Consider the following 126,620-nt stretch of genomic DNA (forward strand, 5'->3'; position numbering starts at 1 on the left):
GCTTTAGGCAGAGTTTCTTTGTATGTTGTGTTGTGCGCCTAGAAAAACAGATGTTTCAATAATAAAAATTTCAAAGAGCCACCATTTTGTCAAGAGTGGTTATTGAATTTGTTTGTTTTTTCATGTTGTTGATTTTTTGATCACTAATTTTAGAAGGTCTATGACCATTCCGGTAACTTAACAAAGGGAGAGGGAGAGTAACGCCGGAAGATTTTTCATAATTTTTTGAGAAATAAAGATGAAATTTATGTCTCAAATTTGGTTTAAATTTTAATTTAGAATTTAATTTTATTTAGAGTTGATTTTTTTTTTGAATCTCAATTTGAATTTAAATTTGAATTTGAATTTGAATTTCAATTTCAATTTGGGATTTGAATTTTGATTTTTGAAAATAAAATACATAGAGTGGGATGCCCCTCTATGTGGGCTCCTCTTGGATTTTAGAGTCCTGTGAGATAGACTCAACCAAGTCTAAGGTCCAAAGAGGGTGGGAAGGACCCCTACTTTCCTATTTTCACCTACTTGACTTAGCCAATTTAATTATTTGGTTTCCTTATTTTAATAAAAGACTAATTAGTTAAATTATTTAATAGTTTCTTTATAACATTAGGAATCCTAATTAGCTAGAATTTATAAATTAACATGTAATAAAATTAAAATTTAAATGAGATTAGACTTGGAGGGAGCTTTCTTTTCAATATAAAAACCATAAAGAAAACTATTTAACGTAGCCATCAACCTTTTTCCTCCCACACGCGTTCTCTTAGTTCCCTATTTCCTTCTTCTTTTCTTATTATCTATTCTTTCTCTCTATCTTCCTTCTTCCTTCTTCCTCATATATGCTCCTCCTTGGAGGAGAAAAAGCTATTGGTGTGGCCGCTTCATTGGTAGTGAATACGTAAGAAGAATTCGGTTAATGAATACGATTTTAAGAAAGTTTTTAGTATATTTTTTTTATTTTGAGGTAGGTACACCATAACTTTTGTACATATGTATGTGGTTAGAATATATGAGCATGTTGTGGAATGATCTTCGGATACGTATCAACACATATATCAACGTAGATGCATGTAAAACCTGATATTGTGTGGTGTATGAAGGTTTTAAAAACCTGAAATCCCTTTTCGAAAAATTGGTTTTGAGAAAAATGTATTCTCTTTGGTAAAATGGTTGATTTTGGATGTAGAATCATGATATGTGTTTTATGTCTGTATTTACAACATGATTAAATATTTGTATGCATGAATATGATGCGTTCTCAATAAATTAAAATCGTTTGATGTATTTTCTTGGTGTTTTTGTTGGAAATCATGAAATTCTTGTTTGATTTCTGAAAAAATGCATGTTATTCTGTGTAATTTATTCCAACCAGTCATAATAATAAATCTGGTTCTCCAAAATCATAAATTCATAAATCCTATAAAATTATGAGGATGTTTCATATACAGAAGCAATCACAGTCAAAATCTCAAACTTAGATAAGTCATGGTTGGGAAGATATGACATTTGCAAGTCGATACAGAAATCTTATCCTGACAAAGATTATATGGAGACAGAAAAACTTTATAAAAATCATATCTCTCATAATATTCAGGATCTATAGATAAGATTTTAGGGTTTGTCATTTTGGATATGGAGCAACACACAATTAAAATCTTGGATGTTGATTCTTCATGACTTGAAAATAAAAAATAAGAGAAATTGCTATAGAATCTTTAATTTTCTAGAATATGTTCTATTAAATAATAGAAACAATAAATATTACGTGATTTTTAGCTCTCTACTGGAATCATATTTAACCATGAGTTTTTGTGAGCTTGAATCAGACATATCAAGCCACCTACAATAAAAAATCTCAACAATTAATTCATTCTATATGATTTATTGCTGATTTTTATTGAAAAAACAAATTTAAACAAGATTGTTATGTGAATAGAAAACATTTTGTGCTTTCAAAATTTTTAATTATTAATTTGTAATGAGTTAAGGTTTGAGTTTTTTCATGTATGCATGTAACATATTTAAGAATCTATGGTAAAAATCTGAGAGCCTAAATAGTTTTAGATAATTTATGGGAAAAATTACAATAACGGGTAAATTCTGTGATAACAATCTTGAATTGAAGAATTGTGTTTGAATGCTGGTTATGGTTTCAAAAGTAAGCCAGATAAACATGACATAATTTCAGAAGTAAACCAGATGGATACATAATATACTAATGAACAATATGTGGGACTATTGAGGCAGTGTGATTGTACCATCACTTGTGAACATCTTTTGAATGTTATGTTGTAAACTTTTCTCATAAAGTTATAATATGCAGTATGATGTATTCATGTACAACATGATGTTATTATATGCAACATGATATTATGATATGTAGCATGATGTTATGATATACATCATGATGATAATGTGATTATAATATGCTATAAGATATAAAAAGCATGCATGCACATGTGAATGCTCATGAAAGATCAAGTGGTTAGAAAGAACCAATGTGGTATCATAAGAGCACGAATATGACTTTGTGACATGTTGTTGAGCAACATATGGGCCTATTAAGGTTGTGTGTGTGCAAAATTTTGTAAAAAATTATATTGAATGCAACTTTAAATTTTTTCATGATGTATATGATGAATGATACATACTTGCACATATTGGTACATGATGGGTACCCTGTTGTGGTCGAGCGATGAGATTGCCCAATCAAATGATGCATGATGATGTGCATGTTTGAGCTAGATATGGAGCTCATATGGTATGATTGCATGCTATGGATATTGTAAATCAAAAACCGTTCTATGTAAAAAATATATATAAAAATTTAAGATATAAAAAGATACCCAAATTGTGTGTCAATAACTTTGTTCTTGGTTGCCCTCTGATGATGTTGGGATCCTTTGATGGCTGTCATGAGGGACATTGTGGTATTGAACTCTGTGGTGTTGTTTTTTTCAAGAACTTGATATTGTGGTTTGTGTCCTCAGTCATGGTAGTAGAGGACTTTCCATCTTTGAGACCCGAGAATGGTATGGTTTTCTTCAGTTGTTAACATATTGGTATACTAAGAATTTTGCTAGGGTGATGATGTGTGATGATGCCAAGTAGTCGCTACCTAGGGTGATGATCTCTTGGTCGAATGGGGGGTGATGATGCCCTTGGCCGACTAGGGTGATGATACCCAATGTCGCCCCGATAAACATGTGCATACAAGGTTAATGAAATATAAATTCCGCGTGGGTGAAAATACCCCTGGTATTGCCTTGTACTTCAGTTTTTACCTGTGACAGTACCGACTTGGGAATTCAGGAAGAAACTTAAATTGATTGCAAGTAACATGTTTATGCCTCTGTAACAAATATTGCAAGATTTATAAAAACCTCATGATAATATCATGATAAATTACCTGAAAGTTTAAAACGGCAATTTCTCATGAGATTTTCAAACCATGACAAATATCATGATATTTATGATTTTAGCAGATATTTATTGTGACAACCCCCAAGATTTTTATTTTTAAATGTGTTTTATTTATATTTTCTTATAAAAATATTTTTTATTTATTTTTTATTGCCAAGATTTTGCCAAAAATGCAAGATTTATGAAAATGTTCAAAATCTCCCAAGTTTTTGACTTTCGAGATTTTGCCATTTTTAACTTTTATCACTATGGTTTATGCATTCAAAAGTAAGTGGTAATATACACGATAAAAGCAATTTCATGCATTATCCATTGGTTCATGTATATGTGTGATTGCAAACATATCTGAATTGGTTTATGTACCTTAACATTCTCTAAGGTTAGAGTTTGTTTGATTTATGCCTTAATTATAATTCAAATGCTTAATCATGGATATGTTTAGGTTTTATAACATGTTGCACGAATTGCGTTGTCGAATGCATGAATTTAATAATTATAATTGTCTATTGAAATGTACTATGATATGATGTTGCGTTGCACATGTTTTGAAAAATATATGTTTTATGCATGATTCATTTGTATATGCATGTCTTATTATCGTGTTCCAACTGAGACTTAATGAGTTTGACTCCTATACTACAAATATTTAGGTAATAAATGAATTAGTTGGCGTGATGGCGGAATGTTGTAGGTGGTGCCAAAAATCAACTATTTAGATCTGGGAGTAGTCTTAAATAGGAAGACTTGTTATTTTTTTTGACAATTATTTACAAACAATTCAATAATTGATGAATGTTTTAAATTAGTTCATAAATTGTTTTCTTTTATGTTTTAGATTCAGATTCCTGATTGAAAACAGATTCACGATTTGGACTTGGACCTCAATCTAATTTGAAAATAAGTCTAGTCTTATGCTGAATTATCATACATGTAACCCACCTAAAATTTAAACCAAAACAAAAAATGAATGATTTAGTTGTATTTTTTTTTTTTGATAAAAAATTCTTGTTCTTGGTTGTCTCTTTCACGAATTTTTTTTTAGTGATCTAATATACGCTAGCGCTTGCATGCAGACATACTGCTTAGCGCTTAGTTTGGTTGGAGCATTGTCATCAATAAGACCTTGCATAAAAAAATCAATTATTTTTGGGTTAAAATTTTAGGGCATTAGAAAAATTCACAAAAAAACAATAGCATGGTCGCAAAGGAGTTGCATGAATTAGTTTTAATCCCAAGGTGGCAGATTTTTCTTCTTCTTTTTTGTTTGAGGAAAGATTTGGTACCTATCGAATGGCTACAGTATGACCACAAACATGTTGGCGCATGTATTTAATATCAAGCAAACTTCCCATAATACAGATTTGTGTGCATCTTTTTTTGAATTTATAACCCGAAGAAACCACACCCAGCACTAACACCTGATTGTGTTGGCTCATCCTGCCATATCTACGATCGTCATGTTGGCAGCATAAAACTTTGAGGCTAGGACCCCTGCCCCAGGGCCTATGCTACGCATTGGCTTGTGCAGAAGGGTGATACCCATGAGAATCGAACCATGACTGCCCGTCTATCCATCAAGGCCCCCACCCTACTACGCCAACCCCCCTTGGGGCAGGTTTGTGTGCATCTATTATTGACAAATTGGATATCTAATGCAAGGCCTCTCCTTATCTCTTTACAAATAAACCACTTTATTTGAGTATCTTATTGGATCTTATGGAGAACTGTGTGTGATTTGTTTCTCAAGCATTTTTGAGTTTCAAACATCGCCTTGAGGAGGAGTCTCCAAGAAACATGCCCTAAAGAAATAAATGCATCTTTAGGGAATCAGTCTCCCTTCTCTCGCTTGTTGCTGGGGCGATTCTCCCTGGTGTTTTCCTCGTGGCTGGTCGTAAATTCTTCTCTCAAGATTGTCTTTGGTTGAGACCCATATTTGCTGATTTTCTGCCTTTATTCGAGCATTTTCTGGTCCAATTCTCATTGACCGATGCACCATCTGGTCAGCTGCTGTTCTTATTTCATACTCTGTTGCGAGATCTTAATGAAATGCTTTATCTGATAAAAAAAAATGCTTTCTCCTTTTAAAAAAAAAAAACTAATGTTGGTGTTTATTTTTGCTAGCAAATATAGGAGCTGAGATCCTTGCTCAAATCTTCATATCTCAGAACCTACGATTGGAGATCTTACAATCTCAAATCATTTCGAATCTTTAATTTTACTGAGGTCTTCAGTAATAATAGAACTTCAAGTTAATCAACCCTCTCACATTCTATTTACGCAAATATTATAGGGAAATTTTCAAAAAGGCACTTAAAGTTTGAACACTAATCAATTAATGGCAGCTGAGTTTTGTAAATTTTAAAAATCGCATTAAGAACGCCAAAGAGTTTGCTACTGTCAAGTTTGCTGTTAAATGTGATGTTCACAACTTAAATGTTCATTAAAATTTTGTATAAAATAACTTTATTCTAGACTTGGTTTTACCATTCTTTATACATAAATGCATGTAGCATAATAAATCAAAATTATTTTATTTGAAATGAACTGAAAGGGTTTCAATGTTTTGCAACTGAATAGAAAAAATAAAAATGTCACGGATTTATCAATTTTAAAGTCTCAAATCATATAAGAAAAAAAAACAGTATCATATAATTTGTTCCTTTCATTCTAAGCTTCAGTACAAAGAATTTTTTTTTCTTGAAAGAAAAATATTCAGATTTGTACTAAAAATTAAGGGAGATACAATAAGAATGACGAGGTGTCACTCCATAAATTTTTACACATCAATATCTAAAATGAGGGTAAACTGTTCAGCTAAATTGGGCCACTTGAACCCAATTCGCTCACGGAGTTCTCGCAATGCTGTCTTTGATAAAACTGAGCATGGGAGTTCATGTTCCATATGTCCTCCTCCTGTGTTCCTTTGCAGCCAAATAAGTGTCCATGGACACAAAACACTGCCAAGCTAAGAAAATTTTGCTTCCTCCTTTCTTGATGAATGGGGGCGATCAGCACTTCCCTAGGATCATTGACTCTTTCACATAGTCGTTGCGGTAAGCACCACACCCTTGTGAAACATTCTTGAGCTTAAGGGAAGCTCCAAAACAAATGAGCTGCACTTTCCTCTATACTATTGCAAAAGATGCATTGACTTGGCAGGGGGCAGAACCCCCTTCTCTTGAGCACATGACCCGTAAGTAGTCTATCATGTAAAATCAACCATCCCGTGAGCGAGCTGCGAACCGGATAGGAATGATCCCATGGAGCTTTTTCAGGTAGCCATCGGACCATTGGCGCCCCAAGATAGCCGTAACAAGAATCAATGGAAAAGATGACATTCTAAGAAAAAAATCCATAGTGGAAACTGGCTTAGATGTAGCCAACACCCGCATGAGTGCCGCCGTCCACTCTTCAAACACGGTTGGGGACGGGTTTCTCCTAAGAGTGGTTTTGTACCCAAATTGCCGGTCCTAAATGGAGCTTACCACTAGCCACCCAATACAATGCCGGGAAGATATCTTTCAAGCACCTAATGTCACACCATACATCCTTACAAAACCGTGTCTTATCCCCATTTCCCAACTCCATACGAATAGCCTTAAAGAAGGTGGAGAGTAGTTTGGATCATCCCTTCTGAATCCCGGACCCTCCCACCCATTTGTGTTTGAGCACCATCATTAAAAGTGCCCTATTCCACCTTCCTATTTTGCCAGTTCCCAAATCCCCCTCACTTTTGGTGCAAGTGATGGTTTTCCAAGACACCAAGTGCATCCGTTCTTTTTGTGTTTTCTCGGACCAAATAAAAAGTTGAAATGCTCTATTGATTCCTCTTCTAGTAGCTTGTGGAATTTGAAAAATTTGCAGATAATGCAATAAGTATGATGTGAGGGCATACTTGACAAGCGTAACCCTAACTCTGCCAGCCATTGCCAAGTTGAACCCCACCCACTCATTGATTTTTGCCATTACTTTATCTTAGACTTCCTTCCAATATGCATTCCTTGAAACATCCAAGTGAAGGGGTAGATCAAGATATTTGATTGGCAGCCCACCAATTTGGTACCCAAAAATGATTGAAGCAAAATTGGCAATCGACCGCCACCGGAATGCCATAACGGGACAAAGCAGGATTTGAGGCCATTAATGGAGAGACCTGACATCTTGGAGAAAACATGAATCAATGGGCATATATATATATGGTTGCTTGCATGTCTAAAGATAAGTATGTCATCGATCGGCAAATAAAATATATGAGAAATTCAGATATCCGAGCATGTCCACCACCTCATATAACCCACTCGAGGTAGCTAAATCAAGCATAAAAGAAAGAGCCTCCATAACCACAATAAATAAAAGATGAGAGAGAGGGTCGCCTTGCCGCAGCCTCCTTTGCAAGTTAAAATACGTACCTTGTGCCCCATTGATGCGAATTGCCGTATTTGAGATATGTAGAAGTTCCTTAATCCACCTAAAAGCCCTAAAGAAATGTGACTCTCTTGGCACCATCTTGAGCCCCTTGCCATCATTAGACAGCTTACTTATTACCTAAAAATATTAAAAGTATGGGCATTAACAACAGCCTCACTAAAAAATACCCTTCAACATAGACATGGAAATAATATAAATACATAAAGCACACATATTTTCCCAAATAGACAATTCATAGCATGTCATAACATATAAGCACAACAAGGATCATGATTACAATAATGATAAATGTAAGCATATAGGATTTCATAATTAATCATTCTTACCCTCGAATAACAAACCTGCATCCACATCATTAATAATCAAGATCACAATAAGACAAAGCCATATATGCCAACCTATACATGAACTCGAAACCATACATGACATGCATGTACATTTATGCTAACATTTAATGAAACACTTAAACACTTGTGAACCTTATCTAATGCATTATTACATTGTTACTCTTTCTCTGTCCTATAAGAGTACACCCTTAGAAACTTAACTCCAACTTAGTAATCCAATAAAGTGTTTATTACGCTATGTATTTTAATTTTTTCATTGATTTGAAGAGTCTCAAAACATCTATTAAAGCGGTCTGTGACTGAGAGAAACTCACAGTGGTCCAAGAAATCACATCATAGAGTCAATAGCTATCAATTCAGGCACAAACACGTATATATTCAACATGCATCACATCATAGGTTACAATCATATGCCAGTTCAACATGTAATCACATGTTAGCATATCAACAGGGTTCTATGACTCAATAACTCTATTATTGAGCTTAAACTTTTATTGCATGCATTCATAACCTTAGCTCATGTGGTATTTCAACATCACATAGAATCACACTATCATACACATTGATGTATTTGATTTATTGAATCAATTATATCTCACCATTCAAAACATGCATATTTCATAATATGAAACATCTAAACCTCAAACATACATATTTTCTACGTACGTCATTCAAGTTATACATATATAATTTATACATGTATTATCAAAAGCTTATAAACACAAAGAACAAAATGAGACCCACCAAAATTTTTGGTCATACCTTCAGATGTTTGTTTTCAAACCCAAGTGACAGATCATAAAAATCTATTTTTGTTTGATCGCAGCAAATCATGAAATAAAACCTCTTTTTTTGCTTTGACAGAACAGTGTAGATATTGATTCCTCAAAGAAACTAACATCAACCTCAATCCGTATGAAGTTTGAATTTCTTATTTTTTTTGGTGATAGATATATGTGTCAGCTTTTCAAATCATCTAATTTCACTAAAAATTTCTATCATGTGAATTTTTTGAATTGTCTGGATCAGACCATGTCTAAGACTGATCTAGATCTAGATTATTTGCAGAATCCTGAATTTCACCTGACTTGTGTGAGACCCTGAGATTCTCACATAATAAATCTAATTTCTTTTTTTAGATTTATCTATCTAATAACCATAACATATCCAAAAATCAGCTATAAACAATAAACCTTTGATTTATTAGATTTCCTATAAAATTGGCTATCGAAAATTGCTCTGCACACAAGACAAATTTTTGATCTTGTGTTGCAGCAACCATAACCCTCAATTTCATACCACCACTGGGGCTTAATTTTTTTAAGACACCTCCCAGATGTCTGGAAAGTTTCCATAAAAGAATTTGGCCAGAGGTGATTCAGTTTGATAGCTATAATTATTTTTTGACAACGAGTCGGTTAAAAAATTTATGACAGCATGTGCATAATAATATAGAGCATGATAGATATAAGAAAAACACAAGCATCAACATGCAATATTAATTTTAAATCATGCATCAACCATATATAAAGTATCTAAACATCATACATATTTATAAAAATGTTATATAGTCATAAAACATGCTTCATATCCTAAACTATCAATATAACTTATAATTTATGCACATAATAACTAGTTTAAGATGCTAGCATGCAAACTCATCATAAAACATATGAAATAATTTTGCAGGAACATGATTCATACTATAAACACATAAAAGAAAATAAATATCCATTCAATCATACTGGAAACAAGGATTTAGCAATCTTAAATCATATAGGAATACAAAAGTATATGTTTCACACTATCTGATTTCTTGGTTTGGCCGTTCAAGCATAATTTTACCGAAAACTTATTTCTAAATCCATTTTAAAGTATGGTATTGATTTAAAAACAATTTAAAAACCCTTTTCTAACATGTTACAGATCTGATCCACCATGGATCAGTCCATAGAATCGGCAAAATGAATGATCTATGCACTTGCATTCAATCTATGCAATGAGTAAGATCAATCCTACATGAATCGTGTTCTTAGATGAACTAACACTTTTGTCTTCCATCTTAGCACCCTGAAACAACTTTAATGGCTGCCGAAAAAATTTCAAGGTAGAAGAAGAAAGAAGAAGAAGATGGTAGAGAGAAAGATTAGAGAATTCTAATGAGAATGAGAGAGGGAGGAAGAATTAACCATGTTAATCCTCTTCACGAGGACCTTTATTTATAGATGAGTTTAGACAAGAGTCTCATCTCTAATATAAGAGGTCAATATCTATTAATCTTTTTTAAAAATAAGAAAATAAATTATGGGTCCTAGCTTATTGGATTTCAAAATTAATTAAGCTAGAGAAGAAAGGTGAAAACTTCTCACCCTAGTTTGGGCTTCAGTGACATGATAACCTTCCAAAAGGCCTACAAACTCAAAGACTCAACAAAATTGGACGTTTAAATAATTGATTTGATAGCCCTCAAAACATAAATTATTATATTGGTCTTAGATTGTATGCACACAGATCGGCAAAAAAATTTAGTTGATGCTGAAAAACATTGATTTTTGACCTACAATTAGGCATGAATTTTAGTCGATGATAAAAACTTAAATCAACACCAATTTGGGGGTGTCGATAGTTAATTTCGATGCCCTCAAAATTTGGAATGTCAATGTCGACTCTGATTTAATAGGTGAGCCACCGATCGGCCAAATTTTTTGCCAAAATAATAATGACGTTGTTCAGAGCATTCTACCCTATGAGTCCAATCCAATGAGATTAGATCCAAATATCCTGAGTTATATCCAACCCAATCCATCCCTATTTAGTTCTAAATGTCATATATTATATCTAACCTAATTGAGTTGGATCCAAATACCATTAGTTAAATTCAATACCTAATTTAAGGTCCAAATCTATATTTAATCCAAATCTGAATTGGATCTAAATACTAAGGTTTGGATATGAATATGACACATCCAAAATTTATAAAAAACCTTGTTCCCTTCTTGAACCTCTATAGGCCACCACATTGACACATGGCACCCCATTGGGTTGGGCGTGACCCTCTAGGTCTCATAAGGAACCTAGATTGAGTCCAAATCATAGCCTGGTCAATTTTGAAAAATCAAAATCTGGATCTATTCCAGGAAAAAAAACCAAAATAGAGGTCAGTCTAATTTGAAAAATAAAATTTTTAAACCAACTCATATCCAAAATCGTCAAATCGGATCTCCTACGAGATCTATAGCTCATAACAGATCTAACTAGCGTTCTAGTTTAACTTAAACTCTTGAATTTTGCCTAAATTTAACCTGATTCTAACATGAATTTAACTTAAATTTTGCTCAAATTTAAAAGTTAAAATAAACAAAATTCACTGCTGTTACATTATGTGATATACAATTAACCATAAATTATTTGAGTTTTTGTAGGTAAAGTGGTGCTCCTATGAAGATGCAACAACAGAAGAGGAGAATGAGAATGTCGATGTGGTTGAGGGGGTGAAAGACATCGTGAGGATAGATATTTGGTTGCACAACATGAATGAAGTTAAGTGTCAAATGGCTAGCTGAGTTGTTTGGCAGTTTGAGCTTATTCAGCAACCTCGTCTCCCTTGCACTGTATACAAATTTGTCTTGTTATAAATAAAGGATCAGATGAAAGATTACCCTACTTTATTCGTATCTGAAGTTTAAGAGTGGCACAACAACTATAAAGACATCAATTTGTCATCTATGGTACATGCCACCAATAATGCGGACAATAGATACCCAACTAGCTCTTGCACTAGATAAAGTTTGCATGCTAAAGAAGATGTTACAAACTCAAACTGGCCTTCTTGAAAACGCAAATAAGGTCAACGAGGAGCTACAAGCGTCTTGTTTATATAATTGTTCTTTTGTTACGTTTGTATGCAGACTAATTTGAATATGACAATAATATACCATATTTTTTTGCTATATAACATCTAGCAAGATTTGTAGAATGACTCCAAGTGGCCCCATACCGAGGACATGAAAAAAGGAATGAAACTGCTAAAGACCCTTTTCCTTATCTCGTATTTCTTTGAGTTTGAAAAGTGAGGTTTATATTGTTTTTATGTCAACTAATACAAACTAACTGATAAACGACATTCCTTTCACAACAAATGATCTCAACTAAAAGTTAGAAAGATGGGGCAACTTCATGTTTGAAGAAAAACAACTTGCCATATCAATTCCTTAATCTTGACAAGATATCCATTGGATAATTTTGCATACTTAAAACTTACATTTATATGTGCCCATGACCTTAAACGCAATTTATGTTGCAAGTTGTAATTTTTGTCAACTAGGGCAACTATCACTGGATTTTTTGAGAAATGAACATGCAAAGAAAGGTGTTCAAGATATTCAATTCGATGGAGTCCACAGACTTTACAGATAAGAATGTCAAATAACTTGTATGATAACATTACTTATTTAATATTTTTTTTGCTCTTTGTTGCATAAGTTTGTTAAGTCACTTGTATGTTATGCACTTTTTACAAGTTAAATTTTTTGTGGCATGGCTTGACTGTAACTGTTATAATGACTAGGCAACTGAGGTCATGGAGGGTATTTCTCAATAGGAAAATAGGTAATTTTTTTCATATGTTTGTTAACTTTTGCCATGTGTTTCGTATATGTGCATGTTCTTTATGACTTGGTATATGACTGTTATAGGTTTGATTGTGGTATATTTGTTGTCACGTACATGAAGTATGTGGTCATAAACTGAGAATTAAACTTCAAGCCGGTGTATGTTTATATGTCATATTTTATTCACTTCTTTAGGATGTAATCTACACTTGTTTGCTAATAACCCTTTTTTGTGAAAATTATGACAGAGTCCCACTAGTGTATATAAAATTCTATGAACACCAAAGGAGGAAGGCTTTGGAGAGTGACAAAGAGAAAGTTGAACCACAACAGAACGAAGATGGTATGAAGGACACATCAGACAATAAGGTGCCAGTTGGCGAGGTCATGATAGCCAAACTGCGAACACTTGCAACAAATTTATTTTGAATTATCAATGTAAAATTTTAATTTGTATGAATTCAATATTGGAACACAGTCTATAAATTATGAGTTTTTGTATAAAAATTCTTTAAAAGTTTGATATTTTTATAAATTTATAGTTGATTTTGCATGAATTTGAATTATGAATGTAAATTCACATATGAACTGCAAGTTTGAATTTATATATATTCACAGTTTGATATGATCTATAAATTCACAATTGATTTTGAATGAACTTGAATAATGAATGTAAATTCACAGTTGATTTTGTAAATAATTCTATAATTTTTTATTGAGCCAATTTTGATGCTATAAATGATATGTTTTGTATGAACCGAGCAGGTTTGATTATGAAAAAATGAAGTTCGCAACAAATACATGCAAAAAAGGAAGCATAAAAAATATATATAAAAAAAAGAAGTCTACAACAAATATACACAAAAAAAAAGTCCTCGCAACAAATATATGCAAAAAAATAAAGTCTGTAACAAATATATATGAAAAAGAAAGTCTACATATATGAAAAAAATAGGAAGTCTGCAACAAATATATGAAAAAAAGAGAAGTTCACGCAACATATGCGAAAACAGGACCACAACAAATATACGCGAAAAAAAGAAGTCTACAACAAATATATGCGACAAAAGGAAGTCCACATCAAGTAATGGTGAAGTATTCATGTGTCTGCATATATTTGTTGCAAACTTTCTTTTTTTGCATATATTTGTTACAAACTTTTCATTTTCACATATATTAGTTGTAGACTTCTTGTTTTTGCATATATTTGTTACGGACTTCATTTTTTTATATATATTTGTTTGCAAACTTTTTATTTTCACATATATTTATTGTGGGCTTTCTTTTTTCGTATATATTTATTGCAGCCTTTATTTTTTCAGAATAAAAACTTGTTAGGTTCATATAGAACAAATCATTTGCAAAATAAAAATTTGCTTAATTGAAAATTACAAAATCATTTACAAAATACAATAAATCTCAATTAATGAATCTCAGTTACACCTAAATTTTAACAAATTAAAAAATACAAAACATTGAATAAATCTATAACTCTAAAAACATATAATGAATCTCAATGTTGTTTGTATAAAAATATACAATTTATACTAAAAATATAAAATAATCAAAAGTTCTACAAACACTATTGTTGTAGATTTCTTAACACTTACGTCATTTGCCAATAAAGGTTTTTTGCCAAATCATACTCTTTCACAGACACAACTACACTTTCTTCATTACATTGTTTTCATTACCAATTAAAATTGCATATAAACGTATATCCTCATAATAGAACAAATATAGATACATAACTTAGGATATTAATTATACTTAAGGCACTATAATTGGTTCCTTACTTCAAGATTAGCTTGATGAAGATTTGGTTTCTATTTTGTCACGTTTCACTTTACGTTTATATATTCTTGCTCTACCTTACATATAAATAAGTCACAAGATATTTGAGTAATTCATTAAAAAATACTAGATAAATACAAAGAAGCAATTCATTAAAAACTCTTAACAAATCCTACATTGTTATTCGTGCTTTCGCATGTTATGACCAACCTCACCACATACACTGCAGTTGTATGGATAGATAGGTATAAGAGTCGATGGATTGAAGTGTGGGACATTGTTTGCCATCGGAAAGAATTGAAATGTATTATACACATCTCGATATGATTCAATTGTGAATAACTTGTCACAATAATTCTCTAATAGGTTACTCTCATATAAAATACATGTGATCTCATGTTCACATAAAATCCCTCTAACCTGCCAATCTTGACAAGAACACAAGTGCTTTTGAAGATCAATGTAAGATTGATCACGTGTTTTGTACTATTGTCGGTGACAATGCACTACTTGCACATGTACTTTTTGTGTCTTCCTTGTGAGTTCCTATAGCTTTCTTTTTTACCTTCAGCACCATAATGCTTGTCATATGTTATCTGATATTCTTTCTTTTCTAAAAAAGTTTTATTAGTATGAGACAAAGCTTTTCAATAAGAGGAATTAGGGGCTTGTCACTTAAATTTATGCATTGAAGCTCTCTACTATATGATACGTTGAACGCCTATATCTTTTTGCTGAAAAATGACTGTCAACCTAATATTTTGGTTGCATGTCAATGGAAACATAATTGTATTTGGCTTCATTTGCTCTCAAATCTTATGAAGAAAATAAGTGCATTTTTGTCTCGTGGTTGCTCGAGCTGCACTCTACTAAAGTACACTAAGTGGTGAATCAAATTTCTTATAAAAGTTCTCTGTCAAATGCTTTATGCAATATCTAACATGACAGCAACAACAAAGCTACAAATTCCTTATAGCTACTATTTTTGGAGACCAATATAGATCTCCAAGCAAGGAGATCAATGCTACAGTAGCATATTTTAACTCTTTCAGAGGCCATTGTTAGGTGCCTACACCAACCACATAACATATATAATTTATTTTTAGAAACTAGCATGTGAGAAAAGGACATCCATATACAAAAAATATAAATATATATCTATGAAAAAAATGATGAACATAATAAACCCTAAACGGTAAACATAGAAAAACACACAAAAAAGATCTACAACAACAATCAAACACAAATAAATATATACATATGAACATCCACAACATGGAATAAAAGTATAGAAATCGTGTTTTAGCCATTAAATCGTGTTTTAAAAAATTTGTGTTATAAAAAAAAAATATTTAGTTCAACCGTTAAATATGTTTTTATAAAAAAACCATCATCGATGATTCCAAAATACTTGAGGATGAAGTCCCGCTGGAATAGTTGCCAGAAAAGTTGCCACCAAGAAGCAAATTGGGGACCACTAATTGTGGATCATAAAGAGCCCTAAAAATGTATGCAAAAATATTTTGAGGTGTGGTGTTTCAGTTTTTATAATCATGAAGTTCACACAAAATTTTATGTGAACTTCGTGATATATATGTGAACTTTCTCAAGTATGTGCAATGTTTTGAAGTTTGGGAGTAAAACGAGGTTCACATAAAATTACGTGCAAACTTTAGGACATATGTGTAAACTTTGTGACATATGTGCGATATTTCAAAGTTCGAGATTAACACGAAGTTCACACATAAATTTTATGCTACCTTTGTAATGTCCGCAAGAAAAATTGTGTGAAACTCCTTTTAAGTGGGAGTTTGCATTACACGAAGAGCAGAGCAATTATATCATGCAAACTTTGCGAGTTTCACACATGCGAGGGTTAAAAAGGTCATAACAAAGTTGGATATTTGTGATTTTAGACATGGGGAGAATAGAAGAAATTTTGGAGCATTTCGTGAAACACATCATATTTGTCGTATAGTACGATCATTTTTTAAAATAAAACTTAAAGACCTCTTTGGCGCAAATTTTTTTAACCGTTAATCATGCATGCAATCAATGCTGCAACTGCATCCTACTTGTGTATGACGAGATGGGCATCCAATGTTACGCCCATCTCAGTGAAACAATATCTATATTAACATGACTAATTATAAATTTAGTCAGTAAGGATTTTCCATACTAGTACAGTCTTAGCCTTCTAAAATAAGGTTTAAAATAGTCACAAATGCAAATTTAATGATCATATATACATAAGTCAGATCAAATCTGATATACGTAGATCTGACCCATTTCTAGTTTTATATATCAATATGATGGGAGAACATATAATATCATCAATATTTTAAATTATCATTATTTATTATGAAATTTTCAAAACTCAATATTCAAATCATAGCACATTTAAAAAATATTGCAAGATCATTGATGTTGTGTTTGGGACCTTGCATTTGTACAGATTTGCAAGGAATTAGGAAAAATCAAATACTGGAATTTAGGGGAAGTGGTTTTGAGGAAAATAAAGAATTCTTATTGTTTGGAAGACCTATAAGGGATTTCAACTTTCAATTCCTCTTTCTTCTTGATCTTGTTTAAATGAGGCAACAAGTGTTTTGGTGATGGTGGTATGAATGTCGTGAAAAGTGTCATGTGGTGGTGGCTAGTGTTATTGAGGCTATAGGGAGACTTGGTGGCCATGAGAAATGGTAGTGGTATAGAAGATGAACATTGCATCTGCCAGAATAAGAAGAGTGAGGTCATCAAAATCCTCTAGAATATAGGATCTTCAAATACCTCATCCTTGCTAAGGAGTTGAAACTAGAGCAAATAAGGCTATGTTTGGGAACTAGTGTTGGAGGGATTTGTAAGGACTCCAAGAAAATCCAAAAACTGGACTTCAAGGGAAATGAATTTTAAAGGAGTTGTGGATTTCTTCTAATGTTTGGAAGCATAAGTAACTCTTTCAAGGATTCAGGCCTTCAACTCCAGATTCCTCACCATGTTTGGTTGTAGGTGAGTGTAGTTGTAATCAACCATATGGCCTGTGAAGTTCACCATGGAATCAACCACCTTTAACTATGATATGAAGTTCTTCAACCATATGGTCTGCAAAGTAGTCTCGTACAATGCTATAAACTCTGCCTCCATGGTGTGAGTAGCAGTGGTCGTCTGCTTCCCACTCCTCCAAGAGATCGCTCCCCCAACAATTAAGAAGACATACTCAATAGTAGACTTTCTACTATCAAGGCATCATCCTAAATCCGCATTTGAGTAGCCAATGACCTCGAGGTGGTTAACCTTATGATACATCAACATATAGTCTTTTGTCCCTTGTAAATACTGCAAGACTTTCTTAACAACCTTCCAATGAGATATGCCTGGATTAGACTAGAATCTACTAAGCATCCCTACTATGGAAGAAATATCTCGACGTGAACAAGTCTGCGTGTATTGTAAGCTGCCAACAACTGATGCATATGGATAAGCATTCATCTGTGCTATATCAATTTCGTTCTATGGACAATCCTTTAGGCTCAATTTGTCACCTTTTGATATGGGTGTTGTACTAGGAGAACAATTATCAATCCCATATCGCTTTAATACCTTATTTATGTAGGATCTTTAGAAGAGGCCTAGAAAGCCTTTTGCTCTGTCTCGGCGGATCTCTATGCCAAGTACAAAAGCAGCCTCACCCATATCTTTCATATCAAAATGTGATGCAAGAAACTATTTTGTCTCTGTAAGTAACTTTATATCGTTGGTTGCCAGCAAAATGTCATCCACATACAACATCAATATAATGAACTTACTCCCACTTTCCTTAAGGTATATATATCGTTCAATAATATTTTCTGTAAACCCAAAAGTCACAATGACTTAGAAAAGTTTAATATTCCACTGTCGGGAGGCTTGTTTAAGTCCATATATTGATTTGTTAAGCTTGCAAACCAAACAATCATCTTCAGAGAAACCAAGATGTTGTTCCATGTATACCTCTTCATTCAAATCCCCATTGAGAAATGCTATTTTCATATCCATCTGATGTAGCTCTAAGTCATAATGAGCTACGAGGGCCAAAATTATCCTCATTGACTCCTTAGTTGAGACAGGAGAGAATGTCTCATTATAGTCAATGCCCTCCATCGGGGTGAATCCTTTAGCAACCAAAGTTGCCTTAAGTCTCTCTATGTTACCTTTGGAGTCCTTTTTGGTCTTAAAGACCCATTTACACCCTACAGGTTTTACTCTTTTAGGTAACTCGATAAGATCCCATACTTGATTCTTAACCATAGAGTCCAACTCTTCTTTCATGGTTTTTATCCAGTGTGAAGATTGTTTGCTTTCAACAACTTTCATAAAAGTCAATGGGTCATCATCTATATCTATGAAATCATCAGGCTCTTGAAGGTACACCATATAATCAGGATGTATGGCAGATTTTCTAATTCTTGTGGATCTTCAAACAGGTCATTCTTCAGTCTCAGATTGAACCTATTCATCCTGTTCGTGCTTTTCTATATTGTCCACAATAAGTTCACTTTGGATTTGTACATCAACAACCTGGTGATCAATCACATCATTATTAGGAATAACAATATGGTATCTCTCGATGTTATCCTTAAAATGTGGTGAGATCATATCATGTATTTCCTCAAAACCAAGGTTTTAAAGTGCACTTAATCCTACTGAACCGTCTTCAAGAAATTTTGCCTCATCCATTTAAACAATCTATGGTGAATGAGATGGTTAGTAAAACCTGTATCTTTTTTATCTTTCTGGATAACCAATGAAATATCTACTAGTTGTTCTTGGATCAAAGGCTTTAATGTGGGGGTTATACAGCTTAGCCTCTGCAGGATATCCCCATATGTGCATATAAGACAATGATGGTCTTCTACCTGTCCACAACTCGTAGGGAGTTTTAGGCACAAATTTTGTAGGAACCTTATTCAAAATATGCACAGCAGCCCTTAAGGCTTCATCCCACAACTTCATGGGAAGTGTTGAATAATTCAATATGGCCCTGACCATTTCTTTAAGCGTATGATTTCTCCTTTCAGCTACATCATTCTGGTAGGTACTACCAGACATGGTATATTGAGGCACAATGTCTTTCTCTTTGAGAAATCGTGATAATGATCCATTCCTTTGCCACATCTCAGTAAACCTATCATAACATTCGCCACCTCTATCAGACCTGACTATCTTAATAATTTTATCAATTTATTTTTTTACTTTTTTCTTAAATTCCTTAAACATCTGAAAAACATCAGATTTTTCAAAGATCAAGTAGAGATACATATACCGTGAATAGTCATCAATAAAGATGATAAAATATTTTTTGCCTTTATAACAGGGGGTAAAAGGTGCACATACATCCGTATGGACTATCTCTAATATCTCACTACTACGTTTGACACCCTCTTTATATGTGTTTGTATGCTTAACCTTTACACAATCACACGCATCATTGTTGGTAAAACCTAGATATTTAAAGATCTCTTTATTTACAAGCCTCTTCATTCTCTTTTCAAAGATATAGCCCAACCTTCGATGCCAAAGCATGTAGGATTTATCATTAATCATGCTATGCTTATTCCCAACCAATGAGTATTTAGAAGTTAAATACTTTTGAGTTTGAATCTTCATGTTTAATTTGTACAAATCATCGTAAACTAATACAGAACCAATTTTAATAGAATTTCTGTAAATGAATAACTTAAAATTTTCAAATTTAAAGCAATATCCAAATTTATCCAATCTCGAAATTGAAATTAAGTTTCTACTATATGATGAAACATAAAAGATATCATAAATATCCAAATCTATGCATGTATCTAAAGTGATTATGCTGATCCCAACACCTTTCATATGCAAACACATCTTGTTCCCCGAATAGATGCTCTTCTCAGGCATTATTGGTTCCCTTCTGTTCAGGAACGACTGTAGGAAGTTGAAAATATGAACAGTAGCACCAGAGTCAATCCGAAACAAATAACAAATTACCTTTCTTTTCTAACCATTTCTTGTACTTTATACAATTTGCCTTCCTATGTCTCTTCTTCTTGCAAAAGAAGCACTTTTTGGGAGCAGAATCGGTTGTTTGCCTTGAGATGTCTTATTTTCTGCTGACTTCTTCCTAGCATTTTTCTTAAATGCATTCTTCTTCAGTCCTACCTTGGATCCATAAGAAGCCATATGTGCACTTTGTACCTTCTCTCTTTTCAATCTTTCTTCTTCTTCAACACCCTTGGACATAAGTTCATTGAATGTCCATTCATTATTATGTGTGTTGTAAGGGATTTTGAAAGGTCCATACTCCAAAAGTAAGGACGCTAGAATTAAATGCACTAGGAAAGCCAAGCTTAAATGGGTATTCAGTCACTTTGGTGACATGAATTCACTAAGTCATCTAATTATCCTTGATGCCAATATTATACATTCATTTATGCATGCATAATTATAAATAAAATGCATGAACAATAACAAAAGCCAAGCTTAAATGGGTAAAACTCAGGGTCCATAAGTAAAAACCGGTCTAAAAATACTCTGAACCGGTCTGAAATAGCCCCGAACCTGTCATCCAAGGATCCAAACTGGTTCTGAACCTTATGAACTGGTGTCAAGTATAAACAAAAGTTTATAAAACCATATAACAGTATGCCAAAATCCCTATATCTTCTTATATTTACGAAAATAGGGTCTTAGCATTTCAGAACTGGTAAGAAACTGGAAGAAACCGGTCAAAAATGGCTTAGAGCCAGTCTCGAAAAAGGGTCGAATCGGTTCCTGATCCGGTTCAGGCCAAATAGTGCCTAGACCCTTACTAGATCCAAGTCTGACCCGATACTAACTGGATTCGGGTATGACTTGGTACTAACTAGATCTGGGTCTGACCCGGTATAAACCAAATCTGGGTCTGACCCAATATGAGTTGGATCCGGGTCTGGCCCAAAATGAACTAGATCTGGGTCTGACCTGGTATGAACCGGATCCGGGTCTGACTCGGTACTAACCAGATCCGGATCTGACCTGGTATGTATCAGATATGGGTTTGACCCGCTATGAATCAGATCTGGGTCATACCCGACATAAACATAACTCGGTCAGACTCGGTCTTTCCGGACCAGACCCACACCTGGAACCATTATGGGTCCGGGTCTGATCCAAGGAAAAAAAGCAGACCCGATCCACCTTAAATGGGTTTGGATCGGGCCTGTCACCGGGTCAAAAAAATACTAGATCTGATCCGGTTCTAGCATAAAACAGAAAACCCAATTTTTGTTTTCAGAAGAGGGTTTTCCCATCCGGCCTGCCGACGACTGATGTTGCCTGCCAACGACCCTCACAGAGACGACCGACGACTCTACTCTGGCAAGATCCCAGTGACGACATCTCCCACCTCGCCCGACGGTAGAGGGGAAGCCAGAAAAAGAAAAAGAAAAAGGGGGTTCGCCGCCCTGGATGCCGCATGACGTCGGATGGACCACAACGTCGGTGAAGCGGCCAACGAAGGCCGCCTCTTCCTAACGATGCACCCACGGTGTCCTATAGACATCGGCGAGAAAGCCCCATCTACACGACAACAGATGGAACAGAGAATGGGAAAAGGAGGGGTTTTAAAACCCATGTTGTTGCACGTCGCTGGATGGATGCCAACGATCCGGCAAAAGCAACTCCCCCCCCCTGGAGGCAGTCCGAGGCAACCCCGACGTCGGTCGTTCTCCCTGCAACCCAACGATGCAGGTAAAACCCCAACTATGTTTTTTTTGTGTCCATCTATCGCCGCCTGCGGCCAACGTCGCCCCATAGCGACTTTGATCCACCGATGGTCGATAACAGATGAATCGTATCGCCTTGCAGCGATGGGCTACCGAAAAACACTGCCACTTAATGGCGACAGTCACCAAAAAAAAGAGCCAACAGGGTCACGCAACAGAAAAGGGTGGCGTGGGCCCACAACCCAATGTTGGGATCCTCTGCAACGCATAACAAAACCAGAGCGAAGGCGTACCTGAGGCGGCCATCGAAGAATCAGATGATGGCTGGTAGTTGGAACGGGATAAGCTTCACTCCTCAGTCGAACTGCAGCCCTCCAATGAGTGCAGGCTTCTTCAACAGTCAGTGAACAAGATTCTTCTTTCTCTCTTTAGTCGAAAAACTCAGAGAAAGGTAAATTTCTTTTTTCTTAACTCTTTTCTATGTTTTTCTCTTCATGCTCGCTTATCCAGGGTGGCTCATGGATACCCTCTTTATAGCTGCAGCAGGGGATCGGTTAGCATAACCGTTCCCTCCCTGTATGTTTATTCGGAAGAAACACCAAAAGGGAAAGTTACCAAAAGCGTGGGTAACTGCCGCACATCGTGGCTTATCCCAACAGAGAGAGTTCTGAAATCTCAAAAGAACAGAAAATGATAAAAAATTAGAGATTTTGTGAACAAATCAAAGATTCTCGTGGAGTTAATTTCCTCAATTTGCATAAAATTTGAGTTCTCCAGGGCCGTCGAGTAGAAATAGGTCACCCAGCAGGAGGCTGAAAGCTCCAGGTTCGTAATCTCCAAGGCCAAGTAGGAGTGCTGCACCACCGTCATTTGTGCTGAGGGCAAGAGCGAGGCCACCAGGCTCATTTCCGACACCAATTGTTGGGATGAGGCTCATCGAGCCACAGAGGATTAAGGCATCTGGGGAGGTTGCAGCCACGCTGGCCAAGTCACCCAACATTGCGTACCTCCCCAACGAGAATGCCCTTGATTTTGCACAAAATAAGCGTCAGATGTTTGCTCGACGGGATGGGGAAGGGGGTTTGATCATACTCTCTCTCTCTCTCTCTCTCTCTCTCTATATATATATATATATATATATATATATATATATATATATATATATATATCCATGAGAAACAGAGAACCATCCTTGGGATAAGAGGATTAGAGACCTAGTTTCACTTGCTATACCTGCCGTACGTACGCTCGTCGCGTGTCTCTGTGATTGAAGCTCTATTCTTTTTGGTCATGTTTCTCATAGCTTCAAGTTCAGCCTTTGTCTTCATCAAATCTCTCATCCCTCATAACTAATTCAACCATTGATAGATCCTTCCTTGCTCCAAGTCAGTATATTAAAGAGGGAGAGGAGATGAAACTAAATTTAAAATACATGGTGTGAAAACCATAAACACCCTTAACACATGGCCGTGACACCCCTCTGCCCCCACAAGGAGTCTCCTTGCTTTGGCACGAGCAAGTTAAATACTGCCCTTGCCCTTAACATTTTGTTTATTAATATTTTCTTGACACTCTCTGATAAAAACAATTTTTTTTTTTAAATATCGTGAGATTAGACTTGGCCGAGAAAATCCCGATATGGAGATTTTTTGCCGTCCCTGAGAGGTGTGTTGGCGGTCTCGTTTTTTGTTAGTGATGGTTTTGTGGGGGTTGGGTTTGGCTGCTGCTGCGTGGTGATGATGGCATCGTCGTCGCCCAGAGTGTTACTGTGCGGGGACGTGCTCGGTCGCCTCCCCACCCTCTTCAAGCGTGTCTCTGCGGTACCACCACCACCACCACCAACCAACCAAGCAATCTCTCTCTCTAAATCACTCTCTTTGTTTTCCAGGTGAACAAATCAAATGGGCCCTTTGATTTCCTGCTCTGCGTGGGGCAGTTCTTCCCCGGCGACTCTGAGCTCCTCAGCGAGTTTATGGACTTCGTCGAAGGCCGTCGCGAGGTCCCGATACCCACCTACTTCATCGGCGACTACGGCGTCGGTGCTGCAAAGGTCCTCTCCGCAGCGTCAGGCGACCCCGCGAATTCAGGTTTCAAGACCGACGGGGTGAGGGTCTGCCACAATCTTTACTGGTTGAAGGGAAGCGGGCGATTCGTTCTTCATGGTGCTTCAACCGTTCATTTGTTTCTCGTCTTTCTTTTTCATTGTGGAGCTCTTTTGTTTGGGTTGCGTGCAAATTTCTTTCTTTTTTTCTTTCCCCATTCTCGGTTTAGTTCAAATGGCAAATTTGTTCCTTTTCTCTATGCAGTTTTGGGCAATGAAAATGGTGGTTATTATTGTGGCTTAACCTATGCAATAATTGAGCACCTAAACACTTGGTGAATAATTTTTTGTGTTGTAATTTTTATATGGAAGATTCATATTATAAGTAGGCTTATTTATTTTCTTTCAGGATGAAGAATTCGTTATCATTATTTTTTCACTTGATATTGTGCATTTGTATGACTTAATGAAGGATCTCCTTTTTCTGATTTTCCCTCCCCACACTGTGTGTAGAACTGAACGGATTGGTAAGGGAGCTTTGATTATTTATTTATAATGTATTGACAAATCTATCAGTTTTGAGTATAAAAAAATATCATGATAGCCGCTACTTCTAACGGCGGAGAGGAACCAAACCAAACACCGAGTGCCATCAGCTTCAGATACTCTCTCCTCCATAGTTGCGTGCATTGTTTCTCACTGCATACTCCAACCCCATCTCATGAGGACCAAGTTTCTTCATGTTGTCTTGAACATCGGAGTTAAGATCATTGATCTCTTCATGAGATTTAGGCTCTTTGATATCCACATAATTAGCTCCTGCCACATTTCTTTGAAGGTAGGGCGAGGAGAGATAGTGTGCTTCCTTGAGTTCATCAAGAAGGTTTTGCATGTTAGAGTTTGACTTCAACATGGTCTTCAACACGGAGTAATTGAGATTAACCTTGTTCTCATCCAGGTGCTTGAGGATGTCGTTCAAATACAGTTTGTTATCCATGCATATGGTTTCATGATTCATCCAACTCCTCCTTCAGCTCTTCTATATGATCGCCAGCCTTTTGGTACAATCTGGTGAGTTTTTTTATCTTCTTCACAATTTCAACTGTGTTGTGAAATAGGGGACCAACTTGGGGCCTATCTTCATTCAAAGAAAGTCTCTTGTAAAAACAAACTTGCAAGTCCTCAAGAACAAGCTCATTGAAATTGTGCTGGATTTGTACATCAAAGGGACAAAGAAAATACAAAACAAACAAAGAGAGAGAGAGAGAGAGAGAGAGAGAGAGAGAGAGAGAGAGAGAGAGAGAGAGAGAGAGAGAGAGAGAGAGAGAGATTGTATAAAACATTGGCCGACATTAAAAAACCAAACAATATTAGGCAAAATTGATTAGCCTGCAAAAGAATCAGGGGTATCAATATTAGTGTCTCATGTGAGTTGACACATTTGTGCCCTGCACAAGAGTTGGTTGGCTTTCAGCACAGTACGCACCATTGACAGGTTACAACTCCTGTCCATCCCTGCCTACGTTGGGAGTGTGCCGATGAACTCGATGAGGGAAGCAGTTTTACACTGGTTACCAAAAAAGTAAAAACAAATGTTAGGATTTTAGGTTCATGTATGGTTGGAAGTGAGAAATAAGGAGTTTAAGAAGTGTGCAAGAATTTGTTTTATAATTCAATGATAAAAATTTGAAGTTGTCCGACTATAATATTTGTTAATGTTTGCTATCCCCATGGGTAAGGAACCCCTATTTAAAAACTATAATATTTTTCAGTTTTTAACGTTTTTTGCACATCTGACCCTCCAGATGTGATCTACATGATTGGGTTAGTAGAAATTGATGCCTGGATTATGATATTCTAATGTGCATGTGAGATTTTGCAGTGGTTGAAATCAATGGTCTACAATGCACCAAATTTTTAACCCTCATAAAATCCTATTTGTACATTGAAAAATGTGAATCAAGAGTCGATTTCTACTATTTTAACTATGCTGAATACAACCACGGGTTAGATTTGGTCAAAAGAACTTCTCACTATGAGTTCCAACTTGGGAGTTCCTTACCCACGAGGGTACCAAATCCTTTCCCGTGTAATGCTATTACAACATCTCAGATGTAATAATTTTTTTCACCTTTGAAAACATAGAGTGCAAGTTACTATAATCATCATGGGGTCTTAAAACATTTTTTATGTTTTTTTATTGTACAAATATATTATATGATTAGGCGTACATACAAAAACGAAAACTCTAAAATCTAGTTAAAAACCATTATCTACGAATGCTATATGAGCTCGATCTTGAGGGCTTGAGAGTTTTTTTTACAAGAGGCTTTCTTTGAATGAAGATAAACCCCAAGTTGGGCCCTTCGCAAACCATTTGAAAAGGTGAAAAAGTAAAAAAAAACTTGCAGGATTGTGCCGAAAGGCTAGTGATAGTATAGAAGAGTTAAAGGAGGAGTTAGATGAAACAATACACATGGATGACAAACTGTATTTGAATGGCATCCTCAAGCACCTGGATGCCAACAACGTTCATCTCAATAACTCCGCATTGAAGACCACACTGAAGCTAAATTCTAATGTGCAAAACCTTCTTGATGTACACTATCTCTCATCCTCCTACCTTCAGAAAAATGTGGTAAGAGCTAATTATGCGGATATCAAACTGACCAACTCCCATGCAGAGATATTGATCTCATCTCTGATGTTGAAGACAACATGAAGAAACTTAGTCCTCATGAGATGGCATTGGAGTTTGCGGTGAGAAACAGTGTACAACTATGGAGGAGAGAGTAGTTCAAGTTGATGACACTCTGTGTTCCTTGTTTTCTAGTATTTCCTGCTCATATCATGATAGCTGCTAAATTGATCTGGGATTGTATTTTTTTTCTAGTTTGCTTGAATTTCATTTCATGACCATAGATATTTCTGGTCATTTCATGCACATATGGCGGCAGATATGTTAAATTTCTGGTTTGTTTGAAGTCCTTCCTTTTTAACGAATATTTGTATTTTGTATGTTTGATCATTCTTTCAATGTGCCTTTCTGTAGGCATAGATATAGCTTACTTGTCTGGAAGACGCTCATCTAATGGTCAGCCAACTGGGGTATATAATGAAGATGATACTGATGCCTTGCGAGCTTTAGCTGAAGAACCCAACCTCATTGACCTGTTCCTAACATATCCTTTTTATCTCATTAATAGAAATATGTTTGCCTATAGACCGCAAAAAGCTGTTGCTTCTTCTAGTTTAAAAATGATGGAACTTCCTCTTCTCTTATCTATCTGAAACTGCAGAAAATTTAAATTGAATCTAATTGCTGTTAGCTTGATCTGTCAAGCAACTTATGCAACTTTTGTTTACCTTGACTAACAACCACGAATGAATGGCCAGAAGGCATTTTTAACAGAGCTGATACTTCCAATGCTTCTCCAGATGTCTTGTCCTCCTCAGGTACTGATGCCCTTGTATCAGAGTTGGCTGCAGAACTCAAGCCTCGGTATGCGACTTTCTGACATATTTGTCAATTGTCATGATTTCAGCATCATTTATTCAACTTATTAATATTGAGAGTGAAAACCTTGTTTGTTGGGGGAAAGGGAAAAGGAAAATATGCAAACTGGCAGCATTTTCCTTTGAAATTATATAACTGAATCTGCAACTATAAATTGGTGTCTGTTTTAGGTAAAATGCAAAACTGTTTATCAGAAAGGAAACAGCTGTATGTTAATTTGTATCATTTCTCAATTTGAAAACCTCTCTTTGCTGTTATCCTATTTTGAACAAGTTTATTTTCTTTAGTTATATACTATGTCACATGGGTGCGGGTGCGGCACTTTAAAAAAACTTGGGTGCGGGGGTGCGGGAGGGCAAAAATAAAAATAAATAAATAAATAAATAAATAAATAAATATATAACCCACATTTTCAAAATATTGCGATAAATTAGTGATATTTTCAAATGACAAAATTATAACAAAAAATACTATTTATTATTTTTTAAATATTATCTATTTCTTGTTAAATTAATTCAGTCCAAAGCATGTTGCTTAGTGAGTAAGCAATTATAAACATATCTACAGGTTTGGATTAAGCATTAAACACATGCTAAGTCACACGGACTCGGCTAGGGAGGCGCCGCACCCGAGTCGACACGCCCCGACACGGGTGCAGCTTAGGACACGGTCCGGACTCGGTCAACGAATCGAGGCCGAGTCCGTCCTTGTTTTGGACTCGGTCAACATTGACCGAGTCTATATTCGTTCATTTTTAAGGTGAAAAAACTAAAAAAATTGATTTTTTAATATATTTTTAATATATATATATATATAAAAAGAGACTGTGCTGTGCACAGTCACAGTGCACAGTGACTGTGCTGTGCACTGTGCACAGTGACTGTGTTGTGCACAGTCACAGTGCAGACTGTGCACTTTTTTTTAAAATATATATATAGCCGAGTCCTCGTGTCCAAAATTTTTAAAATTGCGCTGCACCCGTGTCGCACCCGCACCTGCACCCATGTGACATAGAACACATGTAAATAAGAGTTTTAAAGGAATCCAATATATATATATATATATATATATATATATATATATATATATATATATATATATATATATATATATATATATATATATATATATATATATATATATGATAACTGAACATATGAGGCCTCATTTCTCGTTTTGCCCCATTCTGCCCCATAGTTTTGAAGTGTCTTATGATAGATCTGAACCATTAGATGTGTTTAGCATGCTCGATTTAGTGAGAATCAACTCTTGGATGATGATTTTTTGATGAAAAAATGTTTTTATGAGCAAAAAAAACTGATACCTTCATACTTCATAGCCATTGATTTTGATTCTTGAATCACCGGAAAACCTGTATACAGGTTAGATTCGGGTGATCCAAAAGCCGGTTCTCACTAAACAAAAACTATATATCACATCTATGGTGTTGAATGTGAGAAAAAACACCCAAAAACTGTGATTTTGAGCTGAGAACAAGAAAGTGGGTAGAACCAGCGTATTACGAGGAGAGAGAGATTGAGAGACGAGGGGAGAGAGAGAGAGATTGAAGGAGAGAATGAGAGAGACAAAATACGTACCAGACTTCGGTGGTAGCTCGAAGTTGTCGTCAACGTCGGGGTTGGGAGGAGAGGTTGGGAGGAATTTTGCCCTAATCCTCCTCTCCTCAGCCCATTTCATCGGGCGATTTTTTTTTAAAGCCCAAAAGTTGGACATATATGACCCTAGGTGCATTGACCGCACCCAGGGTCGGGTTGACCGCACCGGGTGCCGCACCCGCATGCGCACCTGTGTCGTGTCGCGTTGACGTGGGTGCGGCATCTGGTTGGCCGAATCCCTGTGACATAGGTTATATATGTGATACTTTCTCTCTGTGATCTACGCATTATAATTATGTTCATTGGGAGTATGCAAAATGATTGGCATTCTTATAATATGTTGGTTGCATTTACATGTACTTGATCGATGATTCTTTTATTTCAGCTAAATCTCCCACCTCTATCTTTCTCTTTTTCCACTAAGTGATTTTGAGGCTTATTATGGTATCCAAAGTAGCTAATCCAGCATTCATCGTTTTGCCTTTTCGAACATACTTTGCTTGTTCGATTCCTCATCCTCTTCTTTGCTATTCTCCTAGGTCAAGTTCTGTTTCTGTTTTACTTTTGTTTATACCTGGAATTCTCTTTCCACGTCACAATAACTCACCATACCTTGAGCGGGATGGTTACTTTTTGTTTAGTCAGTAAACAGTTGTGTCCATATATTTGTCTGCCAAGAAGAATTCTTATTTCACTAGAATAACATTGAATTACCCTGCTGACTTTCAATGATTGGGCTGAACCTTGTTAGCATATCCTCTACTTTAGGTCAACACCTGCAACCTTTGACCCATGCACTGGGTTGTGGGTCACTAATGTTGAACAGCCTCTGCAACCGAAGAATTAGACATTAAAGCATGCATGTTTAAAGTTAATATGTATGTTTGTTTGAGCTAATTTAAAGAAAACAACATTAGACTAACTTATTATATGCTATATGGGTCACATTCATGCATATGCATGTGACATGCCCATCCATCTATCTACATGCATAGATATATCCATTAACTAATTAGACACGTAACAGGACCAAGTTATAACCTTGAAAGTTCATATTTTCAACTTCACAAAAAACCTGTACATTTTGACCTGGTTGAGGGTCCCCCAACTCTCTCTCTCTCTTTGTCTGACATACAAAAGCAAACTCACATGTTCATCTTTCCGTCTGTGTTACTGTTGTTGTAATGTGTTATTTCACTCATTTGCCTAACTCTAACAGAGTCATCTGCAATAGCTATCACATAGCAGGTACAAAAGGTGTGTTCTATGCAAGAGAACCCTACACTAATGTTGCAGCTGTACACGTGACACGGTTTCTTGGCCTTGCAGCTGTTGGAAACAACTCTAAACAGGTTCTTTTCCATTCATTTATTTTTCTGATCTTTTTGTTGCTTTGATATTACCGTACACCAATTCATTATTCTTTGCCACCTTAATTGTAATACCAAGAAATTACTTTCTTCTGATGCAAGTTTCTATTAAATCAATTATGGATTAGTTGTATTCCTGAGATTTTTTTCAAATAGCTGTTAAGGATAGAGGTGACGTCCTGTGAGGGCAGTTTAGTTATTTATCTTATATCAGTCCTATTGTAATTATGTTTCTCTGTAAGGGTATTTTTGTACCATAATGTTATGACATATATAAAAGGCACATAGGGCGTCCTCTCACATTCATAGAGGAACGACCAATTGATTCCTTTCTACTTTCTCTCTCTTTTCTTTCTTCTTTCACAAGATATCTCAGGCACACTTCCCAAAGACTGCAACTCCACGAAATCTGACATGGTATCAGAGCGGGGCTGAGAATAAGCACCTCGTCAAATCAAAGCTTGCTGGTAGGATTGATCTTTCTTCTCCCTATCTTGTTTTTATTCATTGTTTCCTAAAAAAAAAGAAAATCTTCTATCGTTTCTCAAAAAAAAATCCTATCCATTGTTTTTCATAAAAAAACCTAATCCTAAAGGGGTTCTTTTGAGTTTTTCTTCTTTCTTGAATCGTCCCTTTTTCTCTCTCTTATTAATATTCTTCTTTGTTGGGTTGTCGTTGTTTGATCCTTTACATATTCTTTCTTGTTTTGTCTTTTATTTTTCTCATATTTGTTTGCAAATTTTGTGTGCATGATCTGTTATACTCTCTACATATTCGTCTTTCTCCTCCTATTCTCTGCGAGTTCCAAAAAAAAAAATCTGTTCTTGGCTGACATCAGCTTAAGGTCTGCAGAATCAAGTCTGATCTACAACTGCTGTTATCGACCAGCAGAAACAAAAAAAAGGGATCAGCCAAAAAAATAATGCATATATCGGCCAAAAAAAGAGAGAAAAATCATAACTTTTGACTTTTCCGGTCAAAAATTGGCCTACAAATTCTGGTCTACTTTGACTTTTCTTCCTTAAAATCATGATTTGACAAGCTTCCTTGTCACGGTTTCTCTAAGTTCTTAGTTCTCCCATTAATTCTTCCTTAGTCAACTTGTCTCTAATAAGTTAGATTCTTCCAACTTTGTCACTTGAACGAAACAAATCATTCCCTTTATCAGCAGCCATGATTTGATGGGGCATCTTGACAAGACTCTATTTGTTCTTTCGGAGTTCATATTGCAGTCAGAATCAAAGGATGACAAACAGACTCCTAAACTTGTGCTTAATCTAGATTTTCCTATATGGTCCAAGAATGATCAAGTTGTTGCAGCCTACAACACGACTACTCTCTCTAGTGATGTCTTGCTCCATATCCCCATAGGTGTTTGCGCTCGAGATCTTTGGTAGATTCTACACCATTGGTTTGAGCAGATTTCAACACTAAAAATCTATCATTTGAAAGGAGAATTTGGGAGGATCGCAAGAGGAGATTCTAACGTGATAGATTACTTAAGGTAAAGTCTATCACTGATCAGCTTGCAGCGATGGGTGCGCCTGTTGCTGATGAGGATATATGTATGCAAACCCTTCGGGGTTTGGGGCCAAAATTCAACATGTTTGTCACCATATATTCAAGACAAAGACCACGACATCCTTTTGATTAGTTGTGTTCCATGTTATTGGATCACGAAGCCATGTTTGATCTTGACAACACCTCTAAAAAGAATATGGATCAACCATCCAATGACGTTCTCTTTACCAAATATTATTCTAGACCCGGTCGTGGAGGTAGAGGCAGAGGCAGAGGCAGAGGACATCGTAGGTCTAATTCTTTTGATAGAGGAGTAGGTATTCTGCCTACTCTTGGTGGTGGACCACATCCGAATAGTAATGTCACATGTCAGATGTGTGGCAAACGTGGCACACTAGCTTAAATTGTTATTGGTAGTTTGTGCCCACGTATCATCCATTGATGGTTCCTGTTTCAACACGTTTTTGAGCTCTTTTTGGAGTCCCTTTTGAGGTTTCGAGACCACAATCAGCTTCTTTAGGAATTTTGACATCACATGTTCGTGCACCTCCTTCATATCCTGCGTCAGTAGCATCATACTAGGATCACGATGCTCTTAGCACTGCGTTCAGCCAATTGAATTTAAAGCAGTCCCAATCTATGAATCCATAGCGTATGGGTTTATATGTGAAGCAAAATAATAAAGGGCAGCAGACCCCTTCCTCCTCTCAAAATACTTGGTACCTTGATTCCGGAGCTACACCATGTGAGAGGAGACTCAGGTAAATTCATACTTGCTATGCCTTATCATGGATTGGGTCAGATTGTTACAGAAGATGGTAAACATCGCCCCATCGCTTATATAGGCACTGTCTTGGTCCATACTAGTTTTGGTTCCCTTTATTTGTCCAATACTCTTCTTGCTCCTAATAATAAACGTAACCTTATTTCTGTTTCTCAATTGTCCGATCAACTATGTCACATGGGTGCAGGTGCGGGTGCGGGGGTGCGGCAGGGGCAAAAATGTATATATATATATATATATATATATATATATATAGAGAGAGAGAGAGAGAGAGAGAGAGAGAGAGAGAGAGAGAGAGAGAGAGAGAGAGAGAGGGGGGGGGGTTGGGGGGTTCCCCCGACGCCGGTCGGGGTTCAGTTTTTTTTGCTGGTGTGTTTGTTTGAAGCCTTGTTACCCACATTCTGCTTGTTGTGTACTTTAGCTCAACGGGACAAAATTGATGAACCGAAAGGATTGGCAATCTGATCGACCCAACCTGCTGCGTTCTGCTGACTGTCATGATTCAATCATGTCTGAAACTCCCTGGTCTTCACGAAAAAAAATATAAGCGAAAGGTTTGACATGGTTTGTTGGAGAGAGAGTCTTCACGAGGCCTACGACGCCACTGCCACGCCACTGCCTAGGGTTCTTCAAATTTCATTTTATATACAGTTGCACACAGATGATAGCTAAAAGAAATTTATTAGATTTGACATGTGGAAAAGAGAGGTCTACACAAGGCTAATAGCCACCAAGGCTCTACTCTACCACCATCATTATCATTTATTATCATTTATTGTGGAGAGAGAAAATCCTTGACGAAAAAGGATTTGGTTGGTTGAAGCATAAAGACTTCAAAAGGCTCTTGAATTTTGGTTTTAATTTTTGAAGAAGATGGATCATCATTTCCAAGTTAACAGTATGTTTTCCAACGCTGTGAATTAATTGTTTGGAGGCAGGAATAGCATGGGATGCCAACAAAGCTCGTCAGATGTTGTGGACACAAGTGCCCCTTTATAAAACAAGAGCAGCAAAAGCAAGCAGCTGTCCAGATTTTTTTTTTTTAAATTCTGCAGCCCATTTCGTAGGGCAATTTTTTTTTTTAAAAAAAAATTCCAAACAAAAATGGATCGAAATGATCCTGGGTGCGGTCAACGCACCCAGGATCGGGTTGACCACACCCGTACCCGCGTCGAGTCGCGTCGACGCGGGTGCGGCACCCTGCTAGCCGAATCCCTGTGACATAGCCGATCAAATGAATTTTCATGTTACCTTTTTTTGTCTTTTATTTTTGTGTGTCCTTTCACACGAAGCAAATGCTCGTTAAAGAGAAGAGATGTGGTCTTTATGTGGTGAGTGAAGTTTCGTCATCATCAGATTTTGCAGTGTCATCTTCTTCGTGTTCGTTGCTTTTGTCTGGAGGTGATCATCCTGTTAGTGATATTGAGTTATGGCATCGTAGGTTAGGTCATTGTAATCCTGGGTTCTTGAGTCTTTTATGTAATAAGAATCTCATTGAGTTGAGAGACAAAATCAAAGTCTTTTATTTCTTGTGACAATTGTTATATTTGTAAGAGTCATGAATTACCTTTTGGACATTCTAATAAAAGAACATTCTCATTCGAACTCGTTCATTCTGATGTTTGGGGACTTGCACCCGTTATGTCTTGTTTTAAATCCAGGTACTATGTTATTTTTGTCGATGATTTCAGTAGATACACTTGGATTTTATGTCGGAAGTCCAAGGATCATGTTTTTGTTGTCTTTTAAACAGTTCAAAGCCTATGTCTAGGAAAATTCTTGCTTTTCATAGTGATGGGGTGGTAAATGCACCTCAAATTATTTTGTTGACTATCATTGTGATAATGACATTGTGGACAAATGCCAAAGAACTGCAACTCAAAACGAAACTGCTGAAAGGAAACACCGTCATGTAGCTGAGACGACTCTTACTATGATGGCTGATTCTAAATTAAGGAGAGACTTGTGGACTGAAGCTTTCCACACCGCCGTGTTTCTTGTTAATCAGATGCTTTTGGATGGGTTGGATGGTGACACTTTTCTTCAAATTGTTTGGAAAACATCCTAACTATTCCATTTGTCGTGCCTTTGGTTCGGAACAAATTTGCTCCAAAGGCCCAAGTCTATCAATTTGTTGGCTAGGAGGATGAGTTTAAAGGTTACAAGTGTTTAAATTTGGAAACTAATCATCATGTAATTTCCAGACATGTTATATTCAATTTAAATGAGTGTGCAGTTTCTGCTGAGGAACATAGTACAAATCAGTTCAGGTCTGATAAAATTTCGGCCAATATCAACTTCAACAACATCCAATCAACCACAACATGTAGGTCTCTTTCAGATCAGATTTCGTCAATCTGTAGTGAATTGCAGACTTGGCCAACAATTAATAATGTGCAGTTCGGCTGTAATGATGATCAGAAATGTGAATTCAGCACACAACATAGTTTGAATATTGATCAGGATGAAGAAATCAGGCCACTCACTGCTGGTCCTAACAAAGATCCTCATTCAGTACAGTTTCGACAATTTCCCTTAGTTTACAAGAGGCATTCTAAGGTGCAGCTCGAACCACAATCTACTCAATAATTTAATGACGACGGAACAACAACAAAAGAGAATGTAGACAAGCCTCAAGAGGTAGCTGAAACACATTCTAACACTGTTGGACAACAAGTGCAATTGAGGAGATCCACTAGGGCACGTTATCCACCGAATAAGTGGGTAAGTTATGATGCCTTCTCTATTGATTTTCAATTGTTTGTGGCATCTATCAGTCAAGAAAAAGAACTGTGCAATTTTATTGAAGCATGTAAGAAAAAGAATTAGCTATTAAGGTTAAAAGAGAGTGTTATAGAAATCTAAGTAAGAGTCGTGATAATGAGAATTTGAAGAAGTATATGATAGCAAAGAAGGAAGCTAAAAAAGTTGTTCGAAACGCGAGGGCTAAGGTATATAAGGAGGTTTATGACAAGTTGGATACCAAAGAAGGCGAGAAGGATATTTATAGGCTTGCAAAGATGAGAGATAGGAAATCGAAGGATTTGGGTATGGTTAGATGTATCAAAGATGAAACGCAAAGGGTTTTAGTCAAAGATGAGGAGATTAAGGAGAGATGGAAAGATTATTTTGATAAGCTATTTAATGATAGTCATGCTCAAGATCTTGGAGACTTCTCCATTCCTTTTCATGAGATAAATCGTGACTTCATGCGCAAGATTCAAAAGAAAGAGATTGCAGAGGCTTTGAAGAAAATGAAATCAAGAAGGGCAGTTGGCCCAGATGGTATACCTATCGAGGCTTGGAAATGCTTGGGAGAGAAAGGTTTAGAATGGTTGACAAATCTTTTTAACTTGATTTGGTGAACAAATAAGATGCCTAATGAGTGGAGGAAGAGTACTTTGGTGCCTTTATATAAGAATAAGGGTGATATACAAGATTGCACAAACTATCGTGGTATAAAACTCATGAGTCATACTATGAAACTTTGGGAGAGGGTGATTGAGTCTAGGTTGAGGAAGGTTGTCATGATATCGGAGAATCAATTTGGTTTTATGCCTGGAAGATCAACTATGGAAGCTATACATCTTCTTAGACAACTTATTGAAAGATATAGAGAGAGGAACAAAGATTTGCATATGGTTTTTATTGATTTAGAGAAGGCATACGATAGAGTACCTAGGGACGTTCTCTGGTGGACAATGATGAAGAAAGGTGTTTCTCTCAAGTACATTAGTATAATTAAAGATATGTATGAAGGAGTAGTAACCAATGTCCGCACTTGTGGAGGGGTGACAACCAATTTTCCGATAACGGTTGGGTTACATCAAGGATCTGCTTTAAGCCCTTTCCTATTTGCGATAGTGATGGATGAGCTTACGAGATCAATTCAAGAAAATATACCGTGGTGTATGTTGTTTGCTGATGATATTGTTTTGATTGATGAGTCTAGAGCTGGGGTTAATGCTAAGTTAGAATTATGGAGACAGACATTGGAAGCTAGAGGTTTTAAGTTGAGTAAGAGTAAGACTGAATATATGGAATGTCAGTTTAGTAAGCAACGAAGTAGTGATGGGAGTGTAGTGAAGCTTGGTGAGCAAGATATACCAGTGAATGATTATTTCAAATATTTGGGATCCATCATTCAAAAGTATGGAGAAATTGATGGAGATGTAAATCATAGGATAAAGGTTGGGTGGATGAAATGGAAAAGTGCTACTGGAGTGCTGTGCGATCGTAGAATGCCATTGCGGTTGAAGGGAAAGTTTTATAGGACGACTATTAGACCCGCTTTACTATATGGTACGGAATGTTGGGCTGCCAAGAGACATCATATTCAAAAAATGAGTGTAGCTGAGATGCGGATGCTTAGATGGATGTGTGGAAATACAATAAAAGATAAGATTCGGAACGAAGAGATACGTAAGAAGGTAGGTGTTGCACCCATTGAAAATAAGATGCGAGAGAATCGTTTACGGTGGTTTGGACATATTCGGCGAAGGCCTAATGATGCTCCAGTTAGAAGGTTGGAGAAATGGGAAAATATATTAGTTAAAAGAGGTCGGGGTAGGCCTAGGAAGACTTGGATGGAGATGATAGGAAAGGATATGAATGCTTTGAACCTCACCGAGGACATGGCGTTGGATAGAAATGATTGGAGGAAAAGGATTCATGTGGAAGACCCAAAATGAATTTCTTTTTTGGTTCATATTGCTGACCCCAATTGTTTTGGGATGAAGGCGTAGTTGTTGTTGTTGATGTAAGAACGCTGCTATGATTAAGGAAATTAATTCTCTCTATGAGTGTGCCACTTAGGAGGTAGTTGATAGACCCATAGGTAAAAACATTGTCGGATATAGATGAGTCTATAAGATTAAGTATAAGGCTGATGGTCGCATCAAAAGGTATAAGACAAGATTAGTTGTCAAAAGATATACTCAGGAGCATGAACTTGATTTTGATGAAACCTTTAGTCCTGTCATTAGAATGGAGACTATGCCAGTTATTCTTTCACTTGCTGTTACTTTTGGTTGGTAGTTGTATCAACTTGATGTCAATAACATGTTTTTTTATGGTGATTTGTATGAAAATGTGTATATGAAACATTCTCCTGGCTATCTGGAAGGCGACGTTGCAAAGATAACCTTGAGATTAAGAAAAACTATCTATGGGCTCAAGCAGGCTTCTAGTGCTTGGTTTGAAACTTTCAAGCATAAGAGTGAGATCCATTGGCTTCACACGTAGTCAATGTGATTATTCTTTATTCACTCACTTTGATGATTGTGATATAACACTGATTCTTGTTTACGTTGATATAATTATCACAGGAAGTAGTCTGTCTCGTATTCAAGATCTTAAGATCTTCTTGCATGATAAGTTCCACATAAAAGATCTTGGTGTTTTCATGTATTTTCTTGGTGTTAAGGTGGACAAGACAACTAATTCCTTGATTCCTACGCAAAGTAAATATGCCTAGGGTCTTTTGCAATTAGGATGTAAGCCTGCCAGGACGCCAATGACATTGAATACAAAACTGCATGAAGAAAGTGAGGGTGATAATTTGCCTCTCCAAAAAGATTCGGAAGCATAGTAAGAGCACTTTAATATCTTACCTTCACACAACCCGATCTGTCCTATGTTAACCCGGTATCACAGTTTATGCATGCTCCTAGACGAAGTCATATGCATGCTGTTAAGATAATCCTTAGATACATCAAGGGCATGGTAACCGATGGTCTTGTATACTCCAAATCAATGAAGCATACTAATTAAATGAGCTTTGTAGTGATCACATATTCAGATGCAGATTGAGATCCTTCCACGAGAAGTTCAATTACAGGTTAAGGAGTATTTCTAGGAAGACATTTGGTCTCTTGGTCTAGTAAGCGAAAAAGAACGGTAGCAAGTATGGGTGGGCAATGGGCCTGGTTTGGGTCAAGGTTTTAGGCCCTAACCCATTAGCTATCTCAAACCTGATTTGATAGATTCCTAAAGTCACGAACTACAAAAACCCCAACTCAAAATAACAATCTAAGCTCTCTCCTGGTCAGGTGATGATGTCACTATTGGCATCACCATAGAGACTCCCAGAACTGCAGGTCGATGAATTTGATCCCAGACTCCTTCCCTAGTTGCTTCAATCCTTGCTGCTGTGATGTGGCTCAGATACCATATCAGAGTTGACAATCACTAGAGGAAGAAGATGAAAGAGCAATACAAAGAGAGCTAAAGGGGAAACTTCATTATAAAGTAAACTGAAGAGAGTATACATGATAAAGAGAGTCGAGCTCGAGCCTCTTGAGGACAGAAAAAGGCAAAATATGTTGACTCTGTAACCACCTGACAAATTTACAAGAGTACCCCAAATAAATAATGTTATGTACATAAAAGAGGGTCTGCACAAGAGACAAGTAATACATATAATACACCAACATATTAATTAAACTATTCAACAATGTGTTGTGTGTGTTAAATTATAGTTTTATGTATTATTAGTATGTACATATATGTTTGTAGAGCAGTTAGTTAAGGAAGTTGATTGGTGTCTAAGGAGGATTCAGAATCAATGTGGAATAAGATAGCGGGTGACATGAGAAATGTGGCTAAGGAGGTATTGGGTGAGTCTAAAGGCGGTACATCGCTAGGTAAGGATACATCATGGTGGAACGAGGATATCAAATTAGCTATTAAGGTTAAAAGAGAGTGTTATAGAAATCTAAGAGTCGTGATAATGAGAATTTGGAGAAGTATATGATAACAAAGAAGGAAGCTAAAAAAATAGTTCAAAACGCGAGGGATAAGGTATATAAGGAGGTTTATGACAAGTTGGATACCAAAGAGGGCGAGAAGGATATTTATAGGCTTGCAAAGATGAGAGATAGGAAATTGAGGGATCTGGGTATGGTTAGATGTATCAAAAATGAAACACAAAGGGTTTTTGTCAAAAATGAGGAGATAAAGGAGAGATGGAAAGATTATTTTGATAAGCTATTTAATGGAAGTCATGCTCAGGATCTTGGAGACTTCTCCATTCCTTTTCATGAGATGAATCGTGACTTCATGCGCAAGATTCAAAAGAAAAAAATTGCAGAGGCTTTGAAGAAAATGAAATAAAAAATGACAGTTGCCCCAGATGGTATACCTATCGAGGCTTGGAAATGCTTGGGTGAGAAAGGTTTAGAATGGTTGACAAATCTTTTTAACAAGTTTTGGCGGACAAATAAGATGCCTAATGAGTGGATGAAGAGAACTTTGGTGCCTCTATATAAGAATAAGGGTGATATACAAGATTGCACAAACTATCGTGATATAAAACTCATGAGTCATACTATGAAACTTTGGGAGAGGGTAATTGAGTATATGTTGAGGAAGGTTGTCATGATATCGGAGAATCAATTTGGTTTTATGCCTGGAAGATCAACTATGGAAGCTATACATCTTCTTAGACAACTTATTGAGAGATATACAGAGAGGAACAAAGATTTGCATATGGTTTTTATTGATTTGGAGAAGGCATACGATAGAATATCTAGGGATGTTCTCTGGTGGACAATGATGAAGAAAGGTGTTTCTCTCAAGTATATTAGTATAATTAAAGATATGTACGATAGTAACCAATGTCTGCACTTGTGGAGGGGTGACAACCAATTTTTCTATAACGGTTGGGTTACATCAAGGATCTGCATTAAGCCCTTTCCTATTTGCTATAGTGATGGATGAGCTTACGAGATCAATTCAAGAAAATGTGCCGTGGTGTATGCTGTTTTCTAATGATATTGTTTTGATTGATGAGTCTAGAGCTGGGGTTAATGCTAAGTTAGAATTATGGAGACAAACATTGGAAGCAAGAGGTTTTAAGTTGAGTAAGAGTAAGACAGAATATATGAAATGTCGGTTTAGTAAGCAACAAAGTAGTGATGGGAGTGTAGTGAAGCTTGGTGAACAAGAAATACCGGTGGATGACTGTTTCAAATATTTGGGATCTATCATTCAAAAGTATGGAGAAATTGATGGAGATGTAAATCTTAGGATAAAGGTTGGGTAGATGAAATGGAAAAGTGCAACTGGAGTGTTATGCGGTCGTAGAATATCATTGCGGTTGAAGGGAAAGTTTTATAGGACGACAATTAGGCCCGCTTTACTATATGGTACAGAATGTTGGGCTGCCAAGAGACATCATATTAAAAAAATGAGTGTAGCTGAGATGCGTATGCTTAGATGGATGTGTGGAAATACAATAAAAGATAAGATTCGAAACGAGGAGATACGTAAGAAGGTAGGCGTTGCATCCATTGAAAATAAGATGATAGAGAATCATTTACGATGGTTTGGATATATTCGGCGAAGGCCTAATGATGCTCCAGTTAGAAGGATGGAGAAATGGGAAAATATATTAGTTAAAAGAGGTCGGGGTAGGCCTAAGAAGACTTGGATGAAGATGATAGGAAAGGATATGAATGCTTTGAACCTCACCGAGGACATGACATTGGATAGAAATGATTGGAGGAGAAGGATTCATGTGAAAGACCCAGAATGATTTTCTATTTTGGTTCATATCGCCGACCCCAATTGTTTTGAGATGAAGGCGTAGTTGTTGTTGTTGTAATCTTAAAACCCGACGGAGGATCCATAAATACTTCTTCACAAAGATTCTCATTTAAAAACTCATTTTTAACATCTAGTTGATAGACAGACCATTGTTTAATAGATGTTAAAGCTATCAAGGTTCTTATACTGGTCATCATAGCAACTGGGGAAAAGGTTTCCTTATAATCTATTTCATATTCTTGTGCATATCCTTTAGCAACTAACCTAACTTTTTATATTTCTAATGTCTCATTGCTCTTGGTTTTGACCTTATACACCCATCTACATCCAATAGCTCTTTTTCCTAATGGTTAACTTACGATGGTCCAAGTGTTAGCCTTGTTGAGTGCTTCTAGTTCAAGTCTCATAGCATCAACCTAATGTGGATGTTGCTCAGCCTCTTTAAAATTGAAAGGCTCATGATATGAATGTATCATCATTAGACAAGTTCTATAATTTGGAGAAAAGGAATCATACGACACAAATTTTTTAGGAGGTCTACCATTCCTAGAAGATCACCTAGGTTGGGTTTCTTCAACTTGATCTTCTAAAGAGATGTTTTGAGAGTATATATCAAAAACACTTTGATGTTCATTGCCCTCACGCCGAGTACACATGCATATTATTAGGATTCTCATTGCGAGAATCAACATTTTTGATGTGACAAATCATCATTTTGATAAGAATTGTCATCACAAATTAAATCACTTTTAAACTTATTTCTAGGTAACAAGTCAAATAGGAAAGAATAGTCAATTTCTTCTTTAGATTTTTGAATTTCAAAACCATTCTGCTCTTCAAGAAAGGTCACATTTCTTGAAACATAGAGTTTGTTAGTTTGAATATCATAACATTTATAACTTTTTTTTATTTTCACCATATCCAATAAAAGCACATTCAAAAGCTTTTGGTGAACGTTTATCTTGTACTTAAAAAAGAACAAAGCACTTACAACAAAAAATCCTCAATTTTTTAAAATCCAGAGATATTTTGAATAATTTTTCAAAGGGAAAAACATTTTTTAAGGAAGATGAAGGCATTTGATTTAAGAGATAAGTTGCGATAAGAGTGGCTTCGGCCCAAAAGTTATTTGGAACACTTTTAGAAACAAGAAGAATCATTTCAATAAGATGCTTACTTTTTGAACAAGAAGAGTCGTTGTTTCAATAAGATGCCTATGTTTTCTCTCGACAAGACCATTTTGTTGGGGAGTTTTTGGACAAGATCTTTGATGTATAATGTCATTTAGTTTAAGATAGTTTTAAAATTCTTATGACATTTATTCTGCTCCAGAATCGGATCTAAAAATGACTATGTTGTGTTGAATTTGATTTTGAATAAGAAGAAATTCTTTAAAGATGAAAAATACATCGGATTTGTTTTTGATAAAGTAAACCCATGTGTATCTAGTAAAATCATCAATAAAGACGACATAATATGAATATTCTCCTTTATACATAACGGGTGTCGGTCCCCATACATTCGAATGCACTAGTTCAAATGATCTTTTGGAAATAAAATTGCTATGTGGATACAGAAGAGGATGCATTTTTTTAATGATACAATCATTGCAAGTAAATGTCTTTTCATTACAATTTTTTTTCAAAAAGGGAAAAGATACAACTTGAAAATACTAGGGTGACCAAGCCTTTTGTGCCAAGTCTCAAGATCTTTAGATTGAACGTGATTATAAAAAGATTTGGATGACAAAGATAAAAAATTCATGTAATATAGGTCCCCTCTTCTATGGCCTTGCCCAATCCGCTTCTCAGACTGGAGATCTTGCACATAACAATTGGTTGGTGAAAAAAAGACACTATATCCAAAATCAGTAATTTGAGAAACAAAAAAAAGATTTAAATTAAGTTTTAGAATGATTCTAATTTTTGGAATATAAAATTCTTTGTTTTGACCAAAAACTTTTTCAAGATTTCCCATACTTTCAACATCTAATGATGTTCCTGTTTGAACTCAGAGTTTCAGCCACGTTTTAACTATCAGCAGAAGACAGATGAGAGGAGACAAGAGGCTGCGCAGAATGGTCATCCATCGTGACCTAGAAACTGTAATTATATACAATACTTTACAAAACATTATGGATAATAATATCCTTGATTATAAACATAAAATACAAGTATGTGCAAAATAAGCATGTGCAAAATACAAAACATAATATATGGATCTGGACCAAACGTGGATCCAGAACCATATCTTGTCATCTTAACAGCCTCTCTCAAGTTGTGCTTGATCTCGAATCCTGGACAACTTGCCTTTTAAGAACCAAAAATTGTGTTTGGTCAGCCCTTTTGTAAACATATCAGCCACTTGATCTTCAGTGCGAACATAATATGGCTCAATTTCTTTCTCTTCAACCTTTTTCCTGACAAAATGTTGATCTATCTCGATGTTTTTAGTGCGACTATGATGAATTGGATTAAAAAAATTATTTATCGCACTTTGATTGTCACACAATAATAATGATCTTAAGATAGATTCACCCAATTCTATTAGCAAGTGTCTAACCCACGTAGCGTCTGCTGTGGCTGCTGCCATGGAACGATATTCAGCCTCAGTACTAGATCTGGCAACAACCTTCTGTTTTCTACTACTCCAAGACACAATGTTGCTGCCAAGAAATATACAATAGCCTGAAATTGACCTTCTCTCATCTGGATCTCCTGCCCAGTCCGCATCAGTATAGATAAAAATTTTATGAGCCCCATTATCTATAAGATTCCTCTTATAAACAAGTCCATCTCCCACCGTACCCTTTAAGTATCTCATTATCCGTTTAACTGCATCCATGTGCCCAATTCGAGGTTCATGTATAAATTGAGATACTTGATTTACAAAATAGACAATGTCAGGTCTAGTGAAGGTAAGATACTTGAGCATTCCGACTATACTTCAGTATCTGCTGGGATCATCATATAAGTCTCCTTCGTTGGAGCTCAACTTCTGCTGTAAAACGCTGGGAGTAGCTAAAGGCTTGCAATCTTTCATTCCCGCTCTACTTAACAAGTCAAGAGTATATTTATGTTGTGTCAGGGTCAACACATTGTCTTTCCTGTCAACTTCTATTCCAAGGAAGTATCTCAGTTCTCCAAGGTCCTTCATTTTAAAATGCTGACTTAAGAATTCCTTGACTGTCTGGATATGACTGTAAGAGTTGCCCGTGATAATTATGTCATCTACGTAAATCAATAAGAATGTGATTGTATGCTCATCCCTGAATATAAAGAGTGAGTGATCAAGAGTGCATCTGCAAAAACCAAGATTCTGAACTTTGAGAGAAAAACTATCAAACCAGGACCATGATACTTGTTTTAAACCATAAAGAGTTCTCTTCAATTTGCAGACATATGCCTCAGGATCTCCTTCCGCATATCCAGGTGGTTGTTCCATATAAACTTCTTCTTTAAGGGCCCCATGAAGGAAACCATTCTTCACATCCATCTGGCTCAATGTCCATTTGTGGTGAACAACTAGGGATAATATAATGCGAATTGTCCCTATCTTGACGACATGACTAAAAGTCTCATCATAATCCTGACCATATTCTTGAGTGAAACCACGTGCAACAAGTCTTGCTTTGTGTCGTTCAATGCTCCCATCAGGTTTATACTTGATCTTATAAGCCCACTTAGACCCTTGTTAAAATATGTGTATTATCGACATTTGTAATCTCGTATATATTTATATTCATATATATATATATACATATATATATATCTATATATATATATATGAATATAAATATATATACTTTATTTCACCCAAAAGGGTATTTCTGTAAATTCCTGTTTTACGCATATTCCATTTTGGAATAATGCTTGTAATTTTTATTTTTATTTTTATTTTTCTTCTTTATTTTTCTTCTTTTTTCCTCTTTATTTTTTGGCTTTTGCGCCACATAGGGAGGCTCCCCAAAGAGTCGTTGGGGAGCCTCCAACGGTCACATATGTGACCGTTGGGGGCTCCCAACGACTCTCTTGGGAGCCCCCTTTGTGGCTCCTTCTTATGCTTATAAATAGGGGCTCTCCTCTTTGTATTTTGGTATTCTTGTGGGAGCTTATGCTCCATTGTAACGAGGTTTTTACGCCTTTTTCCATTATTCTTCAATGATATACAACTTATGACTTTATGTCATATTTTTCCCTTTTTATGGGTTTTATGTGTTAGCACATTATGTGCTTATGTTGTTTCCCTTTAATGGGTATATTTGCACTCCACGTGCATAAGTATGGATTCATTATTGAACCCAATGTATTCCAAGTCACTTTCTAACATGGTATCAGAGCAAGGTCACGATGGGGTTGTCCTTTGGTGCAACGGAAAGCGTGTCGCTCAAGAAATGGTGAAGTATTCATTGCTCTTCCTTTTTGCTTTGAAGTTATTCGGTATGTATCCCTTTTCTTAAAATATTATGCATTTGAAAATATGTTTCTTGCATATTAGTTTGTTCGTTTAATGGTTATGATAGTTGAATTATGTCTTTTCACATTTTCGTGTGCTCGTATATTTTAAAATTATCTCCCTCACATTTGGTGAACTCGTTTGTTGTTCAAATATATAATTTGTGTTTATCGAACTACTCATCGCATATAATAGCAATTTATGTTTTTTAAAATTACCTTCAATTATGTGAGATTTATAATTCTTACATAACTATCTCATGATTGACCTATAAGTTAATTTTTAAAATTATATATATGATTTCTTGCTAAAGTAATGATCTTTGCTTAAAATTTCTTAACTCTCATATGAACCCTAATTTGATTTGAGTTCCTCTTTTGATTATGAATTTTAGTGCATTTTTCTTGAAAAATTTGATATAATCCTTATATGAAAATCTCCCACAAGAATAGTTCTCTCACATCTAAAAATCTTTGTTGAATCCTAAAGTAGTCCTTGTTAATGATAACTTATAAGAACTCCTAAAAGTTTTTCAATGTTTCTTTTTTTGAAAAATTGTTTATGATAAACCATTAGGAAAGATTTTTTAAAAGGAATTTCTCACACTACATAGAGTGCATAGTTCATCTTTTGCATCCTTTTGGTATAAATGATTTCATTTTTTCATCTTTATAAACTTGTTGATTTGTATTTTTCATAGGGTTTCGAAACCACTTAATAACATCTTTTAAAAAAATGCCTACATTGACCATAATATGGTTTTCTTTGTCCTCAATTGCAATTGTTAAAGTTTGAGAATTTCAAGCATTGCTCTTTTTATAAAGTGCATACTTGCTCACTTTTGTGTATTTTTGTTTTGTGCACATTTGTTTCTCAAATATTTGCGCTTGTATGCATTCCCTTTTTTTTTATGAAATACATGCCTTAGTGCATGTTTGTTTACACCTTGGTGTGTATTTGTTCAAATATTGTATGAGTGCCTTCGTGCACATCTTTTATAAAGCCTTTTGTGCTCACATGTGTATTGTCTCTTCGTAGACATTTTTGCATTATGGAGCCTTTATGCACATTTATTTTTGTGAAAAATATAATGAATTTCGATATTGAGTCCTTTTTAAATCATTGTAAGTGCTTTTAGCACTTTGAATGTTTCCGCATATCTCATCACAATCAAAGGCTTTTTAAAATTGTTGTATGGGATTTAATCCCAAATTTATAAATTTTCAAGTGTTTTAAATATTCATTCCTTGAGTATTGTGTTAAAGCCTTCTTTGTGAACCATTACGGTTCTTATGATTTCCTTGATTAAAAGCTTGATTGTCTTGATGAATTCTTTATGTTGTGTTTATTGGTTAATAAGTCCTTTTTGGTACAAATGACTTATTTGAAGATTAAGCATAATTTGTGTCTATGCAAAATTGTTGTTATAAAGCACATTATTGATTGTTGGACCTTTTGATTCAATTTTTTAATCGGTCCTCTTTTCTTTGAAAAATGATTCCTTAAGTGTTTATTGCCTTTTTGTGGCATTTATATTTGTCCATCACATGTTATTTAATGCATCTTTTATTTGGCCTTATTATTGTTATATTAGAGATGTTTGTTGAGGTGAGTTATGGGCACCTCGTGTTATATCATTTTAGTTTGTCCATATTCCATATTATAGATGGTTGTTGAGGTGAGTTATGGGCACCTTGGGACTCCAAAATGATTTGTTGTATGATCTCTAATTGTGAGTGTGTCACTCATTTTTTCTCTTGTGGCCATTGATATTATTGATGCTTCTATGTAAATGTGATGGACATATGGTGTTTTAAAACCTTAAATGTTTTAAGGTATATTAAAAATCAAGGGTTTTGGGATTATTGCCCAACCTTTTCTTGTTTATGAATCTTATGAGTGCATTTGCACATTTATGATTTTGTGTTCTTGTGATTTTGCACAAGTATTCTAAGTGTTCTTGGTGTGTGTATACATTTGTTCTCAAGAATTTTATTTTATCAATTATAGTATCTTGTTGAAGATATTTTTTACATGCATGTTATTGTTATGAGAATTCATTTTAAAAGGAGTATTGTTTTATTCGAGGTTTATTTTCATTACAAGTTTATTGCCTCAAAAGTCTTTTCCTTTTATGCCCATTATCTAAGTGTCATCATATGTAGACAAGAAATTTATTACACCTTCGTGTGTTTTTAGCCCTTTGTTGGCTTTTGCTCTCTTGGTCTAGTAGCTGAACACACTTGTCTTGAGTGTTTTTATATGTAGACAAGGCACATTGATTCACACCATGGTGTGTGATTTTTAGCCTATGTTGGCGTTTGTGTCCTTGTTCTAGTCGCTTAGATGTATGTCCATGGTTGGCTTATTTCACTCATTTCAAGTGTCATCTTTTGTAGACAAGATATGCATTGTGTTTTAGCCCATGGTTGGCTTATTACTCTTGTTCTAGTAGCTGAACATACTTGGTTTTAAGTGTTTTTTTTTACGTAGACAAGAGATACTTTTTAGTCCATGTTGACATGTATTCTCTTGTTCTTGTCGTAGATGCACTTATTTCAAGTATTATTATATGTAGACAAGAGGTTCTTTTACACACTTTTGTGTGTGTCTTTGGCCTTTAATGGCTTTATATTCTTGATCTAGTAGCTTATACACTTGATTTATGGTTTTTGGAGGACTAATGAGGAAGATGTTTGTAATGGATAAACTATTGTTGAAATTTGCAAAATTTCATTCATGACTTGTATTTTTCAAGCAAATCATATTTTTGATAAGCATATCAAGTTGATTTCTTAGCATTTAATCTATATATTAAGTGCTTATGGTTTTTGCCACCCTTATATGCAAAATGTGTATTAAGTAAGTCTTTCATAAATGATTTTAAAACCTTGTGAACTCTTGGGTTTATTTTGCCTAAAGTATGCTTTGAGACTTTGTTTCTCTTGTTTGGCACTTTATTACATATTTGAAGCATGTTCATTAATGAGTTCTTTGAGTATTAATTCATTTCATGATAAGTATATGCATATGCTCTTTATGGCCTTTTTGGGCCCTCATTCAATAATGTTTATGTATATAATGCCTCTTCGTAGGCTTATTGTGGTGTCCCTTAGTGGACCATTTTGTTATTCCCCATTATGGGTTATATTTGTCCAATATTGGACCTTATGAATGCATTATGCATTCTTGCAATTTATTTCTGCATAATTTGCTTCCGCTCATTTTATTTTAACATGATGTATGATTTTGAAACTTTGGTGTCATTTCTGCATAATTTGCATAACTTCTAACATGTGTCATCTATAATTATGCTAGTTAGAAATGTTCCATTTGAGTAAAAGCGCAAAGATATGTTTTACTTGTTTCTTTGTTGTTTTTCTACAGGATCGCTAAGATGTGGAACATTAGGTACATCATGGATTCGATCGATGGTGAATTGGATTTGAAGACCTAGCTCAACTGTCATGAAGATGGAGCTTTTTCCTTAAAGATTTTTTGAAGAATTGGACTTTGTTTCAAGACTTCCCTCTGTTTTGAAGAAATGTTTTTCCAAACTTTCGAGTTTTTCCCTGCAAAGTTTGAGGGGGGATGTTAAAATATGTGTATTATCGACATTTGTAATCTCGTATATATTTATATTTATATATATATATATATATATAGATATATATACATATATATATATACATATATATATATATATGTATATATATATATATCTATATATATATATATATGAATATAAATATATATACTTTATTTCACCCAAAAGGGTATTTCTGTAAATTCCTGTTTTACGCATATTCCATTTTGGAATAATGCTTGTAATTTTTATTTTTATTTGTTTTTTTCTTCTTTATTTTTCTTCTTTTTTCCTCTTTATTTTTTGGCTTTTGCGCCACATAGGGAGGCTCCCCAAAGAGTCGTTGGGGAGCCTCCAACGGTCACATATGTGACCGTTGGGGGCTCCCAACGACTCTCTTGGGAGCCCCCTTTGTGGCTCCTTCTTATGCTTATAAATAGGGGCTCTCCCCTTTGTATTTTGGTATTCTTGTGGGAGCTTATGCTCCATTGTAATGGGGTTTTTACCCCTTTTTCCATTATTCTTCAATGATATACAACTTATGACTTTATGTCATATTTTTCCATTTTTATGGGTTTTATGTGTTAGCACATTATGTGCTTATGTTGTTTCCCTTTAATGGGTATATTTGCACTCCACGTGCATAAGTATGGATTCATTATTGAACCCAATGTATTCCAAGTCACTTTCTAACAACCCCACGATATTCCTATCATTGGGTCTGGGAACAACTTCCCATGTTTGACATTCATGTAACGCTTCTATTTCTTCATTCATTGCCTCAGTCAACAATCACATCAGTAACGATGGGAGTAGTTTTTGCTGCTCTTCTCGTATAAACTGGTCCTGAAAACTTCTCAATCTCCTTGGGTGGCAAATTGTCAATCTCAATTTAAGTTGTGCAAGAGGTTTCATCCGGAACAAGAATAGGCATGGGAGCGCTCACCAGTGCAATCAGATGAACACTCTCCATCGATATTAGCAAACAACTCTATATTCAACCATGGAGAATAAACTTCAACACCATGATGCGTATTGTGGAAAGAATGCCCATCTTCAAAATTTTGCTCATCAAAAATCACATTTCGAGAGATCTTAACATGCTTGGTCAGAGGCTCATAGCAACAATATCCCTTATAATCATCCGCATATCCTATAAATCTGCACTTAGAAGCTTTATCCTGAAACTTATTTCTTAATGATTTGTCAATGTGCACATAACAAACACAGCAAAAAACACGTAAATTATCATAATCAGGGTGCTGCCCAAAAAGACTAATAAGGAGATTTATTTGCTAAAATGACCATCGACAAAAGATTTATAATATAAACCGCCGAGTGAAAAGCTTCTGTCCATAACTCAATAGGAATATGACTCTCATGCAACATACTCATCGCGCTCTCAACAATGTGGCAATGTTTCCGTTCGGCCACACCATTCTGTTGCGGTGTGTGCGAGCAGGAAACTCTGCGACTTTGTGATCATCGCAAAAATTTTCCTCTCTCTTGTGGTTTCTCTCTCTTCCTTCTCTTTTCCTTTTCTAACCCCTATTTTCCTCCTTTTTGAAGGGAGAAGAATAAAAGAAAGAAAAGAAAGAGAGAAGAGAAAAGAAAGAGAGAGAGAGAGAGAAGATGAACTATTTTGCGAGTTTTCACTTGACCTTGATTTGAAAAATATTTAGAAAATCACTCGCCTTCGTTTTGAAAATATTGCGGGAAAAATGGAGAGACGGGATTCGCTCGTCGGTACGAGGTTCGACCGTTCCTGGCGCCTAAAGATCTAAATGCACAGAGAATCATGCTTGTGCAATGCAAGGATGTATGCTCTTTTTGAAAATTGATTTAGAAATTTCCAAGTATTTCTGAGATAAACTTGATAAGGGAGTGAAGAAATGATTGAATCTAACTTAGAACTTTGAGATATATTAGAGAAGTTCTAAGTCTTTGAATTAATTTAGAGTTTGGAAGAATAAATGAGAAAGAATGACTTGAAGCTTTGAAAATGAAGTTTCAAAGTCAAAAATAAATTTTGAATATGAACTTTGAATTTAGAAAAGGAAATGAATACTTGAAAATGGAATTGAATTTGGATTTAGAAGTTTGAAATTTGGAATGGATCTGAGAAATCCGGATGATATATTAAGAATAGAAATGGATTTAGGGAGTTTTGGATGAGATCTGAAAGTGAAATTGGATTTAAAATCCAGAATTAAGAATGGAATCAGATCTAAAGATGGATTTAAGATCTGAGATCCGAGATAAAATTGGGTTCTGGATCCTAGGATGGATTTGGATCTGAAGCTTGAGATTCAATGTAGAGTTGGAATCTGGATCTAAAAAATGGATTTGGATCTGTTGCCTAAGATTCAAAGTGAAGTTGGATTCTGGGTCCTATAAGGAAATTGGATTTGAAGTCTAAGATCCAAGGTGAAATTGGAGTCTGGATTCTAAAGGGGAATTGGATCTGAAGTCTGAGATCCAAAAGTGAAATTGGACTCTAGATCCTAAAGAGGAATTGGATCCGAAGTCTAAGATCCAATATGAGTGTTGAATCCTGGATCCTAAAGAGGAATTGGATCTGAAGTCTGAGATCCAATATGAGTGTTGAATCCTGGATCCTAAAATGGATTTGGAGTTAAATTCAGGAGATGAATCAAGAACTTCCAAGTCTGAATTGAATTTGGGAAATGAATTTTAGAATTTGAATCTTGAATATAAAAATGAATTTCAAAGTCAAATTAGACCTTGAATTTTGAAGGGAATCTCAAAGTTAAATTGAACTTTGGATTTGATTTAGAGTATTTGAATTTGGAATTTAGAAGATGAATCAAGAGTCTCAAGGTTAAAATTGAATTTGGAGTTTGATTAGAGTTTTGAATATAAATTTGATTTGGAATTTCAAAGTCAAATTGAACTTTGAAATCTGATTTGAATTTGAATATAAAAATGACTTTGAAATCTCAAAGTTAAATTGAACTTTGAGATTGAAAATGAAATTGAATTTGAAAATGAAATGATGAATTAGATTTTATAAGAATAGATTGAGGAAGATATTTACATCACTTGGAGTTTTTGAAAAAGGAATTTTGAAAATCTGATACAGTTCTATCCTAAGTGATGAATGAATTTAAAGAATTTGAAATTGGATTTTGGAAAGCTATTTCATTCTTTGGATGAATTAAAATAAGATTGAAGATATAATACATCCTTGACTATGGTCATTGAATGTATTATATAATAATCTATATTTAAATTCAGGTGAAGAATGAAACACATTTGGTGCTTTTATAGAATTTAAAATGAAATTAACTCTCAATATACCCTGACTATGGCCATTGGTATATATTTTGAATTAATTTTAAGTTAAATTCTGATAAAAGAAGGAAATATTTGAAAATATGATGATTTTTGGAAAACGGATCCAGTTTGGATCCAGTGTTTATTTCGTAAAAGTTAAAAATCCTAAGTTTTGTCCATACCCTGACTATGGCCATTGATATGGATCATCAACTTAGGATTAATTTACCTCTTACGAAATGGTGCACGTGTCATTCGTGTTTCACCATTGTGAGATTTTGAGAAATAAAGGAAAAATGTATGAAGAACAAGTAATTCATGATATCTACAATGCTCATTCATTCTAGCTAAAACTGGAAATATAAATTTTCATCAAGCTCTAACTATTACAACACACCAAAATTGAATTTATAACTCCTAATGATGATATATTCCACGTATTTCCTGCAAAACAGCTGAATTAGCACGAAAAATAGAAGAAAATTATGCATATCACATAAATGGTATGATTGCTCACATGCCCAGATATACATGAAAAGATGGGTAATGACATATACACTTATATACATATATCTATACATGCATACATATATATATATGTATAGGTATATATATATATATACATATATATATATACATATATATATATAGTATGTAATGAAGCAAGGGACTATAGCAATAAATGATGGAATGGATATTATGCTGAAATATGAATGGTTTGGAGAATATACAATAGAGAGAAAAAAAAATGTGTAGTGAAGCAAATGTTGGTGAAGTGGATGCAGGGTATTGTCATGTGACAATGAAGTAGACGTTGTTGAAGAAGCACTTGGTGAGTGAAACATCACAGCAACTGCTTAGACACTACCATGAATAAGTGAGGAATTACAGTAGTGAGTATTACTGTAAGTATATGGAGATCTGAGAGGTTTTATCTGTGAATAAAATAGGCTGGAGGTGAGGTAGGAGGCGGATCCTTTTAGGGTTTCTTAAGCTACTTTTTAAAGAGGCAAAAAGGAGGTTCGGTTGACGATGGGAGGCTGGAGAAGAAGTTTGTTGGAGATGGAGGGTAGGAGTAAAAGAAAACTCGATGGTGATCGGGCGGCTGAGCAGGAGGGTTCAGAAGGTGAGCAAAAAGGATCCCTCTAGAAGGACGGTTTGCGAAAGAGGCGCCCTCCCCTTTTTTTTCTCACGAAGGGCTTTTCAAAGAAACCCTAAAAACTGATCTTCAAAAGAGCCCCTTTTATTTTTGGGATTTTACAAAAGAGGGGTTTTTTAACAAACATGTTTTCATAAAACCTGAAAAAGGTGTTTTCCAAAAGGTTTTTGTAAAAGAATGGTTTTTAAAAGTGTTTTTTTTCAAAACCAATTTTTTTTGTTTCTTTTCTATTTGTATTTTCATTTTTTTTTTATTTTTTGAAATAAAATCTAAGATTTTACGAGAAAGGTAATTTTTTTTTTGTATTTTTCTGAGAAATATTTACAAAAAGTGTTCTTCTGAGAATTTCAGACCATTTTGGGAAAATTTCTTCAAAAGGGGGGGTTTGGACCCAGGTTTTGAGAAAATGTTCGAGTTTTGACACTCGAATCGAGAAATACAACGTGATGGGTCTAAACGGATGTCGGATGGATTATCCGAGCTATTTAAAGGCTATTTTTGGTATTTTCTATAATTTTAATTTAAAATTTAGACAATGAGACTCAGATTTGGATCTGGACAATGGATCCAGATCCGGAAACATATAGAATGAATTTAAATTTAGTAAAATTTGAGAAATGAACTGGAATTTAGATTTAAAAATGACTCATTTTGCTCAAAGATGGATTTAGGGGCAAGAAGGGAATATTTAAAAGAATTTGAAAAATTTGGGGTGTTCACAGATGCCCCTCTTTGCTACTAAGCCGGTTGAAAGCCGAGCTTAGTGGCAAAGAAAACACTTCAAATTTTGAAAAATACCCCAGTCAGCAGATCTGAACTGGGTGTGGAAGAATTTGATTTAAAAGACATGTTTTTCAAATTTAAAACTTTATCATTGAATGGTTTGGGGAAGACGAAATCCTCGAAAATGATATGATTGAGGAGAAAATGAGGAAATCGTGATGGGGCTTTGGGCGATGATGATGAAAGATAAGGAATTTAGATCAAGTCTCGTGGGTGAGACTAGATCAGCTTTGTGGAATGACTCAGGTTTAGCCCTTAACCTGGATGGGTCGAAGGTATCTCAAGATAACCTGAATGGGGAAGGGAACATATGCGGACCATGATGGGACATTTTGGAAAATGCCTTGTGAGATGAAGCTCAAGTAGGATCCTATCCGAGGTGAATATACAAAGCACGGATTCCTCAATGGGAAGAACCATGATGAGACTTGAAAGAAAACACCTCGTCAAAACGAGAAACCTTGTTAGAGCGAGACTCAGGTTTAACCCAAACCTTAAAAAAGAAAATACCTCGATGCACGAGGTTCAGGCTTAACCCTTAGCCCGAAGGGGATGACCATATGGAATCTCGAGTAAAGAGACCATGATGGGACCTTCGGAGTTTGGATGAACAAATCCGACAGGGGTTTGCGAAAGGAGGAAGGAAATGGGGTTCCCTAAAGCTTGAAAAAGGGATGAACTTGGGCGTCTCATTGCTGAGACTAAATCAGCTTTTGAATTTAAAAGACCTCTCGCAGGAAGTACAGGTTTTGACCCTTAACCTGAGTGGGAACAACCATACGGAATTCTCGAAAACCGTGATGGGACAGGAGAGATGAGACAACTTTTATGGAAAATATAAGAGATGAAAATAAGGATATGTGAGACAAATCGATGAATAAGGTGACAGGAGATGAATCCTTCGATGGAATGAAAGATGAATGAGGCGAACCCTTTATCAAGGAGACGAATCTCTTGACAAGGCAAAAGATGGAAGAGGGCAAATCCTTTGAGCAAGAGAAGGTAAAAGCGAAATATGAAGATGGCGACGAAGACGGCAATAGTAAGAAGAAGGCGAAATGTGAAATATGAAGAAGGCAATCCTTTTAACAAGGAGAAGGAAGTAATGTGAAATATGAAGAAGGCAATCCTTTTAATAAGGAGACGACAAGATGTAAAATATGAAGAAGGCTATCCTTTTAACAAGGAGAAGGCAAGATGTAAAATATGAAGAAGGCTATCCTTTTAACAAGGAGAAGGCAAGATGTAAAATATGAAGAAGGCTATCCTTTTAACAAGGAGAAGGCAAGATGTAAAATATGAAGAAGGCTATCCTTTTAACAAGGAGAAGGCAAGATGTAAAATATGAAGAAGGCAATCCTTTTAACAAGGAGAAGGCAAGTCTTTCGACAAAGCGAAAGACGAGGAAGGTGATCATTTAATCAAGGAGAAGGCGAGTCTCTCGACAGAGCGAAAGACGGAGAAGGCAATCCTTTTATCAAGGAGAAGGCGAGTCTCTCGACAAAGCGAAAGACGGAGAAGGTGATCATTTAATCAAGGAGAAGGCGAGTCTCTCGACAGAGCGAAAGACGGAGAAGGCAATCCTTTTATCAAGGAGAAGGCAAGTCTCTCGACAAAGCGAAAGACGGAGAAGGCAATCCTTTTATCAAGGAGAAGGCAAGTTTCTCGACAAAGCGAAAGACGGAGAAGGCAATCCTTTTTAGAAAAGGAGAAGGTGAGTCTCTCGACAAAGCGAAAGACGGGGAAGGCAACACCAAGATGTATCAAAACAGATGTCAAGTTCTTATTTCTTTATCAGGAAAGCTGGAAAATTTTGCTAAATGATAAAATTTTCAGTTGCTTCAAGGTAATTTTAAGGTAAGCACTTTTTGAAAGATGTTCCCTTTTCCACCTAGAGTATTACCCCCAACTAGGTTAACTCTATAGAATCCAGGATCAAAGTCAAATTTAGTTGTTGGTCTTCTTCAAGGATGCTATCAATTTCCTTGATATGAAAGGAGAGGAAATATTCTTAGCTTCATAAAAGTAATTAAATGAGAAGATATTGATAGAAGAATTTCACATAGATGAAGAAGATTCTTTGCAGTTTGGGCAGTTTGATATCCTGGGCATTTTCCCATGATGATCTTTTTGCACTCTTTTGAGTCATGGGGCTTTCTTGGGCTTTTTACATCATCCTTCATTTTGGAGATGTCCTGACTTTTCTCTCTTTCTTCCTTTTTTTTTGGGGGGGGGAAGGGTACGTCACAAACTCCTTCATCTTAGAGATGTTCCGATCCTTCATTTATCTCAGGGATTATATATGATGGTATTGGCTCAAAGGTACTTAGATGATAGCTGGAATCAAATATCTTTTAGGGTTTGTCGGTAGGTCCATCACATCCGCCTTCATCTCGACGGTGATCCGAACTTTCCCTGGAAGGATCCGTCACAAACTCCGTCATCTTGGAGATGTTTCAAATCTTCTTTAGCCCCGGGGGTCTACTCGCTTAATTCGCCTTCATCTTGACGACAATTGAGAGATCCCCTTTGCGGATATTTGATTTGCAGCTTAGCTGACTTGAGGAGACATGAATTGGGTAGGTTCTTTTCTGCCTGCCCAGGATATTTCCACTGTCTTAATGCCAAAGAATAATCTTTAAGAATGTGCCATAGCTATGATCAATATCAGCTCATTTATGGCTCTTCAGCATCATTGAATATTTCCTTTACCGGTCATATCGAAGATTTTTTCTTCATCCTCTTGGTTGACCAACAGAAAATTTGGAGTTTGAGCCTTTCTTCACAGAAGCTTCACCCTTTTTGGAAGGAATACTTAAGGAGATTTGAGGAAATTCTTTATGTAATAAAAGTTTGAGATCAACAACTATTTTATGGCAATTCGGCAAGATATTCCTGAAATCCTTTGATGACGAAACCTTTGCTTAACATCAAATTTTGACACATTAGTGGGATTCTGGGGAAGAATCCCACATGAGATTGAATTCTGAAGGTAAATGTGAATTTAAAGTTCTGAAGGTAAGCTTGATATAAAACTGGATTTTGAAGGTAATCCTTTGAAAGAGTATCAGGACTCGGATTCTACAAGGAAAACAGGGAAATTCGAGTAAAACTCGAATTTTCAAAGGAAAACTGGGACGTTCGAGTCGGGGCTCGAATCTCAAAGGAAAACTTGAAAGTTCATTTATTGAAGGCAAGAAAACTTGAGACAAACTCAAATTTTCGAAGGGAAGCAGGAAGGTTCGAGTCAGGGCTCGAATCAAAATTTTGAAGGTTTATTTACTGAAGGCAAGAAAATTTAAAACTCAAATTTTTTTTGAAGGAAAGTTGGAAAGTTCGGGCCAGGGCCCGAATTTCAAGGGAAAACTGGAAAGGTTCAGATTTGTGAAGGAACAGAAGACTTGAGTAAAAACCCAAACCTTCGAAGGAGAACTGAAAAATTCGAGTCAAGGCTCGAATCTCAAAGGAAAGAGTTGGAAGTTCGAGTTGAAAACTCGAATCTTCAAAGGAGAGTTGATGAGAATGGATAGAAGAAGACTGACAGAATTTAAGGAAAATCGAGGAAAGATTGTAACATGAAGGCTTGAATTTGAGACTTGAATGACCCGAAGATCGACATTGGATTTAGAGCTCTGATTTTTTGATGAAGGGTCAGTGCAAAAGACTGATCCTGAGAGGCTAACTGATCGGTCAGCCAGGCACTAGCATGAGTGCTAGGCTTACCTGTATGAGTACTGAATTCTTCAAAAATGCCCCAGTGTAAGTACTGGGTTTTCTGATGGAGATTTGAAGAAAAAGGGGACACCGACATTCTTTAAGATACTTGAGATTTGAGCGAGAATGATTGTCGGTGTTTTCAGGATTTTCCCTTATCCTGAAAGGGGAGATGGAATAGACATTTGATGAGACTTTAGAAACGAATGATTCAGGTTTACCCCTTAACCTGAAAGGGGAGAAGCATAAATTTTATAAAAATGGAGAAGAAGAAAGGAAAGAAATTTTGAAAATTTATTTTGGAAAAGAATTCTCACAGATAGCATTGTTGCTCCTATGAGGGGTCTCAGGATTATCCCTTATCCTGAATGGGAAAAAGAATGAAATTTAAAGAGTTTTAATGAAGGAAAATTGATATAAATCTAGAAAATCAACAAAGATCGATAAAACTTGTATTTACAAAAGAATCCTCATAGGTAGCATTGTGGCTCCTACGAGGGGTTTCAGGATTTTCCCTTATCCTGAATGGGAACACCTCGGACAACGAGGGTCAGGTTTTTCCCTTAACCTGAGCGGGAAAAATAAGAATAAAGGAAATACCTCATGGGAAAGAGGCATCAGGTTTATCCCTTAACCTGAAAGTGTAAAAAGATTGATAAAATTTACTGGAAATTTAAAGAAATATTTGATAAACTTGATAAAATTGATGTAAACTTGATAAAATTGATGTAAACTTGATAAGATATGAATAAAATGAATGAAACAGATAAAAATATCAAATTTAACTGAAAATTTATAAGATTCGAGAAAAAAGAGTTTTTCTGATCCTGCCTGCATATGGGATCTTGAAAGGAAAATGTTCATTTAAGGGATAAATGAGAAATCATTTTAGGGGAAGAAAATCCACCACAAGAAGAATGATCAGCGCAAGATCTGATCCTTTAAATCAAATATGAGAGATCATCATGAGGGTTAATTTTCGAAGGCAACGGTTTTGAAATCTAATTTTGAAGCAGAAGATCAATAATAGATCTGATTTCTAAAAATAACAGTTCGAAATTGATAATAAGATCAATACAAGGGTTGATCTTTTGGAGATAATGTTTAAAAATCAACCTTGGAAGATAAGATCAATCACATGGGTTGATCTTTAAATATAATGATTTAAAACCCAATCCTGGAAGATAAGACCAACACAGGGGTTGATCTTTGAAAAGTTTTGAGATCAATTTTGGAGGATAAGACCAACGCAAAGGGTTGATCTTTTGAATAAAAAGATTTGAAATCCATCTTGGAAGATAAGATCAATACAAGGATTGATCTTTGAATATAAAGGTTTTGAAATCCACTTTGAAAGATAAAGGTTGATCTATAAAGATTTGAAATCCATTTTGAAAGATAAGACCAACACAAGGGTTGATCTTTGAATATAAAGGTTTAAAATTCATTTTGGAAGATAAGACCAACACCAGGGTTGATCTTTCAATATAATGGTTTGAAAAACTTATTTTTGAAGACATGATCAACACGAGGGTTGATTTTTTTGTCAAAGGTTAGACCAAGGAATATTTGAATTCCTTGGTCATAACGAAGATTTTTTTTTAAAATTTCATGATTTTTGAAAAAGCCCTCATAGGTAATATCATTTCTCTCATGAGTGATGTCAGGATTGGTCCCGCATTCTGAAAAGAACAGGAATTTAAATGTGATTTTAATAGAAGCCGATAAAGAGATTTTTGAAATATAGATTTTCAGCAGCAAATGCCCCTATGTGGCAGAGGAAGAAAGTATTGTGATATTAGAGATATAAAGAAAAATTTGACATTTCATTGATGAGCAAAACTGATAACAAAGAGCTGAAATATTTACAAGTATTTTGACCAAAAGGTCACAAAAGGACTGGACTGACTGGCCCCCTATAAGGTGACTTGGCAAAAAGGGAAAAGGTAGGAGAATTCTGACATCTTCAGTCTTCTGAGTAGCCGGGGAGAGACTTGGTCATGACGGCTAGGTCATCTTCCTCTTCATCTTCAGCAAAGAGATTCTTGTCGACGCAATCCTGAACAATATTTTTGAAGACGAAGCAGTGATCGGTGTCATGTCCCACTGCTCGATGGAACTTGCAGAACTGATTTGTGAACCTTCCCATGACCGTGGGAGGATCCGCGACTTTTGGAAGTTTAACCAATCCTTTGGCCAGCATGAATTCAAGGGCTTCTTCGAGCGTTTGCTTTAGAGGAGTGAACTCACGGTCATTACTCCAACCTTCGCGCTTTATCTTCTCCTTTTGCGGAAAGTTAGACTGAGACGGCTTGTTATTCTGCTTGGAAGACTTCTCCCTTTGAGCTGCGCCGTGGTTCTGGCCAACCTTGCTGTCATTTTTGTTTCTTCTGCTACTGTCATGATCATTGCCAGAGGTATCAGCTACATGAGTGAACTGCGCTTTCTTTTTTTGATCTTGGATATTTTTGGCAAGAGGCATGCCCTCATAAAGCCCACTCTCTATTCCTGCCTCGAGCCATTCGGCTCGTTCAATCAACTTGATAAAGGATTTTGCTGGAGAAGTGGCAATGAGGCTTCTCAGGGGCTGAGAGAAATTGCTGAGGATTATTTGCAATGCATGCTCCTCTGGAATGGGAACTTTCATCTTGTTGCAGGTACTTCTCCACCTGTGGATGAACTCTCTTGCTCTTTCTGTCTCATTCTGCTTTAGGTTGTAAAGGTGATTGAGCGTAGGGGAAACCTCAGTGTTGAATAGAAAGCGCTCAATGAACATATTTACTACCTTATCGAACTCTCGTAGTTCGATAGGATTCACATGATCAACATACCATCTGGCTGCTACACCCTCCAGACTGCGAGGAAAACAGATGAACAGAGCCCTGTTGTCTTTTCTGAAACGGCTGCACTCTGCATAAAATGTGGCTAAGTGGGCTTTAGGGTTGCCAGTCCCGTCAAATTTGAGAAACTTGCGGGGAAGATTCTCCAGATTATCATCCCCATCTAGACCATCATAAAAATCTTCGCCGGTGTAGGTCTGCTTGCCCTTACCCTTGGCTTGAATGTCCTTGATTGCTCGACTCATTTCCTTCATCTGCTTGCTCATCAAGTCTTCTGCTGGAGCCCCAGACTTGGGCTTGTTGACAGATTCAGGTTCTTCCGCAACTATCTTTACAGACTGTCTCGGAGGATTCTGATAGACAAACTGCTCTTCTTCTTCTGATTCCTCAACTGATTGATGATTCTGATTGTCTTTTTCACAGGCTTCTTATTCAGCTTGCTTTTAGGAGCTTCCTCTTTCAGCTTGGCCTCAGCTTGCTCCGACATCATCCTTGCCATCATCTTTTGGAACATGTCATACATAGCGGGGTCGATATCATCTTTCTTGCTCTGACTCTGTCCCCTGACTGATTTAGGAGAGCTTATCTCTTCCGCCTCACTGTCGCTGAGTTGAGGAACTGTTTCTTTTCCCCCTCTTGTAGTGACCATTTTTGAAATATCAGAACTCTCTGTGGAGGAAAAATGGAGGTTTTTAGACCAAAGAAACTTTTTGGAGATATTTTGACAAAGAGGAAGGATTTAGGTTAAAAATTTAATTGTATCCCATTACTAGGGATTGAGTCGCCACCAAATTTGTGACAATTGCGTTGTTTACTCTACGAGGGAGAGTAACCAACTGAAAATATGAAAAGAAAATATTATTTTTGAAAAGGATATCTCTTGATGGAAAGAGATTTTTATGAAAATATAAACAAGAATATAAAAACAGAAAAAATAAAAGGAAAAAATGGAATTTTGAGAATAAATGGTAAGGATTTAAAATTTTGAAGAACTTGCAGGCATGATCAGAAGAATTTGGAAGAATGTTTAGAAGAAGAAGAAGAAAAGGATAAAGAAAAATACACCTGGTTTTTAAAAATAAAGAGGACATTTTGAAACATATACCCAGGGTTTTGGAAAATATAAGGAAGATATAAAATATCACACAATCACAGATATACAAGCAAGGATACACAAACAGCATTCCCTAAGGCTGACTCTATATGCAATATTTAAAATGGTTGATAGGACCTTAATCCTAACTCTAAGATTTATATCATCTGATTCCGATCAAGGTACGCCGATATACTCAAGCCGAAGCTCGAAGTACGTGGCATATAAAGTATTTACTCCGGTTCTAAGGTAAAGGCTTCCCAACATCCTTGAGCACCTACCGATATACCTCGGACTATGGCCCTTAGGTACGTGGTAGGGGGGCGCGAACCCAAATAAGTGGTCCAGTTGTGAGGCTCTGTCCCGAACTATGGTTCAGTGAGACAGCCCAGCAACGTGAAGACCGGGACAATATAGGTAAGGTTGTTTTCAAAATATGATCAACATGCAAATAAAATCAGAAGGCTCTAATGCAAGTCCTAAAGAGATAGTTTTTAAATGAAAAGAATCATACACTTGCATACATTGTCTGCATTCAATCCCTAAAATTGAGGAGAGTTGTATTTAAGACCTAAGTCTAATGTGAACATGGATAATCTCCTCAATAAGGTCCTACCAAACCATACTTAGATCCTATATGCAATGATGTCAGCTTAGGACAAAATCTAGGCTTCCTAAGGTTTGCATTAAAAAATGTAGCTGACATATGTTAGAATAAAGACTTAGATTATATAAAAGCAAAGCAAAGGCATAGATTCAACCGGACGAAGACAAGTCCCATCTCGGTCGCCAAAACTGTGATCATCGCAAAAATTTTCCTCTCTCTTGTGGTTTCTCTCTCTTCCTTCTCTTTTCCTTTTCTAACCCCTATTTTCCTCCTTTTTGAAGGGAGAAGAATAAAAGAAAGAAAAGAAAGAGAGAAGAGAAAAGAAAGAGAGAGAGAGAGAGAAGATGAACTATTTTGCGAGTTTTCACTTGACCTTGATTTGAAAAATATTTAGAAAATCACTCGCCTCCGTTTTGAAAATATTGCGGGAAAAATGGAGAGACGGGATTCGCTCGTCGGTACGAGGTTCGACCGTTCCTGGCGCCTTTACCAGGGGTAATCGAACCAAGGATCGAATCTATGCCTTTTGCTTTGCCTAAATATAATCTAAGAATTTATCCTAAAGATCTAAATGCACAGAGAATCATGCTTGTGCAATGCAAGGATGTATGCTCTTTTTGAAAATTGATTTAGAAATTTCCAAGTATTTCTGAGATAAACTTGATAAGGGAGTGAAGAAATGATTGAATCTAACTTAGAACTTTGAGATATATTAGAGAAGTTCTAAGTCTTTGAAGTAATTTAGAGTTTGGAAGAATAAATGAGAAAGAATGACTTGAAGCTTTGAAAATGAAGTTTCAAAGTCAAAAATAAACTTTGAATTTGAACTTTGAATTTAGAAAAGGAAATGAATACTTGAAAATGGAATTGAATTTGGATTTAGAAGTTTGAAATTTGGAATGGATCTGAGAAATCCGGATGATATATTAAGAATAGAAATGGATTTAGGGAGTTTTGGATGAGATCTGAAAGTGAAATTGGATTTAAAATCCAGAATTGAGAATGGAATCGGATCTAAAGATGAATTTAAGATCTGAGATCTGAGATCCGAGATAAAATTGGGTTCTGGATCCTAGGATGGATTTGGATCTGAAGCTTGAGATTCAATGTAGAGTTGGAATCTGGATCTAAAAAATGGATTTGGATCTGATGCCTAAGATTCAAAGTGAAGTTGGATTCTGGGTCCTATAAGGAAATTGGATTTGAAGTCTAAGATCCAAGGTGAAATTGGAGTCTGGATCCTAAAGGGGAATTGGATCTGAAGTCTGAGATCCAAAAGTGAAATTGGACTCTAGATCCTAAAGAGGAATTGGATCCGAAGTCTAAGATCCAATATGAGTGTTGAATCCTGGATCCTAAAGAGGAATTGGATCTGAAGTCTGAGATCCAATATGAGTGTTGAATCCTGGATCCTAAAATGGATTTGGAGTTAAATTCAGGAGATGAATCAAGAACTTCCAAGTCTGAATTGAATTTGGGAAATGAATTTTAGAATTTGAATCTTGAATATAAAAATGAATTTCAAAGTCAAATTAGACCTTGAATTTTGAAGGGAATCTCAAAGTTAAATTGAACTTTGGATTTGATTTAGAGTATTTGAATTTGGAATTTAGAAGATGAATCAAGAGTCTCAAGGTTAAAATTGAATTTGGAGTTTGATTAGAGTTTTGAATATAAATTTGATTTGGAATTTCAAAGTCAAATTGAACTTTGAAATCTGATTTGAATTTGAATATAAAAATGACTTTGAAATCTCAAAGTTAAATTGAACTTTGAGATTGAAAATGAAATTGAATTTGAAAATGAAATGATGAATTAGATTTTATAAGAATAGATTGAGGAAGATATTTACATCACTTGGAGTTTTTGAAAAAGGAATTTTGAAAATCTGATACAGTTCTATCCTAAGTGATGAATGAATTTAAAGAATTTGAAATTGGATTTTGGAAAGCTATTTCATTCTTTGGATGAATTAAAATAAGATTGAAGATATAATACATCCTTGACTATGGTCATTGAATGTATTATATAATAATCTATATTTAAATTCAGGTGAAGAATGAAACACATTTGGTGCTTTTATAGAATTTAAAATGAAATTAACTCTCAATATACCCTGACTATGGCCATTGGTATATATTTTGAATTAATTTTAAGTTAAATTCTGATAAAAGAAGGAAATATTTGAAAATATGATGATTTTTGGAAAACGGATCCAGTTTGGATCCAGTGTTTATTTCGTAAAAGTTAAAAATCCTAAGTTTTGTCCATACCCTGACTATGGCCATTGATATGGATCATCAACTTAGGATTAATTTACCTCTTACGAAATGGTGCACGTGTCATTCGTGTTTCACCATTGTGAGATTTTGAGAAATAAAGGAAAAATGTATGAAGAACAAGTAATTCATGATATCTACAATGCTCATTCATTCTAGCTAAAACTGGAAATATAAATTTTCATCAAGCTCTAACTATTACAACACACCAAAATTGAATTTATAACTCCTAATGATGATATATTCCACGTATTTCCTGCAAAACAGCTGAATTAGCACGAAAAATAGAAGAAAATTATGCATATCACATAAATGGTATGATTGCTCACATGCCCAGATATACATGAAAAGATGGGTAATGACATATACACTTATATACATATATCTATACATGCATACATATATATATATGTATAGGTATATATATATATATACATATATATATATACATATATATATATAGTATGTAATGAAGCAAGGGACTATAGCAATAAATGATGGAATGGATATTATGCTGAAATATGAATGGTTTGGAGAATATACAATAGAGAGAAAAAAAAATGTGTAGTGAAGCAAATGTTGGTGAAGTGGATGCAGGGTATTGTCATGTGACAATGAAGTAGACGTTGTTGAAGAAGCACTTGGTGAGTGAAACATCACAGCAACTGCTTAGACACTACCATGAATAAGTGAGGAATTACAGTAGTGAGTATTACTGTAAGTATATGGAGATTACAGCAATGTTTGGACATTGTTGTAGATGGGTGGAACATCACAGCAATGCTAGGCATTGCTGTGAGTGAGTGAGAGGTTTTATCTGTGAATAAAATAGGCTGGAGGTGAGGTAGGAGGCGGATCCTTTTAGGGTTTTTTAAGCTACTTTTTAAAGAGGCAAAAAGGAGGTTCGGTTGACGATGGGAGGCTGGAGAAGAAGTTTGTTGGAGATGGAGGGTAGGAGTAAAAGAAAGCTCGATGGTGATCGGGCGGCTGAGCAGGAGGGTTCAGAAGGTGAGCAAAAAGGATCCCTCTAGAAGGACGGTTTGCGAAAGAGGCGCCCTCCCCTTTTTTTTCTCACGAAGGGCTTTTCAAAGAAACCCTAAAAACTGATCTTCAAAAGAGCCCCTTTTATTTTTGGGATTTTACAAAAGAGGGGTTTTTTAACAAACATGTTTTCATAAAACCTGAAAAAGGTGTTTTCCAAAAGGTTTTTGTAAAAGAATGGTTTTTAAAAGTGTTTTTTTTTTCAAAACCAATTTTTTTTGTTTCTTTTCTTTTTGTATTTTCATTTTTTTTTTATTTTTTGAAATAAAATCTAAGATTTTACGAGAAAGCTAATTTTTTTTTTGTATTTTTCTGAGAAATATTTACAAAAAGTGTTCTTCTGAGAATTTCAGACCATTTTGGGAAAATTTCTTCAAAAGGGGGGGTTTGGACCCAGGTTTTGAGAAAATGTTCGAGTTTTGACACTCGAATCGAGAAATACAACGTGATGGGTCTAAACGGATGTCGGATGGATTATACGAGCTATTTAAAGGCTATTTTTGGTATTTTCTATAATTTTAATTTAAAATTTAGACAATGAGACTCAGATTTGGATCTGGACAATTGATCCAGATCCGGAAACATATAGAATGAATTTAAATTTAGTAAAATTTGATAAATGAACTGGAATTTAGATTTAAAAATGACTCATTTTGCTCAAAGATGGATTTAGGGGCAAGAAGGGAATATTTAAAAGAATTTGAAAAATTTGGGGTGTTCACAGACTTATACCATTGTTTCGAAGAAAAGCAACAAAATCATTTAAAGTGTATTCACCTACCCCATCACACTGAAAGTTCATAATATTTGACGAAAATTGAGTTTTGACAAAGGCATGAAACATTCTGAACAATCGAGGAACTTCAGATTTATGTTTCATGAAGTATATCCAGGTATAACAAGAATAACTATCAATGAAAACAACATAGTATCGACTACCCGAAGGGGAACAAGTAGGTGCAGGACCCCATACATCAGAGTAGATAATCTCAAAAGGTCTTGAAGCTCTTTTATTAATTGAATTGAAAGGAAGAACATGACTCTTGCACAATTGACAACTCAAACATTTCTCATTGCCAAAAATAGGACTCAAACTAGATGAGGAGATAAGATTATCTCTTACAAGTTTTTCAATAAAAGGGGAACTACAGTGACCAAGTCGACTATGCCAAATATTTGACTTATTACATTTAGACAAACTAAGAAGACATTTTAGAAGAAAATTCATCAGACTCCAACAAAGGCTTTAAGATGACAGGAGCAGAAACACGAACAAAAGGATCTTCCTTGAAGATATACATATTTCTTCGTCGCTCCCCTTTAACGAACGTCTCCCTCGTTTGAAGGTCCTTGACATATACAGAAGAGGGAGTAAATTCGACAGAAGAATGTGTATCATCAACAAGTTTGGAGACAGAAATAATATTCTTTTTTATATTAGGAGCATGTAGAACATTGGACAGTTTTATGGATGAATTTAAGAAGGGTATTATGGCATTCCCAGTGTGAGAAATGGAATGATGAGTTCCATCTCCAGTGACAATACTGCCATTATCGAAATAAGGAGATAAGTCTGAGAGTTTACATGCATCCCCTGAGACATGGGTAGCTGCCCCCGAGTCTATATACCATACTCCCTGGTCATCTTGTGCTATCGTCATCTTTGAAAGGGCTGCCAATAAAAGTTGTTGCACATCTCCACTAGATTTACTCCCATCAGTTTGCCTGTTTGACTGAATAATAGAACTCTTTCCTTTGCTCTGAGGGTTGTTCTGAGGGTTGAACCAATAATCAGCTTTAATGTGTCCCTTTTTATTACAGAAGAAGCATGTGGGAATATTTCTTGGATTTCCTACATGAGCATTAGGAGCCATGTTTGGGGTAGGAAGCAACCCACATCCCCTTTGTCCACCATATCGTCCTCGAGCTCTACCTCTGCGATGATTATTTCCTTCACCACGACCTTGTCCATAAACCAGCCCAGTAGCGAAAACATTTTGTGAGTCAAATTGCCCGCTATCACCATCAGAAAGGGTCTTCAAACTGATCTCATAATGTAAAAGTTTAGCCCGTAAGTCTTCAAAACTGGGTAAAACAGGCAAACATGTGAGGGACGTGACAAGAACATGATAATCTGCTCCCAATCCGCTTAAAATGTGTTGCACCTTATCTCTCTCTGAGATCGCACATCCAACAAGAGCCAACTGAACTGTGATGCCTTTTACCTTGTTTAGATATTCCATAACAGACATAGTGCCCTTCTTTAACGACTGAAATTCTTGCTTGAGATATAAAACTTTTGCTTCCGACATTTGAGAATAGGTTTGAGCCAACATATTCCATAATTCAGCGGCTGAACAGTCATCTGGAATTGCAACCAGAATTTCCTGGGATAAAGTAGAGGTGATGTACGCGACTAGTGCTTGGTCTCTTTTCATCCAAACAGTGAAGTCAGTATTTTGAAGAATCTGAGATGAGACAACCCCTTTATCATCCTATATTTCTTGCGTGATAAATTGAAGTGGGGCGGGAGTTGATCCATCTAGATGCCCAAAAAGATCTTCGCTTCGTATGAAGGGAATTATTTTCCGTTTCCAGGTCAAGAAATTTGAATGTTTGAGTTTTTCAGAGACAAGTTGACTGAGAAAGCTAGAGGAAAGACCAGAATGGGTAGAGGATGAATCCATATCTTTCAATTATGGATTGAAAAGGAGGAACTTTCAGATGTCTTTAAGTTCTGACCCTTGCTGCGCACTTTTTTTTTTGCGAATGAGTTCTGATTATTGGTTATGTATCAGAACCGCAGCACGGGTCTTTATGAAGTCCCAATATACCAGAACGATTGATGATGTGATTTCAAAACAAAACAAAAAAAAAAATAATTGACGTCAAACAGTTTATAATATGCACGCTAGAGAAAATTCCAATAAACAGTAATAATATGCAAAATCAAAACAGTTTATATGAGAAATTGTTAAACTAGATAAGAAACATAAGAGGAGAAATAGGGAATGCAAGATAGGGTTGTGCGCTGAGTGAGGGATGAGATTAGAGAGATTGAATGAGTATAGAAAAGAACCTGCTTCAAGGGTAATCAAATTTTTGAAAGAAAAAAAAATCTGATTTAATGTGATCTGATTTTAGGACGATCCTTTTAGTGAGAAGGAATAAGAAGAAAACAACAACAAACAACAACAACAACAACAACTACGCCTTCATCCCAAAACCATTGGGGTCAGCGATATGAACCAAAAAAGAAATTCATTTGGGGTCTTCCACATGAATCCTTTTCCTCCAATCATTTCTATCCAATGCCATGTCCTCGGTGAGGTTCAAAGCATTCATATCTTTTCCTATCATCTCCATCCAAGTCTTCCTAGGCCTACCCCGACCTCTTTTAACTAATATATTTTCCCATTTCTCCAACCTTCTAACTGGAGCATCATTAGGCCTTCGCCGAATATGTCCAAACCACCGTAAACGATTCTCTCGCATCTTATTTTCAATGGGTGCAACACCTACCTTCTTACGTATCTCCTCGTTCCGAATCTTATCTTTTATTGTATTTCCACACATCCATCTAAGCATCCGCATCTCAGCTACACTCATTTTTTGAATATGATGTCTCTTGGCAGCCCAACATTCCGAACCATATAGTAAAGCGGGTCTAATAGTCGTCCTATAAAACTTTCCCTTCAACCGCAATGGCATTCTACGATCGCACAGCACTCCAGTTGCACTTTTCCATTTCATCCACCCAACCTTTATCCTATGATTTACATCCCCATCAATTTCTCCATACTTTTGAATGATGGATCCCAAATATTTGAAATAATCATTCACCGGTATTTCTTGCTCACCGAGCTTCACTACACTCCCATCACTACTTCGTTGCTTACTAAACCGACATTCCATATATTCCATCTTACTCTTACTCAACTTAAAACCTCTAGCTTCCAATGTCTGTCTCCATAATTCTAACTTAGCATTAACCCCAGCTCTAGACTCATCAATCAAAACAATATCATCAGCAAACAACATACACCACGGTACATTTTCTTGAATTGATCTCGTAAGCTCATCCATCACTATCGCAAATAGGAAAGGGCTTAAAGCAGATCCTTGATGTAACCCAACCGTTATCGGAAAATTGGTTGTCACCCCTCCACAAGTGCGGACATTGGTTACTACTCCTTCATACATATCTTTAATTATACTAATGTACTTGAGAGAAACACCTTTCTTCATCATTGTCCACCAAAGAACGTCCCTAGGTACTCTATCATATGCCTTTTCTAAATCAATAAAAACCATATGCAAATCTTTGTTCCTCTCTCTATATCTTTCAATAAGTTGTCTAAGAAGATGTATAGCTTCCATAGTTGATCTTCCAGGCATAAAACCAAACTGATTCTCCGATATCATGACAACCTTCCTCAACCTAGACTCAATCACCCTCTCCCAAAGTTTCATAGTATGACTCATGAGTTTTATACCACGATAGTTTGTGCAATCTTGTATATCACCCTTATTCTTATATAAAGGCACCAAAGTACTCTTCCTCCACTCATTAGGCATCTTATTTGTTCGCCAAATCAAGTTAAAAAGATTTGTCAACCATTCTAAATCTTTCTCTCCCAAGCATTTCCAAGCCTCGATAGGTATACCATCTGGGCCAACTGCCCTTCTTGATTTCATTTTCTTCAAAGCCTCTGCAATTTCTTTCTTTTGAATCTTGCGCATGAAGTCACGATTTATCTCATGAAAAGGAATGGAGATCTCTCCAAGATCTTGAGCATGACTATCATTAAATAGCTTATCAAAATAATCTTTCCATCTCTCCTTAATCTCCTCATCTTTGACTAAAACCCTTTGCGTTTCATCTTTGATACATCTAACCATACCCAAATCCTTCGATTTCCTATCTCTCATCTTTGCAAGCCTATAAATATCCTTCTCGCCTTCTTTGGTATCCAACTTGTCATAAACCTCCTTATATACCTTAGCCCTCGCGTTTCGAACAACTTTTTTAGCTTCCTTCTTTGCTATCATATACTTCTCCAAATTCTCATTATCACGACTCTTACTTAGATTTCTATAACACTCTCTTTTAACCTTAATAGCTACTTTGACATCCTCGTTCCACCATGATGTATCCTTACCTAGTGGTGCACCGCCTTTAGACTCACCCAATACCTCCTTAGCCACTTTTCTCATGCCACCCGCTATCTTATTCCACATTGATTCTGAATCCTCCTCGAGACACCAATCAACTTCCTTAACTACCTGTTCTACAAACATTCATTGTTTAGCTCCTTTCAGTGCCCACCACTTAGTTCTAGGATCTATCTTATGTCTCTCCCTTTTGAGGCATTGTCTAATTCTAAGATCTAAAATTAAGACTCTATGTTGTGTAGCTACACTTTCTCCCGGTATAACCTTACAATCGATGCAACAACCCCTATCTCTCTTTCTAAGTAGGAAAAAATCTATCTGACTCGTATTAACCCCACTTTTAAATGTTACTAGGTGAGACTCCCTCTTCCTAAACCAAGTGTTTGCTAAGATCATATCATAGGACAAACAAAAATCTAAAATCCTTTCTCCACTTTCATTTCTTTCTCCTATACCATAGCCTCCATGTATACTCTCAAATCCATCCCTACTAATGCCTACATGTCCATTAAGGTCACCGCCGATGAAAAGCTTTTCTCCATAAGATATCCCTTGTACTACTCCATCTAAATCTTCCCAAAATTGATGCTTAATGGAATCATCTAAACCTACTTGAGGTGCATAAACCAGAGTTACCGGAAGCGCCTAGGCAAAAGGGGAAGCGCGAAACGTCGCGCTTCCGAAGCGTGAGGGGAAGCGTCCCCCTTTTTTGGGAAGCGCGCTTCCCTTTTATGGGAAGCGCGTCCCCCTTTTATGGGAAACGCGCTTCCCATAAATGGGAAGCGCGCTTCCCCCACGCTTCCCCCACGTTTCCCCCACGCTTCCCCCACGCTTCCCCTTCGCTTCCCCCTCGCTTCCCCATTTTTTTCATTTTTTTCGCTTCCCCTCGCTTCCGGTTCGCTTCCTAGGTCGCTTCCGGTTCGCTTCCTAGGTCGTTTCCGAGACGGTTCGGAATTTTCTTCTAAGTGGTCCCACGCTTCCCCGCTTCCTAAATTTTTTAAAGTGCCTCGCTTCCCGCTCCCGCTTCCCGTATCGCTTCCCGTTCCCGCTTCCTCGACTGGTAACTCTGGCATAAACACTAATAATATTAATAATATCCGTACCTAATACTAATTTAATAAGTAAAATTCTATCACCCTTCCTACGAACCTCAACTACATTATCTATAAACTGACGACTCATAACAATCCCTACTTCATTCCTATTCCTATTTATTCCTGTATACCAAATCTTATATCCCCAAGGTTCTATCACTTTAGCTTTCTCACCTACCCATTTGGTCTCTTGAAGTCATAAAATATTAATCTTTCTCCTACACATAACATCTACTAACTCTACCAACTTACCAGTTAAAGACCCTATGTTCCAAGTGGCTAACCTAATTTTATGGTCTTGGACTAACTTCTTTACCCCCACCCGTCCAACAAAGTGAGGGAACCCTTGCCTATTTGACACCACACCCGGGCGCCGGTGTGACGCGTCGCTTCTGGGCGACGACCTAGCAACCCTTGCCCATTTATCACTGCCTCCGGGCCTAGAGAGTACAGCGCGTCGCTCAGTAGGGAATGCCCCAACAAATTCTCATATTGATTCATTTTCATAGGATATGACAAAGTTTTTATGCTGGCTGTCACAGGCCTACCGCAACCCTCCTCCTTTATCCGGGCTTGGGACCGGCAGTGTATAAGAAGAAAAAGAATGAATAAAACGACGTGATCAGATCTGATGTGAATGAAAGACAATAGAACAACACCAGATCTTATGTGATCAGATCTGTCCTTAAAAAACAACAAGAAGAATGAGAGGTAGATTAGAAGGGACCCAGATCTGAAGAGAAAATAGATCTGTCGTGAAACAGAAAAGAAGAGAAGAGAGGAAGAATAAGAAATAGAAGAAGGGAAGAAAAAATGACCAACCTTCAATGGGCGTAGATCGATTCAACCCGCTCTGATACCATGTTTGAACTCAAAGTTTCAACCACGTTTTCACTATCAGCAGAAGACAGATGAGAGGAGACAAGAGGCTGCACAGAATGGTCATCCATCGTGACTTAGAAACTGTGATTATATACAACACTTTACAAAACATTATGGACAATAATATCCCTGATTATAAACATAAAATACAAGTATGTGCAAAATACAAAACATAATATATGGATCTGGACCAAACGTGGATCCAGAACCATATCTTGTCATCTTAACACATCGGTCGAAGAAACGAATGATTTAAAAGAGTTAAGACTTGGTTTTGATAAAAGAGATGCATTCAGAGTCATATGAAAAGAGACACCGAAATCAAGAATCCAAGAGGACATACCGGGAGTTGATGCGATCGCGACATCGGAGGTAGAAGGTGTCAAAAAATTGATCCTCATTAATTGTTGGAGAGGTTCGGTAAGTTACGTAATGGAGTCTTTTATGTTTCCATCTCTCTTTGAATCTTCACTTGAATTGGTTGGACACTCTCGCCACTTTTCTTTTGAGCTTAGGACAATCCGGTCGAAGATGACCCGGTTCATTACAACGATGACAAATAAATTTTCTTCCACCACCATTGTTATTTTTTCCAAAAATGAGGAGGTTTATATGTCCTCATGTTATTTCCCGGTCTAAATACTGCATGGACCTCCTCAATATCTTTCTTAAGGGCCAAGCGAGTTTCTTCTTGGTATAAATCGGCTAGGATTTCACTAAGAGGGATAGAAACCCTATAGAGAAGGGACCCTCTTAGTTGTTTAAATTCGGGATGAAGCCTATAGATAAATTGAAAAAACCTCTCTCTCTCCATTTGCTCTTGCCTCATGGCAATAACACTTCCTTCCCATTGTGCTTCGAGAAGAGTAAGTTCATCCAACAATGAAGATAGAGTACTATAGTAGTATCTAATGCTCATATCCGCTTGCTTGGTTCTTATTTTTTCTTGCAAAAAAAAATGCCTAGCAAGGTCTTTTTGAATGTACATACCTCTTATGAAGGACCAAGCTTCATTTGCTTTCTTGAATTATACAAGATTGGCACAAATTTTGAGCTCTACATTATTCATGAACCATGCCAATATTTTGGCATGCTCACTTTCACAATCTTCAACTTTAGATCGGTATTCTTGAATAGCTTTGGCCTTCTATTCCTCATTCAAGGTTTTTTCTTCATTTCCCTCCTTTTTGGTAAGCTTCAATTGTGGTTCCAGAATGGTTTCACTTACATATCCCCAACTTGTTTAAATAAAATTTTTTGTGGGTTTATCCCATTTTAATGAGATATATTTTTCTCTTGGTGTGTGCACTCTTTTGAATATTTATGTTCTTGTGAGTGTGTTGAATGAACCTTTGTATTCATTGAGAAAGATCAATTTTGAGTTTCTTTTTTGAAGTTCTGTTTGGGGTTCTATTTTCTTACATGGTATCAGAGCGACAGTTGTGATCAAGCTACTTATCTTGGTGCATTGGGAAGCATGCCACTCAAGTTTTGAAGGAGAAGAGGTGTTCTTCTTCAAGTATATATAAAAGAGTGATCAACAAGCTTGGAGGTGTGTTCGTATCTACTATTCGTGGTAGAGTACATCTTTCTTCTCTACTCTCATTGAGTTTCTTTCTTCTTCTCCTTATTAAGCCTTGTAAAATGGATGACAATGATAACGACACTATTAAACTCATTAAGCTTAATGATTCAAACTACGTTACATGGGCTTCAATTATGAAGCACCTTATATGGGGAAAGGGATTATGGGAATTAGTAGACGGAACCGATATGGAACCTACATTAATCCTCACCAAGGAAGAAGGAGAAAAAGAAATACCTCTCACGGAGGTAGAAAGGATCAAGGTCATTTCCACTTATGAAAAAAAAATGGAAGGAATGGCGAATGGGTCATGCCAAAATTATGTCTTGGCTAGAGTTACCGGAAACGCATATGCATAAGGGGAAGCGCACTTCCCCGAGACGCGCTTCGGAAGCGCGAAACGCGGCGCTTCCGAAACGCACAGGGAAGCACACGTAAAAAAGAAGAAGCGCGTCCCCCTTTAAAGGGAAGCGCGTCCCCCTTTAAAGGGGGACGCGCTTCTCTTTATAGGGGGACACGTCCCCCTTTAAAGGGGGACGCGTTTACAAAATACCAATTTTACCCTTTTTCAAAACGAAATTGACACGTGAAAAACAAGAAACTAAAAAAAAATTCTGAATAAGGGCAAAACAGACATTTTAAAAAAAATCGTGAAAACTTAAGAACGAAGGCTCAGGGTTTTGCTTTTTCACCCGACTCCTCTCTCTCTCTCTCTCATTTTCGGCCACCGACGACCTCCGACGATCTGTGACCTCCAACGATCGGCGACCTCCGACGATCTGCTACCTCCGCCAATCTGCTACCTCTGACGATCGGCGACCTCCTCCTTTGTTGACATCCGAAGACCTCGATCGACGTTGGCAATGTCTCTGTTCATGTATGTTCCTCTCTCTTCCACTGACGTCTGACGACCTCTCTCTTTCGATTCGCTCGAGGTCTCATCCAAAATTTGTTGTGAGATACGCCTCAGTACCTGAGGCGTACGCCTCAGAGGCGAAGCGCAGGCTCAACGCCTCGCTTCGCCTCATCGCATTTACAACCTTGCTACGAAGCGAGGCATTGAGCCTGCGCTTCGCCTCTGAGGCGTACGCCTCTCACACTGGTTCGGGGGCAACGTCCCCGATTTTTTTTTTGACATAAAATAAAAAATGGCTACAATTATTAATAAAAATCTATTTCATATGGACAAATCGAACTATTTGCAGTCAGGGCTGGGTAGGACTGGGCTGGGCTACAAAAATGGATAAAAGTCTATTTCATATGGAATCTCTTGGTGTGTGCACTCTTTTGAATATTTATGTTCTTGTGAGTGTGTTGAATGAACCTTTGTGTTCATTGAGAAAGATCTTTTTTGAGTTTCTTTTTTAAAGTTCCGTTTGGGGTTCTATTTCCTTACAGTATATACATGTGAAAAGACTATTTTACCCCTAGTGGGTATTACAAAATATATATATATATATATATATATATATATATATATATATATATATATATATATATAATGACTATATTTTAACTTTTTGCCACATGCTTTGTTTACTCAACTAGTTATGTTACTAAAAATTTGTTTTTAGCACGTATTGTCAAAATCAACTGTAGTGGTGCTTGATATCATTCCATCTGTTCAATGTCATCTCTTCTTGATGCTATACAGTTTTTGCTTTTTTCTTTTTATCTACTCAATTTGTCAAAAGAAACAGTGAGACTTTCTTTATGCTATGTCACAAGGACACTTCATCTGGCATGTGTACCCTGTATCAACACCACAAGACACTTGGACACTTTACGGATACAACACAACACATGGACATAGTCAAATCAGTTTCTCACAGTCAACATTGTGTCATTAACTTTATCTGTTTTCTCTTATGATCGTATTTACTTATATTGTATTCATTCGAGTTCTTTTTCTTTTAAAATTTCTCATCAATCACATTACATGTCAATTTCAACTTGGTTTCATTATTTGGTAGTGATTTAGAATTGTTATTTTATACACACACGCACATACACATGTCTATGTGTGTATGGCCTTGTCCTCGTGTCCTAATTTTTTAAATTTATTGTATCGTCCGAGGTGTATCCATATCATGTCCCGCTCCCGCATCTGTATCCATGTGATGCTATGTCACAGGGATTCGGCTAGCAGGGTGCCGCACCTGCGTCGACGCGACTCGACGCGGGTGCGGTCAACCCGACCCTGGGTGCGTTGACCGCACCCAAGGTCATTTCGGTCCTTTTTTTTTAAATTTCGCCCTATGAAATGGGCTGCGGAATTTAAAAAAAGGCGTTGACCGCACCCAAGGTCATTTCGGTCCGTTGACCGCACCCGGGACCCGCGCTGGGGGGAACCCTTGGACCCCCCTTATATATACATTTTTGCCCCTGCCGAACCCCCTCACCCGGGTTTGTTGGAAGTGCCGAATCCCCGCACCCGCACCCATGTGACATAGATGTGATGTCTTTATGGCCCCTCAATTCCAACCTATTTAAGATAACACTGATCCATTCACGTTTTTAGTCAAGGAAACAAACAACTTTATTCAAGTCTTGTTTTAATGGTCACCCACATAGTCTTCTTGATTCTGCATCACTTGGGTGCCTTTTTGTCTGAGCCACTGAGGAAGAAATTTAAAAAAAAAAATCAATCATCAGGAAGACTCTGCATTGGAATGCTTGTAGGATTTGCATCCAACATATTGTTGCTTATATTGACTCCCACTTTTTCAACATGCGAGTTCGCAAGTTCTTTCCAGCTTTTGAAACCTTTCCATAGGGATGCAGAAAGATCCTTAATATTCACCTAGAGGCAGATCTAGATGTGATTTATTGAGCTGATATTCCCCGTTCAATACATGCCCTGTAATTGGCAATCTCTAGCATCATCAAGTTTGAAAGGGAGTGTGATAAGTTTCTGTTTGCTGATGTTAATATGGTCATTCAATGGTTAAAGTCATTCTAGATTGTTGTGGAAAGAGTTCATGAACTCATTATCAGTCACTTTTCCATGCTGTGGAATGTACATTTTCCCACAGCTCTTTTGTTTAGGTTCAAGGAATGAGTAATAGTTGACAAGAGATTAATTATGACAACCATATCGAGGCAGCATATTTTCATAGTGATTGAATCCAGAGCTCTTGTTTTCATCTCTTTTTTTTTTCAAAGAAACTGCAAACCACTGCTTACATTTTGCATTAGGTTGTCTAGATTTGAATTCATTAGTGTTGTTTTATTTTTTTTACCTTATCCTGTAATTCTTGGAATTGGGTATTTTGTGGGGTTTTTTTCTTTCTTCTTTGTATTGGTTTGAATTTCTTTTTTGAAAGATTTGTACCGGATTCAATTTATTATGTGGTGCAGAAAATTTAACTTAGAGCTCCCTAACTCATTACTTAATTTTCATGGACTCCAGAAATTTATGCATGCAATTTCTCCTACTCCTGCATGTAGAATGTCGGCTGCTGAAATTCGCACCATACCACCAAATACTACCTCATCACCATATAAGGTTGCTGAACCACAGCCTGTTCATGCTAAGGAAGTGAAGAAGCCTACTGATGATGCACAATATTGGCGGTACGATGTTTCCCGTAAGAGGCGTAGGTGCGACAGTGAAGATGGTAAAAGAGTCTGTTTCAATTTTGTTTCTACAGGGTCATGCTCTCGAGGCGAGATGTGCGATTTCCATCATGACATTGAAGCCAGGGAACACTATATTAAAGGAGGCTGCTTTGATTTCATCATTAAGGGAAAGTGTGAACGAGGTCAAGAATGCAAATTCTGGCACAGCTTATCTGATGGGGATCAAAGGTCTGAGAAATAAAATGCTTGCAGTGTTAGGAAGACACTCTAGACAATAGGCATAGTATTTGTTTAAAATAGGACCAATTCTTGTTTGGTTCATTCGGTAGCTGTGTTTTCTTTTGAAGGGAAGTTGCTGCCGATATTGTCTAAATTTGAGTCATTCTAAGCTTCAATTTCTTCAGCATGCATTGCCAGTTTGTGTTAACAGTTGCTTTTTTTAGCTTCTAATTTGCTTGCAAATGTTGCTGAACTTGTTTTCAGGCATAGTGATCATGCTGACAGTTCAGTGAAAGGATGCTTAACTAGTCGGTCAAATCATTGCTGGTTCTGCTTATCAAGCCCTAATTTGGAATCCCACCTTATACTCAGTCTAGGAGATTCCTTCTACTGTGCACTAGCGAAGGGCCCATTAGTTCAAGACCATGTGCTTTTAATACCAGTTGAGCATGTCCCTAACACTCTTTCTGTTCTCAAAGATGCTGAGATTGAGCTTTTGAAGTTTAAAAGAGCACTTAAGTCATGTTTCAGGAATCAGGGCATGGCAGTAATAATCTATGAATTGTTCTCAAGTCCCAGTAGAACAGCTCATGCTAACCTTCAGGTAAAAAAATAGTTTGTTTCTACATGATATTTTTTAGTCAGCTATTAGCCATTATTGATTAATGCTGCATTCCAGAAAAGCTTGCTTTCTGTCACATGCTTTACATTGGATGTACTTTTAGTAACAGGTTCCACTATGATCTATACCATGCATTTGGAATGGATAGGTAGGGCTGCACAACAAACTGAGGTAGCTTGAGCTTGGCTCGGGCTCCACCCATTTAAGCTCAACTTGAACTCATTCCAAAAAATAAATGAGCCGAGATTGAACAAAGGCTCAGGCTCGATAGATATAAACAAGTCGAGCTTGAACAGGCAATCAAGTTCGATTAGCTCGATTAAGCTAAGTTTATATAGTTAATAATACGTCTAGATTTAGTGTATATATATATTGTTGACAATATATACAAGTTCACCCTGATGGTTAAGGTGTTGGGCTTTCACACAGGAGTGGTGGGTTCGAATCCCAGCAGTGTTGATTTAAATTTAAAGTTGTTTTGAAGTCGAGATGATCAGCTCGAGCTGAGCCAAGCTTAGCTTGAGCTTGACTCGAGCTGGTCACAGACACATGCTGTTCAAGTTTGGTTCGAGCTCGAGCTGAGCTTGAATACTCAGTTCGTTTTACGAGCAGAGCTTGAGCCAGCCTAAGCTTAGCTTGAACCCGGCTAGTGTGCATCCCTTTTGTCAGGGATATGTATCTTTGCCTCTTTTGAATGACAGTGACATTCTGAAGATATCATGATTATTGTGATACTTTTGAAGTCTGATACATTTCCCAAAAAAATGTCGTAGTTTTAAAATATCACATAAAATGTTGCATTTCATATATATATATATATATATATATATATATATATATATATATAGTAGTGGGAAGCTACCCGACTGCATCCCTACCAGATGGTACCAGAGTGCTTAGGATCATCAATTTTCGGTGTTTTTTCAAAATTCTGACCTTACAGATGTGTTGATTTACTAGAAATTGACACCTGGATCATTTGATTCCGATGCCTAGATAGGTTTTTATAAGGTTCAAAAATCAACGGTCTACAAATACCGTTTTTTCATCCAAAATTCATGATCCAAATGTCATTTTCTAGTAAATCAATCATGCTGAACACATATGTAAGGTCAGAATTTTGAAAAATACTGAAAAATTCTTAGTGGCTGGTCTGTTTCCATTTCTCTCTCTCTCTCTCTATATATATATATATATATATATATATATATATATATATTTGGGGTTAATCTATTATTAAACCAGTTAAGTTTAACATTAGATGGATTCAACCTTATGAAAATGACTAAAACACACTAAAAATATGACATTTTGAAAATGCAAGGTTACTTTTTGATGTCCAAAAAGGTAACTTTGATAGCTTCATAAAGTTACTTTTTTGGATAAGGTGCTTGACTTTTCAATTCCCTTCAAGTTCAAAAGTCCTATAATCCCTAAAAAAGTAAGCTTGCATTTTAAAAAATACCATTATTTTAATGGTGTTTTAGTTATTTTCACAAGGTTGAATCCATTTGATGTTAAACCTAACTGGTTTAATGGTAGATTAATCTCTCTCTCTCTCTCTCTCTCTCTCTCTCTATATATATATATATATATATATATATATATATATATATATATATATATATATATATAGATAGGGTCGTACAACTGGCGAGCTAGCTCGAGCTCAGCTCTTTTAAGCTTGGATCGGACTCGTCCGAGTAAGTAAACAAGCCGAGCTTGAACAAAAGCTTAGGCTCATTCAAAATAAACAAGCCGAGCTTGATCATGCACTAAAACTACACTAAGTTTGGTTTATATAATTATCAGAATGAGAATATGTAGAATTTTTGTTGCCAAAGTACTACAAAAAGTACTTTCAGTCAGGTGGGTAGTACGTTTGACATTCTTGTGTGAGGTGTTGGGATCAAATCCCACTGTCTACACACTCTTCAATTTTTGTTTTAAAGAAAACAACTTGAGTCTAGCCAAGTTTGTACACACACACACACACACACACACACATATATATATATATATATATATATATATATAGAGAGAGAGAGAGAGAGAGAGAGAGAGAGAGAGAGAGAGAGAGAGAGAGATTAACATTTGTTATAATTTTATATATATGGAAAATTTCCCAAGATTTTCCAGATTTTTTTTTTAATTTATCATGAGATTGTGCTTGTCGAGGCTTTCTCATGAATGATATTTGTATTAAGATATATATCTACATATATGTATATGTATATGTTTATGTATATGTATATGTACTTAACTGTAAACCGAAATACCCATCAAGGGTATTTCGGTATTTTCACTATAATAGGTGTCAGCCCATTAGGGGCTGACAATCTATTTTTCTTTTTTCTTTTTTCTGTTTTTTACTTTTTCAACTTTTGAAGTATTGGGAGCAGCTCCAAAGTAGTTGTTGGAGCTTCTCCCAACAGTCATATTTATGACCGTTGCTCCCCATATAGCTTTGTATTATAAATAGGCCTTGTAGTTTACTCATTTTCATGAGTAAATATATGCAATAACAATTCTTTAGACTCTTGTGTGGGTAGATCGGTGATTCAATAAGTATTCTACTTGATTGAAAGTGTGTTCTTGCATGTGTATTGGATTTTATCCGCTTCATTACATGGTATCAGAGCTTTGGTGTTCCAAAGGTCGTTTGTTAGAAGAAAGATTGTGATCAAGAGAAGGATCGTGTACTTGGCAAAATACATCGAAATTTTGATTGTTGCATCGGAAAGCGGACCATGTCCAAAAGGTCTTGTATTGCTTTCTTTTCTCTCTTTCTCTCTTCCTCCTTTTTCTTCCATTTCGCTTTATCTTGTTGCAAATGGAGAATGAGAGGGAAGTGATAGTCTTCATTCCCGTACACCTAAATGACCCCAACTATGTGATGTGGGCATCTATAGTAAAACATAAAATATGGGAAAAGAGGCTTTGGGGGTTGGTTGACGGCACCAAAAAGGAGCCTAAAATTATCCTTACAAAATTGGAGAATGGAAAAGAAGTTGCGCTTCAAGGAGAGGAAATGGCTAAAGCCGTTTCCGAATATGAGAAAAGATGGAAGGAATGGAGGATGGGTCATTCCAAAATTATTAGATGGCTCATCAATAGTGTGGACATTCACAAATATTCTAGTTTGGCGAAGTTTGACTTCGCTAGTGATGCATGGAAATACCTTAAAGACATGTATAGTCTTAAGGATATTGCGCATATTTGTAATGTCCAAAATAAAGTGAAGAAAACGACTCAAGGGGACATGAGCATAAGAGAGTACTACAATGCACTCTCTCTTCTTTGGGATGAATTGACTCTTCTTGAGCCAAAGTGGCATTGCCCACAAGATGTTGAGCTCCGCGAAAATCAAATCAAAGCGGAGCATTTTTATCAATTCATAAATGGGCTTAGGCCCGAATTTGAAGGAACTAAATCCGCTCTTCTTCATGGAGGAGGGGTTCCTTCCATAGTTGAGACACTTGAAGAATTAACTATGGAAGAAAATAGATTGAAAAGACCGTCCGCTTCTAAGGATGAAGAATCCGTGCTTGCTATGTCAAAGCCCGGAAATCATACGAAAAGTTATAAACCACCTCATTTTGTAAGAAATGAGAATGGTAGAAACCCCAACAACTATGAAAAGAGGGGTGATCATCATTCAAAAAAAGGTGAAAAATTATTTGCTATCATTGTTATGAACCGAGACATATCAAACATTTTTGTCCCAAAAGAATGAAGGAGGATTATAAAGAAGACAAAAGAGTGGATTCGGTTGAAAGGAGTGAAGTTGACGACTCCAAATGCATCAGTTCGCTCTCCTTAGCTCAATTAATGGAGGTGTTGCAACCTATGCTTAAATCTCAATCTCCTTATTCGGGAGCGGTCATATCGACAAGTGACAACCATGGTAAGACCTCTTGGATCCTAGAGTTCGGTGCTTCATTTTATATGACCTCTTATCTGTGCCGCAAATTGCGGACTATGGTTGCAAAATAGTTTTCTCATCTAATGATTGTGTAATACAGGATCTCCAGTCTGGGAAGCCGATTGGGCAAGGCCATAGAAGAGAAGACCTCTATGTTATAGACAATCTTGAATTGTCAAAACAATTTTTTTTGTAATTTTGTGAAAAAGAAAGATATAGAAATTTGGCACAAAAGACTAGGACATCCTAGTGTGACCAAATTACAATTGTTTCTATTTCTTTCAAATTGTAAAAGGAAAAATTTTGTATATGAATATTGCATTCTTGGCAAAATAATGTCTTTACTTTTTGGAACAAGACATCTTATAATTAAGAAACCATTTGAATTAGTGCATTCGGATGTATGGGGACCCGCATCGGTCGTATCCAAATGAGGCGTTTCTTATTATGTTGTGTTTGTGGACGATTATAGTAGACACTCTTGGATATTCTTTTTAAAACACAAATCAAAGTATTTGATTGTTTTAAAAAATTTCAGTCATATACAAAATCAATATTCAAATCTTTAGAACTGATTCCGGAGGAGATTTTATGTCAAAAGAATTTAAAAATTATCTTGACTTAAATGAGATTATACATAAAAAATCATGTTTGTACACCCCTCAACAAAATGGTTTTGCCGAAAGAAAACATAGATACATTATTGAAACCACTAGAACACTTTTAGTATCTAGAAATGTTCCCTAAGTTTTTTGGGCCGAAGCCGCTCTTATGGCGGTCTATTTGATAAATAGAATGCCCTCAAAAAATATTGAAAATGTTTCTCCTATTGAAAAGCTTTATAAAACGTCTCCCGATTACAAAAGGTTGAGGGTATTCGGGTGCAAATATTTTGTTCTTACCAAAAAGAATGATAAACTCTCTCCTAAAGCAATTCCTTGTGTGTTTTTGGGTTATGCCGAAAACCAAAAAGGATATAGATGTTATGACATTGAAAGAAACAAATTGTATGTTTCTCGAAATGTTACGTTTCTCGAAAATGAAAAAGTTTTTTTAAGGATAATATCCAAGAGAGTTGTGACTATTCGTTCCTTTTTTATCTAGTCAATGATAAATGTGAAAATATTCATGAAAGCCAAGTTATACACGAGGAAAATGAGAATGTGAGTAGAAGTCTTGACAATATAGATCTATCTCACGATAATTTACAAACCTATGCTCGACGTACCGAAGGTCATCCACCATGTGCTTTAGAAAGATACTCTCAAAGCCAAGAAGAAGACTCTTCTAGCCTTAAAAAATCTATAAGAATTTTAAAAGCTCCTAGTAGATTTGTTTCATACGATTCCTTTGAACCAAGGTATAGATCTTGCCTAATGGCTATTCACTCGTATGCTGAACCTCAATCATATCATGAGACTAAGCATCGTCATGAATGAGTTAAGGCTATGAATGATGAGTTAAAAGCATTAAAAAAAAGTAAAAACTTGAGACTTTCAAGCATTACCTAAAGGAAGAAAAACTATAGGATGCAGATGGGTTTACAAGGTAAAAACTAAGTACGATGGAACATTAGAAAGATATAAGGCTAGGTTAGTAGCAAAATGATATAGTCAAGAATATGTGATTGACTATGATGAGACATTTGCCCCAGTTGCTCGCATGACTACTGTTAGAACTCATTGTTATAGCATCAATTAGGAAATGACCTATATTTCAAATGGACGTCAAAAATACATTTTTAAATGGTAATCTAGATGAAGAAGTGTACATGGATCCTCCACTTGGCCTGACTTTAGCACATGGGGAGACTCTCCGATTGTGTAAGGCCTTGTATGACCTAAAACAAGCTCTAAAGGCTTGGTATGATAGGTTTAGTGATGTGATGACATAACTTCATTTTAAATCATGTTTTACTAATACTGCATTGTTTGTTAAGTCTTCTAATACAGGGATGATGATTTTACTACTGTATGTAGATGATATGATAATCACAGGAGATGATAAGCAGAGAGTTAATCATATCAAAGATGTGCTTAAAGCCAACTTTGATATGACAGATCTTGGTTTTTTACGATACTTTCTTGAAATAGAAGTTGCTTACTCACATCGTGGTTATTTTTTGTCACAGACTAAATATACAATAGAGATCATTGGAAGATCAGGACTCTTGGATGAAAATTGGTCGACACTCCGGAAGTCATAAACGCCAAAATAAAAAAAAGATGATGGAGAGCCCTTGCAAGATCCAACGCCCTATAGACAGATGATTAGGGCTTTATCTTATCTTTCTATTACTCGCCCTGATATATCCCATGCTATCATTCTATTAGTCAATTTCAACATGCTCCCAATAGAGTGCATATGAGCATTGTAATGAGAATTGTTAGATGTATTAAAAAATCTATTAATCTTGACTTGTTTTTATCATCCTCTTCCTCAGTAGAAGTCATTGCATATTCTGATTCTGATTGGGGAGGGAATATCAATGATAGACGCTCAACCACTGGTTTATATGTATTTGTAGGTGACTTTCTAATTTTATGACGATGCAAAAAGCAGCAGAAGGTGTCACTCTCCTCCACTGAAGCTGAGTATCGTGTCATGGCGACCACTACGTCTGAGTTAGTTTGGCTAAGACAACTTCTCGAAGACTTGGGGGTTCATACTGCAGAACCTTCAAAATTGTATTGTAACAATAAGAGCGTTGTATACATTGCAAGCAATCATACATTTCATGAGAGAACAAAACACATTAAGATGGATTGTCACTATGTTCGTGAAGAGTTCCTGCAGAAGACTATCACATTGCCTTATGTTCCATCAAAATACCAACTCACATATTTCTTCACCAAAGCGCTACCGTCACCCATATTCCACTTCCTACTTGGCAAACTCTCGGTGGTTGTACCATGAGTTTGAGGAGGGGTGTTAAGATTATATATATATGTATACTTAATTGTAAACCGAAATACCCATCAAGGGTATTTCGGTATTTTCACTGTAATAGACGTCAGCCCATTAGGGGCTGACAATCTATTTTTCTTTTTTCTGTTTTTTACTTTTTCAACTTTTGAAGTATTGGGAGCAGCTCCAAAGTAGCTGTTGGAGCTGCTCCCAACAGTCATATTTATGACCGTTGGGAGCAGCCCAACAGCTACTTTGGGCTGCTCCCCCATGTGGCTTTGTATTATAAATAGGCCTTGTAGTTTCTCAACTCATTTTCATGAGTAAATATATGCAATAACAGTTCTTTAGACCCTTGTGTGGGTGGATCAGTGATTCAATCAAGTATTCTACTTGATTGAAAGTGTGTGCTTGCATGTGTATTGGATTTTATCCGCTTCATTACAATTTGGACAGATGTTGAGCACTGATGAAAAGGATCTCCATTTTGTATGTTAAGAATGTACAAATTTGTCTTTCCCAAATGATTTGATTAAGAAGAATTAGCTTGTAGATGTTTTCAAGTCCAAAACTGTGGGGGGCCTAAAATAAATTTTGATTGATTTGGCAAAGATCTGAATATTTTTTTTTATAGTGCCAAGATCAACTCCTGTGCAAGCCAACCTTAATATTAGCAGCCAATATAATAACAATGAAAATGGCTCCTTTAGTGAACAAATACTTAACCCAAAATATGTGATTGCTATGGGAGCCTGTACGGTTACAGGGATGTTAACTACCTATCTTGCGGTACCATTTAGTGAGTCCATAAGTCGGTTCTCATGGTCATGTAGTTATGATGACTTGAATATGGAGTGTTCTGGCATTTTGTTCATGCAAGAGATTCAAAAGGTTAACCTGAGCATGGTCCAGGAAATTATGTTTCATAGACTTTGGTTTGTTTGGGTGCTCATGGCAGAGTTACACCATGTTGGATCTTGAAAATCTAGCTTCTGTTCAAGTACCCTCAGGAAATAATTCCCTTGCTAAAAGCTGGTGATGGGGTATTCTTATTTCTGTGGTCGCTGTATCCATTTATGTGATCATAATTCTACATCCGTTGTGGCTTGTTGCTGTAACTTAATATACACACGTATTAGATTTTTTTCTAAATGATAATCCCTGATTTAAAGATATGTTAAACAATTAATTTGTGGACTATAAATCATGTTAAATTTTAATGTTTGTGTTTCCCTTTTGGTGAATGGAAGTTACAAAATGGTAATGTCTCATTGTACTTGCACCTTTTTTAGGGTAACAGGAAACATAGCTCAGGGGATTCCAAGATTCAAAATTCCTATGTTGCTAGACTTTGTCCAAACAGTTTTATCCCCAGCATGCTACTTAGCAATTAGCATGCATATCTTTCTTAGCATAAAATATTTTATTTTTGCCCTGTTTCTCTGTTATAGAACATAATTTCAATTTTTATTAAGATGTGCCTTTTTTATCATGAGTTACATAGGGTTATGTCCAATTTCTGCGTAAAGTAGCTTTCAGATGGACTTTTCTCTTGTTGGGGAGTACCATCAATACTTATTTGGGCGCCTCTCAGTCTCTGTAGACTATGGACTCCTGAGCAGAGCTGCATCATGAAGTACCAATTTTTAGCTTGCACTTCTGGAATATGACAAAGGAATTTTGACCTTTTATGTTTTAAATTTTCCTACTTTATCTATTGTTGTGCTGTTTCAAGGTTTTTATCCCACAAATTGTATGCCTTTCCTTTTTTCATGTCTTTGGTAAATTGACAAGTAAAAGTAGTCCTTTCTATAATTTTTAGTTAAAATTTATTATAAAGCACATCTAGAATCTGCAACTTCCTCTCTTTCTGCAGGTTGTTCCTTTGCCATTATCTAAAGCGTCAGATGTGCGGCAACATTTTATTTTGGCTGCAAAAAGATTAGGTTTTGACTTTTCAGTTACCATGCCGAGTGAGTTGCTGTCTAATCTTGCCAATTTCTGTACTTATTCTTCCATTTTATTAATTGAGAGGGATGATATGAAGTGGCTTTTCATGAAGTGCTTCTTGATTTAGTTAATTTATGAAAATATATACCCACTGAGAACCAACTCTGATTTGTTTTACAGCTGCTGAGGTTGATGCTAGAAAAGAATTGAGGTCACAAATTGATGGAAGCTCAAGTTTCTTTTATGTGGAACTTGCAGAAGGTGCCATATTGTTCCATTCTATTGGAGACAAAGAGAAATTCCCAACCCAATTTGGTCGCGAGGTAATTATTTTAAATTTCTTATACCAGTAAAATTCAATTATATGTATAACGTTATTCTACAAAATGGATCTCATGAGCTCCAATATTGCAACTAGTCATTTGTTCATTGAGCTACCATGAAATTAGTTACATACATGAATTCTAGATGGCTTGTTTTCTTGTCTCCCTAAAGAATTGGATGAGTTAGCTATGCTAAAACGACATTGCAGGTACTTGCAAGCATGTTAAACCAACCAGACGGAGGTGATTGGAGAAAATGTAAACTTAGCAAAGAAGAAGAAACCCAGATGGCAGAGGATTTCAAGAAGAAATTTGAGGAATTTGATCCAACTCGATGATCCATAGTACTAAAAAGGCTTGAAGCCATGATTATGGCTGCACTGAACAGCAAACACCAGTAAACAGACGGTAAATTTTTGTATCATGATATGTTATCTTTAGCGTTGTTGGTTGTACCTTATTGTCTGGAGCAGCTATCATGTTCACTGAATATGCCAATGAGAGCACCAACACTGTTGTTTGCATTAACCAGGGAGTTTTAAATCTTGATTCTTTGATTTTATCTTTGTTAGAAGAATACGTCCATCAGTTTTCACTTCTCATGCACACGATGGGAATGAAATATCTTTGTGGTATTATCTTCATGTATATGCTGCTTCATATTTTGTCAGAAGAAAAAGATGCAGCTTATGTTTCTCATTGTCAAAGCTCAGAAGTGATGGACATGTTTGCTGTTTGATGGCATATCATGCATGTCTGATATTCAAGTATCCAAATTAACACATAAAATTACTCCCACGTGTTTAATAGATAAATTACTTGAGACTTTCTCCATGAACTATCCAAGATGGGCGATATCCTCAGCAATTCCAGGCAAGTAGGGGTGGAGAAAAATGGTCTGTTGGATGCTTACCAAAAATTTCTTTGGGATTTTTTCATTTTTATATGTATGCTATGCAATAATTTTGCTTCTCTTTATTTTTTCTATTTTAATATATATCGTTTTGCTCAGCTTGTTTTCCATAATTTTCCGTATGTAACTTGTTACTTTTATATATCAAATGCATGTGACATGACATTTCATGCATGATATTACTTACCTATTGGATATTCTTGACTTTTTTAGCGAAATCTCTCTCTCTCTATATATATAATATGTTTATATTTAATATAGTCGATTGTAGGTACAATATAGTTGGAATCTTGCGCTGCAAGTTATTTTGATTCGATCCAACCTTGTAGATGTGTTCAGCATGCTCGATTTTAGTGGGAAACGACCCTTGGATCATGTTTTTTGACGAAAAAACATGTTTCTTTGAGGCAGGAAAATTCAGTGCATTTACAACCATCCATTTTTGCATTGCCTGAAAAGCCTGCACACAGGTTTTGGTTCTGGCGATTTAAAAGCTGGTTCACACTAAAAACGTATTCATAGGGTCATTTGGACAATAAGAACAAATTAATAAAAAAATGAAATTTGCTAATGTAGCAAACTTTGACCACCCAAGTTAAAAAAACCCAAATTAGGTATAGACTCCACGACCTCATAGGGAGTATTATTAATGTAAACGTAACGGGGTAGGTACATCTAGGAGAGAAGGAAAAGAGAGGAAGAAAAAAATTAAAGAGGGAATCAATATGATTCAAGCTTAGCAACCTTCTAGGTGGAGATTTGAGCTAATCAACTACAACTGCTCAGGAAACTAACCAAAAAATGAAATTGGATAAGAGAGGATGGAACTTACTCTTTAACTAAATAAGATTAAAGAAATTTTAAAGAAAATAATAGCTATCTAATTTAATTAGATACGACCCTCTGTAAGAGGGGATGTCCTTTGGGACTTCTCAATTCACGCCTCTCATGGGGCTCACTTGGTGACTTAGCCTGCTCTTTACGGTGACTTGTCAGGTTTTTAGTATATCTGTGAAAGAGCAGAAAAACTCATTTAGCATGTATCATTTAGCACCTGCCCATTACTATATATATATATATATATAGAGAGAGAGAGAGAGAGAGAGAGCATCAACGGCTCCTCCAAAATTTTTGATAGCTCTTAGAGGTCTGTTCGGCGGTGTGTTTTCTCACTCTCTCTTGTGACTGTTGTACAATTAGGGTTCTCTCTCTCATGGTTAGAGTACCCTAATCCGATTTTTAGAATTAAGGTTTTCTAAATTCATTTTTTTATGTGTTTGAGATTTTAAGGGTTTTGCATTTTAATGTCTCTTTTTGTAATTTATTGAGTGAACGATGCTAAATCTGATTTTTTGAGTATGTTTTAGATTTTAGGGTTTTTGTATTTTATTTTATTTTTTACAATTTATTAAGGGAATGATGTTAAATTCATTTTTTTTGTGCACTTTAGGTTTTAGGGATATGCTAAATCCAAAATTTTGTTTGGGTATGCTTTATATTTTAAGAGTATAATATTTTAATTCTTATTTTTATAATTTATTGAGTGTATCTTAATTATGTTTTTGCAATTTATTAAGTAAATACATGTTAAATTTAGTTTTTTAATGCTTAAAATATGATTTTTTATCAAAATACACAAATTTAAACATTTGTGTTCAAATTGTCTGCAATTATGAATCAAACGGAGGAGGCATGGACACTAGTGTTCTAACATAATTGATGTGAACACCTGACATGATACCTTGTGACTTCTTGAAGAGGGTCAAGACGACAAAGCATAATGTCCTTGGCAGCCGCATCGCGATTTGCACATCACTTTTTGAACCCTTTTTTTTTTATAACTTGAGGAAACCGCCCCGGGCATGAAGACCTGATCACACTAGCTCAACCTACCATACCTATGGTTGTCATGCCGGTAGTGTAAAACTCTGAGGCTAGGACTCCTGCCCCAGGCCTATGCTGCGCATTGGCTTGCAAAGAGGGGTGACACATAGGGATGGCAGTGGACCAGGGGAAAGCGGGGCCCCGCCCCTGCCTCATCCCGTTTGGACCGGGGATGAAGGGTATGAAACGGGGACGAAGGTTAAAATCCATCCCCGTTCTGAGATGGAGGCGGGGATGGACTTACACTTTTGTCCACCCCACCCTGACCCCGCCTAGCCTGCCCCGCCCCAATCCCCAGTCCTTCTAAAGGATGGCAATAGACTACGGGGAAATGGGGCCCCACCCCGCCTCATCCCCGTTTGAACTGGGGATGGAGGACATGAAACGGGGATGAAGGTGGGGGTGGAGGTTAAAATCCATCCCCGTGCGGGGATGGAGGTTCTAATCTTGAGACGGGGCGGGGGTGGAGACCCAGTCCCCGGCCCCGGTCCATTGCCATCCCTACTGCCTATATAGCATCCAAGGCCCCACCCCACTATGCCAACCCCCCTTTGGGCGCATCACTTTTCGAACCTGCTCCGAACTTTGGTAAGCACGCTCCAGGTCAGCATCTTGTGGGCTCAGATCTGGATGTGGGGCTCCAATGGACCCGAGACCAACCTAATCTTTTGACTCCATTGATGCAAAGGACCGGCCTGCAACCCCATTCTTTGTCCACATTTCAATAAGTCATCCACGTGGAACCTTGTGAGCGTAAACCCAAGTTTGCCATAATGTCGACACTATGTTGGCATCCGGACACACCTTTCGTGTCAAAAAATCAACGGTTCAGATTCTATCTCACCATGTGCATAAAAGCCCCCCATCACCGAGAAGATAAATGGCTCTTTAGCCATAGGAAGGAGGAGGACGCACAAACCAAAGTAAGTGTCCCCTCCTCCAGTGTTGTCAGTTGTATGGCCAAAAAATTGATACGATACTGACCTGAATCGATTATTTTTAATACATTTTAAAATAATTTAAGATTATTTTTTAATATTATTTTAATGGTTTTAACACGTGTTATGATTGACATGTAATATTTTTTAATTATTTTTTTGGCCGATTTACAACGATTCACTTGAGAACCGGTATATCTCGTTGGCCAAACCGATACAGGTCCCATTCCGATAACGACAACATTGCTCTCCTATAATAAATCCTGTGTTTGGTCATTTTTTTCTTGTGGATGTTATTAATCATTGATTGCCTTTGTCCTCCACCCGTTAATTGAAAAACAAGTAAATAGAAAAAGGCATTATTAGAATGGGACGGGACGGGACGGGACGCCTGTGTTTGTCAAACATGACTGTGCTATGTGCTCACGCCTCGTATTTAATGCAGCATGTACCTCTTTTATTATTATAACAGAAAAATAAAATAAAAAGATTGAAGGGGACTGAAGCATTTGTATAATATAATGACACTAATGCAAAAGTCATGGGTTCATGCAATGTTATCAGTATCGGTGCGTCACATAGGCAGAAATTCCACACGCTGCAGGCCTGAATCGGCTGTTTTTTAATACATATAAAAAATACCAAAAATACTTTTTTAAAATTATTTTCATGGTTTTAACAAGTGTCATGTTATGATTGACACGTAATAATTTTTTATTATTTTTGAACCGGAAGGAAATCGATACAGCTGAATCGGTGGCCCAACGATTCAGGGCTGATACCGATACTGACAACACTGGTTTCATGGCATGTGGTAATTCAAACATGATGATTTGCAGAAAGCTATACTGGGAAGGCAAGCAATTGTGGCGTAAGGGAAAGAGTTTTGACCTTGCCAAAAGCAAGGTGGTATCCCATGTGGTAAGCGGGGCCCTGTGTAAAGCTGAAGGGCCAGGTTCGAATCCCTCTGCCACATGGGCTTAAAAGATATCTTGTAGGGATCTGCCTAACCCCAGCTTGGTTTAAGAGATGTTGATATTTTCGATGCATGAGAGGTTTGTAAAGTCTCATTTCTTAATAGATGGACTTTTCTTTAACCCCTCTTATCCCCTAAACCCTACGAGGCCCACCACTAAAACCACTTCTTAGAAGTTACATGAGAGACAAAAAAAACCGAAACATCTGTGTGTTGGCAGTTACCAAAGGAAGAAGAGGTGCTTTGTTGAACAATTTCTCAACTCTTCCCCCCCAAGTTGGCTTTCTATTTCCTTTATAAACAAGGACAACCCAACCCAAAAGTTTAAATACTGCAACAACCTTCTTTTTTCCATTACAAATAAGGACACCCCATATATAGAAAAAAATTGCAACCAACATTTTACACGTGGGAACTAGGGGGTGGCAATAGTGTCGGGTTGGCGGGTCGATCGGACGGGTTGGCGGGTCAGCATACCTCCAAACCCGACACGTTTATTAAACGGGTTGGCTGTGGCAAACACGAACCCGGCCCATTTAATAAACGGGTAACCCGACACGACCCGCCAACCCATTTAATAAATGGGTTGGATCGGGTAAATGGGTTCTTAGGTTTGCGGGTCAGGTTGGCAGGTCGGGTTGACGGGTCAGGTTGGCGGGTTGGCAGGCGGGTTGACCCACCCGCCCAACCCGTTTATTAAACGGGTCAGCCGGGTTGGCATACCCCTAACACGAACCCCGCCATTTAATAAACGGGTTAGGCGGGTCAACCCATTTATTAAACGGGTTCATTTTTTCCAAATCCGAACCCGCCTAAGAGGCGGGTTGGCGGGTCGTGTCAGGTTTTGCCACCCCTAGTCGGAACCAGTTGTGTGCAGCACAAACATTTTCGCATAACCCTTTTACTTTTTTTTGAAAGGCAAAAAAATAAAAATAAAAATAAAAGGTTTATGTGAAAACCGGACAATATCCTTAACTTGCTGCCATATCCTATTTGTTTGCTCTTGATGGCTTAATATCGATATTACATGGACACGGCTGCAGATACGGGATACAGTAATTTATATGAAGTTTTCCCTATGATTATCGCGCGAGAGAGTGAGAGTGGGGGTGGGGGTGGGGGTGGGGGTGGCGGGTTCGGGCTGGCTCCTCGTTTCAATATGTCGACATCCTCGCGCAATTCCCAGAGAAATTGATCCCACCAAAAAAAACTCGAAATAATCTAGTAGAAAAGGTGGGCAAGAAACCCAAATGGGCACCCATCAGATTCCTTCAGTACACTCACGAATTTTTAGTGCTGATTGTTTGATTGATACCAACAATTCGCTTATCCGTCGATTCATAGACTGCTGCTACTCGCCACCACCATGGTACTCTCTCTCTCTCTCTCTCTCTCTCCTGCTGCTACTCGCCACCACCATGGTACTTGTTTCTGTTCTGCTTTTGGTTTTCTGTTTTTGTTCTCTTTGGGTTCAACCATGTTGACCCTTTATGTGGCTATGTTGAAATCCTGTTTCGCCTCTCTCTCTCTGGTTTTAGTCTTACATGAGTGAGGGGGATAATATCACTTTTTGGGTGTATCCTCAGATGGGGATTGAGATAGATTGAGTTGGCTTGATTCATCTCTCTCTCTCTCTCTCTCTCTCTCTCTCTCTCTCTCTCTCTCTCTCTCTCTCTCTCTCTCTCTCTCTCTGGTGTTATGTTTACATGAGTGAGAGGGAGATGAAATAATTTCTCAGATGGGGACTATTGAGAGATTGAAGTTGGTTTGAATTTGAACTCTGACAGATCGAGTTGGTTCTTTCTCAATTCTGTATCTCTTAAGTATACAGAATTGGGTAAAGCAGAACAAGAAGCAAAAGTTTCTTACTTTCCAAATTTCAGGATCTAATGAGCGAATGGGGATTCGATCTGTCCCTCACCTCCTTATGGCGCAAGACCAACACTGTCGCAGGCAATTTTTTAACTTCGACCCTGAAATCTTCACATAATAAGCTTGAAAAAAACCTTTCTTTCTTCCTTTTCTGGCCCCTTCACAATACAAAAATTGATTTTTCTGATCGGTGGGGGTAGTTTGTGCAGAGGTGGTGGCGCGGTCGGTGGCGACGAGCGGCTGTGAAACGAGCGGGCTGGAGGCGGAATGCAGGGACAAGCCGGCGGCGCTGCGGCTGAAGATCGCGGCCATCTTCGTCATCCTGGTGGCGGGGGCGGGGGGCGTGGCGCTGCCGCTGCTCGGCCGGAAGCAGCGGCTCCTTCCGACGGACGGCAACCTCTTCGTCGTCGCGAAGGCGTTCGCGGCCGGCGTCATCCTCGCCACCGGCTTCGTCCACATGCTCCCTGACGGCGAGTCTGCCCTCACCGATTCCTGCCTCCCGCCGGTGCCGTGGTCCAAGTTCCCCTTCTCTGGTTTCGTCGCGATGTTCGCGGCGCTCGCAACCCTCGTTGTCGACTTCATCGGCACGCAGTTCTACGAGAGGAGGCACAAGGCCGCCCCGGGTGGCGGCGCGTCGGTGGCGGACGAGGCCGGGATCGTCGTTGCCGTCGAGGAGGTGGACGCGGACGCGAACGCGAACAAGCGCGAAGACGGGTTCGGAGCGGGGAAGGGGATGCACGCGCACGCGGCGTCGCACCGGCACAGCCACCCGCACGTGCACAAGCTGACGGGGCACGCCCACACCTCTTCCCTCGAACCCGACTCGCACGTGCGCCATGTCGTCGTCTCTCAGGTCAGTGCTGTCTGGGCTTGGTATTTTGACTTGACCTTTGTCTACGGCCGGTTCGGGCTCGTGGCGATTCGAGCCAAGGTAGTTGCATCGACAGCGATCATCCGTTATGGGTTTTGGCTTGAACGGTCTTGCCTAGGGTTAATTCGTAGATGCCATAAGAGGGTGGGAAACGCGTTTCCTGCGAAACTGTTTTTGAAACGGGAACCACAACGTTTTCGAAATGTTTGGGAAACACAAAAAAAAATCATGAGAAACGCGTTTCCCACACTATGGGAAACACGTTTCCCATAATATGGGAGTTCGGGAAACGCGCTTCCCATGTTGGGAAACGCACTTCCTATTTCCCAAACGCGACGCGTCTCCCATGTTTGGGAGACACATTTCTCATATGTTTTTCTTACGTTTTCCACACGTTTCCAAATGTTTCATTTTCGTGGGATACATTTTTTTATTTTTTATTTTATAAATTCATTATATTAATTTTTTAAACGTTGTCCATGCGTTTCCCAATTTTTTTCCAGTTCGTTTCCCGTTTCTCATTTTTACATGCACTTTGAAAAACTTCGTTTCTCGTTTCCCTTTCTGGTAACCTTGGTCTTGCCATAAGATGTCTAGAAAGTGGTGTGGACTAGATGTCCACCCAAAATCCAAGCGTTCCATCGCCGAGTGCATCCACAAAACAAGAAGTTAGCTGATGTGAGAAATTGCATTGAGTACAACTCAAATTCTTAATTTATCACCACTGAGGTGGTATCCCCTGTGGTAAGCGGGGTCCTGTGCCAAGCTGAAGGCCCAGGTTCGAATCCCTCTGCCACATGGCGCTTAAGAGATATCTGGTAGGGTCTGCCTAACCCCAGCTTTCCTTTAAAAAAAAAATCTTAATTTATCCTGCTTTTTAGATAAATGGTTGCATTTTTTAGAATTGCGTGAAAATTTCGTGATAAATTGATTTTTTTTTTAAATACGTGTTATTGTCATAACGAAGAAAGGAAGATAGATTGAGCACATCTTGAGTTGGATTTTACTTGACAGACTAGGTAGTTTCCTGCAAGATATTTTCAAAAAAGGTGATATTTTGCGAATACTACATTTTCAGGAACGCGTCGACCCATGAAACATCAAAATGTTTTCAAAATATCACCAATATTCGTCTCATATTTCTATGCACCACAGTAGCTTTTATCCTTTTCCCTTGCAATTTTGCAGCAAGAAAAGCCAACCAAAGTTCTTATCATCAGTAGTAGTCTGAACTTCCAGGAAGATCTTGTTTTTAAGACATTGGTTGGTACTTTAAGCGGTTGTTTGCATGAAGCCACCTTGTAGCTAGAAAAGTGGGATTTAAGTTGGAACAATGAACTATCAAATGCTACCTAAAGGTCATCAAAGTGTATAAATGCTACCCAAAAGAAAGACGAGTTGGTTCGGGTGACAAAGTGTGTATGGGACTCTTGTTTGAGGGAAAAAGAATTTCTCGAGCCACCAAATTGCTTTCCACCATAATTTTATGATGTTTGTTTGAATTATGCTGGATTTTGGTTTGAAGGTGTTGGAGCTGGGAATCGTATCACATTCGGTGATCATTGGATTGTCGCTGGGGGTGTCCCAGAGTCCCTGCACCATTCAGCCTCTCATGGCTGCCTTGTCTTTCCATCAGTTCTTCGAAGGCTTTGCACTTGGTGGATGCATCTCCCAGGTAATTGTTGTTTTTTATGCATTTACATTTGTTCGGTTCATTGGGTAGGTCATTTTTCTTCGGCGTTAAATGGGTGATTTGATAAATCAGTTGCATTCTTCTATTGTTAAGAGATATATATGACTCAAATTTGACATTGAGACTTGTTGCTTTAATCTGATTATGTTGAAATTTCTTTCCTTGAATTGTCTTTGCACAAGGAATATATTGTTGTCTTCTTGGCATTGGCACTAGAATTTCTTTTGGTACTTTGGTCCTTCTGGAGGGGTGGATCCTAAAACGGAGTCTTTAAGTTCATGGGCCTAGGATAAGAGTTTCCAAAGGGTTAAAAAAACAAAAAAAAAACATGCCTACTATCTAGCAACCTTGATTTTGGATACTATGTGAGCCCCCAATTTAGGCTACCAATAATGGTATTCTTGCACGGCACTCATAAGGATTTGAACTTTACTTGAAAGTCAGTTAACCCATTTGCTAGCCTTTTTTGGGGGTAGGACAAGAGAAAAAACTCATCACATACTGCACATTGGCAGGATTCCACTTGGTAAAACCTTTGACATCTCCTCTGCCTGACTGGGAGTACACCCAGTTTCAACCTTGTGGCAAGATATGGCCTCCATGGGTTTTGAACTGTTGTCATCCAACGTCATGTGACAATCCAAGGTCGCTCTTAGCCAGGAAGGTGAAGCCCTTCTGGGCCATTTAGTGGCCGTTTATGTTTCAAAGCACGCCCTTTTGATTGTTTGTCTCATGTCAGTGTCCATATCTTCTGAGTTCACTTGGACGATTTGGGCATGTTGAGATCAAGTTATAGGAATCATAGATTGAAACTTGAAGTTGATATAGGCAACTAAGATCGTACTGAAAGAAAGGGGGATGAGCATTTTTTAATGCCTACTTAAATCAGGTGTGACATGAAATTGGCTATAGGTGAGGAGTGTATACAAGTCGGTACAAAGTGTATATCTACATATAACATGAAAGACTTGTCTAGTCTACACGGATGTTTGACATTCAGGTGAGGTTTATAGAGTTGATCAGAGGCGCTATCTACTTAGAGAAACTTGCCTAAAATCACAAAATTATGTATGAGCCTTTGCAACCTGACCATGATTTCTTAGTGCTTGCAATAGGCAATTTCTCTTTATCATTTGTAATATTATTCCCTTTTTGGCACAAGAATAGGATCATCAGTTTGTTCAGATTGCCAATAAAAAAAAAAATCAGCTTGTTCAGATTAATACAGGATATACAGATCAGAAGAGTAGAAAAAGAAAAGCAAGTTGTTGAAAGGAAGACATGTTTGGCAAGTTGTGGTTTAACAAAACGGAAAAAGCTTTTCAGTCTCTTTGTTCATGACATCCAAACTATCCTGCTGCTATTATCATATTTATCTTGTCTAATATGGGATCCTCTACAAGAGCCAATTTATTTGTGCGGATGGGCTTTGTATATGATACTGCTTTGGCTATGGTGTTTCTGGGTTTAGAGTGCAAACAAATTAAAGTCTGTAGTAAGACTGCCAAAGCCATCATTGGTAGGATAGGACATTGACACCTCCAAGTTGATAATATAAATAACTTGCATCAGCCTCTATCCTTTTTTCAGCCTAACCTTATGTCCAACTTCCCTTCAACACAACCTAAATGAAGTAACCATGATTTATGCTATAGGTGTCTCCTGAAAGTTTTCATTGCTGATAGCCTTGAAATTAATAAGACATTGGTTGGACTGATAGTTTCATCCGTGAGCATTTTTCATTCACTGTTATGAGGCTGAATGTTCAGAATTAAAGAGATTAATGGTCAGCAACTTTCCTGAACTCATATATGGACTATTAGAGTTATATATCTTAGTTATATTTCTTAATCTTTTTGCTATTTTGAATAACTTTTCTTTCTTTAGAAGCATGTTGTATGTCAAGGTAAGTTCAGGGTGCAAATAGTCATCATGTGCCCCAAGGGGTTTGGTGCAGTGGAAGGGGCCTTGGCCACTAGACCGGTTGTCAGGGTTCCATTCCTGTAAATGCCAAACAATGAGGACAAGGGATAAAAGTCAAGGGGTAAGCCCTTGCTTACCCCTTGCTCAGCCGAAGCTGGGCGACTCCCTGGGGGCAAGGGGTGCACCACATGCTTACACCGTTGGGAAAGCGACCATAAGTACGGCAGGCTTAGCCAGTGCAACTAGGTCTCTGATGATGCTGAGGGCGGTTTCCCTGTACATGAAAAAAAAAATGGTCATCATGTGAAACAGGGCCCGCTTCATGAAGTTTAACGTTAATGCTTAGTAGAACTGAGTTCGTGAGATATTAATTTGCCTTAATGAACTTTGCCAAGTTTTCCATTATAAGTACATATTTTTTTTGTTTGTGTGGTTTAAATTATTGATAAGCAGATAAGGAACACTGTGAAGTGAACTGTATTGGGGCACACCACCCTTTGTTTGATGGGCCATTTCGATGAACTTGTAAATGGGGAAAGAAGAATAAAGAAACCATTTGTTTTCGGAAAAATGACGCATGATATTCAATCATATTGGTGCATGCAGGCACAATTCAAGACATTGTCTGCTTCCATCATGGCTTGTTTCTTCGCGATCACAACTCCAGCAGGCATTGGCCTGGGCATCGGGTTATCTTCGTTTTACAATGCAAACAGTCCTAGGGCATTGGTTGTGGAAGGCTTCTTAGATTCGATTTCAGCAGGCATCTTGATTTACATGGCGCTCGTAGACCTGATAGCTGCTGATTTCTTGAGCAAGAGAATGAGCTGCAACACCAGGCTACAAGTCTTGTCTTACTTTGCTCTCTTCTTTGGTGCGGGTCTTATGTCACTGCTTGCAATATGGGCATGATCATCTCTCTCTCTCTCTTCTTTTGGTCTTACAAAATTTGAAAAATATTATCTTTTTCCTTTTCCTTCTGTTTTGTAAATTCCAAGTTTTTCTATACTTCCTGTATGACTTAAGAGGAAGTAAGCTGTAATTACCGGAACAGCTTGATCAACATGATAGCGCTAGACTTTCAATATTTCTGTGCAATATTAAAATTTATTTCCACCTGTTGCATTCATGATGCCAAATACAGCCATAAGATTCCATTTGCAGAAACATTGGGCCTTCACCATGAACTTGAATGGCACGTTGGGGATAATGGGGTCGGATTCAGTTTGGATGTAGGCATTACTGGATCTGTCATAATCAGTCCTGCCTAATCGGATTTGGAGTCGGGTTTGGATACAGATGAAGAAAAAAGTAATTGGTCAGATTTGGATCCTATTAGCTATTTAAGCTAGTCTGGTAAAACTTTACGGCTGTGACTGGGAAGTAGACATCATCATAAGTGGGTGGACATTGAAAAGTTTTTCTTTAGTTCAATTTGGAACCGTTTGGGAGAATGGAAAGAGGAAAAACGATGCAAAGAATCAGCTTTTTTTCGACAGAGAAAGCTGGGGTTAGGCAGACCCCTACCAGTTATACAACCATACCATTTGGGGTTTGAACTTGCAACGTCACAACACAAGGTGACGTGCACTAACTGCTCCTGCCAGACAAGTGGAGACCCGTTGGTGATGCAAAGAATCACCTGATTTTCAGCTCGACTTTCAAAAAACAAAAAGATTCGGCTGATTCTTTTTCCTCCATTTCCATTGTTTTTAATGGGAGAAATAATTGCAATTACAGGGCTTATAGGCTTGGTTGCAATCTAGAAACGTCAGGATTTGATTCCACCTAATACATGATTCAGACCTAAGTAGATATTGATGTTTAGGATTTGGGTCAGATATGAAACTGAATCATAATCCATTTGGTCAGATTTTATAAAGTAAATGCACTGATACATCATTGGATTTGGATTCAGTGTGAGTTTTAAATTGTAATAGGGATCCAAACTAATATGAATGAATCTCAATCCAGCGGACATGTATCCAGACCTGACTACATATGAAATGTGTATCTGGTTAGCTATTCAAGATACTCAGGCCTGTATTCACTATTATCTCTTCTTGCCTGAATCCGGGCATGATTCTGGATCCAATTAGGTAATGTTCGATTAGGTCGGTTTCAGTAATGCCTGCATCTGAACTAATTCCAACCGTTATTCAAATTTAACCCTGAACGTTTTGTTCCTCCTCATGTTCTAATTAAGAGTATTGTTCTCCACACAAGATAGAGAACCAGGAAGGATTGCAAGCGGGAATCCCTATAAAGATTTAGTGGGTGCTTTCAAACAAGAAGACGAATCCCTATTTCCCTCAAATTTACTTCTATATGAGTTCCTTCTTTTTCATTTCCCACAATTCATTTCAAATCCCTCCAAATACCTCCTCCCAAACAGAAACTACCCGCATTCAGACTTGGACGTTAATAAGATCTAAATTAAAAAATTGTTGTATAAATCAAAATCCAACCCGTTTAGTTAATCTGATCAACAGTTTACACCTTATATTCGAATTCAGATGCATCAGGTATTGGTTTAACTTTTTTCACATCTGGCTAGGCGGGTCAGCTTAAAACATTCTAGTTGAAGGATGTCACAAGTTCGATACCTTGATTGTGCGCCCCCTGCCTTATGGCCAAAGCAGCAGACTCTCTGGTGGGCAAGGGAGGGGACTGGCTAATGGGCTTTAACTGCTTGGGATGAGCCATACCGCAGAGCATCAATTTCGCCCGGACCCACCATCTGAACTAGTGGGGTTTCTATATAAAAAAAAAAGTATAGGTTTATATTCGAGGAAGAATGTCTAACTCATAACCAACGGGGCTTCCGTTTGTTTGGTAGGAGCTGTTAGTGCATGTCACCAATCATGTGTTGGGACGTTGCAAGTTCAAAACCCAATGATATGTTGTGTAACTGGTGGGGTTCTGTCTAACCCCGGCTTGTCTTTCAAAAAAAAAAAAAGAATGTCCAACTCATTTAGTTAATCAGATTGATCTTTTTAATGAATCTGATTAAAACAGTAACCAGTTTGGTTGGATATCTAAATCAATTAACTTGGCCCGGTAACTTGCTTAATGAAATGATTCTAGTAGTCTTTGGGAATGAAGCGCTTCTACTGGAGTTTTCTCTCAACCTATTCCCTTTCTTCTATCTCTCTCCAACCTTTTTTACCTCTTCCTCTCCATTTTTCCTACTTAAGATTCTCAATCCAATCCAGGGCTTGACCAGGTCATTTACGATGAGCTTTGTCACTGATTTTCCGTCTCAGATGATGCAGTAACATGTCAATATCAGTCTGAGAACCCTGAAAAATGCGATCATTGTGTTCCAGCCACAGAAGCTTCCAGGCCGTACACCCTCCAAATAAACTTCCAACATGCGCTCCCCCTTGAATCCAACTGTCTTGTGATCAAGAGTCTCTAGCAAGGTTGTTAAATGCGATAAGGCGAAGCTAGGCGTAAGCCTGAGGCGTTGAAGCGTAAGCTTCATGATCAAAATAATAAAATATATAATATTAATAAAATAATGGAAATTTTAAATAAGAACTACTAATAAAACGACAGTATAAAATAAATACTATTTTCCTATAATTAACTCATATTATTCATTTTCTTATATGCATGCACATATAAACCACAATTAAGTTAGACTCATAGTGCAAGATAAAACAAGTTATATCAACAATCATGAAATTATATTGAATACATGTGGGGTCATCTCCAAATCGACCTTTTCTAGAAATACCTTCTATGCACAAATTTTTTATTGTAATACTAGAGTTCAAATGCACAATTAATATAAAATAAGTTAATTTCTCAACTATTGTACAAAACTAACATTCACAGAATCACAAATGAATAAATAAAATTAAAAATATCTCTTCAAATATTTAACAAAATGTAAACAAGATACATCTTCAAGTCAAATAACATCAAATATTTAACAAGTCATAAGTCTTAAATGTCTTCTTAAAGGCAAATAAGGAAAAGAAGGAAAGGGAGGTAGGAGGTTAGTGACCTCCTGCTGGCGTCTTCAGCGAGAAAAACAACAAGAGAGGTGAAAGTACAGGAAAGAGATATACCTAGGAACCACCAGTGTCGAGGTTTAGATGAGGTGTTGCGTCGAACGAGGAGTGCAGAGAAGGATTCCGGTGAGATAGTGCCAGCCAAAGACAAAGAGAGCAACTCCAGATGGTCGGAGGGCACATAGAAGAAGAAGAAGGCCGGTGATGTTGTCGCCGACGACTTCTATCGCTGGTCACCAACTGTAACGCCCCAACTTTTTATAGTAAAAATTTTGGAGAAATTTTTTTTTTTTGAAATAGCGGAAGTGACAAGTCCAAGCGTCGGGCGAGTTACAGGTAAGCCAGAGAGGTACTGGAATCATTTCATTCATTTATTAAAGCATTAAGTACATCTCATAAATGGAAATACAAATCTAACTATTTAGAGTTTAAACAGGAAACACTGAAAAACTGAGATCTCTTGACTACTTCCAAATACGACGTCACAATGCTCCAATTATGCGTTACCTGAAAACTTTTAATGCAGAAGGGTTAGACTCCCCTGTCTGCGTAAGAAGCATTATATTTATATGTGGTGCTCAGTGTCCTGTGTACAAATATATGCAACATCTGCAGATATAACTAGCATGGAAATTTGTAACATTCTAAAGAAATGATTATGCTTTCTAATTCATGAAACAGTGTAAAAGTTAACTCAGCTAACAGTACATTAGCAAAAGCTGTAAATTTCACCAACTTTACGAAAGTCATATCAACAGTACGCAAATCTCCAGAATTTAGTTTTCTGTCAACTTAAATTATTTACTGTTTATCTTACTCTTACTCTTACCCTGTGGGTACGCACAGGCATAGACATCGTAGTAAACTGAGACCCTATGGTGATACGCCTAGCTTTCACAAAAACATGAACGTTTACGAAGCTTGTACCACATACCCTCTCCAAGGTAGATCAATGGGTTCAGTAACATATACCGCCTTTCAGGTATACCCAGAGCCCAGAGAATCCGGTAACATATACTGCCTTTCAGGTATAGCCAGAATCTCGAAAGTTTTATGTTTATGTTATCATTTAACATCTTCTTTATAATCGCGTGCGAATCATCACACCACGAGGGGTCCGGTAACATACATCGTCTTTCAGGTGTACCCAGAGCCTCGAAACTTTATGATGTTGCATACATTTTCATTTTTTGTTTATTTTCCCGTGTGAGTCATCACACCACAGGGATTTCCCAAAATCCCGAACTCGACTTGAGGTTCACACAAAGAGTATGTGTTCGAGAGCCAGAGTGTTATGAGCACCCTCATAATAACATTTCCCAGAACATGGCTTGACTTGAAACCCACAGTGGCATCTAAGTTAGGAGCAAAGGTGTATGCACTTGCCTCCCGCATATTAAACCACTTACGTGGCATAATATATATACACCCACAATGAAGGCACATGGGCTTCACCCAACGTATCGGCAGTGTGGACACAACAACGAGATTGCGCTTGCTGCCCCACCCTAATGGTCATTATCCTGGCTAGATATGATGACCCAGGCCGAACTCACTTAGATCCGGTTCTGGTAGTCAACAACAGTCCAGCCACTGCTGGAACCAACTCAGGCCTCCAACAGAACGTTGGGTTACCCAGCAACTCCAACACCGATTGGTCCGACCATCATGCATCGAATCACACTGATGCAGGACAGAAATAAGTTGACCGAATGGGTCAGTCGGCCCATCGTCCTGGGTAATCGAGTGAGGCTGGGCCAAGTGACCCCTACCAACATGCATAAATTATTATTATTATTATTATTATTAGTATTATTATTATTATTATTATTATTCATAGCTTAGACATACAAAAATAAATTGATGAAGACCCCTCAGTTATTATTATTAAGCCCCTTTCAAAACCGTCTAGGTATCACTGTCATATTCATGTGTGTGCTACCCACTAGTGTTAACAATATGTGCAGGAGTTCACGTCTATTTAAATATCCAACACAATTCCTTTTTTCACAACTCAACCAAAACTTTGATTTCTGCACTAATATGCTATTGTATACCATTTATGGTGTATTGAATATTGTAGAATGATACTAACTCCACTGAAACATCAACAATGACGTTGTGGCAGTGCTCACGGTGGTTTTGGTGCGACCATCTGAGACTACTGCCAATCGGGTTTGTGTACTATGGTAACTAATGTTTATGAAGTGACAAAACATCCTGTAACACCACCGTTCTCAACCCATATTTTTGTGTCGAACGTTAATGTACAACTTCTAAACACATCAGAGAAAACTGGCAAAATGAACACAATGGTCCACCGGATTTGTTTCTCCTCGGTTGCAACTAGCATTCAAAATTTACACCATGGTTCACTAACATTTCTAAGTGTTTCACTTTATAGAATGACCAACAGCATTACAATATTCTTGCTGGTCACCTATTTATATCAGAAAATTTTAACCGAATCCCCTATAAGAAATTACATGTATGCTTACTAAAATTTCAAGATAAGCTACTTATAATAACTGAGCAGAAAATCTACAACTATTTGCAATATCTTTTTTTTTTTCTATAAGCAAGACGTGATAGTGGTGTGTGTGTAGGTCCATCCGTGTATGATACTCAGCCCCTTTTTAAGCAACCCATGTATTATAGTGACGTCCATACCTATGCTAACACATAGTCCAGCCATGAGTTAGTTAACAGAAATCTTTAGAAACAGTCAATTGGTGCCATGTATTATATATGCATGAAGTAAGCATTACCATAGGGAATTAAATCATGTTTGGGATTATGGCTACCTTTCAAACAAGATTTCAAGTACTTATTTCTCTTCAGCCGTAGAAATCACCCATACATGCTACTAGTCATTAATCATGTACAAATCCATTAACACACAACGTCAAGATCCCTAGCATGCATCTAGGTAGCAAAGCTTCAATATTTTCTTTCTGTTTGTTCTATTTTATAGATTCAAACCTAAGTTATGATCTAGGTTCAACAATTATTCATGGTACACATTTTTTTCTATTGTATAGTTTCATATTTACAATCAGATTTAAACTTTAACAGTATGTTTAATGAAGACCCATTCCCACCTTCTCAAGGTGTCGGTATGCATATGACCAAAAATCCTAACATGGCTGGGGTAGTTGAACGAGCATATCATCCAAACTATTGAGTTCTGGATTGTTGTCCCACTGCATCGTCATCATGAAAGCAAGGCTCATAACTATATACATATATATTAGTGATATGCCAAATAGTGCGCTTGCACCACACAGCCTCTGCAGTTGTCCAACCAAGACAATCGTTTTCACCTAATATAGCTCACCATTCAGGTGAACCGATAAGTTGTACTCTCACCCAATCATGACGACGAACACTACCCATTTGCAGCGATGTCCAACCTCAAATCGCAAACACTATACATGTTTGTGCAACAAGACACCAAACACACGTATAAATCAAATGCTCCTTACCTCGTTGGAGTCTCGCGACGGCCCGGCTGAAATCTCGCTCCCTCGTTGGAGCAACCCACACAGCTTCAATAATGGAGTCCCCACGATCAGCAGGGAAGGAAAGGGTGGCTGGCCAAAATGTCAAGAGAGAGAGAAAGAGAGATGTCTAGTGTAACTCCCCACCAAAAATCTCTCATTTAACTCCTCTTATTTAGGGGAAGTTATTAAATTTTTCAAAGCATTAAATCTTCACCCTCATCACACGTTTTTGGTGGGTGATGTCTATTTCCAAGAATGCCCCCTCCTCTCTTTGACATGATTTTCTCTAACTTCACTCACTATTTACTTTATGGGTACCCCTCTTCCATGTTACATGAGATTCCCCTTGCTTTTTTGGAAAAAGGGAAAAAGTAGTCAAAAATGTAGGCTTAACCCAACTCCCACGTTTTTACCATTCCTATATATATTATTTATTTATTATTATTATATATATATATTTTTTAAATCCCCATCATCCTCTTTTTGTGCAAAAAAGGAAAAAAAACAATGCACAAGGGGTTTTGAACCGAGGTCTTCAACCTAAGGGGTAACGAGCCCTACCACTTATGATATGTTGTTTTTTGTTGTAAAAGGTGTGAATTAAATTGTATATAACCCTTTCAGTTTCGTTACGGATTTTATAAAAAAATAATGCTTTTTACTTCTACGTGGGCGCACCATGAGTTTTGAACTTGGGTTGTGGCTCCAAACAACCATGTGCCCTACCACTACACCACACCATCACTTGGTGTTTACTTTTGCAAGAAAAAATTTATTTATGTCACATTTGGACGTTTTTCCTTGTTGATGGATTTCTTTCATTTTCAGGTGGATTTTTCACTCGTTGGTTCTAAACTTGCATTCTTTCACCATAAATGTGCTTCGGATCTCACGCTATTATCTCGGAACCATCGGATTTCTTCACTTGGCCTTGTAAACCGGGTCAGATCATCGAATCTCGCTAAAGTCTGGATCCAAGTACCCTTTCTAGTATTCGTTATCGGGTTCACTCTACTGGCCCGCAAGCCTCAAAATCACATTTAATATTTCATAAACCATATTATTTCACATAAACACACATTTTTATTTTATTGAAAATTTCTTAAAATTCATGGGTTTTACACCAACAGAAGTAGAGAAGGGGATAGGGAGATCAGAGGTGGTTGGTGACAATAGGAATACCCAACAAAGGGGCAAGGGGGGTTAGGGTGCCTGACGGGAGGGTGTCAACGCTAGCAGAGAGAACACGAGGGGGGGGGGGGGGGAGATAAAGAGAAGAAGAGGAAGGGGGGCGGCGACGTTGTCGTCGGTGTCTTTCTGCCACAGGCCATGGGTGGTCACTGAGGTGGATGCTAGCAAACACATAGAGAAGGGAGTGACAGGGCATGTCAGTAGAGGGGTGGCTCATCGGAGCTCCGGTGAGGGATGTTGCGGGTGAAGGTCGTTGGCATGATCGCTGGTGGCTGCAGAGAAAGGGGAGGAGACGAAAGTCGGAGAGACATAAGGGAGGAGAGAGAGAAAGAAAGAGGCGAAAGTTTTACCCCTCGCCCCTCTCAGCATGCATCTTTTAAAGACGCAAGCTGGATTATTCGAGAACCCGGGCCTCAAGGCGGGTCCGGGCCGGGTCTGGATCCAATCCAGGTCTGCCACCACAGAATGACCTCGGATGCGTGTCCGAAAAATGTCCGATACATTTTTTTTTTGCTTCACATGATGCGTACGCCTTAGAAGCGAAGCGTGCCTCGACGCGAGGCATGAGCTTCACCCATGTGAAGTGTGCACTTTAAGCCTGCAAACACCTCCCTACACTACCTCGGTTCCTTGAGTTTGTGTTTCGCCTCTGAGGCATATGCTTCAGGTACTGCTGGTTTCATAAAATATCTCATTAAAATGAGACACACAACAACTGGTTCTAAGATCGACAACTTAGTTAGGGAAGGTTGGATCATGGCCTCGCCGTGCACCGTGCTCTCGCACCGCATCATTGTTCATCACTTGTGCCCTATGAAACGGGGTCAAAACTCTTGCAAACCGTTAAGCAAACTCACACAACATACATCATGATAAGTAATCAAAACATCTATCATAACATGCGTCAGGGCAGTCATATCATCATGTAGTTTTGACATTATATCAAGTAAACAATATGAGTAACATGATCATAGTTTCAATTACACAATTTCAATATCAATAACATGATCATAATCTCAATTATACAATAACAATATAAATAATATGATCATAATCTCAAATATGCAATAACATGATTATAGCTTAAAATTATAAATATTCAATGAATCACAACTAACTGTGTTAGTAAGTTAGCATGGTCAGTATTATTATGTTTTGATAGTCTTTACTCCTCTAGGTATACAGAGACATTTGTCATCGTACCACAAGAGCAAACTATGGTGTTCATTATGCAAAATATATTTTTGTAGTCGCATCTTAGTGACGAGATAAACCAACCCAAGCTTGTGGTCTCCAAAGGATCGAGAGATATTCAATGCAAGGGCAAATCCTGGATTGCAATCCCTATCACTGCAGCAACTGAGGCCTACCATTTTTTTGGTGACCCTGACCTCCCTAACTCTGAGTGATGGAGGTCTAAGGACGTCTTTTCTATTTATTTTTCAAGTCGATATGATATCTAGCTAAAACCTACATGTGACATTTGTCACTTGGGGTTATACCGTTTCACCCTCTCTCTGGTGGACCAAGGTGTGAATGGGTGACATGAGCAGCTTCATTTTCATTATGGATAGTTAGTAGTCATGCTCTCATTTCATAAGATAGTTAGGCTCAATAGCCTCTATACTCCCCTTAGGGAAGTATGACATGACAAGGTCTTGCCCAGTCTAAATCACGTGCTCCCAAGTGAGCACCTTACCTGTGAAGGCGATGACAAAGATCTTAAATGTGTGGTTGTTTGCATATGTAGTAAGACTTTGTCTCACGATGTAGGGTCACAACCCACCCAAACTTTCGTTAGATCCTTAATGCATTTCACAATTAGTTTATGTCACCCAAAAGTCAAATGATGTTCATTATGCTTTAATGCATCATATCATATTATAATAATTCAGATGCAAATAAATGTACTTCTTTCAAGTATTATGCATATCATTTTGTGAAGGCACCATAGCCAATTTTATGAGGCAATAATCTTATATGAAAAATATAAACATTATGGTCAGAGGCTTTTATGCAACATATACTACTTATGAATGCACATGTTATATATATTTTTCTTTTTCGCATAACCTTACAATTTCATAGGTAATTTAGCACACTATAACACAAGTGTTATCATATGACACTTGGCCCATGTATAGACATTATAACTCAATATATTGATGTCAAGCATAAGTATATTTGTTCTATGTCAAAGTGCATTTGTCATATTCATGAGCATAGATAAATATGATTCCTGCGAGTTTTTGTCATATGGCAAATTTCATAAGCATAGTTAGTGCAATGTCACCTAGCCTTTATCATAAGCATGTAAAAGTACTGGGCATGCATCTTGTATAAGCATAGACCGGCGAGTTCTTTCAAGTTGCATTGTCTCAAGTATATGTATAGACATGTGTAAGCCTTTTTATGTGCAACATCATCTTGCACTAGTTGGAATCATATACATATTTAACTTTTGAATAATGCACGATTGTTTTAATCACACCCAAATGTGCATTCAATAAGAATTCTCTTTTTTGTATTATGTCGCTCTTTAAACACTTAATTTCGAAAGTGTATGAGCATCTAGTGATGTTATACTTATGTAGGGAAAGACTCAAGCTTTTGCATATAAGAAAATTTGTAAGGTAATTTGCTCTGTAAAACAATTTATATTGATTCCTCAAAACTGTTTCTTGATTTATAAATCTTTCCTTTTCTTCTTCATTTTCTTCTCTTTGTTTTTTCTTTTCTTTGTTTTGATTTTTCAAAGAATGAGTCAGTTGGTTGTTGGTCTGTCCAACTAGCATTGGGTTGGTCTGGATTAGACAACACCATGGTTTGAACCTTGGTTGGACTGAACCACTCGATCCAGCTGGCTCGGTGCAAAGTGCCCGAACTCAGTTTCGGGTGAGCTTGTGCCGACCCAAAATGACCCAGGTCTGAACCCGTGGTTGGTTCAAACCTGCATGGTTTGGGCGTGGTGCAAACCTGGTCTGGACCACACTGGGGTCTGGACTGGGTCTGTCTAGCCTCTATTCAAGCATGCGAGGGGTTTCCAAAACCCGTATATATCAAAATGCATTTGTTGTTTTGTTTTCAAAAGAAAAATCTTAACAAGATGAGAAGCATTGTGATGATTATGCATTTTACTTTTAAAACAATTCATTGCCAAATTAGGCAACTCATTTTCATCAAAAAGGTTAGAAATTTAAATAGTTAATTTTCAAGAAATCATTTTCCATTTTGTGAATTTCATCATATTCACACGAATTTCCATAAACCATTTGCATTTAGTGAATTCTATCACGTTTACATGGATTTTCAAGAAAGCATTTCCCTTTTTGTGAATTTTATCACATTCACTCAAATTTTTAAGAAATGCATTCCAATTTGTGAATCCTATCACATTCACATGGATCTTCAAGAAATCAATTCTCATTTAGTGAATTCTATTGCATTCACATGGATCTTCAAGAAATCAATTCTCATTTAGTGAATTTTATCACATTCATATGGATATTTGAGAAACTAATGCTAATTAGTGAATCTTATCTCATTCACCCAAATTTTTGAAAAATCAATTCCAATTTGTGAACTCTATCACATTCACATGATTTTTCAAGAAATCAAATTCCAATTTTCACATTCATATGGATATCCAACACTATGTAGTAAATATGATGTTTTCTTAAGTATGCTTAGAGAGAAATAGAAAATGTGAGATGCTTACAATTTTTAAGAGGGATGACTTCATAAAAACATAATTACTTTTTATGATTGATCATGGTTCATAAAATGAGGAAACACCATTAGAGTTGGTGCTCCTCCATTTCAACCATGAACCTTGCCAAAATCATGTGGGGTTCAAGAAGTATACGAAGAAAAAGAGATAATGATCATAATATATAACATGCAAATTCCTTCGCCATGTCCACATGTATTATGAAATACATGTTTATATGGTTTGAGGAGAGAAAGAAGATAAGAGAGAGAGAAGAGTTTGAATAAATATCAACATGCATAAAATATAGATCCACTTATATTGACTTGTGGTTGCAACTAGCTTGATCTACTTCACCTTGGAACCTTCAACTCATTAATGGTGTAGAGTAGAGTTCCTTAATGACACCCTAAATTACACTAAAGTGGAGAAGATGAGAAAAATGCAAACAACATGGGAGAGGAAGAAAACAAGAGAGAGAGAGAGAGAAGAGTTTGCAAACTCTTGAATGCCTTTCCTTTTCAACTTAGGGTGGTATTTATAGGTAAGAGGTAATGATTACCTCCAAGATGCGTGGCTTAGATCTTTTAGAAAGAATAGAGGGTTGAGATCTATCCAACTCAATTCTAAAAAAATTTCTCTCATGCATAACCCTTGACTTCCACATCATATGAAGACTTTTCTTAATATGAAAACCTATACCAAGCTAAGGATTCTAGCTTTTCAACTTCTTTTGTTTTACCTAGGATTTCTTTGAGATTCTTCTTGGGATTTAATGGATCTTAATTATATTGCAAATCACTATGTCATCATTAGCGAAAATCCCCCCCCCTGTTTGACCTTTTGTTTAGTTCTAATCCAACTATCTTAACTACCTAGTTACCTTTTTTATTATTAATTATTTTATTATTTGTTAATATTCTATTTAGGAACTTCAATTTATGATAATTTCACATTAGTTTTATTTTTCTTAAAATTTCATGTTGAGTCCTCATTTTTCTAAAATTTTATTTTAGTCTTTGTTTTTTTTTAATTTCATTTTAGTCTTTATTTTTTAAAATTTCTATTTTACTACTCTTTTTCTACATTAGATCTTCTAGTTTGATCTAATACAATTAGGTCAAAACTTTAATATATTTTTTATTAAGTAAAATCATAGCTTAAAAAGATATTAGCTACTCTGAGGTTAATTTAGACCTTGCTTTTAATCAATTTTGTAAATACTTACTGGTTTAATCTTTTTGGTTAATTAATACAAGAATTCTATATTCTAAAAGTATAAACAATATTAATTAACTAAGTTAAATATAGAAATCAATATTTTCATATTTTGATTTTTCATATTAAAATTTCTCTTTATTGTATTAAAATTTTTGAAAATTTGTGGGTCTTATATTGTACCTCTCTTAAAGGGGATTTTGTCTGCAAAATCTGATCACAAAACTATACAAATAGGTCAGGATATTTTTCTCTCATACTGATCTTGGGTTCCCATGTGCATTCCTTGATGCCATAGTGTTGCCAACGTATCTTAACCAACGATATCGTATTTGATTGTAGAATCTAATCTCGATGATCAATGATCTCTACCAATCGTTCAGACACAGTTAAATCCTCTTGTACCTCCATATCCTCATATATGATGATGTGGGATGGGTTGTAAATGTATTTTTGCAACATAGATACGGGAATAATGTTATGGATCTGGGCATACTATGGCGATAATTTCACATGGTATACTGCTTTACTGATCCATTCCAGAATTTTTGAATGGTTCAATGAATCTCAGACTGAATTTTTCCTTCTTGCTTAATCAAAATACTCTCTTAGTAGGAGATACTTTCACAAACACCATATCTCCTTCCTCAAAAGTGAGGTTTTGATGTCATCGGTCGGCGTAACTCTTCTGCTTGTCCTGGACAGCTTTCAATCTATCTCAAATCTTCTAAACTTGCTAAGTGTAGTGTTGTAAAACCGTTAGTGATTCGGTTGATCGCTCACCGATATCATTCCAGTAAGTTGGTGATATGCATGGCCTTCCATACAAAGCCTCGTATGGAGACATCCCAATATTTGTGTGATAGTTGTTGTTATACGCAAACTCTACCAAACTTAGATGCACATCTTAATCATTCTTTCAGTTGAGCATACAAGCTCGTAGCATGTCCTCCAAGATTTGAATCATCCTCTTTGACTGACCATTAGTTTGTGGGTGAAATGCAGTACCGAACTCAAGTTTCATACCTAATGCTTGTTGAAGTTGTCCCCAAAATTATGATATGAACCATGGATCATGGTCCGAGATGATCAAAATTGGTACCTTGTGTAATCTTATGATTTTCCTAACATACAAATCAGCCATACTCTTTAGAGGCTGATTGATCTTGATGGGTAGAAAGGGGGCAGACTTGGTGAGTCTGTTAACTATAACCCAAATTGCAGCATGCTTATTGCGGGTTTTTGGTAGACTTACCATAAAGTCCATGGTAATGTCGCCCCATTTCTATTAGAGAATCTCGATTCTCTACATTGTTCCTCTAGATTTTTGGTGCTCGATCTTAATATGCTAATAAGTCAATCATCTAGAGACATAAGTTGCTATTTTTTGCTTCATTTCATTCCACCAATATCTTCATTGCAAATCTTTGAACAACTTGTTACCTCAAGGATTGATGGTATATTTGGTCTTATGTGTTTCATTGAGAATTTGTTGTCTTAGTATAGGGTTATCTGGTATCTAGAGTCGTCCCTAAACCCTAGATTGGATTTACGAAAAAAAAATCTATTCTTTCTACAGAGAAAGTTGTGGTTAGGCCGACTCTACTAGTTATACAACTATATACCATTGGGATTGGAATTTGCAACATCCCAACACAAAGGGACTTGCACTAACTGCTCCTGCCATAAAGGTTGAGCCCCTGTTGGTACCAAGGAAGATCTAGTCAACTACGAATTACCTATGAATTTCTAAAATTATGTAAGAAAATTGAAAAACAACCAAAACTATACAAAAGGAGTACAATCTAGTCCATCTCAAAAACTGAAGTTCTTATACTGTGGTGATCCTCTGCCTACTCCTATGGATCTGAAAAAGTAAAAAAAAAAATAGATGTGAGACACATCATGTTCCAGTATGATTTTGCAGACCCTTAATAGGTCTTTAGAATGTCAATCACATGATTATAAAACTAAAGTAGGTTACTTACCAATTTACGTAAATATAAATCATCTTAGGATAATTTAAAATGTAATACACATAATTTTATGCATAAACCTTAACACACAAGTCACACATATCTTTATGTGTGATCTATACAAATTTTACACATTTTAAACATAGATCAAAGCACACATGCACACATACAACAATACATGCATATTAAACAACTCGGTAGCCTGCGCATACTCTTATGTACAATTAATCGAGTATACAATTATGCAAATTTTATCTTCTATTTTTTAAGTTCAACTAGCAAAATAAAACACTTCAAACATTCTAGATTACCAGGTTGTCTAGTAGATGGGGTCAATCTTTCTTATTTCTATCCCAAAGGAACAAGGCATCAATGGTATCACACATTTTAGACCAATTTCACTACTAAATACTACCCAAAATTGCTCACTAAGGTTTCTAGCAATAGACTTAAAAGAGTTCTTCCATAAATTATTTTTCCAACACAGTGCTTTTCTATAGAGTAGAAGATTACATGATTGTGTGATATTGGCACATGAGGCTATTCATTCTATTTGCGCTTCAAAGCAAAAAGCTTTCCTTGTCAAGATTGACTTGTCTAAGGCATTTGACTCCATCAAATGATGGTTCATATTAAGATGCTTGGAGCAATCAGAATTTAGGGAAAAATAGACGTCGGTAAGAGTCATTCTCTTATCAGTTTTTATAGCCATGTACATCAATAGTGAAAGGGGTGAATTTTTTAAACCAATAAGAGGTCTTAGGCAAGGGAATCCATTGTCTCCTATTTATCTTGGCTATGTAGGGGGTTTCTTGGCTCATGAATGAAGCATGTGAACAAGGTTTGTTTAAAGACATTAAGTTTCTTGGCCTTTCAATTTTTTCACATCTCCTCTTTGCATATCATATCCTTATATTTGATGAAGCTTCCAAGGAAACTCTCAAATCCCTTTTGTTGGCCCACAGATGTTTTTCAGAGTTGATAAAATTACAAATAAACATGCTGAAGAGTAAGGTCATAACTTTTAATGATAATAGTGGGGCTCTGGATGACTTTGCTTCTTATGTGATTGAGTGTAGCAAAATGAGCTTACCTCTTAAATATTTGAGCATTCCAATGCATAGAGGTGTGTTTAGGGATCAATATTGGGCATGAGTGGAGGATAGGGTGACGAAAGATTGGACATGTGTTTGGCAAAACTTTTTTTCTCTTGCAGGCAGATCACTTTGGTGAAGCATTACTAGCTACAATTGCACAACACCTTATGATTGTTTTTGTAATGCCTAAGAAAATGGTCAAAATATTGCGAAAAAGCTTTCAAAAATTCTTATGAGCAGATAGGAAGGAGGGAACCTCTTGTAGCTTGGTGAGTTGGCAAACTATTTTATTCCCCATAAAAACTAGAGGTTTGGGCATTGGAGACCTCCATCGGGTTAATATGGATTTTTGCATGATGGCCAAGTGTCTTAAAGTATGGTTTAAATAGGCAGCCATGGCAATGAGTCCAGGACACAAGATGGAAGAACAAATCAAGGTTTTGTAAGGGCATTTTAACAACTTTGCTGATTTTTTGGAATTCATTAAGGTAGACATGGGAGATGGGTGTTCTACATGTTTTTGGTGGGATGTTTGGGTGGAGGATCAAGCATTGAGGGTTCATTTTCTAAGCCTATTTTGTATGCTAGCTAGAATGAACCATTCTATTGCCACTATATGGTTGGACAATAAGAATTACTGTTTTGATTTTTGTAGATCTCCTACAATAGAGGCTATTTGTGAACACCAATCCTTTCTTTCTCTTTCTTCACAAATTTATCTTAGGGAGTGGGATGATAGAATCACTTGGATGCTTTCCTCCAATGGACAATTTTCAGAAATGTCATGGTAGCATTATGTTAAAATGTGGTATGTTTCCTACATAATTAGGGGGCCCTTTGGGGTAAGGGTCGTCATGCGCAAGGCTCTACCTTTGCATGGTTAATTTTGCAAGACAATGTTAAAACATATTTGTTTTTTAAATCAAAGGGTTTTCATTTAGCTAGCAAATGTTGGATGTGTGGTTGAAGTGACGAGACAATTAACCACTTATTTATAGACTGCAAATCAATGATAGATTTATATATTTTTGTGTGGGGGGAGTTGGACCAACAAATCAACACTAATTCCTCTTTAGGGATCTAATTATGGCAAAGGAATTCCTTCAAAAAGGATAAAAATGAGTTTTTGTGAGGCGTTGTTGGTTGGTTATCGCTTGGAGGTTTGTTGGCTAGAGTGGAATGAAAGAACTTTTAACAGATGCTTCAAACAAATTAGAGTTGTTCTTGATATGATCAAGTGGGAGCTAGTCATTGTTGGTCGGTTATCACTTGGAGGTCTATGTTGTATGCTCAAATGGCTGAACTCGGATCTAATCTGGATTGACTTACCAGGTTTTGGACATCCATGAATATGGAGATTTATCAGTTTATCTAGGGATGGCAGTGGATTGGGGGGAAGTGGTGATTTGTCTAAACCCACCCCGTTTGGGGTGGCGATAGAGGGCATGAAACGGGGATGGAGGTGAAAATAAAAACCCATGCAGGGATAGAAGCAGGGATGAACTTACACTTTTCTTCGCCCTACCCCATCTCAGATCTTCGTTAGTAAAATGATTAAAATACCCTTAGTTATTTAATAAAATTATTTATATTCTTAATACTAGATTTCTAACCCTAAAGACTAAAATGGCCCTTCCAACTTCTTTAGTTTTCCTTCCTCTCCTTCTTTAGGTCACCACGGTCAACCCTTTCAGCCTCCTCTCGAGACTCCTCATGCTGCTCTGCGTGACAATTTGACCCTCTCCACAACTCCGCCTCTCCTTCTCCTCCTTGTAACGAATGCAACGGTAAGAGACAAGGATGATAAATTTGGTGAAATGCGGGAATGCGAACAAGGATGAGGATAGGGACGGAGATGGGGACGGTATATTTGAGACGGAGGGGGGGGGGGTCCAAAGTCCCTCCGTCACGAGGACGGAGGTCACTATTTAGGTTTATCTTTAGCCTTTCAATTATACTATTTTGTTTTTGGCATGAGGGTGACATCTTGTCCCCTTCGCATGTATTGTAAATTTCTGTTATAATGCAATGAATTGAATGTTTTCTTTCAAAAAAAAGTTTTGTGGCAAAAGGTATTACTTAGGAATTGAGATGAGGTGCCATGTAATTTCACACTTAAAGTGTGTTGCTGCACCTGATCACCCACCGTTTACTGTTGGGCCTCACATCTACAGTATGTACCCCAAGGATGGAGGGTGATCAGGTGCACCAGCAAACTAAAATTGTGCAACCACATTGAACCTGATCTCAAGTCTGGCCTCGATGTGGAGCATTTTTAAACGGGCAATCATATTGAGGCCAGACTTGAGATCAGGTGCAACGTGATTGCACACTTTAAGTGACCAACCATCTGCTGTTGGGCCACAGATGACTTTGTATCCAAAAAGACGGTGGGTGATCAGCTGCAAACTCAAAGTGTGCAATCACATTACACTTGTTCCTCTTGACGCCCACCCAAGTTGAACACGCTGAGGTGATCACTGCATCTGTATGGATGAGAGAAAACGAAAAAAAAAACGAAAAAGAAACCAAAAAGAAAAAGTCTTCAAAAGTAAACTTAGCATTTAGCACGAGCCGTATACGTTCTAAAAAAGAAAAAGCCACTTTCACCTTCTCCAGACAATGTCGGTAGTCAAATGCGTCTGTTCCCAATCTTCTTGTTGAAAGTTTGAAACTTCAAATGTCTGCAAGCTCTCTCTCTCTCTCTCTCTCTCTCTCTCTCTCTCTCTCTCTCTTTAAGTACACAACTTATCTGCATCTCTACATGAACTGCGAAAGTTAGCCTTTGGAGTCCTAACCCACTGGAGATGGAAATCATGCAACTTCTGAACCTATCCCTCATTTGCTTCCTCCTTTCCATTTGTGTTGTAGCCCTTCATAGGTGTTGGATTCGTCCAGTGATGCTGAAAAGAAGGCTTGAGAAGAGTGGATTCCAAGGGCCATCACCCTTATTTCCTCTTGGAAATATTTTAGATATGAGGAAGCTTGCCAGTAGTGGAGGTTGCGAGACTCCATGCATTACTCATGACATCCATTCCTTGGTTTTCCCCAACTTTGCACAATGGAGGAGAAGATATGGTAAGTTCAATGATGAGCTCACCTCGCTGGGGGGAGGGCCCATTGAGTGACCCGGTTCTCGGTGAGGGTTCCTCATCATAAAAAAAATGACGAGTAGCTCACATGAGCACGACTCAGGATTAAGTGCAATTACATTGCACAAATGCAATATGCTGCTGCACATGATCACCACCAATCTGCTGTTGTACAGCCTGTTGGAGTGGAGCCCAATAGCAAATGAATGGTGATCAGGTGCAGCAGCACATTGCATTTGTGCAATGTGATTGCACTTGATCCCAACACCATGAGCACCATAGAGAGAGGATTTTTTTTTGTGTGTACAATTATTCTCGAGGCCATTTTTTCCATGAAAAGTCCCATTGTTATTCTAACAGAAAACTATTTGCATGAACTTTGTCACAAATTATTCATTAATACACACTAGAAATAAATAAATAACGACCTTTCCACGAAGAAAATGTAAGCCATGCTATTGTCGATGCCATCATGTATCAGCACAAGTCTCTCTCTCTCTCTCTCAAGTTCCAAAATTTGTGGTCCTTTTTTGCAGGGAAAATATTTTTGTACTGGATAGGCACAGTACCAATTTTGTACGTGGCTGAGCCAGAGTTCATAAAACACATGATGTCATCCAAGGAGAGCAAGAGCTCATGGGGTAAGCCACACGTGTTTAGGAAGGATAGGAAAGCCTTGTTTGGGAAGGGGTTGCTTATGCTCGAGGGAGATGATTGGTCTGACCGCAGGCACACCATTTCTCCTGCTTTCTTTCCCGCCAACCTCAAGGTATATCTGTTACTGTTAATCATTATTTGTTTGTACAACTTGGATGACATCAATTCTTAATCATTATTTGATTTTGCCATGGGAGCCAATAGGCACGGGATTCAGATCAGATCATTTGTCAAATAAGAGCAATTATCATCTAACAATCCTGACAGCCCAAATGAACTCCAAAATCGTTCCAGATAGACAACCTTGGGATCAGGTGATATAGAAAATCACAATCACTAGTGATGATTTTTTCAATATCAACCACAAATCATGGTGGGATGGAGGACCACCATGGAGTGCCCCTTTGAGTCCGTCCCACCAGCCAATCTTGGTGGCACAGAATGCCCTCGTCACAGGCATGTGGTGGTGGTCGTTATTGAAAATCACCACTAGTGGTCATTTTCCATATCACTTGATCTCAACCCAGATGGACCCTGCCAAATGGCGCAAACGTAGCTGTGTAAGCTGCATAAAGGAAGCACCTTTTGGGTTAACTTTTTGCTCTCTCTCTCAAGGGGAAGGCAGCCAGAACTGTTCTTCATTTTTTTTTGGATGAAGAGGATTTTCTTGATTGAAAATCTTTTTGAAACTTGCATGTCTTTTGAAAAATATGGGATTCCTCTTTACAAGTTGAGATCAGGAGTTCTACTTCCATTAGACGATAGCTCCAACAAGACCAAGCTATTCTTATTTCTTGATAGCTTTTATTTTAATGAGGATAATGTATTGGCAAAAATGTTAGACCGAATAAGCTATCATATCTCATTTAAGTTGGGCTAGCTTGTTCCTAGAGTTTCATACATTGGGACTCTATGTTCGTAATGACATCATGCTTGCTTTTGGTACTCCAAAAAAACAAAGGATCTAGGGAATGTCTTGCCCTACAAAAACAGTAAAATCCCTTCTTCATTCTAATTTTGACTCATTGATTCGTGCATCGTTAAGATGCTAAGATGAGGTATCTCTTTCAAGGAGGAAATGGTGATTCGACTTCTCCTGGGGGTAATAGGGTACTATGAAAGAAAAGATGACCATGAATTATCAATAAACTAAGAATTGATTCTTCTTGGGTCGATGCCCGAGCGATCTGAACAGACTATAAATTCGTTAGTGATATATCTTATTGGTGATAGTGATGATATCGATGATTACCTTGATACAGAGTTGATTCTGACTCTCCCACTGCAGCCGTTGCTTTTCTTTCTATTACTTTGAAAGTAGCTGCTTTAGCTTTAACCACTTAAATTTTCTATATTCCTTTATATTTCTTATCAAACGAATACTTATTAGGTATTGTACAAAGTATTTGAAATATGGAAAAGAAGTACCATTCGGGTAATATTTTTGAAGGAATTGCAAATGGATCTGTCGGTTATATATATATATATATATAAAGAGATAAACTAGAATATGTAAACTAGTATGAACTGAGATTTTTATAGAGTTTTCGTGCAAATCCAACCCTGCATATGCATTCGATGTGGTCCATTTTCTTGGAATTGACTATTGGATCATCACAATCTAATGATCTAAGAGTCTGTTTCTATAAAGCCAAGCATCTAGATCGCATTTGGTGAAATTTTTGAAACAAATAAAAAACCCTATGAAAACCTTCATACATACCAGTTTACATATTCCAGCAACCATATATATATATATATATATATATATATATATATATATATAAGAAAACCCATAAGAATGGATAGGCAAAACGTTGGATGCACATCAAATGTGCATTATGCATTTATCCACGATGATTAATGGTGGTTGCGATTGCCGCTAATTGTCATTTTTTCACTTAAAAAGACATCTGGCGCTGATCTATGCAAGATTAGTGGCAGACGTTTGTCCAATAACAATTTGCAATTGATTGAGTGAATAATGTTAAAGCCATTTTTTATATGCTTTAGATTTTAAGGGTTTTGTATTTTAATCCTTATTTTTGCATTTTATTGAATGAATGATGTTAAATTAATTTTTTTTATATGTTTTAAATTTTAAGAGTTTTATATTTTAATTTTTACTTTTAAAATTTATTGAGTCAATGTATTCAAAATCAGTTTTTTTTAGGGATGTTTAGATTTTAGGGGTTTTGTATTTTAATAACTATTTTGTAATTTATTGACTGAATGCATGTTAAATTCAATTTTTTTATACTTAAAATATGATTTTTTATCCAATTACACAAATTTTAAACATGTCCTAGTGTTCGTGATGATGAGTCAAACACGGGACACATGAATAGTAGTGTTCTACCATGGTCAATTCAAACACTGAACATACACACCTTGTTACTATTCTGATCAGGGTCAAAACAAAATTGGACAAAAAATTTGCTCGTCCATTGTTACAGGTTACTCTATATATATAAACGAATTAATCCATGAGCATAGGATGAACTCATATTTTCACTAATTATTTTTTTTTATAAATTCTGTCCATATAGATGTGTTATACACAGTTGAATTAACCAGGAATGGCCTTTGAATTGTACAATCTGGGCACAGGTAAAATGGTTTTTTAACTGTTGAAAAAAATTGAAATGCGCAAACCAAGGGTCAGTTCCAAGCAAATAGAGCATGTCGAGCACATCTATATATATATATATATATATATATATATATATATATATATATATATATATATATATATATATATATATATATATATATATATAGTCAAATGACTGGAAAACAGTGTCTAACATCAGTGTATTTGGGGAATGCACACCCACTCGTTTTTCTACACACAAACCTGCTTACGTGTCAGAATCATCTTGGGGTTTGCTCTAAATCAAGGATATCAGACATTGAATTGTTTGGCTCAACAATGGCGTCTTTTATCATGAACTTGGTCTGCTAGTTGAAATGAAGTCAGGAACTTGGTGACGTTTCACATGAATATGCAGCACGTCTAAGTAGACCATGCAAGTTCTTTCTGAAACATTTAGAAGCTTTCGACTCTTGAAACTTGGTCATGCTAATATCACCAAGTTGACGGCACGTCACAAGTTCAAAACTCATGGATGGTGTCCCTTGATGCAAGGTAGAAGCTGGGTGTATTCCCCGGTGGGCAGGGAAAACCTGAAGGGTTTTATCAATCGGATGCCAGCTAATGTGCGGTCGCTGATAGAGGTCTTTCCCTTGAATTTTACATAAAAAAGAAAATCAATATAATTTGGAGTTCATACATCTTGGCATGCTTCATTTTTTTTCTCGCCAAACATATCATTGATTACCTTCTCGGACCACTTCAAGTTCCATAACATTGTTTTTTATACGCAGAACATGGCAAGTTTATTGGTGGACTCAACACGCAATATGTTGAATAAATGGAGAAGCCAAATGAAGGATGGCAGTGCTGAGATCTATGTTGATAGGGATCTCATAAGGACTACAGCTGATATGACAGCTAAATTCAGCTTTGGTCTGAGCTACCAAGATGTAAAAGAAGTGTTTGAGAAGATCAGCTTGCTGCAAAGTGTACTTTTTAAACATCAGAGGCTGGTTGGTGTCCCTTTCGGCAATGCATTCAACCTCACGCAGTTCATGAGGATCAAAAAACTAGAGAAGGAGATAGACACGCTTATTCTGTCCGTTGTAAGGGCACCAAGGGTTGGAGTACCCAGCCATCACCGGCACCTGCTGAGCCTTCTGCTTGAGAAGAAAGAGTCTGACTTGCAGCACGGAGGGAAGCAGCTCTCGGACCAAGATGTGGTGGATGAATGCAAGACATTTATCTTCAGTGGGCATGAAACAACTGCACTGGCACTCTCGTGGACCATGTTCCTCTTGGCCTTGCATCCAGAGTGGCAACACTTGCTCAGGGAAGAGGTTGCAGAAATAACTGGAGGGCAGCCTATTGATGCCAACATGCTCCCTCAGCTTAAAAAGGTAGTCTCTCTCTCTCTCTCTCTCTCTCTCTCTCTCTCTCTCTCTCTCTCTATATATATATATATATATATATATATATATATATATATATATATATATATATATATAGGAACATGAGCAAATGAAAGGTGAATAACTCCTTATATGCTTGCAGATGACATGGGTGATGAATGAGGCACTCAGGCTCTACTCACCAGGCCCCAATGCACAAAGAGAAGCTAAGGAAGACATACAAGTAGGGGAACTCTTGGTGCCCAAAGGAACAAATATCTGGGTGGACATTGTAGGTATGAACCATGACCCAACCCTATGGGGCGAGGATGTCAATCAGTTCAAGCCAGAAAGGTTTGACGGTCGACCATTGGCATCCAAGCATAGATTGGGCTTCATACCTTTTGGATTTGGAATGAGGACGTGTGTGGGCCAAAACCTGTCTAAGATGGAATACAAATTTGTCCTATCCATGATCCTCACTGGGTTTTCATGGTCTCTATCACCAAATTATTATCACTCTCCAGCAATTATGCTCTCCTTGAGGCCTTCATTTGGGATTCCTTTGATTCTTAGATCGTTGTCTAACCGAGACAGCTTTTAAGTTCATTATCAGCTGCTTTGCACGGCCATGTGTGTGCCATCTAAAATATGACCAAGTTAATAAAATGCAGTGTTTTAGATAGTGATTGCTGGATGGTGTTCATGATCTGTTCTATTAATGAAGACAATAGAGCTCACAAACTGTCATTTGTTTTTCTGCTTCCAAATGAATCTTAAGTGCGACAATGGTAGTTATGTCGCTATACAATTTTATGTATTTATCATTGTTTTATGCTTTTCTTCATCATGCTGTATTAGACATAGGGTGTTTCTGCCATTTATATTTGAGAGATCAAAGCAATTGCTTTTGATATGTACTTAATTATTTCATCTAAACGAACAATGTAATTGGTTTTGATAGCTATTGTTCCTCCTGGATTTTGACTTTCTTGCATCTGATAAAGCATTGAACTTTCCATTAGATTGTTCTTTGCAACGGCGTAGGGTTGGTCCTTCTTTGTCATCTTCTAGAAAAGGACTCGCCCTCAAGTCTTGATCCTTTAATGATTCCATGTACTGCAAATTAAGCCATAAAAACATCTCTCCCTTTCCACACGATACACACACACATGATGGAGACAGATCTCATGGGTTTGAAGCTGACCTGATTAGGCAGGTTTTCAGTGGAATTTAAAAACCAATAGTCTATAAATTCCCAAAAAATCAAAACTCAGGTTTTTACATTAAAATAACTCAATCTAAAGCGACTGGCATAGAGGGTCGAAAAACAATGCGAAAGGACGTGGGCAGCTGCTCTGGTGTCGCTCGACGGTAAGCCTCCAAGACCTCGATCGTAGACCTGCAGCATGCTGGAAGCCTGCAGTGGCAGCCACTGACCATCATCTATCGCTAGCTGGTTACAATGGAACAAAGGAAAATCAAGGTGCACTTTCATACGGAAGCAGATCAGGTCATGCTGAACATGAGCTTTTTGCTCATGCCAACATCGTGGCCGTCTGTTTGCATTTTGGATGAATGCCACGTAGCATATAACTGTTCTGTTAAACTTTTTTAACTTTTCAAAATACAAAACAGACGGCCACGATGTTGGCAGGAGTAAAAAAGCTCATGTTCAGCATGACCTGATCAAATTCCCTTTCATACAACGGAGCAAAAAGGCCGAGCATTGGGAGCAACTAAGTAACCTAATATACATATATATATATATATATATATATATATATATATATATATATATATATATATATATATATATATATATATATATATATATATATATATATATATATATATATATATATATATATATATATATGTATATATATTACTTTCACGAGCACGTAAGTGTACTTAGAAAAGGCGGCCTTATGCAATCACACGAATTTCAGTTAGGGCAAGAGGTGTGGACTTGTCGAGGTGTTTCACCAAATGCATGGTGAACATTACTTAAACATGAAATGGTATTTCTAATCACACAACAACTTTGTATTCTTACAGTCAGATTTTTTCTTCTTCAGGGTTTCTTAACAGTCAAAATGTGCAAGCATGATATTCAGATATGATATTTAAAAATCAAATCAAATGACTGCATACAGTATTGGGAAATGCTGAACCATATTTCAAACTTCAAAATGCGTTCACAATTCTGATTTCAAGGTAATTCAATACACTTACATAAAACTAGTCAACAGAAAAATTCA

General features: G+C 37.0%; 4 protein-coding genes across 4 annotated transcripts in view; all 4 read left to right on the top strand.

Moving 5' to 3' along the window:
• Positions 1-11,761, top strand: part of LOC149820325 (uncharacterized) — a 13,334-nt gene extending 1,573 nt beyond the window's left edge. The window contains exon 3 of the mRNA XM_089981786.1: positions 11,621-11,761. Within this exon, the coding sequence (XP_089837912.1) occupies positions 11,621-11,761 (141 nt within the window). The remainder of the gene's footprint in view (positions 1-11,620) is intronic.
• Positions 11,762-23,989: 12,228 nt separating this feature from the next.
• Positions 23,990-89,397, top strand: LOC149820326 (CwfJ-like family protein / zinc finger (CCCH-type) family protein). Its single transcript, XM_089983408.1, has 10 exons — positions 23,990-24,140; positions 24,209-24,482; positions 27,414-27,541; positions 27,742-27,863; positions 30,729-30,846; positions 78,719-79,116; positions 79,372-79,711; positions 88,438-88,534; positions 88,692-88,834; positions 89,044-89,397. Exons 1-10 carry the CDS (start codon positions 24,057-24,059, stop codon positions 89,170-89,172), a joined length of 1,833 nt encoding a protein of 610 aa, XP_089839534.1. The 5' UTR covers positions 23,990-24,056; the 3' UTR covers positions 89,173-89,397.
• A 5,558-nt stretch (positions 89,398-94,955) lies between these two features.
• On the top strand, positions 94,956-100,989 carry LOC149820327 (zinc transporter 4, chloroplastic-like). Its single transcript, XM_089983410.1, has 5 exons — positions 94,956-94,966; positions 95,429-95,498; positions 95,627-96,270; positions 97,814-97,963; positions 100,511-100,989. Exons 1-5 carry the CDS (start codon positions 94,964-94,966, stop codon positions 100,814-100,816), a joined length of 1,173 nt encoding a protein of 390 aa, XP_089839536.1. The 5' UTR covers positions 94,956-94,963; the 3' UTR covers positions 100,817-100,989.
• An 18,400-nt stretch (positions 100,990-119,389) lies between these two features.
• Positions 119,390-125,315, top strand: LOC149820328 (cytokinin hydroxylase-like). Its single transcript, XM_089983034.1, has 4 exons — positions 119,390-119,698; positions 120,249-120,481; positions 123,757-124,365; positions 124,520-125,315. The coding sequence occupies exons 1-4, from the start codon at positions 119,428-119,430 to the stop codon at positions 124,958-124,960; spliced, it is 1,554 nt and encodes a 517-aa protein (XP_089839160.1). The 5' UTR covers positions 119,390-119,427; the 3' UTR covers positions 124,961-125,315.
• Positions 125,316-126,620: the final 1,305 nt, after the last annotated feature.

Source organism: Nuphar pumila, chromosome 12 (assembly GCF_984573655.1).
Source record: "Nuphar pumila chromosome 12, dmNupPumi1.hap1.1, whole genome shotgun sequence".
NCBI classification, from domain to species: Eukaryota; Viridiplantae; Streptophyta; class Magnoliopsida; order Nymphaeales; family Nymphaeaceae; genus Nuphar; species Nuphar pumila.

Excerpts from the sequence above, each read along its gene's own strand:
- LOC149820326 (XM_089983408.1), top strand. The coding sequence starts at position 24,057 with ATGATGGCATCGTCGTCGCCCAGAGTGTTACTGTGCGGGGACGTGCTC. Across the intron at positions 27,864-30,728 it reads GCTGCAGAACTCAAGCCTCG|CTATCACATAGCAGGTACAA; the intron begins GTATGCGACTTT and ends CATCTGCAATAG. Across the intron at positions 88,535-88,691 it reads CTTTTCAGTTACCATGCCGA|CTGCTGAGGTTGATGCTAGA; the intron begins GTGAGTTGCTGT and ends TTTGTTTTACAG.
- LOC149820328 (XM_089983034.1), top strand. The coding sequence starts at position 119,428 with ATGGAAATCATGCAACTTCTGAACCTATCCCTCATTTGCTTCCTCCTT. Across the intron at positions 119,699-120,248 it reads ACAATGGAGGAGAAGATATG|GGAAAATATTTTTGTACTGG; the intron begins GTAAGTTCAATG and ends CCTTTTTTGCAG. Across the intron at positions 124,366-124,519 it reads TGCTCCCTCAGCTTAAAAAG|ATGACATGGGTGATGAATGA; the intron begins GTAGTCTCTCTC and ends ATATGCTTGCAG.
- LOC149820327 (XM_089983410.1), top strand. Across the intron at positions 95,499-95,626 it reads CAAGACCAACACTGTCGCAG|AGGTGGTGGCGCGGTCGGTG; the intron begins GCAATTTTTTAA and ends TAGTTTGTGCAG. Across the intron at positions 96,271-97,813 it reads GCCATGTCGTCGTCTCTCAG|GTGTTGGAGCTGGGAATCGT; the intron begins GTCAGTGCTGTC and ends TTTGGTTTGAAG.